The sequence below is a fragment of the Lathamus discolor genome, chromosome 3, assembly GCF_037157495.1.
Source record: "Lathamus discolor isolate bLatDis1 chromosome 3, bLatDis1.hap1, whole genome shotgun sequence".
NCBI lineage: Eukaryota > Metazoa > Chordata > Aves > Psittaciformes > Psittacidae > Lathamus > Lathamus discolor.
In genome coordinates this window covers 150,061,032-150,205,210 of record NC_088886.1, presented here as the reverse complement: position 1 = coordinate 150,205,210, position 144,179 = coordinate 150,061,032, and the positions used below count along the sequence as shown (strand labels likewise).

Sequence of the window (144,179 nt, the reverse complement as noted above, 5' to 3'; positions counted from 1 at the left end):
AGGAACTTCAGGATGGGAGGCACAGGAGGGATGTGTGCTGTGGAGGTGAACAAAGCCACCCCAGCCACTTCTTTTTGCGCTCGGCAGCAACGTTTAACCCGGCTCCTTAAAAGATGATGCTCACAAATAGGCTTAAGCCATGTATTCAATTCTGCTCAACTACTGGTGTGAAATTTTAATCAAAAAACTGGAGAGCTCATTCAAAAAAGAAATTAGTGGGAAAAAAAAAACAACTTTGGTCGTCTCTCATCAGTGAAAACTGATTTAGTTATGCAAATTACTGCTATGAATATTAAACCACTGATGAAAGGTTTTTAATGAAGGGATCTTTTGTTTTGGAAATGCAAGGGTATATGCTTTAATTTCTTGCTAATTTACTGTTCTTTGATAATGTTCACATTTTCCCCAAAGTGACTTCACTGATGGGTTTAATACTGTGAATAGAACTACAGGCCAACAATACTGGTTTTGACAAGCCTTCCCCTGTGTAACTATAGATCATGATTTGCAGCCCCTTATGCACAATTCTATTAGGGTGAATTTTGTCTACAGGGCTTTCCATGAAATGAATTCTCATTTTAATGTTAGCCTCCTGCAGTTTTTAATTTTTAATCTGTAATATGAAATTGCAAATTTTACAAACATCATTTGAAAAAGCCACTAGGACAGAACCGAATGCCAAAGTTTACATATTGCCTAATTAGACTGTTATGAGAAGCAGCTTATCAATGTCAAGCCAAAGATCATCAAAAAATCCAATTACTAATTTGAAAAACACATATATTTATAGGCTCATTTTGTTTCATTTGCATCCGATTAGCTTAATAATTGTTTAAAAATTGTATTAAGGTTAATAATGCTGGTTCACTTTGCAACACACCTGGGCTGCCAAAGCGGTTTAGCAATTGAGTGGGCTACCCCACAGAAACTCAGGCTCAGTTGTATTCTTTCCCATCATAAAGCACAGAGAACTCAAGTGACAAGGCAATTTTAAGTAGGAAAAGGTATTAAATCTGCTTACTAGCTGTCTCTCTTTACAGCTGTGCTACAGTCAAATGCTAAGGAGGAAAGATTGGATCCGTGCGGGCTCTCATGGACCTTTCTGGACAACTCACTTCATTTTACAGTGCAGTAGGCTGTGTAAGCGACAGCTAAGATCTGCTTTGATAGCCTAACAGAGTGTAGGATTAATCCTTTGAAAGGATATGGCCTTTTAAAAGTTAGCATTAAAAGGGGAACAACAGCATGCAATGCAAAAGGGTTTTCTCTTTAGGGTCAACTTAAGTGAAACTTCAAAAGTTTACATCTACAACTATAGGTCTGTGAAATAGGTGTTATGGCTGGACTCTATGACTTTAAAGGTCATTTCCAAACTAAATGACATATGAAATAGGTGCCCATTCTAACATTACTTAACAATTTTAACTCATGAGAGAGGTTTGTCACTCTCCTGTTCCTCCCTGATGTTGCATTGGTGTTGTCCTGAGAAAACAGTAGCTTACCAAGAAGGAGCTGCTGGGCCTATGGACAATACTGGTCCTACAGATGAGCAGGGTACACCTATAGGCAAAACCAAGCTGGGAACTGTGGAGTGGGATGGTGGTGACCATTTTTCATGGGGTGACATGAACAGGCCTCTTCTCAATGCAGCAAACAAGCAGCCTTTGCCCTGAAACTCAAAAAGTCAAACTTGGTCTGTGATTTCCTTTATTGAAATGGGAGCACGGTTGCAAAGGGCCAGCTTTTGCCTGGGGACACTAGGCTTTCCCTTTAGTTAATGGAAAGAAGTAGGCTTCTCTAGAGGGCGAATGAGAGCAGAAACCCAAGCTTAAGTGCCCTGGAGGAACTGCCATGTCTCTGCTGACTACACAGGGATCTTGGGAGGCAACTCTCCGGATGATCAAATTAGTCTTTCTGCCTGCCTCATTCCCTAATTGGCATTAGCTATAGCAACTAATGAACAATGCATAGCTTAACAAAGGAAGCACACACTGGAAAAGGAGGAAAATTAGTTGGTGTTAATTGGTGGTCTTGACTTTGCTGATAGTAATCAAACACACTTTAAGAGGAGGGCTAAAAAGGAATGCACACACTCTCAGTGAGACTACAGTGTGTATATATATAACTCATATATAGGCACGACAGTGTAATATACGTATATAGAAGGATTAGACAATTCTAGCTTGTAAATTGACAGACTTGAACTTCAACACATAAAAAGTTGTTTTTTCACCTGACCAGCTACCAGCTTAGACTGATGGAAGTCTCAGTTTTTTGCTTTAAACTTAGTGTCAGGCTTTGATTGAAAAACCCGCTCTCAGTGAGTTCAATTCAAACGGATTTGGCCCTAAACTTGTCTGATGTGTGATTTCTGACAAAACGATCTGGGTGACCCTCCTGGAGGCTTTCTTCATTTTCCATTACTTAAAAATAGGTCATTCTGAGCTTTTTGAACATATGCAAAGTATTAATTACAAAGTTCAAGCAACACAGTAGCTGGCTTGTGGAGTAACTTCTCTCTCTCAAAGCAAAGCAACGATTTACGACAGTGTGCTTTGCTTCAGAGATTTAAGTGATAAATGCTCTTAGGTGGTTCAGAAAAACCCTGCCTTTAAATACAATTTACAGCGCTAATTAGTTGATTTTTAGGAAAATTTATTTGACCTTCTTAAGGTTCTGCATCTCTTCCTGGTATTTATGAACGCTGCATTTAAAAATACTTCTAGAGTTGCAAAACTAAGTATAGAAGGAAAAGATGCAGATGCAACTCCCCATGAAACTAGCAAAAGGGAGTATCAGAAGCTCATTTCTGTCCCATACAGTAGGAACTTAGATTTCCTTATATTCTTCTGTACTTATACAGCAACCTGCAAAAAGCTCTTAATTACACAACACCCCAATTTCCAATCCACCACACTTGCACTTCTAAAAGCACGTTGTTTAGTAGAAAATGTGATCTTTCCACTTAATAATAGTAAGAAAATTAAATCTGAAAGCTAATTATTATAATTCAATTGTTTTCTTAAAAATAAATGTGCATTCAGAAATACTTCTCAGATGGCTGCAAATGTGTCCAGTCCTTTTACTTCCAACTATCAGAGGTGAAAAAATGGTACATTTCTGGAAATCACAAGTTTTTTGTTTAATGAAAGAATTTACTTACCTTAGAATCGTAGCTTGGTTTGCATTGGGAGGGACCTTAAAGCTCATCCAGTTCCAAACCCTGCCACGGGCAAAGACACCTTCCAGTAGAGCAGCTTGCTCCAAGCCCCTGTGTCAAGCCTGGCCTTGAGCACTGCCAGGGATGGGGCAGCCACAGCTTCTCTGGGCACCCTGTGCCAGCGCCTCAGCACCCTCACAGGGAAGAGCTTCTGCCTAAGAGCTCATCCCAGTTTCCCCTCTGGTAAGTTAAAGCCATTTCCCCTTGTCCTGTTGTCCTTACAGGTCATTATTGAAAGCACCTCTTCAGCTTTCTTGTCAGACCCTTTAGCTATTATTTAGGTATTATCATACCTTTACTGTTCTTTCCTCTTTCAGTGGAAAAATATTTGTGTGTACATTAAAACAACAACAACCCAACAAACTATTGTGTCTGCTGGAGCACTGAAACTTGATTAAACTTCTCCTTCAAAGTATTGCAGTTCAGTGTACCCAGCTCTCTCGCAAAGCTTGGACATTTGGGTTGAGGATCTATATCAGCAGCATATTTCACACTGCTGTTCTGAAGTCTGAATAGGCATCTTTATTCCTAAACTAACACTTAAGAGTGAGACTTCGCTCACACAGGTTTTGTGTTAAATATCCAAACATCTTAAGGAGGCAACACAAGCCACGAGGTATTTTCTACCAAGATTTCTGGTTTGGTTAATTAGGCTTAGTATCATAACATAAGCTTTAAGAAGTAGTTATTTTATCCATGCAATTCTAATAGCACCTTATTAAAATCAGCAAAAAGAATGCTGATTTGTTGTCAATATTCCTTCCTCAATATACATAGCCACAGAAATGTGTACGCTAAAGTGCTCAGATTTCTTCTGGGTTTGACTAAAATACTTCCAGACACTCTAGGTTGACCAGGACAAGGTGATCCTGAATTCTGCTGCTCAACATCAGATGTGACTGGATACTGAAGTGCTTTGCTCCCTTCCTGTGCCTACCCTGAAGTCTGGACTCTCAACTGTAGGTCTCTGAGTTCATAAGGCATCTTAACAGGGAATATAATTTTCAGTTAACTTTCTACACTCTTAAATGGTAAAATGCCTTCTTTTTCTGATTTTCACATAAAGACCTGTAGTTTGCAATAGCTTATGATTGAATTTGCAACAGGTTTTAAAACTTCTATCAAAACTGGTTAGATACTGAAACACTTCATATCCATTTCTTGTTAAAACTGATACTTTGCCGTTAGAGATAGTAGGTTTTACTCGTTATTACTTCCGCCAGCTATCCTATAGACACTGTGGCTACCAAACATCAGTTTTGGACTATAAGGTTGTATTTTAGCCATCACTAGCCTGCACTCTACCAGAATTTAAAAGTGCTTCTTGATAATGTGGACCGCATTAATATGGTTACCTTAATACCTTGCTTAAACTCATTAAAACCAAATAAAAATCATGTTGGTAATGCTGAAGATCAGATCAATAATTTTTATTGAGTTTTCCAACAGACTGATGTTATTCTAATTACTGGTGTTAATGCCTACTGCTATTTTCTTTATCATACAGACGCCTTAGTGAGGAAAAGTAGTGATGATACTGCTTGTCACAACTGACAGGTACTAAAACACCCGTGAGGCACAAATACTCATGTGAACCATAAAATCTGATTAGTCTGCGTCTGGGGTACCATAAAAAGCTAGGAGATGACCCAATACATGTTATAGTTAAAACTCTCCTTGGGTTTTCATTTCCTTTTTTTTAGTGCTATAAAAGGAAAGGTTACTTCACAAGATGTTCCTCAAGCTGATTGCCTCCACAAATTCCAGCCTTTGAAGCGCACGTACCTAGTTGCAAGCCAGAGAATATTCACTAATTATGACTATTGGAGTTGCATGTAACCTCACATGCAATTTTTTACAAGGGTGGCAGTCCCACCTGTCTCCAGGTTTTTTGTGACCTCCTCTGAGTACGAGCCATAAATTATATTCCGAAGAAACAGGAAAGGAAGAAGCTGAAGTGGGAATCTATGGAGACAACATCCTCCAAGATCATCAATTACCTGATATCTTTTAATCTTTGAGAATTGCCTCCATCAGATCCCAGCCTCTGGGAAATTATCAAACCTGACAGTGTTTATGATGCGGCTTCAAGGTTAACAACGACAATCATACCGCTCTCTCAAAATAGCATCGCACCTCAATGTCAAGTCAGGAGAGGAATACCACGGAAAGATACAAATTAAAAGGTGGAAAACTCAAACCAACACAAGTTTTCTTTCCACACCTCATGTAATTAAGCAGCTGATCTTGCTGTCATGAAACTTATTCAGGCCAAGAACTTGCAGTACTCTGAAAGGATATTGGATGTGAAAGAGAATGTCAAGAACAGAAAGATCTGTGGCATTGATTACAATGCAGGTTTGAAATATTAAAACCCAGTTTTGTTGTCAGGAATTTTTTGAAGGCTTTTAAGCCCTTCATGACAATCAAGTTGCTTTTTCAACCTTATTATTGTAATGGAAGTTGAAAGTCCATATATTTTTAATAAGTGCAGAGATTAAATTTAGAGTATATATTTAGGTTCCCACAGTGAACTAATGTAGACCAGTGACAATTAACAGACAGCAGCAAAATGCCATCAAAAGGATGTTCATGTTAATACCCTCAGAAAAGTAATATCTCCTGCTTAAATAATAGATACCCTGGAGGTATTTTAAAGAGGTGCAGATGTGGCACTTAGGGACATGGTTTAGTGCTGGACTTGGCAGTGCTGGGTTAACGGTTGGCCTTGATGATCTTAAAGGTCTTTTCTAACCTGAATGATTCTATGGATCTAAACACCATTAGATTAACTCTCTCTATTGAAAACAAGATTAAAAGATTTATTTCTTCTTTACTCGTGTTTCAAGATTACTTAACAAATCTGAACAGTGAATTGACTAAAGCCCAGACTTAGAATGTAATAGTTTTGTGGCCACATCTAATAAAGTATTAATACATTCTTAAACACAAAACCAAACCAGAAATAGTCTGTCTGTATATTCAATGTCTTACTGTATCCAGGTAAGATTTTATTCCAATCTAATGCAAAATAACTGCCTTTTAAAGGGTATGTTATACCATTCCTGAAAACTTAGTTGATCTTATATTAGCATATTTGCCAGTAATTCTGAAATACTACTGCTTGTTTTGGACAGAAAAAATACACTTGGATGAGTTTTTCATAATGTAATATTGAAATACATCACACTGAAAATAAAAAGGCCTGCACACTACTTGGCACCACTTAGCTGTTCTTTATTCCTCTTTCTTCGGCCTAAAGTGAACACGGTTTTGATGAAAAGGCTGGTGTTACAGTTTTGTGTTACCTGACCATGGATGTTCACTACCACTACTGACTATTTATTCTCTACTGCCTTTTTTTCTCCTCTATAATCATACTTTAAATAGATTTTTACATATAAAAATACATAGATATGTATACATAGAAACATATAAATACACACATACCCATGGTTAACACTAAGCATATTTTTATGCATCTGTAAAACCCAAAGTCACTATAAAAAGAATATGAAAAGTGAATGGTTTTTACCATCATCAAGCAAAAGCTTTCTCGGATCAAAGAAGTAAACACAGTGAGGCATATAGAGAAACTTAATTCAATTCTTTCAAAATTCACAATCAAAACATCCTAGGTAGGTGGACAAGCAGTGCACTATCTGGGACAGCACTGCTTTACTGCAGACAGACACATTACAGCAACATCTGCCTGAGATAACGATCTCCTGCCTTAAGAACTGCAAAAACTCTTCCAACACTAGAGGTCAGCCCCTAATCCAGCTTTAATTTTCACATTATCCCCTTTAAAAATCATACAAATGTTTCTTTAAATGAAATACAAACTGTTCTTCCAACAGTACACTAATAAATTTGGCTGCATCTTTGCTGCAATCACTCATATATGGGGTAGAAAATGAGTGTAAACTCACATCCCAAAGGTAAATTGAGTTAGTTGATAGCTATAAACATCTCCTCACAGAATATTTTACAGTTTATATCAAGTAAGAACATTATAGCATCACTGAACTCTTTTAATGTAGTTTAACTTTCTGCACAGGGATCCTTGGTTTTCCCTGAAATATTTACTTGTCATGACAGTTAGAGTAACAGCCCATTTGTCAGAAGCCACTTTGTCATGACGAGACTATTGCAGTCTGCTTTCTCTAAGGACCCCACCACCCATTTGGATTTCATTTTCTGGTTCCCAACAGGTTTCATAGAAAAGAAAGTCCCAAGTGCTTTACCTGATTTCTGCATCTGCCCAGCTGCTTTCATCTTCTGTCAGGATGACCAAAAGCAGGTCCATTAGAAAAAGCAAAAACCCTACCAGAAGCAAATTTAAGAGACAGTGAAATAGATGTGTGATAGTTTAGGAATTCCTTTGTCAGATGTTTTGCAGCTCTGTAGGATTTCTTTTAAACAAGGCACTGAGTTTCCTGAATAAGGAAAACTATGTGGCCATTAGTCGCATTCATAACATACAGAGGGTCCGTATTTTGGAAATTCCAATAGTTTCCTGAAAGGAACTGAGAGCAGGTGGAAATTCAAGAGACAACAGATAGCACATGACATGGGATGACAACCCCACATTCATATTTCCAGTGAAGTATTTGAGAAAATGATTAACTTGAGACACATCTCTACACTTCAAAACAAATTGTAAGATAATTTTTATGTGCTTTCTTATAGAAAATAATTCTAGGTTTTGTATTCTCCCATTACAGGCTGTGAGGGTCATGAGATGAAGGCATCTTGTCTCTGTCCATCTGAATTACCAAGATGCTACAGCTAATATCTGTCATTAGAAGATGAGGCTCAAAAACTAGCGTTTTCTACTGCCAGCTCCCAAACTGCCCTGTGCAAATGCGTGAAGCAATGCTGTTACCTCTTAGTATCCTTGAGCACTGTGCTGGAGTGCCAGCAACCAGGAAATGAGTATTGTAGCCTAGGTCCATGAATTACCATTCAGTCAGGAATGAGGCACCATCAGTTCATAGCATCCGAGAATCCCAGGTGGGAAGGGACCTCAGCGTTCATCTGGTCTAACCTTTCTAGGTAAAGCATGACATACACTAGATATCCCAGCACCCTGTGTAAATGAATCTTAACAGTGTCCAATGCTGGGGAAACTACCACTTCGCTGGGGAGATTATTCCAGTGGCTGATTGTTCTCAGCGAGAAAGTTTCCTCTTGTGCCCAGTTGGAATATCCCCAGAAGTAACTTTTACCCATCACCCCTCATCTTTTCCATGTGTCTCCTTGTAAAAAAGGAAGAGAAAAGTTCTTTACTGATGCTTAATCCGTAATCCCAAGATATACTATGGTAAAAGCAGTAAATGAGTTCACTGCCACAAAGATATTAAATATATACCAAGTATTAATTACACAGTGTCCTAAGAAACAGGTAAACTGTAGTAACAAAGCAATACTGACTTGTACTGGAACTAGCTGTAAAAAGTGCATTTCATTCAGCTGCATTTCATTCAGCCAGAAAACAGCTAAAAGATTTAAATAACTCATAGCTCAGTTTCTAATCCACACACAAATTCCATCTAAATTTGTATTTAATATTGAGCATTGCTTTCACTGGAGGAGATCTTGACATGGGAATGTAAATCCTTATTTAACTATTTTCTCCCTAAGGTCACATACACATCAACTCAAAGCAATTCTCTGAGGTCTTCTGAAGATTCATAAACTCATCACTTCATCTGGATCACAGGTTCTAGCACTTCTCCCAAAGGTTTGCAGGGTGCTCCTGTGTGATTTGAGAAATGCTGCTGGTTGCTGGACACTTCCAGGCAGAACTGGGGCAGGAATTAAACTTTCCTCCCTCCGGCCTATTACTTAACTAACTGGGAATAAATAATTAACAAACCATGAAGGAAATGCTCTCTATACATTAGCAAGGCAGAATCTGAACATCCTTACACTGGAAAAATAACTATACTAAAGATGTGATTTGATAATCATATTTTACATACCATAGAAAACAAAGGATTTCAGGGGGTTGAGGCTCAGGGTGGGTATGGAGTGGATAAATGAATAATGTTGCAATGATCACACATTATCCAAAAAGACCATTCTTTTGATCGATCTGTAGCACCAATAAAGTACACAGCATCTTTTGATGAGATTAAACATCTTTAAAAACCAGCCAGACCAGAATAGTTCACTATTTCTGTTGAAAAGAATAGGAATAAGATACTGAGTATGTAGGAAAGTGAAGGGACACCTGCCACTAGAGCAGGTTGCTCCAAACCCTGTCCAACCTGGCCTTGAACACAGCCAGAAATGGGGCAGCCACAGCTTCTCTGTGTCAGTGCTCACTTTCTAAATTAGAGATGGTTCAGGACATTGAAATTTTAAGAAAAAGCTGCAAGTTATGCAATTAAAAATGGAGCATTATCTCACAGAGCAATAGCTTTCAGCACTCTCTTCTGTTGTTGAAGAACAGTCTCAGCTTCTGACTTAAGATTTTGATTTATCTTTAGGCCAGAAATTATTGCCCTGAATAACTACAGCATAATGTTCGAGACTGAAAAAAGCTGCAGCCACTTCTAGGCATTTGCTTCTCTCATAAAACTGTGTACTTACATCAACAGCCTCAAGAGGTTAAAGCATTGCTGTATTTCCTCTTTATATCCACATTTCATAGCAAGTTCTACCCAGTCCAAATGAGGGGAGCTTGCAGTATTTATGCAATCAGGACACATAGCAGCAAAAACTTTATGGCTCAGTGAAATCTAAAATAAGAAAGCTGAGCAACAGTTGAGCAGAAACACCAAGTTCTGAGGAGAAACCTTTGTTCTGATGGATCAAATACTGAACAGAATAGCAAAAAGACATAAAGGATTTCTTGAGGAGTTGAATGCCAAGGAAAAGGAGTACTCCATACAGAAATGTCCTCTGCAAGATAAGATACACAGATTAGTAAAGTGGCACATCCATTAGCGTAGAACAGCAGTGTACTCCAACTCAATTTACCTTGATATCATGCCCAGTAGTTCATGTTCTCTGCACACTGTCACTTACTCCTGTGCATTGCTAGCTCTTCCCTTTGTTCTCTGCTGTAGACAATGACCCTATTTTTCCATTAGGCATCCCAACAGAATGTCAGACACTAGGAAAAAGAGACTAAGAAATGATACATCAGTGCTAACAACACAAATCTTCCACTTAGCACAACTTTCAAATACAAACATAGCTTAAGGACTTAAAGTTACTGCAGTGCGTGCAACACTTGGATGCTGCAGGGGTTTTTTAACTTCCTAATGTGTACTGAAATGCACTGCTTCAGTTGTGACAAGATGGATGAAGCCACATAACCTGAAAGTTAGTGAGATCCCAAGTCCTGCGCCATAGACCCATGAAACATTTTGGGTAAGATGTTGCTCACATCTGGAAGGCTGAAATCAAAGCTGCAAAAAACAATCCCCAATCCTAAAGCAATAACCACCATCAAGTACTGACTCTAATCACAGAAAAAGGCTTGGGAGGAATAGATCATCACTGGTCCTGGTCAGTGGAAATCATGCAACTATGGTAGAGCAAACACATGCAGGAATTAATAGAACTAGCTTGAAAATAAGGCTAGATCTACAGCATATTACATTTAAATACACACATGACAACTGAAGTATAGAAAGAAGTGCATTATAACAGGATAAAATGACCAAAGCATTTAAAAGAACTATGGATACGGACACAGCACATTCCGAAAAACCCACCTCCACTAAAAAGATTTATCTCAATATCATACCACATCTGAACTCTGAACGTCTGGACAGCATCCAGTGCATTGCTTCCTTAATCTGACTGTTTTGGGCTTTAAAGAAAGAGAACCCACAGAGCTCACTAACATGAATTCCCTTGAAGAACGGGCCATTCATTATCATCCCCCAATAGAAGAGCTGACAAGAACATCCAAACATAGCATCCAACTGCCCTTCTGTAGAAACAGCTGTAACTCCTCTTAGACTACACAAAAATTTAATTGTAGTCTTTAAACTACACAAAACTTCAACTTCTCAGATGAATTTTCTCCCTTTCTGCACTTAACACAGTAACAGGAAGCCACAGGCCTTAAAGGCAAACACAGACTATTACCCTGCAGTCACTCATCTCTAAAATTCACCTCCAAATTACACTGGTTACTCATAGTAATTGCAACTTCAGGAAAAGGACCCCCATCACCACCCCATACACTCACCAGTCTCGTGTCTCCTCAGCTCAGCGCTTGCTCACACGTGGAAGTGCTGCAGCATCCAGCTGTGTGTACAGAAGTGCCTGTGCTGCAGAAGACCCACCTTCAAAACCATGCCATGGAGCTGGAGAGAATGAATCTTCGAAATAGAATCACAGAATCAACCAAGTTGGAAAAGACCTTTATGATCATCAAGTCCAACCATTCCCCCAACACTGCAAAGACCACCAATAAACCCTATCACTGAGGGCCTCATATACATGGTTGTCTTGTAAGAGGACAGTAATGACACATTTTTCACTGTTGTCAAGAACACAAAACACACCAGTCCCAAATTGTTTACAAATTTAATGACTTCCACAAATCTGCATTTTTCAATACAATGAACTTAAGGGTATTTTTTTAAACTTATAAAAAATTCAGCATCAGAATTCCGCTGATACATCCAGAGCTTCTTTTAAAGAACATTTACAGAACTGTCATGACAAATCAGACTTAAGCACATTAAAATCTAAGCAGAAAATAGCTTACAATTAAACTAGCAGTAAAGTAATATGGCTTCCTGGCTGCTGATCAACAGAAAAGGGGATAAATACTGGTATAAAAAGATTTAGGTCTAAGGTTTGCAGTTTTGCACAAGCACCCCATGGGTCAGAAACCACTACACATGAATCTATTAAAACCAGAATCTACACCCTACCTGTAAACACAGTAAGAAATATCTTTTCATAACATCATAATTCGACGATTGCTTTACAAAATCTGAGCTTAAAATCCAAGTGCAAATCAATTCACATTAAAAACCTGACATTTCAGTTACTGAATTGATTTAAAAACTGGTGCTGTGACTGTTGGTGAGACTATTTTCTTGCTTTTGCACTTGTTCTTGTGCTTGATCTTGTCTTCCTGTCCATCCCTCCAGCACTCCGAGTAGCCCTTAAATTCCCTTCAGGTTCTTCTTTATCTTTGTTTCTTTTTCCTTTTTGCGGCACTGGATTTGCATCATTCTCTATTTGCACACAAAAACAAAGTGAATTTGCACCATAAATCAAACATTTCATACAAAATTCAACCCTCTATTACATTGTTTTTAATGGCAACATCCCCAGCGACCACATCCCAAAGATTACATCTATGAATTCACCAAGCCAGCTACAAACCCCATACTTGTGCACATCCTTTAAGATATCCTTTAAGATAGATCCCTTAGGACTTACAGCTATTTCGGAAAGTAGGTTAACATTAATGAGAGCACCAAAACCAATTAGCTGTCATTTTAGCTAAAATTCCTTCTCCTGATATGTAAACCTAAACCATATCCAACACCAAAGGAAAATCCTGCAAAAATAAATATCTTGTAGGTGTTTTATGGTCCAGACAGAGCTGGAAAGTCAACTGTAAAAAGTAAGCACCTTTGTAGGTGATTAAGGCCCTTTCCAACCCAAATCATTCTATGATTCTGTGATAGCATAGATCCCATTCACCTAAGTCTTCCTGCTATATTGAAGACCTACTCCCTATCTCCACTAGAACATGGCAGCCCCCAGCGACATTAAAACTGTGAATGTGTTATTGTATCTATAGATAACTGAGCTACACTTAGAAAATGGAGAGGAAATTCTTGCCTCACCTAACTTTAGTTTTTTGGTTGGCAGATCATCCACTGGCAAGTGACGTTTCCTATTGCGAGAAGGGGGAGTTGCCTGTGGTGCAGGGGTAACCTCTTCTCCTTTTCCAGACTGATGATTTCCCTCAGAACCAGCGGATGTCAAACGCATCTCTTGAGTTTCTGAAGTTTTGCCATTTTCTGGCAAGTCACCGTTTTTGCAGTGAGAAGTAGAAGTAGCTGCCTCCAATTTGAATTCTACCCTTTTACTTTTATTCCTCAATTGCCTTGTGCTTCCCTGAGATGAGTTATTTTCTAGAGATGTACCTTTGTCTTCTTTAAGAATCCTCTTTTGGCCTCTGACTTTGGGCAAGACAGGTTTTTCCCCGAGAGAAGTGGAACTAGTTTCTTTAGATGCAGAAGAAGTTTTTCTCTTTCTGCCCACTCTTGATGGATTTTCTCTTGCAGATGGAGCTAGTTCCAAAAGTACACTCTGTTGTTCTCCAGGAGTTTCACTCTTACCCTCTTCTGGCAAAGCCTGAAGTGAGGTGGAACTAACAGCCTGTGTGGTGATGGTTTCCCTTGAGCTCCCTTTTGAAGGATCGATTTTTTCTTGGGAAGAAGAATTCTCACAAAGCAGCTTTTTTGCTCCCCTATGATTAGTCTTTCTACCACTTTCTTTTGCTAAGCCCTGTTTTCCTTCCAGAGAAGCAGAACTTGCGGCTTCTAACAAGAGGGCAGTTTCTTTCCTTCTGCTTTTTCTCAGTTGATTTTGTTCTACAGATGAATCAGAAGTTTCTAATGGAACATTTTGATCTTCTTTAGGAGCTTCCTCGCTACCATTATCTGCTGGCAAACCACGTTTTCCTGTAAGAGGAACGTAACTAGCTGCGTGTGATGCCAGAGCAGTTTGTTTCCTTCTGCCCCTTCCCAATGGCTTCTCTTTCGCACAGGACACCGTCTCCAAAGGCACATTTTGTTCTTCACTAGTGCCCTCCTCTTTACCATCAGTTTCTGACAAGCCACACTTTCTCTGGAGAGAAGATGAACTTTTTGCCTCTGCTGCTAGATCAATCTTTTCCCTTTCGTTCCTTGCTGATGCATTTGCTTTTGCCTGCAAAGTTTCATTTCCCAAAGCTGGATTTTGATCTTCTCTTAGAGTCATTTTTTTATCGTCATTTTCCAGCAACCCACATCTTCTTCTGGTAGAAAGAGATCGAGATGTTTGTGATGCTGCAGCAACCTCTCGTCTTCTCCCTCGTCTCAGTGGAATGTCTTCTGTTGAAGAGGGAGCAGCTTCCAAAGCTGAACCTTGCTCCTTTGCAGAAGCCTCATCTTTACTATGCTCTGCAGTTAATATTTGTTTTTCCATAAGGGTAGCACAAGCTATCTGTGGAATGGTATCAGCTTGTTTTCTTCTGCTCCTCCTTACTTGTGAAGAAGGATTTTCTGAAGCCTCTTGTAGACTCTCTTTGTCAGTCATTCCTTTGCCATCCTCAGGTAAACTCCTGTTTCCTTCAACCGCTTTGGAACTGGCTTCTTCAAGTCCAAATTTAACTTTTCTACCTCTACCTCTTGAACATGCCAGTCCACAGCTGTGGGCTTGATTCTCTTGCAGGGTTTCAGTTTGCTTTGTGGTTTTTATTCCTTGGTCATTTCTTGTCCGCTTTGGACGGCTCTGAGCAAGACCATCACTGTCTGCAGCAGGTTCTGGTGTGGCAGTTGGGGTGTTCTGGTCCTTCATGACTTGGTAGGTATTCTTGACACAAACAGAGCCCACAGAACCTTTGAGAGAAGATTCATCCACTTCTGCTTCCGACTTGATTTGGGGAGCAATTAGTTCTAGGTTCTTTACATGTTTGGCAAATTCTTCAGACTTTTTCTCCAAGGAGTCTTTTTTGCCCCTCCTGTTTCTTGTTCTTGTTGTTTCCTTCACTGCATTTCTGTTTGCAGTGACTGACCTTCTATTTGTCTCTCCAGAAGGCAACTCTGCCTTTAATTTTTGAGATGCCTCTGTTGTATTTTCCTGAGCATTTTCTGTTTCATCTCCCTGAGATGCTTTTATCACATTTTTGATGGGTTCAATACCAGCTTCAGCTGAAGTTTCCTCAGTTTTCTGAATGTTTTGTATATTTTCAAGTGCCATCCCGCCAATGTCTGCTTTTACTTCAGTTGAGTACTTTCCAGCACTTCTTAAAGACTTCACTCTTTTCTCTGGTATCGTTATTTCAAGTTTAGCTCCATGTTCAGGTTCTTCTGCTGTGGCAGTCTCAGTATCTTTGACAAAAGTCTCTTCTTCGTTTTGTAGCATCTTTTCTGGTGGGTCTTTACGAAGTTTCCTTGTTGTCCTGTGAAGAGCCACTGAAGCAGCTTGCTGAACTTGGTCATTTCTAGCTCTTCTTCCTCTTTTAGGTGGAATCAATGGTTCTGGGCTTGCTACTTTTCTTACTCCTCTAACTCTGGTCCTAGGTGGCAGAAGCATTTCTTCACTGTCTTCTACAGCACCTTCATGAGATTTGTTTTCAGTTTCTTCTAAACCTGTTTGCAGTTGACAGTTTTCATTTTCACTGCTACTCAATGCACTTCCTGTCTTTATGATTGGACCATGTTCAGTTTCCACTATGTCACTGATGCCACACACCTGCAAAGTCTGTTTCTCCTCTTGCAGCACAGCAGAATCTTTGTCACAAGTCTCGGGATTCTCACTTGGAAGTTTTAACTCCTTTTGGTCTTTCCTTTTACCTCTTCTGGGTCTTTCAGTAGTGCCATGTGGTTCCACAGATGAAACAATGTCAACTTTTTCCTGCTCAAGGGGCTCTGAAACAGTTTCTTCTTGCATATGACAGTTGGTTCTCCTTCCTCTTCCTTCATTTTTAGCTTTCATCTCCTCTTGGGTGCTTGTTTTTTCCACACTTTGCAATTCTTTTAAATTCAGCTCCCTTTCACAGTGCTCTGCTGAAGCAGGATGTACTCTCTTCCTTGGTCTGCCCTTTCTTCTCTGGGTAGATGGGCCTGCACTAGGTGATTCCTTCTTCTGGGAATCTTTACCTTCTGAAATATTTCCTTTGTCTTCTAAACCAGGTTTTGTTCCCCATTCAAAGTTTTTACATAGAAAAAAGCACAAACAAACATTAAACATTAGTACAGCTGATCAAAGATCTGTGAGTTTTGATATTCCTAAGAACACTTCCCTAAGTCATCTTGCTTAAACGAATTATACTTATTATTCTTCATTTATAAATAAACACAGATTTTAAGCAATTCCTAAGATAAACACCAGGCTTCTGACCAGCTTGGTTCATTTGATAGGCAGCATTCTTAAGGTTTAAGCTATGTTCTTGAAAGTCTTTTAAAAGAAAGATAACTTCAGACAGAGACCCTCACATCCGGTTTTTTACTGGTATGTAAAGAGAAGCCGATGTTACCACATCAACAAACTACTACGCTGTTAACTTCTGCCAGCACCTGGTGTTCATTAGGGATGACTGCACAAATTCCATGAGCTATGGACCCTTCATGTTATGTATTCTGGAGTTTTTAAAACATATGTTAAAACTTCATAACAACAGATATTAACTTCTCTATCCATTATTTCTCTAGTTAACATATTTGCACTTACCACGTTTACTAGTGGAATCAGTACAAAAAGGTGCAGCATCTTCTTGCTTGGAATCCATAGCTTTTACTGATTTGACCTAAGCAAATAAAACATTAATCAATAAATGCATGTCTGAGAAGACAACAAATACCAGAGCCAACCAATACAAAGGCAGCGCATAAAAATATCTGAATTCTTAGCAAGTACTTTTCTCTAAAAAGGAAATCAGTTTTATAACTGTATCCATATAAATAGGATATTTGCAAATAAATCTATCAAACTTAATACTGGCCATATAAGCCAGTGCAGCAGCTTTTAAAGTGAAAGGTAACAAACACTTCACAGAGTTAAAAAAGTCATTAATAAAATGCCTGACAAGTGTCTAAATGAATGCTCAAAAGGAATTTGCGGTATTGAGGCCAAATAATTTGAGTGGTTAGCAGTGGTTCTCCACTGATGAGCACAAAGTCCAGTGATACACAGCATTTTACCTATGGATCTTCCCTGTGAGGGTGGTGAGGAGCTAGCACAGGGTGCCCAGAGAAGCCGTGGCTGCCCCATCCCTGGCAGCGTTCAAGGCCAGGTTGGACACGGGGGCTTGGAGCAAGCTGCTCTAGTGGAAGGTGTCCCTGCCCATGGCAGGGGGCTGGGACTGGATGAGCTTTAAGGTCCCTTCCAACTCAACCTATTCCACAGTTCTATGATCTTGGAATAAATGTAAAAATGAATACTAAAAATTCACAAATGACCAGTGATGAAGCTGTGAATTCTAAGGTCAGAATGGTGATGCAGAGCAACCTCAGTAACTGCTTACACAGGGCTCCTTCAAAGAAAATGCATATTAACACAGAAAAACAGTATATATATGTGTCTACAAAATAGGCATATGTTCCAAAAGCAATGAATGAATGACTTAGGGACATAGAGAGCAACCTATTGGCCATGTGGTAAAATGCTTTGTCAAAAGCTTTGGATGGGAAAAGAAAAAGGAAGCTTAAAATTTAATCTATAGGGTATGAAGCAAACCAACCAACTATATCCCTTGCTATGAAAAAGATGGTTGAGAAAGAATTTGATGAGTTTTTAAGTAATTTTAAAGGTGCTTTAAGCACAATAGGAAAAAATGACCAGAAAAAAAAAAAAAAAAAAAGTGTTCACATGCAAACTTGTAATAAACTGCATTTTCTAGCAGAGGGCATCCACCTGGACAAAGCTGCCAAGGAACTAAGACTGCCATCTTTACAGTTCTCAAGTCAACATGGGATACTTTTCTAGAAGGTTGTTTTTCCTCCAGTGGTTATGGGCATAACATATTTGAAGTGCTGTAACATACAAGATGTGACACTAGGAGGCCTAAGAATGCATTTCAACCACAGGTTTCAAAGTCCAAAAGCATTCTCTCCAAAAGCTAAAGTATTTTACCTCAGTTTCCTCTGGTGCATCAAACATCTCCATAACTCCAGCATAGTCCACTTCAGAGTCGGAGCATTTTTGCCTGGGCTCTGCCATAAGCCTTTGCAGGCCCACAAAATCATCAACTGGTTGATACTTCTCTTTTGGAGTCTTCACTAGTCTACTAATATCAAACACATCTTCTGTGGGTTCAGCTTTGTCCTTCGGTGTCTTGAAAATGCGGCTGACCCCAATCATGTCTTCTACTGGTTGATATTTCACCTTTGGAGTTTTCTTGGTTAAAGTAACTGCTTCCCTGTTTTGCACTGGAGCCTTCAGCAATCTTTTAAAGGCACTTTCATCTGTAACAGGTTCCAACTCTTGCTCTGGGGTCTTCATGAGCAACTTAATGCCGGACAGGACCTCAACTGGCTCTGGCTTCTGCTGTGGGGTTCTCAGGAGCTGCTTGATGCCTGATAGGACCTCAACTGGCTCTGACTGTTGCTTTGGTGTCCTCAGGAGCTGCCTGATGCCTGACAAATCCTCTACAGGCTCTACCTTCTGTTTTGGGGTCTTCATGAGCTGCCTGATGCCTGACAAATCCTCTACAGGCTCCACCTTCTGTTTTGGGGTCTTCATGAGCTGCTTGATGCCTGACAAATCCTCTACAGGCTCTACCTTCTGTTTTGGGGTCTTCATGAGCTGCCTGATGCCTGACAAAGCCTCTACAGGCTCCACCTTCTGTTTTGGGGTCTTCATGAGCTGCCTGATGCCTGACAAAGCCTCTACAGGCTCCAACTTCTGTTTTGGGGTCTTCATGAGCTGCCTGATGCCTGACAAAGCTTCCACAGGCTGCAACTTACGCTTTGGAGTTCTCATGGGCTCTTTGATGCCTGACAGGACTTCAGCTGGCTCCGACTTTTGCTCTGGTGTCCTCAGGTGCTGCTTGATGCCTGATAAAGGTTCTACAGGCTCTGACTCCTGCTTTGGGGTCTTCATGAGCTGCCTGATGCCTGATAAAGCTTCTACAGGCTCTGACTTCTGCTTCGGTGTCCTCAGGAGCTGCCTGATTCCTGACAAGGTCTCTACAGGCTCCGGCTTCTGCTTTGGGGTCTTCATGAGCTGCCTGATGCCCGATAAGGCCTCAGCTGGTTCTGATCTTTGCTCTGGGGTCCTTAACAGCTGCTTGATGCCTGACAGGACCTCAACTGGCTCCAACTTCTGCTTTGGAGCCCTCCTTCTACTTCCTGATTTCACCCGAGAGGTTTGTTTTTCTGGAGCTGCTGACAAACAATTCCTACCAGTATTTTCTTCCAGCATAGCATTTCTTTTTTCAGGAATTTTTGTGGCTATTGCATCAAATACAGACTTCAGAGGTGACTCCTCACTCAAAAAGTGGCAGGTGCCTGGACTATCTTGTTTGTGTTCTGAAGCATCTGAACTATTTAATGGTGACACCATCATCTCACCTGAAATAAGTAGATGTATGTAATTTGGAAAGAGAATTAAGCAGAAAACCCAAGGAATGTAATACTGTATAACTGAGTAAAACTGAATTCAATCAGCCAGAGCCTTCTACAAATCAAAAATTATCATCAACAACTGATTTGCAACTAGCACACGTTTAAAAGTGACTATCAAAACTGGGATACTTTTTCTTATTTAATCTGATATAAAAATTAGTTCTCTGTTGTCCCTAAAACTTCTTGTGGTACAAGTTTTTCATTGTAATTCCCTTTGTGTTTTGAAGCAAAGACTGTGGTTTTGAAGCAAATGAGAAAGTTGGGGCTGTTCAGCCTGGAGAAGAGAAGGCTGCGTGGAGACCTCAGAGCAGCCTTCCAGTATCTGGAAGGGGGGCTATAGGGATGCTGGGGAGGGACTATTCATTAGAGACTGTAGTGATAGGACAAGGGGTAACGGGTTAAAACTGAAACAGGGGAAGTTTAGACTGGATATAAGGAAGAAATTCTTTCCTGTTAGGGTGGTGAGGCACTGGAATGGGTTGCCCAGGGAAGCTGTGAATGCTCCATCCCTGGTGGTGCTCAAGGCCAGGTTGGACAGAGCCTTGGGTAGCATGGTTTAGTGGGAGGTGTCCCTGGCCATGGCAGTGGGGTTGGAACTGGATGATCTTAAGGTCCTTTCCAGCCCTAACTATTCTATGATTCTATGGAAGGTTATCAGCAAAAGATGCACTACAAAATACTGTCTTGAAACAACTCTTTCCAATAGACTTTTTTCTCTAAGACTGAACAATAACCTCTCCCTACTGTGAAACATTGCCACTGGATTTAGATGTAGACAACTGGCCAACAACATGTCATGCTTCAGCCCAAGATTTACCTGAGGCAATACTTCCACAGTTTGAAGTTTCAATTGGAATGAATGGGAAAATAACACCTACTGAAAAATTAACTGGATCTGCAAAAATGCCTTTTAATACATGATAAAAGTCAATGGTTCCTTTTATGGGTTGAGAGATGCTTCATCCCAATATATCAACTCTTACCTAGGCTGTGACTGCTTCCCCATAATATACCTAAACAGTCCCTTGCTTTTCAAATAACAAACGTACCAGTTTCTTCAGGAGTGTGCAGCTCAGAAAGATCCACTGCAGCACATGTTGGTGTGAAATCCATCTTCTGAATGGCAGCCAAAGGTAACGTTTTTCCACTCAGATTTTCTGGAGTTTGAAACATTTCAGCCATTCCTACAAATGAGAATTGGAGAAATAAGCATTTGCTTTGACAAGAGAAGGACACAGTTGGCAGAGTGAGCAACAGGCTTTAAGAAGTTACCTGTGAAGCTTTCATCCATATTCATATTCAGCTTCAAGATAGGATTTTTCATCACTTTAGGGACACGTCCACTTGTTCTGACTGTGGTGGAATAAGCTCTACCTACAACTATTGTAGCAGGTGACTCTGCATGTCCTGTGCTAAAATGACCTCTTATTTTACTTTCTGGAGTCTGCAGAGGGGAAAGAGAAAGGAAAAAAAACAAAGGTTAGTAAAACAAGATCCCCTTTAAATAAAACCTACATTTCTTACAGTGAAAAAGCTATCAACACCCATTTCACATCATATTAATAGCTCAGAAGCTTCTAGTTTCTGTAGCAAAAAACCTACAAGAAGTTTTGTGGTTGTGCAAAAACAAAGAGAATTTAAAAAGAATACCTTTGGTGACTGGGTTGTCTTCTTTAGGAGTCTTCGTTTTCGGACACTCTTTTTAACAGCCTTTGCCTGTGGTCTTGCAACACCTGATTTTACCACTTCTGCCCAAGATTTTGCCACTAGAAAGGAAAAGAGAAATAAGCACTTTAATTCTCAGCTGTATAAATGGAAGTTCACAATTATTTTTTAATGATTCCAATGGATTGCTGCTGTTGGGCACAGGAAAGTGGTGGTATCGCCTGACAACAGCTACACTTAATGTGCTCTGTGAAAAAGCCCCAACTTCAGCTGAGGTTTAACAAGTGTCCAATTACCCAGTGTGTCTTTCTTTCCTCAACAAAACAAGCTTCATGCAGTGTCAAAAAGATGTTAGATCCTAAAACCAAATGCTGACCCAATTCCATCCTCACTGGTTTTGTAAGGAAATAATTTTTCCCAATAAAAAAAACTTGCCATGAGCCTTTAAGTCTCTTTTATTATTATATCTTCACTTGTCCCTGGTGGGACATGAGATTTAACATCAGGGAAATGGCTTCTAAGTGAAAAATATCCAGCTTTTCTTTCACCACCTTCCCAAAGAACATCATAGTCAGGAGACTATTTATTTATACTGCTTACAACATTTAGACCTACACAGGCTTTCCATAATCTCTTTTATATCACCTTCTCCTTGTAACATACACCAGAAATTCCCAAAGCAAGGTTACATTTATCACAGCATCATTCTGTCCACAGCAGAGGAATTGGGGAATTAGTTAGAGCTGTGTAATAAATGAGGCTGTAAGTTGGTGGCACATCTGCCTTGTTTGGTTCAGAAATGGGTTACGAGAAGACAGGGATCTTATAAAAGTAACTGTTATTTTTTTAAGTAGAGGTAGAAAGGGGAATGCTGTTCCTCACGTTTATTATTCTCTTGTCAGAACTGCTGTGCAAGTTGGGGAAAGTCTGCAAATAAGAAGCACTTTCATAAGGTGTCATTGATAGGGTGTTCGGGATACAGACACATACCAAGCCTGCAAGAAATTACCTGAAAAAGCATTGGAAACACAGTTTTATTTTGGATACTAAGCAGACATCCACAATTTTCAAGAACTCTTGTGGTCTATTCATATTCATATTGCAAAAGAAACTGCAGATGAAAACCCGCTCTCCACATTACAGAGAGGTGGGGAAAAATGGTGTCAGCTACATTTGTGAAGTACTCTCCATAAGATGTCTTCTTCAAAGACAAAGTTTCAAGAGCCACAGCTCCCCTATCATAATGTTTCCAGTGTTATAAAAACTAACCAAAACCAGTGACATTCAAATTCAAATGCTTTAACTTCGAATTTTCAGGTTAACACCCAGTTATCATCCAATTTACTAATAATATGTTATATACCACTGCAAACAGTTTAGTCCCGTCCATGGACAAAGGTTTGAAATGTGTATAAAAAAAGGCACCAACAAAACAAACTGAAGCTAGACTGCTATGAAATGCATGTTTTCAAATGAAAATTGATGTAATTATAGAATCATAGAATCACAGACTGGGCTGGAAAGGACATTAAGATCATCAAGCTGCAACTCCCTGCCACAGGCAGGGACACCTTCCACTGGAGCAGGCTGCTCCAAGCCTCATCGAGCCTGGCATCAAATACTGCTAGGGATGCGGCTTTTACCACTTTATTAATACAAATTGATTTAGTTCAATACTACTTGAACTTGAAGGATCATTATTGCAAAGTAACCTTAATTCTTTCATTTTTCAACTTCTGAACATTAAGATTTGTGCTTTGATATTTACTTTAGTAATTTAATAATATGAGAAAATGCAACACTTTGCAATTCACAGTTTCCAACATGTCCAACAATCCTCAGCCAAGCCTTTGGTGGCCTCTGCATAACAAATTAGGCCAACTTCTGTTTATTTCCTGCATTTTAAAACATTAAAATGAATATTAAGGATTAACTGCTGAAACAAACCTAATAGATTGGCACTGGAGGCACCACTTCTTCTTTTTGCATTGAAAACTGCTACAGCTCCACTTCTACTCTTCATGGAAGCGACCTTCAGAGCAAGTTGGGCACTTCTGGTTAGTTTGTCAGGGGTAGCCTTCAAAAAAGGTTTATCATTTTGGCTAGTGAGAGAAGATTTAGGTGTTTTCACTAAGGCACCATCTTCCTCCTCTGTATTCGTGTCTTCTCGAACAGCATCTCTCTCTTCTACAATTGGTAGTGGTGCCATGATGCGAGAAACAGAGAAACGGCCCTTTCTGTAAGGTGCTGGAGAGCCTGGAGGCAGTTTAAGTGTTGCCCTCCCAGAGGAAGGGGACAAGGCACTTGGGGACTTCTGAGCTGGCAGATTTTTTGGTGACAATTTTTCTTTCTGCAAATGTTCAGGAAGTTCCTGGTAGGGAAAAAAAAATACATACAGATCAAATGTTACTGCACGTAGCTGGACCGCAAGCACTCATCTACATCTCTGACAGGTAAGTAGAATAGTATAAAATATCATCAGATCATTTCATAAAGTCTTAAAATACCTTTTAAGTGTCCCAAGATACATGCAAATTCAATTGAATAAATTAACTGAGCTTATTGTTCTACTTTACTCAACAGTCCTGTTCACCTCAGGTACACCTCACACATTGTAACTAGCTTAAAACACAGTAAATGTTTTCCAGCTTTTAGCCAAACCACATGGCAGAAGCTTGCAGAGTTGGACAACAAACAACTGTTCTGTTTGCTGTTATTTGTGGTAAACTGGGGCCTGCAGACACTCAGACACTGCTGCTCAGCACAGACACACAGAAATGTACTCCTACATATGCAGAGAATCATAGACTGATTTGGGTAGGAAGGGTTACAACCCCCTGCCATGGGCAGGGACACCTTCCACTAGAGCAGCTTGCTCCAAGCCCTGTCCAGCCTGGCCTTGAACACTGCAAAGGATGGGGCAATCACAGCTTCTCTGGGCACCCTGTGGCAGCGCCTCAGCACCCTCACAGGGAACAACTTCTGTCTAAGATCTACCCTGAACTTCTCCCATTTAAGTTTAAACCCATCACCCCTCATCCTATCAGTAGAGCATGAGAATGACTGATAGCGTGCGAGTTGAATACATAACACACCTCCCGGGTAAAGGCAGGTAGATATAAAAGGCAAACTGAGCCCTTTCCTACAGTGAAGAAGTTAAAATAATGCTGATTAAAGTTTGCTGGTTTCAAATACCTTTTAAACTTGCAATTAAAGTTTCTATATCCCAACATGCATCTAAAAAATTTCACTACTACTTGTTAGTTAACTTTTAGAAGTCCTAGAACTTATACTCTGGTTGCATTAAGTGGCTCACCAACTTGATTAGTCTTAAGCTTTACCTGGACTGCAAAGTGCTTCAATCCCTGAGCCTTTTTGAGGACAGCACGTGGTGAATTTCCAAAGGGCAGGCTCAGCTGGGCAGGAATGGCACCTCTTTTAAGGGGTGAGTTGGGAGGCAAGCTTTTATCAAAAAGCTCTGGGCTTAGGTGACCACCAAAAGACACTCTCTTTCTTTTTCCTAAAGGCTGAAGTAACACTTCACCACTCTTCCTCTTTGGAGACATCTTTGTTGTCTTGCCTAAAAAGAACAAGTGAAAACAGATCTAAGAATCACAGCCTGGTTTGGGTTGGAAGGGCGCTTTTAAAGGTTATCCAGTTCCAACCCCTGCCACAGGGAGGGACACCTTCAACTAGAGCAGGTTGCTCCAAGCCTCATCTAGCCTGGCCTTGAACACTGCCAGCGATGGGGCAGCCACAGCTTCTCTGGGCACCCTGTGCCAGTGCCTCACCACCCTCATGGGGAAGACTCCAAATGAGCATTTTCACCCACATAAAAAACCCAGCACTTCCTCGTGCATTTTTAAGTTTAAACAAATCAGATGGTAATTTATCTTACAGAGAAACAGATTCAGTGGAGCAAACTTTTAGACAATTTTCTGTATCAATATTGATGATCAATTGTAACTACATGATAAATACTTCAGAAGCAGTATGTTGGCAAGGGGTGGTTCTACATTTTACATTAGTAGGAAAATGCTCATATAAATGCTGGGAAGAGAATTTCTCAGTTACAAACCCAACCAGGCAGGAATTAAGCAAGTTTACCTGATTCTTCCCCAGCCAACAGGTCAGAAATATTCATTTCTGAGACAGCTTCAGTGTCTTTCAGTAGAGCAGTGCCTCCAGAAGACCTCCGCTTTGATGACAATCTACGAGGTCTTGTTACTCCAGCATCTTCCAAACCTTGTTCCTGGTGATCCTCCTTGGTGGCCAGCTCTTCTTTCATTTCACTGTCTCTTCTGTCTGTAGGTTTATCGTGGTGTTCTAGAGGCGCATTTGCCTCTAATGGTCTCTCAGTGAGCAGCCCAGATCTTCTTGGCCTACCCCTTTTTCTGCCAGAGCCACATTTGTGACTAGCAGGAGATGCCAGCTCTGATGTGAACTCTTCTGAAGCCAGTGTGTCCAAATGGACACTTTTGTTTGATAATTCTTGACTTTCCCTGTTATTTCTTCTGGGACTCCTGGAATTAGAACAGGCAGGAGGTTCCAAATGCTCCTCTTTTGAATTCACAGTGTTTGCCTGGTCACAGATCTCTTTCAGCACTTCAGCAGGTTTTCCTGGTGTATGCTGTTTACTGCTTCGTCTTTGTTTCAAACATTTATTTTCTGCCAAAGGCAGTTGTTTGAGGCTGTCACTTATGGACAGTAAATCTTCTCTTTGAGTTTCAGCTGCAACTCCTGACAGAGACCTACATTTCAGGGACACACGTCGTCGAGGTGTCGGAGTATCAGTGATTACAGAATTCATTCCACTACTCTCTCTGGTAGCTGATACAAAATTAGACCGAGGACTCTTCCTTCTGGATGTTGGTGTAGACAGAACATACTGATCAACTTCAGAAACATTTGTGGTGTTACCTGGTTGTGCTGGTTTATCCAAGGCTGTTGCAGAGCTGTGCGTTTTCATTTCACCTGCATAACCCAAGCATTCTATAGAGCACTGCTTCAGTGAAAACACTGCACTTCCATCCTTCTGAGCGAGTTTGGCTGTAACTCCAGTACTTCCAGACTTCCCTGGTGTACTTGGCTCCTTATGTTCCTGTAAGTGTCTTCTTTCACCAGTATCTCTTGACACCTTTGAAATGGATGTTCGAGGACTTTTGATAACACTCTTCTTGGTAGCACTTCTGACAGCTGAGACCTGGTTAAACTCTGAAGTGACCACATCTTGCTTGATTTCTACTTTACATTCTTCAATATTTTCACTTCTGCCTCTCTCTTGTTCTTTAGACAGGTTTCCAAGATCAGAAACACAACCTGACAATGAAATCTGAGTGCTTGGTTCTAGAGGAACACTCTTTCCATCTCCTTTTGCAGCTTCTTGAGTTGCACTTCCCCCAGGAAGAGTTTTTTTCACTTTAATCTCAGTTTTCAGCTTTTCATAGAGTTTACTAAAGGGAAACACTGAATTCTCCCTTTTAGCAGACTCATCTATTCTGTGTGAAGATTTGGGTGTTCGTACTTTGACGGGTAAAGCCTTGGAAATATTTTCCTCGGTACTTTGTTTATTTTCATTGGCATCTTTTCCTTTGCACTCAGCATTATCTGAAAAGAAAGCAAAGCAAAACAGAGATGCAGTTACTTAAAAATTGCAGAACTATAAATACAAGTTCCATAAATACAGATAAAAATACCTTCCCTTTCCTCTACCAATGTAGTCAACAGGGTCCAGGATACAGTACTGTAAATAAAGCTGTGTTAACAGTAATTTCTCTTCTAACAGAAGCATTAGTATCTCAATGTTCACTTTAAGTTGTAATCTGGAATTTATCCCTTATTCAGGTAAGACATTTGATATTTCAGGCTTTTGTCTTTCTTTGGAATCAATGGCTTGTATCCACCTTTCAGGGCTGCAAAAAAAAACAAACCTATGAGCATAGAATTAAACCCCCACTTAGGTCAGTTTGTCACAATTCGGCCTGGTTTGTGTCCTGCATTTAAATAGGCACTATACTGCTTGAACTATGGCAATGCTTTTGTAGGGCAAAGACAGGTTATAAAGCAGAGCTGCCTCAGATGAGACATAGCAAGTGACACTATGTGTCGTATGATCTATAAACTGCAGCCAAGGAAGCCTGAGGTAGCACACTTCACTTTGTGTTTTCTGTGAGCAAGGAGTATATACAAGCTTAGTGTTCTTCTGATAAGAGGGGCCTTTTTGTCATATAGAATCACAGGCTAGTTTGGGTTGGAAGGGAGCTTAAAACTCATCCAGTTCCAACCCCCCACCACAGGCAGGGACCCCTTCCACTAGAGCAGCTTGCTCCAAGCCCCTGTGTCCAACCTGGCCTTGAGCACTGCCAGGGATGGGGCAGCCACAGCTTTGCTGGGCACCCTGTGCCAGCGCCTCAGCACCCTCACAGGGAAGAACTGCTGAAGAGCTCATCTCAATCTCCCTCTGGCAGGTTAAAGCCCATTCCCCTTGGCCTGTCCCTGCAGGCCCTTGTCCAAAGCCCCTCTCCAGGTTCCCTGCAGCCCCTTTGGGCGCTGGAGCTGCTCTAAGGTCTCCCCTTAAGGAGCCTTCTCTTCTCCAGGCTGAACCAGCCCAGCTCTCTCAGCCTGGCTCCAGAGCAGAGCTGCTCCAGCCCTCGCAGCATCTCCGCGGCCTCCTCTGGACTCACTCGAACAGCTCCGCTTCCTTCTTAGGTGGCTTTTTTAAAGCACAAGAAGCTGAGATCTATGTATCTATAGAACAAGATCTAGTTCTCAACACTACTTTATGTCAGCATGAACACCTGCTGAACTATTGCTGATACATGTTGACTTTTCTCAGTTGTGATGGGAAAGAATATATATAAAGGTGAAAGGATGGACTTTGACATACAAGGAAAAGCCTCTCAATTAACCTCCAGGAAGGCAGAAAAGGAGTGATGGGAGAAAGATATGCGAAAGAACAGGAAATCAGATCTTCCTATGAAAGCTTTTACCCAACTGTAGATAAATGCATCAGTAAGTTTTTTTTTTTTACAAAGAGGACAAGCTGTTCCCTTCAAGTTGATGGAACAACAAAGGAAAGACTTGTATCATATCAGAGTGTTGGGGAACCTGTTGCCCAACTCCTGTGAATACAGATGTGCTCATAACCACCCACTGCAATAGAACACCTTGAAATAACCTGTGCTTTCTGCACTAGAACAGTCATATGTCACAAAAAAATACAACTTTTTTGTAGATAAATAGCCTCCATGTAACAAACTTTCTATCATCCCATGAAAATCAGCCCTATTTAAGACAAAAAGGATGGGAAGGCAAAGGCCTGGCATTTAACTGGTCTATGGTCTATAACCACGCAGACTTAGAAGTTTTAAATTATTTTTACTGGGTCTACATGAAACAGCTATTCAGATGTTTGAATTAGCAAAACTAACCCTTCCTATATATCTCCAAAATTATTTCTGTTTAAGTAAGAATACATGAAACAATGCAATATTAGCTCAAAAGGGATCCAGCTGTATTCCAGGCCAGAGAACTGCAAGTTAAGTTTTAACCAAAGGTGGATTTGCTGTGTTGTGTTTGTTTGATGCCACTGATAAGTGAAATGTAATAGGCAACTGTTTCACACACCAGTTTCAACTGACATTGTATTGCGTTTGCAGAGCTAGTGTAGAGTTAAGAATTCCCTTCTTAACGCTAATCCTCAATCTCAATTTGCACAAATCACAAAGTAAAATATATGGATTTTGACAATTTCAAGCAACCATTGTACTTGTTGAATTTTTTTTAATTGAATTGAACCATTGAACATTACCATTCGTCAGGATGCAGTTAAACTGGTTTGTGTGTTGGTAAATCACAGCATCTAAGTATAAAGAAATAGTACACTGAGAAAGCAAGGTATATGGTGTTTAGATTGAAAAGTCTTAAAATACATTTCTTTTGCTCTTTTCAACCATGTTTTTCCTCTTATGCTGAAAGTAAATGCAGTGAAGGGGGAAGAAAAAAGCAAAGCCTCTATAAAACAGGTACCAACCTGAAGCATGAAGGCTTTTAGATCCTGAAGTTTGTAATTCCACTTCTGCCACCTGCTGAACATGAAGAACCTGTAAATTTGTACAATATTACAGCAGAGCAACAGTTTACAGCTTAGCTTTCAACTGCACATTGAAACACAAAATATTTATAAACCTTTATGCATTATTTACTGCTCAAAAGCATTCAAGTGAAATCCTAGAGTATTCCAAAATTTCAGAACATTTGAGGCCCTACACAGCAAGAGTTTAAATCTTGTTTCATCATTCAAATGATGAAACATGCTCCAAAAGCAGCTGAAGAAGCAGATACAGTAGCACATTTGTACCACATCTTCCTACCAGACCTAGTTTTTAACTCAAGTAAGAGAACTACAACACACACCAAACATCTTTCAATAGCCACTGTGGTTACAAACTAACACGTATCCCTCTAAGGAGGAAAACTTTGCTGAGAAAAGAAAAAAATAAAAAGAAACTAATGAAAATAAGTTATTAAAAGATAGTTTTATATTCATAAATTCTAACACTATATTAGTGCACAAGCGCACAGAACAGATTATTTTGGAAGGAAAGAATGCTCATGCCCCAGGGCAAACTTCCTCATGGATATCCAGTGCCTACACTCCACTTCCTGCATCCCGTCCTCTCTTTGGAAAAGCTAAGGATGGATTTTTAATAGCTTACCTATATTAGTAACAACATAGAGTATGAAATATCTATTACCAGAAAATTTACAAGTCTGAAATTAATAAAGTATTAATTTTTAAAGCATAAGTATTTATCTGAAAGTTTACTTGTATTTTAAAACAGACAAGTAGTTTATGGCTGAACAATTATTCCTAATAAGCAAACAGAACAAGGAAATAGAATATCACTACTTATACAAAAGCACTGGTTAACAAACAACCCTACAGAATTACCTGCAGTGTTTCATCTTTCGGAGACCGGGAGCGCTTCTTTCTTGGAGTTGCCTGCAGAGGATATTCAAATCTGGAAGAGATATTTAAAAAAAAAACTCTTTTTCTTATCCAATAGCTGATGACAAAATTCCCATTGTTAAGATAAATGATCTGGCAATAGCTGGCTGCTCCCAACAACACATATGTATCAGTTTTAGAAGCTTTAACTGCATCAAAACACTCCTTAACTTTTCCCCTGAAACTGACTACCCTTGAAACAAAATCAGAATGTCTCTGGACAATTCTACCTTTATTGGTTTAGTTTAACCTAATATAAAGGTGATTAAAACATATCTTTAAGCAATGCTGCCTTCTGAAGAAGGTCTATAAATCTTTATAAAAATAGGAAATAAACTAGATTAACTTTTGTTCCTTAAGATACTAAAAGGACATTTTAATTTTTCCCACTTCTCTACAGCCATCTTCTGCATCTAAGAAATTTGGGGCTGTTCAGCCTGGAGAACAGAAGCTGTGTGGAGAACTCAGAGCAGCTTCCAGTACCTGCAGGCACCTACAAGGATGCTGGAGAGGGACTCTTCATCAGGGACAGGAGTGATAGGACAAAGGGTGATGGGTTCAGACTGAAACAGGGGAGGTTTAGGTTGGATATAAGGAAGTTCTTCACTGTGAGGGTGCTGAGGCGCTGGCACAGGGTGCCCAGAGATGCCCCTTCCCTGGCAGTGTTCAAGGACAGGTTGGAAGGGGCTGGAAGTAACCTGGTCTAGGTTGGAACTAGATGATCTTAAGGCCCTTTCCAACCCAAACCATTCTATTATTCTATCTCCATCCAGCAGGAAGAGCCTGCAGTCACAAAGCTCTGCACATCGCCTGCCTGCAGAACACATTCTGGGACAGAGGCATAAATAGTTTGTCACTGGCACCTACCTGAAAGACCGATCAATAATGGTTACCACATCACCATGCTTCAGAGTCACAGGCTGCTGGAAACCAGCCCCGTTCAGCTGCGTGGGATTTACTGTACTTAAATTAGTCAATATTGCCTAAAAACAGAACAAACACTTCAGTAACCTGATGAGATGCAACGATGCAAAACATGTGCCATTAGAATATGTGGATCTTACCTCCTTGTTTTCATTTACTTCAATTTTACAATGTTCTTTTGAGACCTGAGGCAACTGGATGCGAATATCACACTCTGTTCTCCTGTGGGTGAAAATACAATTTGAGTTTCAAGACGCACAAAAGACAATAAAATCTGACTACTATAGAATTAGGTGATTTCCCAACTTTTCAGCTAATCATTGTACAGCAGCATGATACTTTCTTATATTTAGAAGCATGAGGAAAATGAACTTTCCAAGTCTTCCAAGTTTGGCAAAAAATAACAGCTCACACTTTTGTAACACCAGAAAATCCCTATCAGAAATAACACATGAAATAGCCAAGTTCTGAAAAAGCTGCTCACAACAAGCCAAAAGAGACACGTTTCCAACAGATACCTGCTGGTTTGAGATTACTTCTCTCCCAACTTACAAGCTGCAGAAGAGCTATTGAGTATTTTCCGAAAATACTAGTACGTGCTCTTAAGTCTGAACTTTGGAACTTGTTATTGAGCACTCTCAGAGTATTAGGTGAAGGCACCTCTGGTCTCACCACTTCTACCTTCTTAATAGCTGTTATCAAGTGAAAGCTGTTTCTAAGCATCCAGACTTAGTTATTTAAAGTTAATCTCTAATGTTTTTGACATATTGTAGGTCTTCAGCATAAACACACCAGCTATCAAACCAGAGGCAACATTCACTGAAGTACCTGACACGTCTCACTGGTGCAGCAGGCAGAAATTAATGTTTGTACCATTGTCTGTCTGGGCAGCTCTGCTGAAGCTGAAGAGCTGTATTATGGACACTGAAGTGCTTTCCATAGACTTTCCCTATGGAATCCGATTCTGGACTGAATAATTACAGTTATTTAAGATACCAATCAATCAGTAAAGTGCTGAACAGACCTAGTTTAAAAGAAGTAAAAGCATTTTATTTACAGCCTGTTTATAGTAAGATTATCTAGCCAAGTCTCCACATATACAATTCAGATACATTGATTTTAGCTTTTAATATAAAATAGCTGGATCAAGCTCAAAACCCTATCTATCATTCAAACGTCAAAAGCCAAAGTGAGTTTCAAGACTGGAGGAGGAAGCATAAGTTCTTATTGACTTTTAATAATACATCTAGATACTAGCTGATAGATTCCATTACTGATATTTTGGAGGACAAAAAAAAAAAAAAGAAAAAATTGAGAAGAGCACTGATGTAATGAAGATGGTCGAAGAGAAGCCATGTACCTCACTTCACTCATCAGTTATCTGGATACTGCTCAGGATAAAAGAATACAATCACTTGCTTGTCAGCTGTTTGCTGCTTTTAATCCCTTCCCCAGATTTCTTTTGGCCAGAAACCTTAAAATACTTCTGGCAAGTAAAGGACAAAAAGCAGCAATGAAAATTTAAGTTCAGTTTTTGAGTCTTATAATTAACCTTAGTCCAATCTCACCTTCACTCCCCTGTACATCATTCAAATAAACAAATATTGATTTTTGCAAATAAGTATTAAAAGATATAATCTGCAGGGGAAAATCACTAATATTATTTTGCTGTATGTAAGTACTCAACTAAATCTCACCTTCCAAATAAACAAGAACTCGCAGTGAGTGGAAAACTAATTCCATCAGTCCCATTCCGCTTAATGACAACAATTTTCCCAAAGAGCGTCATCTTCAAATGTAAGGAATGTTACCTATAAAGGAACATCAAAATTACCCATCCAAATAATGCGTTACATATTTAGGAAAGCAAATCAGTGTCATTATCTTTCTTACTTATGTTCAAGAACCATTTTCCAGTGTACAACAGATGAGAATCAGTGCCATATACATGTGCTTGCCTGTGTGGAAAACTGGGAGCTGTTTTACTGCGAGGCACCACTCTAACCACACACAGGGCAGAAGAAACTGGTTCACGTCAACTCAGCTATACCACTTTTACACAGACAATAGGTATTTGCTACCTTTGCAAAGCCTTTACAAAAATTCAAAGGCAACATATGGTATATTTCATCCCGCAAGCAACTCACAAGTATTTTCATGTAGAGCCATTCACCTAAATATTGCACATTCCCTTACCTACACAGACATTCTCAGACCTGATTTGAAAGAAAACAGAAACCAGCTGACTACAGCTGTATCCTCCCGAAGCAGGAGAGTGTGGCATGACCTCAAAGGAAGCCAGCTGAAAGGTTTGTTGCGATCTGGTAGGCTGTTCGTACAGCAGAGGCGGCAAGTGCATCTCTGCATGAACATAGCAGGAAAGCAGAAGAAGGAACAGTGTTTAACTTGCAAACTTCCCCCCCCCGGAAGAAACCCTTCACATCCTACAGCATTTGCACAGCCTGGTACACAGATCCCTTCCTATATGTGTGTGCCACGAATCAGAGAACCATAGAATGGTCTGTGTTGGAAGGGCACCCTGTGCCAGCGCCTCAGCACCCTCACAGGGAAGAGCTTCCTTCACGAAGTACAAGAGACCCTCAAGAAAACACGCACCAAGCACACTACGTACTCGAAGGTGGCAAGCTGAACACAAGGAAACTAAATGCACTTAAGAGCGATCCTTCTAAACTTTTATGCTCGGTTTCATACTGTAAAACACTTGCTGGAAAAAAAGCCCCGACAAAACGCATCTCAGGACAAATATGACAGCACCCTTAAGGAAAGCCTTTACGTGTGCGTTACAAGAAACGGCAGTCTTCAGCGCTCCTTCCCCAAACCGTCCCGTTCAGTTTCCACCAGAGCAAAACACCGCAAGACCCGCAGAAGCCGAACACACGGGGCTGTTACAAGCCCAAGCTCCGCGCAGCCCCCTCGGCACGACGGGCCGGCAGTCGGGAAGCGGGCAGCCGCTGAGGTAAACCAACTCAACGCAACACCCCCCTCAGCGCCAACGCCGCGTCCGCCCGGCCTGACAACCTCAACTCCCCCCCCCCCGACCTTCCACACAGCTGGGACAGCCCTTCCTCGCCACCAAGCCGCTCTCACCCACCGCCCCAAGCGCTTCCTACCTGCGGCGGAGCGGAGCCGTCCCACCGAGGGCCCGATGCGGCGGCGGCGGCTGCCCCGTCCCCCCCCCCAACCCGCCACCCTCCCGCTCCTGTCAGACTGCGCCTTCCCGCGCGCGCCAGGGGCCCCCTCACAGGGCCCTCGCACCCTCCCCGCCGCTGTATCCCTGCGCCGAGCCGAAACGGGGCACTGCCGCCGTGCAGACGGCTGCAGACCCACCACCACCGCCGCCGCCATCAGCGTCGCTTGCTGACAGCCGGCATGGCTCGGGGACACACACACACACACACACCGAGCCGTCCCGGCCGGCCGGGAGAGGAGCCCCGCGGCGACCGGACTCTTTCGGCTTGAAGTGGCGGAAGGAGAAAAAAAATAGAAGAGGAAAACACGACGGGAACGAAAAGGGTTTCGAAAAGGGGCGCGCGGGTCCGCGATTGGCGGAAGGAGAACACGTGAGAGCGCGGAGGAGCCAATGGGGAGTGCGGAAGCTGTTTGATTTCAAACGGAGGCGCCGGGCTGAGGTAACGACCCGGAGCCGTTCCCCTCAGGGCGGACCTTGTGCTGCCGCTTACTCCTGTTCTTCCTCTTCTTCCTCCGCTTCCTCCTCCTCTGCCCTGCCAACAGCTTACCCCGGACCAAGGGGGGGCCACGGTGATCGTCGCCGTCCCGCCCCACGGGCTCAGGCTGAAGCTTGTCCCCGGGCGAGTTTCGCCAGCGCCTCTGTGAGGGGAAGGGGTTCACTACCGGACTCAGCCGCGTCCCAGATGCTCACTTCTTTAGCAACTGCTGTTGACTGAGAAAAGTAACCACAGAAATAAGGGGTTCTAAAGGAGGTGTGAAAATTAATCGAGGAAGAGGGGAGGGAGGAGAGAAAGCTGCAGTAAAAATTAAACAATTAAACTTGTATTTTAGGTCAATCTTATTCAGTCATTTAGTTACCTTTATTTAGCTGCAAAACCTGATTTCCCATCTCTCCTCCCTGACAGGAACTGATCGCTAAAGCTCGAATCTGAGCATCTGAATCACGATAAATGCTGTTAGTGCTGCTGTGTGTTTGAAAACAGAAGGGGGGGGGGGGGGGGGGGGCCGAGGGACGGCCACCAAACCAAAAACCCCACAAACAAACCACCAAAACACCAAGCAATTGGCAAGTAAACAGAGTTCAGCTGAATCATACAGAGGTAGAAGGAGCTAGTCCTGGCCAAATCCAGCATCACTGCCATCCTTACCTTTCATGAAGATTATGTATTTGATACTGCGCCACAGGTTTGAATGAATTTAAGGATTAATATCTAATTGATGTGATTAAAATTAATCACATCAATTAATTAAGTTGTGTTTAATTAATTGATTAATTAAAATTAATCACAGGTATTAAAAATGAGAGGAAGCACTCATTTGAAAACAGACAAGGACAGGAAGTCTCTTTGAGCCTTATGTAACGTCAGATCAGACACATTTTTCAGGCTGAAAAAGCTCTGGACTATAGCCTTTCCTTTTAAAAATGATACCTTTTTAAAGTGCTTTCAAAAACCTGTGCAGAAAAATGCAGGTTACACTGAGACAATGGACCTGCCCTCATTATCAATTCTTCCTGTAGCTTGAACTTTTGCAGCACTGGTCTGAAGTCACCAAACACAGGCCACAACCCCCTCTTTTAATTCTCCTCTATGCGATGCACAGTATTAAGTTTTAAAACCAAGCTACCTGTTTGCTTGCTCATTCTTTTTGGTGTCCAGAAGACTCACGAAACATTTTGGACTTCTAGAAAAGAGATTGGAAGCGGATGGGTTTGCCTCCATGAAACAGAATTCCTTGAATCTTAGAAAGCAGTTCTTCCCTGTGAGGGTGCTGAGGCACTGGCACAGGGTGCCCAGAGAAGCTGTGGCTGCCCCATCCCTGGCAGTGCTCAAGGCCAGGTTGGGCACAGGGGCTTGGAGCAAGCTGCTCCAGTGGAAGGGGTCCCTGCCCGTGGCAGGGGGTTAGGACTGGATGAGCTTTAGGGTCCCTTCCAACGAAAACCATACCAGGATTCTGTGACTGTAGAAAAGTGATTGGAACCCGCAGGAACAGAGATTTGCCAGGCAGCACTTGGAAGTTCGGGAGACTTAATGCTCTTCCCCCCCGTGACAGGCCAGTGCTGAATGGGACAGGGAGCAAGACTACATCGGTTTGCTCAGACCATCTGAAACCTCATTTTCAGGCCATGGTTCTACAAAAATCTAAGCCAAATTAAATTCTGTTTGAGCACTTAAAATGAGCACAAACCCAAAGTACTTCCAGAAATTCTGAATAATTCGGGGAAAAAAGAGGAGAGCAATTTACTCATACAGATTATATTTAAAATAGAACCTGCATAACATACATAAGTTTGAACTTCTGATATTTCCCCCTTCTATTTCCTTGCTACCAAGCATAAACTGGTAACTAACACTTAAATCTTGTTTTTATCTTTTAAAATGACCACAGGAAGAACATCCTGAAGGAGCAGCATGGGTTCTGACTTGCACAGTATGTTTGATATATGCTATATTATTAAACACATACAAACCCAAATAATTTCAGTTACCGGATGCCTTCCAAAAGCAAATCTAATTTTTACCATAACTAATTTTGCTCAAGTCCTTCCTTTCTACCTGAACATCACACTTTTACAATTCTCCTCTCCCACATGGGTGGGGAAACTCTGAGGGAAGATAAACAGGTTGTTGAGTGATGCCTGATTTTTCATGTGTACAATAAAATGTATTATGAGATCTGGAATCTGGAGACCTTAATTCCATGTTAAAGTTCTATGTATGCATGGAGATACAAAGGGAGAAAAGGCCTTTTACAAGGTCATCCAGTCTTTTGTGCTTCAGGGGATAAAATCCTGCTATTCAGATCTTTCACAAAGCAGAACTCCTTTTGATATTACTATTTTATTTCATTAACTAATTTGCCTCCAGTACTATTTTATGTGGTGTGATGACTTTAGGGTACTTCAGATGTGGTAGTCAGATGTAAGCAGCTTTTAAATGCTATTTTTTCCTTTGAATTGAATTACTCTGAAGTTTATTTGATAAGCTTTGGTGGGGTTTTAATTTAGTTGAGTGTATTAAGTTATGACCTTATTATTATACCTTCAGCTTGTCACAATAGTTTTATGCTACTGGACATAAAACATTCATACAATGCTGGAATGGTTTGGATTGGAAAGGACCTTAAAGCTCATCCAGTTCCAACCCCTGCCACGGGCAGGGACACCTTCCACTAGAGCAGCTTGCTCCAAGCTCCTGTGTCCAACCTGGCCTTGAACACTGCCAGGGATGGGGCAGCCACAGCTTCTCTGGGCACCCTGTGCCAGCACCTCAGCACCCTCACAGGGAAGATCAAAGCAAAATCCATGCAAAATCTGAATTCAGCCACGGGGTATCATTGCCAATAAATAGATATTAAAGTCAAACCCTTCCTGTGGGCCTTTACAAGGGCAGTTATACTGAACAATGTGTCTAAAACAGTTTATACCAGTAAAACTCTTTGAAACCCTAATTTATTAGTCTCTATGAGCCCACATCTGATAAAACTCAGCAGGAGAGCAAAAAAACAGTTGTCATGTTGAAAGCACTTTGGTGATTTAAAATAATAATAAATAATTCTTCAGTATTACAATAATTGTATTTTCTGGCATGACAGAGTGGTTTATCAGCACACTTAGCACAGAGAATCCTGTCCCATCCTTAGTGATAAACATCCCTGTGAACACAGTAATACTTACAGGAAAACACAAGTTCTAATAAAGGTTTTCAGGCTGCCTTTAAAACTGTCTCCAAGAGCACCATATATACAAATGTTTGCAAAAGTAGATCTATAGGAGGTAGGAAAAAATGACATTTTCTTAAAGGTTTAGAGTTCCTGTTAGGTTCGTTTGTATCTGGGAACATTTAGGAGTACAAACTGACAAATACATCTGCATACACGCTGAAGTCAACCTGTCAACTTTCAAAAAAGGTGTTGAAAAACAGTTTATTTTAAATTAGTTCTCATATCTCCTTGCTAGTTTTTTAGATAGTTTCAACTTATTTGAGCAATCAGAAGGTACTTAGGAAGAAGCCTCCTTCACTGAGATCCAGCAGTATGGATCTGTGAGGATTTAATGATCAGGCTCATCAGTGGAAGACAGTGGTCCAATAATACAAAAAGGCCCCTAATCACTGGAGTGTGTCTTGAGCACAAGAACGACAAGAAAGTAAAGAGAATTAGATAAATTAACATCTTAATTCCTTGTGTGAAGATCCTTATGGGAGGACATTTGTTTTTGTGTTCTGAAGAGGTGGTTTGGAAGCACTTGAGTGAATGAAGCATATTTCATAGATTTCTGCCACTACTGATTTTTAACTGAAATTCTAAAAAAACACAAGCTCCGGCGAATGCTTTTACCAGATTAGGGTGTTCATAAGGTATAAAGGCATTAGGTAAATGAGGCCCTAAATTCAGGCAGCAGCTTAAGAATTAGTGACCAGTCACAACTCACATCTTTTGTTCAATGTTAATAAATAATTTGAGTGTGACATTCAGGAAAAAACACTGGCACAACTTCTAATGGAAACAGGTGAAGGAGAAAACATTAGTATTTGTGACAAGAACTTCCCTGGCAAAGTCTCAACTTGATGAATAATTCAGTAATTCTCCTACTCCGTGCAAAGTAGCACAGAAAACGTATAAAAGTCATTAGAAGAAAGCTTTAATGAAACTATCCGAATTACAACATAATCCTTTAATACCTAAGATGAACATTCACAGTGAAGTTCAATTGCTCAAGAAATTCTCAGACACATTGAACAAGTTCTGTATTAGGAAAGCAAAGCTTAGACTTCACATATATGCCCTATAAAGAACAAACAGCTTTGATCCCGAGTAGCTGATAATGTTTGAATAACCTATTAAATCTGTTTCATGAACAGTTTACAATGAAAGTGTCTTCTAAAAGCTGAGTTGCTAAAAACATAACCATCTCCAGCATCACAAGATAAACTCCATAAAGAAGCACAAGGTGTTCATGAGATTTCTTTGTTTAGAAGTAGGGAAATAATATGCACATCCTCATCAGGTGAGCCAAGAAAAATTCATTACTGGAGAAGTTCACAATGATAAAAATTAGTTCTCAAATGTAATTAAATGGAATCGGCATATGTAAATAAGATTGCAAACGAAACTGGGTTCATACGTTCTGTATAGTTGTATTATTTCTGTACTTCAGTGAAGGCTTATAATCTTTGCTTGTTACAGATTTGTCATTAAAATGGGACATAGTACGGAACAGAGGAAATATGCTGTGAGTAAAACACTTCTACTTAATTATACCATCATCATGTCCTTAGGAGATGTTAGAGGTAAATATGAAAACTTCATCATCAATACAGCACTTAAACAACCCCATGTAAGCTGCTTTAAGGAGGTGAGGATCAGGAGATCTCAAGTCTTTCTACAACTTTCGTTGTTAATAAAGCCACTATGATTGGCAGCACATTAACAAAGATGCTTTTAAGTGTTGATCTTCAACACAGAAAGAGACCAACAGAAGTGTCTTGAGACAAACACAGGAATAAAGTCATTCTGTTTCACTGTTTGTAATCCCCATTATTTATCCTGAATAAACATTCTACACCATTTTACTACACTGCTAGACAGAACCGTACACTAGAAATTTTGCAGAGGTGTAGTAATCAATAATAATTATTATTAATAGTTATTTAAGTTAACCAATTAATAAATAAGAACAGATTAATACTTGAGAGTCTCTATTTTCTCAAACCTGCTTCTCCTCATGCAGTCAACTTCAGTAGGGTCACAAGCTGCTAAAATGATATGATCCCATTACACAAAATATCAGCTCATCTGGAATTCTCAAAGAAAATCAATAGCTTTTACATGTAAAGAAAGAGATTACTCTTAAGTCATTACTATTTAGTGTCACAGAAGAAATAGCAGTATTTTCCTGAATGCTGATTTCATAAAGGCTGTGTACTTCAGTGTGGTGTATCCCTGTATTTAAAACTCCATAGGCAAATTCTTCATTAGTAAACCCCATATTTTTGATGAAGCAACATCTCTTCAGGATGCACACACCTTTCTGTCCTTGGGAAGCAACACTTAAGTTACCATTAGTAAACATGTTGCTACAGTTACTCCTAGATTGAAAGCAGTGTGATTACCAAGAGCATACACTTAGATGTTAGAACAGAGCACAGGAAGGACATACAAATTAAAAGTTATTCCAAACAAGTTTGGGAAGACTAATCAGAAAATTATCTACACTGCAGAGGTACATCCCCAATTTTGGGTGTCAGGTGTACCAGATGGAACAGGGCTAAAGAGGTTCAACACAGAAATACTGCTTCATTAATTCAGACCTGACAAATATCTTGCAACCTTTTAAAATAGAATCATAGAATAGTTAGGGTTGGAAAGGACCTCAAGATCATCCAGTTCCAACCCCCCTGCCATGGGCAGGGACACCTCACACTGAACCATCTCACCCAAAAAAAAAAATCACAGTGATACCAGCTCGACATCAGGATTCTAGTCTTTCATCAGAGTTACTCCCACTTCACGTAAGTCTCCCCTGACTGTTGTTACATCAGTGGGCCACCTCAATTATTTCTGGCATGACGTCCAATATAAAGCCTGTTGAAATTAATGAAGAAATGGTTAACGAAAGTGAGCTTTTAATTAATGATGGAGGACACAGCAGAAGTTAAACTACTATTTTTATCTCAGAGTCATAGAATAATTCAATAGATTCCTGGAATGGTTTGGGTTGGAAGAGTTCTCATCCACTTCCAACCCCTGCCACGGGCAGGGACCCCTTCCACTGGAGCAGCTTGCTCCAAGCCCCTGTGTCCAACCTGGCCTTGAGCACTGCCAGGGATGGGGCAGCCACAGCTTTTCTGGGCAACCTGTGCCAGCGCCTCAGCACCCTCTGTTATTCACAGTGAATAACAGTTGTTGAGATATTGCAGGGTCTGAACTGTCAGATTTATTCCCTAAAGGGAAAGCTGCAATGGGCCTAGTCATATCAAAACTCTGTATTGCCAGTTCCTACTTACTTATACAGTTTGGGAAGAGCGGGCATCCAATTATTATGCCGAGTCTACATGCACAACACTTCAGTTCACACATGACTCACAATATTACTTCCAAACAGCTGCTGATAAATACTGAAAAAGTACTTATCTCAATAATGGATTTCAACTCTTTTAGAGTAATTTAAATGAACATGCAGTACAGGAATGAAATGAAAAGACTTAAAGTAATACAGTTTGAGAATCAAAAGGAAGCTTTGTTCTTGCATCATAATGTATTAGATCTTGCAATTTGCATATACAAATAATTCAGCAACATTCACCGGCATTATAAACACAGCAAGATCAAATTATAAATGTAATAAAAGAAAATAATAATAGCTGAAACTGTATAATACATACATATATTATAAAGATTTGACAAATTAAATACAATTTGGTTATACAGAAAAAGTTGCAATATCTTTACATTAAAAATGGCACTCAGGGAAATGAAAACAGTTCAAAATACTGAACATGGGTGGTCAGGCTCCTTTGAAAAGTTTAAAAAACTGATACATAAAAATACCCTAAAAAACACTGGTAATTACAATATGCATTCTTCATTAAGGCCCAATTCAGCAAAGCACTTAAGGGATTGCTTCAGGAACAAAGAACCAAGGGTACTTCAATGTTTTGTGGAATAGAGACTTTGGAAAGCCAATGCCTAAATGCTTAGGTGAACTGGAACCTATCTTAACACACGAAAACAGTCAAGTCACACAGTGACCAAAACCACAGACCGATCAGAATTTATAACTTCCAATCAGCTATTTGGCATTTTAAAGTAATTCCATGCAACAGAGGACAAATTAAAATAAAATTAATCTATATCTATACCAAGACAAAGCTTCCCAGTTACTTGCCTGCTGCAACAAGCAGCCAACTGGCTAAACACAGGAACTGGAAAGCAAGCTTTTCAAATGATATATATATATATAAAAAGTCATTACGTAGCTCTATTTATGAAATATATTATAGGTATTTTTGTTTCCTCCTACATATCTTAATATAGTTAGCAACTAAAATCTGAGTACCCACATAGTATTTGACATTGCAGCCTAACTCCATTGTACTGCTTGCTAGAACTACAAATTGCTGCCTAGGTCCTGCAGAATGACCCCTGGTAGTAAACCCAGTGAGCAGCAGGGGTTCTGCTGCAGCTCCTCATGCTCTCCAGGGACGATAGCTCCCAGATAACATCACTCCACAGTGCCATCACACTGAGGAGGTTTGCTTCATGAGGCAACACTTACTCCAAGCTTTTAATTAGGGGACCCCAAAACATGCCAAACAGACACATTGTTTATCACATGTAGGCTAAATGTATGGAAAGATCCTGGCACTGGGACTTAATGGGACCATAAAATACACTTATTTGGAAAGCATAGAATCATAGACTCAAAGACTGGTTTGGGTTGGAAGAGGCTGTAAAGCTCATCCAGTTCCGACCCACTGCCACGGGCAGGGACCCCTTCCACTGGAGCAGCTTGCTCCAAGCCCCTGTGTCCAACCTGGCCTTGAGCACTGCCAGGGATGGGGCAGCCACAGCTTCTCTGGGCACCCTGTGCCAGCGCCTCAGCACCCTCACAGGGAAGAGCTTCTGCCTAAGAGCTCAGCTCAGTCTCCCCTCGGGCAGGTTAAAGCCATTCCCCTTGGCCTGTCCCTACAGGCCCTTGTAAAAGGTCCCTCTCCAGTTTTTCTGTAGGCCCCTTTAGATACTGGAGTCGCTGGAAATTTCTTTGCACTGTTTTCCATCACCATTTAACCTCTCTGAGTCTCCCTGTGCTAGAAATGATCATACTAAAAACCCCACTGGGTTGGTTTCCATACTGAATTTATTCGATGGCTTTTTAAAACTGGATAAAATTTAGCAAGCAGTAGTAATGTAAACTTACTCAGCATTCATATTCATTACTCAACACTCTGTGGCTTGAGTGTATCTTCTCATGGCAACTTAAAGGTTTAGTCTTTAAACAATCTTTTTTAAGTGCATAATTTACTGTACAAATAAATACAGAAGTGCATCAATGGGAAGACAAGAAGCAGTAAATGGCAGTGTTCGGAACAGTGGGCTTAGGACTTTCTAAACTGCACCTTTTCCATTCAGGATGAAATGCAAGGAGAGGGATGCACACATTTCTGTTTCCTTTCATTGGTCTGAAGTACAGCGCTATTTGTTAGTGGAAATGAAGAATGGCCATGGGATAAAATAGTGCAAGAACAACAGTGAAATGACCAGTTTAAGTTGCTCTACTTTAAATAAGGCTTTTATGTTTCCATTGAAAGAAACCCCAATCGACAGGACAAGACAGAGCTATTGCATATTAGTTATGTAATTAAAGTACATAGTCACATACTTTGTGCTCATTAGTTCATATATACCTTTTAAAGAGTGGAAAAGATATACCTTTTCATTATTCAACATTCGGATGCCCTGTGATTTTTGGGGGTTTCTAACCCCCAACCACATCCTCTGCAGGGCTGTGATAAAGACTTTTAAACTTTATTTCACCAATTATATTATGAGTAGTATTTTCATTAAAAATATGTCTATATACACAATCATATACCCCTTTTAGATAAAGGAAATACTCCTTTTTGGATAAAATATATATAGGAGGGGAAGAACACAGAGGAGCATTTTGCTACAACACAATTTTGCCAGCATTATACTGTTAGTAAAATGGGTTTTCAGAGTTTTAGGAAGTACTATTAATTATTCTGTTGAACTGAATCAAAGAATAAGAGTTCATCTCTTTTGCCTATGCTCAAAGATGTGGGGAAATATGGAAATGTATAAAAAGAAGCTTTAAATCCATTTCTGACAACGGCTATAAAGCTTCTTGAAGTAGACAGCCTTAGGTGCTGCAAAATATACTCTTCTGATATGCAAAATACTCTCCAAATAGTGGTAAACTGGCATTATTGTCTTTCTAAATTGATTTAAGCTGGTGTACTATTTAGGAAAAAGCAAAAGAAATAGACTTTGAAAGCTCTATTAAATCAAAAAGATCTGAATTTATACTGATTATATCTTGCTGATGGTAAGACTCAGAACTGCCACCAACCTGGAGGTTCTTAAAACAGACTTTGAAAACAGTTATATTTTTCAGGTGGAGTGTATGTTATGGCACATGAAGGGCCGTATTCTGATACCTTTATCATTAACAGCACTTCACTCAGTCTCCTTGCCTTCAATGAGACTGTGAAATAAATTACAAGTAAGCTCAAGCAGGTTATCAGCATGTGTCCCCAAATAAACATCAATTTTCAGAGTGAAGAAAGATTTACGGCCAAAACATGTTTACTTTAAACCTATGTACCACAATTCACCTTTTTTTTAGTATGAAACGTAAATCACCTGTGTAAAGTTTCCAGAGTTAGGAGATAACATTGATAAATATTTATAAGGGGAAAAATGTAAAGAAATTAATTTACTATTATTTAGAATAAAGATTTCTCTACCATCTTATAGTGATATACTGTGTATGAACATTATACTTCGCTTTAGAAGATATTTATATTTAAGAAATAACTTTATACAGCAAATGCAACTTTTAGAGCCAACACGAGGTCTTATTTACAATAAAGTCGACAAACAAAATGCCATGGAATAAATTAACAAAATATACAACTCTTTATACAGAGAACTTAAAAAGTAAGGCAGGGATTTTCACTTGAAATTAGCATAATCAGAAAAGATGTCGATGAAATCTTGTACCACTCTGTAGCAGAATTCATACTGTTCCTGGAAAACAATAAAGAGATATTAAAATGTGCTTTGGTTGCATCAGACAATCACAATGGAGAAAATTAGACTTATGCAAATCTTACTGCAAAATGCAACATGTTCTAGCTTGGACCATTACTTGGACCAGTAGCTGAGGACTGGACCATTCTAACTTAAAAGGTAGTGATGGTACCTCACTCTTGTCAAATACAGGCTGATTGCTGCTCTTTTTAATGTTTATTCAATTAAAAGTGTGTGGACCAAGCTTCACATATTACTTGTAGATGACTTTAAAGAAGTCAAAGACATTCCTCCTCCCTTTCAGGGAGCAACTGCAAGCCAGTTTAAGCCCAGACGTTATAAGATAAGAAAGAACAACTGATACCCAGCTTAAAAGGCATTTATTTCCTATGTTATGTCACCTGCAGTGCTCAAAGAGTTGACTTAAATCTGTCTCCTAAAAGACAGAGAATCTCTAGCCAAGTTGTATTTTTAGAAATGCTATAAAAGAGAAATCTATAAAAATACAGATTTCTGATAATACCTTGTACATACACAGCCTTCATACATAATTTATTTCAACCTGTAAAAAACCCTTCTTTGTTCTCCTCCCACAAGACTATTTACAAACAGACATCCTTTGACAAAGACCCGCATTGTTAAACATCATACCAGTGTTTGCACCATATGTGGCCTTTGCAGTCTTAAGCTCTTCACAGCTTGAAATACATCTAAGAGCCCTTCAGCCTTCACCCGTTCCAGAATATTGCTGAGTGCTATGAATGTACCTGTTCTTCCAGCGCCAGCACTGCAACGTAAACACAGTGGCTTGATATACAGCAGGATAAAAATGTTAAATGAGAAGTAATAGTGATATGAAATAGCCAAATACTCCTATAACCCAACTTATACTCATTTTTTGTGCTTATTTTGTCACTTTGCCTATGCCAAAAGGGAGATAAGATTAATGGCCATTAACTCAGAGCCAAGTTGGAACCAATGAAGACTCATTACGGAGAGCTTCTGTATGAAGGTGGATGATCCTGAGCTGGCTGAGCCACCCTCAGCCAAGGTCTGAGACTCAAATAATGAGCTGGCAAAGCTGCATACTCAAATCTGCATTCAACAGAGAATTTCAGTGTTCCCACACTCAGCTTTTGGTTTTATTACTGATGGGAGAGAACACAACCTTCAGCATTTCAGTTTCAAGACTTGGTTATAATGCAAATAAGCACTGTGCAATCAAACCCATAGCTTTCTGTGAGGTTGTGATTTATACTTCTACAAGGTGGACAGATATGAAAGCATTATTATTGTCATTATTACTATCATCATCATTATTCCAAAGCAATTTGGTGGAAAACGTCCTATCCATCTGTAATGATTTTAGTGACTCTTACAACCAAAACCATTTCTTAAACAGATATATTAATATAAGGACAAACTAAGGCCAGGCTACACACAAAGCTGTAGTACATATAAGAAACTAAAATCGACTGGTTCTGCCTCAATCTGGACTACAATAAGAAACTCAGTGCACTTAAAGTAACTAGTGTCTTTTGTTTCTGTATGTTCTGTACGTTCAATGAGTATATTTTGTCTTATATCTGTGGAACCAAAAAGATATTTCAGTAATTATTACTGGATTTATTATGCCTAACTCTATAGCAAAAAAAAAAAAAACCCACAACACCCAATAAAACAAACCCCAAACAAACGAAACCAGAGATTTCTTTCTCTCTACTGATGACACTAATTAGGGACTATTTGAGATCAACCGAACAGTGGCTCCACACTGAAAGGGGTAGCTTTGATAGGGAATAGTTACTAAAACTGGGATGGGTCTGGGAAAGGATGCTGGGGATGGGACTCTTCATCAGGGACTGTAGTGACAGGACAAGGGGTAACGGGTTCAAACTGAAACAGGGGAAGTTCAGATTGGATCTAAGGAGGAAATTCTTTCCTGTGAGGGTGGTGAGGCACTGGAATGGGTTGCCCAGGGAGGTTGTGAGTGCTCCATCCCTGGCAGTGTTCAAGGCCAGGTTGCACAGAGCCTTGGGTGGGATGGGTTAGTGTGAGGTTTCCCTGCCCATGGCAGGGGGCTGGAACTGGATGATCTTGAGGTCTTTTCCAATCCTAACTATTCTGTTCCATTCCATTCCATTCTAACCAGTCAGTGGTAAGATGGAGTGGAAGGTTCACTGCATTGCTGAATAAGGATTAACAGTACATTTATTAAACTTTAATTTTCGCGTGCTTTAACCGTAAGCAGGGGAATTGTAACCATGTGTCATTGCTTCACCTTATTTCTAGCAAATACAAAAGAACACATCTGATAAGCCCAAAACCAAACATAGGAACCTTTCTTCTGGGGGTTTGAAACCTGTCTGACCCTGTCCCTGTGCACTCAGACTTTGTATGGAACAGAAAACAGAAGAAGCTTTATTGATTTGTGACATTTTAAATACTTTAAAAGCAAGGGATGAGTTGGGCATCAGGACAAGGCACAACAGTGCGTTTACTGCTGCTTATTTTGTCTGTTTTCAAACAGCAGATGTAGTGCAGGAAAATACAAATGTAAAACTTAGTAAAAACTCCGCACTCTGAAATCTGTCACTTGAGAAAACAGAAGCACAAGGTGGACCTTAAAAAAAAAGGAACAAGAACGGGAAAATAAAAGGGGGCGGTTGAAGCCCAAGGAGGAAAAGTGAAGGAGGAAAAATGGGGGGAAGGGGGGGGAGGGGGGGAAAAGGAGGGGAAGAAAAAAAAAAGACAAAAAAAACCCAAAAAAGCCAAGGCATGAAAGAAAAAAAAAATAAAGGAAAAAAAGGAGGAAAAAGAAAAAAGGGGAAAAAAGAGAAAAAAAAAAAAAAAGGAAAGAAAAGGGGGAAAAAAGGAAAGAAAAGGAGAAAAGGAAAAAAGGAAAAAAAAGGAAAAAAGGAAAAAAAGAAAAAATGAAAAAGAGAAAAAATAAAAAAAAAATAAGAAAAAATTAACAAAAGGAAAAGAGAAAAAAGAAAAAATTAAAAAAAGGAAAAAAGGGGGGGAAAAAGGAAAATAAAAGGAAAAAATAAAAAAAAAAAAAAAAAGGAAAAAAAGGAAGAGGGGAGGGAAAAAAGATAAAAGAGGCGCCAAAAAATCCCCACCATGAAAACCCGGCCCAGGACAAAGCTGTACTGCAGTTGATGTGTATCAAGTGACACACGCTGCCGCTTAGCATTAATGTAAGTATTATTTTCTCTCTGCCTCCGAGGACATTTCACCTTCAGCTCCGAGCAGGGCAGTACTTCGTTCTCCTGGCAGTCTGTAAAAACCAGGAGCATTTTGATGCTGACAGAACACTGCAGCACTGCACTGGTGGGTGTTTTACCCATCACCACAGCACACCTACAGCTCCACTTCCCTAATCACAGCGTTTAGCAAAGCTCAGGTGCAAGAGGACAACACCCCTAGGTAACAATAGCTCTGTTTACTCCTGCCCATCAAGTCCACCATCATCATCTGCTGATTTAGCAAAACACAAGGCAAAAATCCTTTATGGAATACTAGGCTCTTTTTTTTTTCCTATCTTTTTTCTTAGTTTTTATTGATTGTCTTTTAATGGATGTGGTGTACTCCATCACGGAGGAAAACTCATAAAAACACTAAGAAAAGGAAAAAGGAAGAGGAAAAGCAAGCGGGTTCCTTAGCTAATAGTGGGAAGAAGAGGTGCTTCTCACCTGCAGTGCACAGTGATGGGGTGGTTGCCTGTTTGCTGCTGCTGCTTTTGGACAGCCGCAATCAGGTCGATCATCCCTTTTCCTTCCGCAGGAATCCCGATTTCTGGCCACCCATGGAAATGGAACTGCCGGACGAGCCTGCTCTGCTTCTCCTGGTTACCCTGTGAGCAGGAAAACACCAGGCTTGTTACTTCAAAATGGAAACACACTTTTGCCTTAAATATGTGCATGAAACCTGGAAGAGGGGCTTGGGACAAGGGTTTGTAGGGACAGGACAAGGGGAATGGCTTGAACCTGCCCGATGGGAGACTGAGCTGAGCTCTTAGGCAGAAGCTCTTCCCTGTGAGGGTGCTGAGGCACTGGCACAGGGTGCCCAGAGAAGCTGTGGCTGCCCCATCCCTGGCAGTGCTCAAGGCCAGGTTGGACACAGGGGCTTGGAGCAAGCTGCTCCAGTGGAAGGGGTCCCTGCTCGTGGCAGGGGTTGGAGCTGGATGAGCTTTACAGCCCCTTCCAACCCAAACCAGTCTATGAGTCTAACTCTTGCAAGCACAGCTGCAAACACTGGGTCTCTGCTGATGCTTGGTGCTTTCAGAATGTTCACCAGCAATGCAAATCAGATCCTACAGGAATAATGCAGTGAGGAGATGTATGCCAAAAAGGTCAATAGTCTGAATAGATCATGCCTGTAACAGGGAAACATAAAGCAAGAGCTGACAGGCAGAGGCAGGTCCATGTGCTGTGAAAGGCTTCATAGGATTTAAAAATCTGGAATCAAATTTCCCTTTATGTTGTGGGAGAGGGTAGAAAATACAAGAGTAACAGCAACAAGAAGACACAAACCCCCCTAAACAACAAAACCCCACACCCCTATGTCAGATGTTGATGAACCACATTTATCTTTAGATAGAAATCCCCTAATTTAACTTTTAGAATCATAATTTTAAATGCCTCAAATGCAAAAAAACCCTTAATGTCATAAAAACATTACCTGGTTGTATGTAACTACGAAGTCCCTTACACTTATGGCATCTAACAGGTTGTCATTCTTTATTTCTACTGTTATCTCTCCATGAGTTACAGAGCCCTCCGATGGCCAGTACTGGCAGCATTTTTCCTGCAAAATTGAGAGAGAATTGTAAATGTTCCTTTAATTTTTTTTCCACTTATCCACGTTGTCATGAATCTGATGTAGCAGCTGACATACATAATAAACGTGTCCTAAACAGTGTAATCAAAAGGCTAACAACTAAGAATACAGGAATGAGGGATTTCTCTATTACAAACCATTATGACAATAAAGGCTTGGGAGTCAGATGCCAAATACTGCTTTAAAACAGAGCAGAGGAAAATATGAACTCCTGAAAGCAGTGCACTGTTGTTAAAAACCCTCCCCAAACCACCAACAAAGCACATTTCACAGCACTAAAACACCCTGGATCTTCGAACTGCAGCACACAGAGGTGCTACAGGACTCCCTCTATTGATGAATGATGTACTAGGAGGGGATCAGAATAAGCCACTGGAGCTTGTACGGGTAGAACAGGGATGGAGGTCCTCACAAAAGCCTTGTCCTGCTGTTCCCAAATCCCATATGGCTATTCCATGTCAGACCCCCCCCTAAATTTAATGCTTTTCATGTGAACTGGGTCCTTTTTCAGTCATTTTGGTGGGGTTTCTGACAATTCAAGTAAAAGCAGCAACATTGGCCCACACCAAATAGCGAAGCAGGGGCTCATCTGAGGCAAGGCAGGTTTGGTTATAAAAGTTGCTCTAATATTAATGCTCGTATTTTAGAGGTGTTAACAGCAAGTGCTTTTCTGTGGAGCTGGGGGCTGTGGGACACGTACCTGCTCCCTCTCTTGCACCTCTGTGAGCATAACGATGGTGTGGCACTTCCACTCCCATACCATCCGCCAGAAATCCTCCACTGTGTGTGGAAGCGGTCCCTGGGTGGCAATGAAGTAATCCTTCTGGCGATAGCCCTGCGGAGAAAGGTCAGGATCTGCTCATGTCATGGTATGGGAGAGCGAGAAGGATGGGGATGATGGTCAGAAACACGATCGGTACTTAAACTGGTGCTTCCCATCAGCCATGCTGCTCAACAACGTGATGGTTACTACAGATCTGGTGACACTGAGCCCACCCAAGTCTTGCTTATTGCCAGAAATAAAGGAAAAAAGACCTAAATTCACGATCCTGAGTTGTGTTCTATGACTTTTCACAGCCGTGGCTGAAAGGATGAAATTCTGCAGTGATAGGTAACCAAACAGATTTCACAATGAGATGACAACCCTAACTATATAGCAGATACAATATATAACAGACTTATAAATATATATATATATTAACAGAACATTTAAATTACACAACCATTTAAACTGAAAATGGGAACACCAGACAAGAAATGTATGGAAACTCTCATAAGCCAAACCCAAACAAAACAGGCCATGTTCTTCATAAGCTGATTGTGTCTCTTTAAAAAGACTTATCAGCAACGGCAAAATATCTGACTTGCAGTTTAAATACACTAGGTTTTTGATACATACGTCTATGAAGGAAGCATTGATGTAGTCCGTGTACTCTTGCCCTCTTTTCATGGACAGAATCACTCGATTGAAATCATCTGAAAGAAAAGAGAACAGTCTTACTCTTGGTAACTGGGTACTGACCGCTCCATGCTTACATCTGTGAAAGAACAAAACCAGTAACATCTTTGATCTGTCTCAAAGCTCTTATCCAGGATTTGAAGTGTGGAGCAGGAAGAGGGCACTGGTTTTGCTGCTGTTGCTTTTCCATTCACGCAGGATAAGGAGAGGTCTGCAACTTTCATTTTCAGCTGCTGACATTACAGTGCTGCTCCAGATTATGCATGGAACCACACAGAAATACACTGGTTTAGAAGGTGAAGCTGAAAAATACCTGATGGTAACACATTTTATACGGACAGAGTAAATACCAATCCATTCAATTGCAGACACTTTATGAGCTCATTACACTTTGTAAGGAGAAGATACTGTTTGTATCAGTATGTTCTTTAGAAATTCAGAGCAGATATACCTGCAGAGAGAACGACAAACACAAGGGGACGGCAAATGGAAACACCTCCAGAAAGTGCATTCTAGCTAAAAATGAAGCAAACCCCAAACCCACCACTCTGCAAGGTACAAGAGGGTTTGAAAGTGTTTCAATTTTACAGGCAGAGCAGTTCAAACTCTTTCACATGAAGACATGAAGCTGCTGGAGTGAGTCCAGAGGAGGCCACGGAGATGCTGCGAGGGCTGGAGCAGCTCTGCTCTGGAGCCAGGCTGAGAGAGCTGGGCTGGGGCAGCCTGGAGAAGAGAAGGCTCCTGAAGGGGAGACCTGAGAGCAGCTCCAGTGCCTGAAGGGGCTGCAGGGAATTGGGACAAGGGCCTGTAGGGACAGGCCAAGGGGAATGGCTTGAACCTGCCAGAGGGGAGATGGAGATGAGGATTTCAATAATTATATGATAAACAGCACTTTACTGGATGAGCTTTAAGGTCCCTTCCAGCCCAAATCAATTCTACGATTCCATGACACTATATGCAGTGCTTATTTGCAGGATTGCCGTTTCCAAATCTAGGCAGGACCTCTACTCTGGAGTTATCCCAGTCGAGCTGTGTTGTTGTTGACATAGAGACACAGTGTGCACTTACAACAGCCTAAGGGTCATTGAGTATTTATAGCACTTATTTCTGTATATAAGAAGTCCATCTCTTACACGGGATAATCTGGATGACTCTGGCTTTCTTCATGTTTGCTGGAAGGTTGCCAGTTCTCATGTTTTCTTTCATTATCCGAACGTTTGTTAACTTCTGCAATAAAACACACAAATGGGGATGAGAACTCAACGTGGCTTTCACTCACCGGACCTGGTACTAAAGAGAGTTCCTAAATGCCTTTATTAGGCACAGAAGTGTAACAGAGTCAAAGCCAGCTGACTTGGCACAAAACCCACTTCATTGGCCCGTGTTTAAAACTGAATTAAGAAAAATAGTCATGTAATAGTCATGTATGTTTTTCATACTGATATTTAAGAATATGAACATCCTCCCAAGGCTTATCAATAACGTTTAAAGGCTCTAAAATAATAGTGGGTTTTACCATTTTGGGTTAGTTTGGATTATTTTTTTTGGGGGTGGGTTAAGGCACTTTTGGCCCACCCAAGTGTGGCCAGAAGCCTACCTCTATTCCAGTAAATCTCTAGTACCAGCAACATGCTATTAAAAGAATCCCCTGCCCTCTGAGAAATCACTTTTCAGTGACTCTGCAATACTGTGTCCAATAGACTTTATATCAGAGACTGTCACATTGGTGACAACACAGCTCCACTCTTTTTTGGGTGTAGGTGGGCTCAGTGATCCTGGACCATCTTAAGTCCTTTTCAGAATACACACCAGAACTAAAGGTTGTTCTCTGCACTTCGATGGCACAGCGACAGCAAAACCAAATGTAGGAATGCTGGAGAAAGCAGAATGTTCGATGTTTTCATCTGTTTGAAATGAAACTTGTTGCTATGTCAGATTTATTTTCACCTTTATTTCTACATCATTCTCTTTTCCCAATCTCGGTTTCTAATTAGATCAATCCTTTAAAGGGAAGTGAGAACTCCCGTTACCATCAAGGTGTCATTTAACGCTTCAGACCTATCTATAGAATAAATATTTTAGCACAGCATGAGCCCTTGAAAAGTTCTAACTACTCCCTCAGACAACAAAGTCCATTTTAAAACACTATCACAAACAGCCAGTGCGGTTGCTCTCTACATTTGGGGTTTCTCCATTACACAGAAATGCTTATTTTCCTTCCCTTTCCTGACAGATGTGGATATTCAGCCCAAGATGCGTAAATTCTTTGCGATTCTCTCTGCTGTCAGTCATCGCTGAGTTAACATTCCCCTTGAGATGCAAAATAGGAGCCTGTAATCCAGCTCCCTCTGCCAGCATTATCTGATCTGGCTCCTAGCACCAGACTCAAAGAACAATGCCATTTTTCTTTCATAAACAAACAGAAAACTATCGGGAAAGTGCCCTAAAACATGCCGCTTTGAATGAACATTTGCAGAACAGGATGTTATTCAAGGCCCCATTCACTGGTTCCGCAGACCCATTCACTACAAGCACAAAACAAACCAAGTCATTGTTTTGATGGACCTTTTCTCTTCAGGTTACACTGCTGCTTCTGAACTATCTTTTGGGCTTACATTAGTGTGACGTGTCCCTGCCCATGGCAGGGGGGTTGGAACTAGGTGATCTTGAGGTCCTTTCCAACCCTGACTATTCTATGATTCTGTGCTTCCACGCTTACTAATCTTGTGTCATACTTACTTTAAATTCTTCTTCTAGCCCTATTTTGACGAGGTTTGGTGCTGCGTTGTGTGATGTTTGTAGATGTTTTTCTAAGGAGGACACATCTAGCTCCGTGTCACCGTAGAGGTAGTATTCAAGTAAGGCTTGATAAATGAAGGAGTATTGCATCTGCAGTGAACAAAGAGGAAGGTAAGCGTACGCAGAACAAGGAAGTGAAACTATGAATTCTGGCACTTTCTCATCTATTTCCTTTCGTTTACAATCCACTAATTGTCAAAATATACCTTAAGCTAAAATAGAGTTTTCTTGTTACATTGCTCACATTCTCTAAAATTCCACTCTCATGCGCATGGGGAAACCTGGATACCTAAGGTGATGTGCCTCATGGTGATCTTCACAGTCCTAACATGCCTTTATCTTCTTCCCCAACCCCATCCTTCTACTAGGCTCTGTTCATTTCCCAGTTATCCAGGTGTGCAACAGAACAGGACACACTGGGATGCATATCAAAGTGGAAATACGGGAGGATATTCTTCTTTGAGCAGGAAAAGCTGTGATTCCAACTTATTAAAGGCCACTTACGTCAGTCTGAACCATCTGCGGCCGCTGGTTACGGATCCTTGAGACAAACTCAAAGACATCGACCTTCTGCTCTGCATGCATCATGTCTATGATGGCATCGATAACGATGAATGTGCCCGTGCGGCCCACACCAGCGCTTGGGAAGGGAACAGAAACAACCATAAACCTCTATGGAATTACCACGTCTGCAGGAATTGCTATAGCAATGACACAGGTAGAACTTATATTGTTTATACGGGACTGAAATGCTCACTGTGAGACATAAAACTTCGGTATTTTAATAATGATAGCAAGAAATAGGTAAGTTCTTCATGTAAAAAGTCACCTCTTAACAGCTCGGAAAGGATGAAATCAGAATTATATTAGAAAAAACCTTTGGGGAAAAAAAAATCTGTTTGACCAGCTAAAATAATTCAGTCTAAGATGACATTTTAAACGTTTTTTTCTTAACTTTTAGCTGTTTCCTTGGTTGCTCTTTCATGCTACTTGTTACAAGTCACTTGTTACAAGTTCTACACTTCACCATCCCCAAATCCTTTCTTTTATATCCTTCAAGAGCCACGAGAGGGAGCACGATCATTATAAATCACATCACTCCAGCCACTTTCAGCTCTTCCTTTCAGAGGAAAAGGGCATGGCATCCTGTGCTAGGCATTAATAGCTCTCCTTTAACCTCCTGTTAGCTCACTTTGTACAGGAACAGATGCGATGCCCACAAACACCTTCTGAAACGCGACAAAAATCTCTCCCCCATCCCAACGTGCTCAAAGACAAACATCAACGCTCAGCAATGTTAAGTTTCAACTAACACCAGTAAAGAATTACTGCATGCATAATATGACTTAGTTCATATGTACACGCATATCATTTAACAGCAAACGCCATGTGAAACCTGTGCCCCAGGTCCTCCTGTCCCACATGGAGACAAGCAGACCCATGGAGTACCATGGACCTCCACCAAGACTTCACACAACTTCTTCACAGACAACAACCCTGGTATAACATTCTGCCTCTAAATGCCTTTGTGTTTAATGATAGGTTTGGCAGGCTCCCCGCTCTCCTTGCCCAGCCACATCCCAATGCAAACACCTTCTCCCCAGCCCCTCTGTGGCCATGGACCATGGGTCACCGCAGCTCCCACCCCAAGGCGGCCAAAGCTCCCTGCCCTCTCACTTCCTTTCAATCACGTTTGACCTCTGTCATGCTGGATGAGTTCACCTCAAGTCCTAGTGTCATGACTCACAGTTTACGGAGACTTTCCTCTTCCTGATGTGTCCTGGAAGCCACCTCTCAGCATGGGTCACCCATTGCCAGCTCACACTTGCCCTCTGTTGTGAGCTTTTACGCACTGAACCCCACGCTCAGCTTCCTCACGTATATTCCTTTTACGTACACAATCCCATTTCACATATCCTTATTCTATCCCTGTACCCCTCTCCCAAGGTTACCTGACTTCTGAGCAGTGCTAAATTCAATCCTTGTATGCTCCTGCTGAAGCTGGTAATTTTGCCAACCTTGACATTTGCCTTGCAAGTTCCCTTTCATCCATCCTTAGCCTATGCTGGGGTATTCCGTTACTCAGCCATTCCTCAGTGGAGCTCTCTGCTCACTCAAAAACTGTATTCCTGAAAACTTCTGGGAAAAAAAACAGGCAGAAAATCCTGGTTTCCCCTCATTCTATCTGTTCTTTGCTCCTTCCAAATGCTAACTTAGTGTTTTATTAACTCCCAAAAGACTCCGCATGAGCAGTTTCTGGGTGATGTTTGTATAAAGGCTCACTAAAACTGGATGGTTACTCACCCTCGATGAGTTTCCCTTTCCTCTTCTCAACAATTCAACAGTGTCACATCCTGAGCCGTGACGGAAATGAAGTGTCACCTCTCTGGTCCTCTATTCCTCACACAGGCTGAAGCGCTGCACCAGCCCCCAGCACTGACACATACCGGTGCTGCTGTGTCCCATTGGACAATTACATTTCATTGTATCTAAATCTCTGCAGATTTTTATTGAGTTTATTTTACATTTCCCTTTATTTTGTCTCTAATTCTGCTAATTAAACTAAGTACAGAATTTCCTGTGGGTGCAAAATAAAGCTCAAACCCAATACCAGTCTCCACAGAACATCATGGTAAAAGGGTATAAAAACATTGTGGCTTTCTCAAAGGAAAGACTATGTGAGACTACTAAAATCTCCTTTCCCATTTAATGCTTTTCTTTAAGCCTCTTATATATGACACCTGGGAGAGACGATGAGATCTGGATGGCAATGGAGAACCACAAGGGCTGGCTTGGCCAGGACAAACATGCTCTTTTTCACTAGCACACACTTCAACAACTCTTGGAGTGAATTTCTAAGTGTCTGATACAAGCAAGAGAAAAAGAGACAAAGCACAGGAATCTACAACCATTCCCTTAAAATACGGCCCAGAAAGATGAAGCTTCTTTTTATTCTATGATAATTGTTCCTGAAAAGACACTTCTTGCTCAGCTGTGAGCTTCCAGTTGCTATAGAGATTGCAATTAGTCTCTTAAAACTGCTCTGGAGTTTTAGTTTGTGGTCTCATTACCACAAGAATTCAAACAGTTTAGCACAAGGCTTTAATAGCAGGATGTTCATGTGTGTGTGACCGAACGAGTGGGAATATGTTCTGCATTGCTATGTGGGACATTCTTAAAATTGCAGCATTGAAGCCTCTTAAATGCAAGTCTTTATTCCAGACTTTCTAGGCATTTAATGGATGATTTACATAGCAAACTGCAATTGTACTGTGGGAGAAGTGGGGGATGAATTCCCAGAGGAGCCTTTAGTGGCAAAGGTCACAGAGTTGCATTACGAGTCTTGTTTTTCTGACAAAGAATCATGTTTCTACCAAACACTGGATAGCACTCATGGATAGAAAAGAAACAAGCAACGGAACAACAACTTCTGATTGAGTATTAAAGCGACAGCAAAGATGTTCTGGAATGGTTTTTACCCTGGGCTCTCAAAAAGCTCAGTATATTACATAATATATATATTATATTGTATTATATTGCCTTTTACATATATAAATACGTAAGCAAATACATATATATATATATATACAGATACACACACTCCATAGCCTATGAGCAGATTACAATTTAGCCTTGATATTCCACGTGTAACCACAGGCCAAGCTAAGAGAACGGCTTGAGGAGCACATACATACCTGCAGTGAACCACAATGGGTCCAGCATGGGCAGGATTCAACGTTTTGACCTTCTTCAGGAATTTCAGCATCCCAATAGGAGTGAAAGGCACCCCGAAATCAGGCCAGCTGGTGAAGTGAAGCTGTGTAACAAGCCTCGGAGCTTTACAACCATCATGAAGCTGCAGGAAACACACAGAGCTCAAGTTTGACACTTCATTTTTCCTGCAAAGGTTTATATATAAACTGCTGTGGTTATTTGTGAACCAATTCCTGCAACATTTAGAGCCTGACTCAAGGAAGTTTACAGCGTATGTAAAATACAAACGCAGAGTAAAAGTACCATAGATTATTCAAGGCCAGGTTGGACACAGGGGCTTGGAGCAAGCTGCTCCAGTGGAAGGGGTCCCTGCCCACGGCAGGGGTTGGAGCTGGATGAGCTTTAAGGTCCCTTCAACCCAAACCATGGAAACCCTCCCAACACAAACAACACTGCCAGGAATGGGGCAGCCACAACTGCTCTGGGCACTCAGATTCCCTGAGTTTCTTTTAAGCAAGTATTTGACATCATAACAATTTGCTTTCAAAATGAAAACGAATTCCCATCGGGAGCACTGCCCATACTTACTGACTGGACACAGAACTTGCGGATGGTGTAGTCTACCAGAACTATGCAATCTTCCACGGACACACGGATATTTCCATAAGTCCAGCACCCCTGGTCAGGCCAATACTGATAACATTTTTCCTGTTCAAACACACAGTGAGTTTAATAGTAAGCCTGCTTTCATTATCGGTTACTCATAAAACAATGAGGATAGGATACGTAAGTATGAATACAGTTCTGCAGAGTTTCTCATCTGGCACAACCCAACTTTAACACTTTGCTAGTGCTGCTGATGTTTAAATTTATGCAGAGAAGGTGAGAACAGCTTTGGAGTTGTTTTTTAACCTAGCCAGACCTAAACAGCTTTTGGGTTGCACGGGTTTTTTGTTAGGGGGTACCTAAAATGGGGACTGTGATGTCTTGAGTCTAATTTCTAGGTATGAAATGCAAGGCACTCCTTATCTGGAACATCCAGATTTAACAGTGCTGGCTTCTCATACTGGGAATGGGCTCTACTTACAGACTGCCTTTGCTGTTTGAGGTTCATCAAACTAATAGTAAATAGCTTCATCAAGTTAATAGTAGAACAAGGCAGAAGTACTACAGCAAAGAGGCAGACAAGGAACGCCTGTCCTCATGACTGCACTGAGCTGACGGTATCTGCACTATATTTTTGTTACTGTAAAAAATGCACAGAATAGGTATGAAAACCAACTTTTACACCATGATACGATTCTGCAATGTCTCACAACTGCGTCCTCTTCCATCTCCTCATCCACCTCGTTATCCCCATATTTCTCCACTGGCAGGAGCCCTTGAGGGGCAAGAGAAGCCTGGCTCTCCACTACTGGGTGGTTTCTGCCTCCTCCCATTCCCACAACCACTTGGGAAACAAAGCTTTTTTCCTAAGGTGTAAGTTTTTGCTGATTTTAGATGTATTTCAAGTAAGGATGCAGCATGCTCAGTGCGCCAAACAGTCTCACAGGGGAAAAGGAAATATAAGGAGATAATTAAAGAGTATCTTTCATGTTTCTTGCTGTTCATGTCCTTAATATTTTAACTTAGCTTCTCAAGTCAGGAGAAGCAGGAATGGAGTTCAATGTTTCACACTTGTCGTGTGTGTCTCAGCATTCAGCCAGTAGAAAGTCACACAATGCAAGCAGCAAGATGCGCATGAGGAGGGATGGGGGGGACAGGAAGGAACAGCATTACTGTCATAAAGCAGCAGCTTTGGCTTGTTTTGTGCATGTGCTAGAAGGTATTTGAAATATAATACGGAGGAAAATTAACAGTTTTTATCTTCATTTCCAACCAAACCCACCCAAAAGCACAGCCTTATGGTGTGATAAAAGCTCAGGCATAAGCATTTGCTTTTGGTTATGGGCTATGCAGGACAAAATTAGCTACTGGAATAGTTTCCTTCAGGTCAGTTTGTATGAATTTGTATTTTGGAAATGAAAAATACGTGTATGAGTAGAAACCCCCATGTGCTAACAGGGGCTGGAGAAGAAAGTAGTCAAAAACATGACTGGCCAGATGCTGAGCAGTCACGACTGCTTCTGGAGCACGCTCTCCTAGAGACATCTCAGAGCAAATCAAAGCTCTTTACCTCTTTCCTTTCTTTCAGGTTGGTTAACATGACGATAACGGCTGACTTCTGCTCCCATATCATCCTCCAGAAATCATTAACTGTTTCCTGCTTTGGTCCTGCAGACAGAAGCATATACACTCAAACATATGTTTGTAGCAGTCTTCTCTCTTGAAACACACTCTATTAAGCAGACTATGGCAGCAGCATCATTTAGTATTTTTACATTACAGTTCTCCCCATACCGAGGTCCAACATTGTCTGAGAGCTGCTTATCCTGCTGCACAGGACAGGAACCAACCCTGGCAGTGCTCAAGGCCAGGTTGGACACAGTGGCTTGGAGCAAGCTGCTCTAGTGGAAGGTGTCCCAGTCTGTGGCAGGGGTTGGGACTGGATGAGCTTTAAGACGAAACCAGTCTAGGATTCTATGATTTCTGAAGGACAGGGGCAGCTATTGTTTTGTATTGTCTCGTTCCCCAAATTTGTGGCTAAACCAGCATAAGAATTCTTGTGAAAATGCTCATTTCCATAGCAGGATTGCTGTAGAATCAGGAGACATCAATTTTTAAGAGAAGTAAAGCAGGAGTTGAGGGGGCAAGGTGAGCCTCTTCACTCAGAGTATCTGCAGGTCTAAACGCAGTGTATTACCTCACACTCATTGCTATTTGGTTCCAAAACTAACCTCTAAATCCCACCTCACACTTGGCCACAATCTGCAGCTGAAAATAACCTTGAAAACACATCTAAGATTGAATGTTCAGCCATAAGGTGTAGAGAATAGAGAAACGAGAATACATTACCTTGTGCTGCGATAAATTTATTCTTTTCTTTATAACCCTGTAGAAAGAAATAATCAGAGAAGTTAAAAGATGAAATGCCAACATATGCCAGCAGAAAAATACTTATTCTTTAGTATTGGGTCTGGTGCTGTTTAACATCTTTGTTGGTGACATGGGCAGTGGGATCGAGCACCCTCAGCAAGTTCCCAATAACACAACAGGGGAAGTTTAGATTGGATCTAAGGAGGAAATTCTTTCCTGTGAGGGTGGTGAGGCACTGGAATGGGCTGCCCAGGGAGGTTGTGAGTGCTCCATCCCTGGTGGTGTTCAAGGCCAGGTTGGATGAAGCCTTGTGTGGGATGGTTTAGTGTGAGGTGTCCCTGCCCATGGCAGGGGGTTGGAACTGGATGATCTTGAGGTCCTTTCCAACCCTAACTATTCTATGATTCTATGATTCTAAGCTGTGTGGTGCGGTCAACACGCTGGAGGGAAGGGATGGGACCCAGAGGGACCTGGACAGGCTGGAGAGGTGGGACCATGTGAACCTCGTGGAGTTCAACAAGGCCAAGGGCAGCGTCCTGCCCCTGTGTCAGACAACCCCCAGCACAAACACAGGCTTGGGGGAGACTGAACTTACATCTATATATGATGCATTAATGTAGTCTGAAGGTGGGACTCCATCGATTTGGCTCAAAATCACTCTGGAATGGTCATCTGGAAGAAAACACATTACAAGCATGTTTGCATGTTTATCAATCTGAAATATGTTATTTGCCTGCAAGCAGGAAGCCGGGCTAAGCACACACTTCACCCAAAATGGCTCTCTCCTGTATTGCCCCTACTTCTCATCAATAAGCTTTCTCCCTAAGCCCTTTGCATTGCTCTCAACCTGGAGGTCACTGTCACTGCAGCTCTGCAGTACTGGCAGCTCAAACTTCTCCATGTTTGCTTGCCCCAAACTAAACTGAGATCCTAAAATATCCACTTGACACAGTGTATTCTGGTAGAACCCCATGAGCGCCTTATAGAACAGCACTGTACAACCACTATAGTAAAGCCTAACAGGAGAAGATCAATACTAGAGACATGCCACAAAACACTGTATAAAGAACATTTGTGAACAGTGAAATTGCATTACTTGAGCAGCAAATGAACACTACTACAGCCTGCACAGTGCCAGAGTTAATGCTCTGATTGATAAGGTAATGCTCTGATTGAAAAGGTAATGTCTTACATGGCAGGATGTTGGGATATCTGTTTTTCTCCCTGTTTTCTTCCTTATTTGCCATTTCAAATGTTCCCTGCACATATCCAGATGTTAAGGACTGAAAAAAAAACAAACCACAAATAGAGAAGTCAATGGGTTAGAAAACAGTTAACTGTTGACTGCACGTGGCTTAGTGACAATCTGCATCCATACACATTGCCCTGCATCCAACAGAATTAAACCACTGGCTTTGAACTTTCTTTGCAGTAACTCACTATAACAGGAAACTACATCCTGGCAGATTCCGCTCCAGAGGACGAGTTCAGCAGCTCTGGAGACAGAAGCAATTCCCCCCCCCAGCCAGAGATCAGAGTTATTTAGGAAACGAAGCTGCCATCTGCCGCGGTGATTCACAGCGCCATGACCCAGCGCGTGGATGTGATGCTCCGCCGCGCTCCGCTCCTACTTTTAGCCACAACAGTTGGTTCAACAACATAGGGTTTGATGGGTAATAGCTCGCTGCGAAGAACGTTCAGTATCAAACACCGTGCTGAGGTCCACAGGTGAGGGCCCAACACTGGTATAAGGGAAGGAAACAGAACATAAATCACAGTTCTTTCATGCGGGAAGTTGCTGTGCGAGCACACATCAAATTCTGCAAGGGATCAGCAAGATCTGAGGCTGCAGATAAATTTAGTCGAGCTGAAAAAGAACCCCAAACAACAACAACCAAACCCAACGCTCTTGCACAGCAATCAAATGGAAGGAAGAAACACAGAGGAAGAGGGTGAAGGGTGATGGGTTTAAGCTAAAAGAGGGGAGGTTCAGGCTGGATGTGAGGAAGAAATTCTTTACAGCCAGGGTGGTAAAACGCTGGCACAGGTTGCCCAGAGAGGTGGTGGATGCGCCATCCCTGGAGACATTCAAGGCCAGGCTGGATGTGTTTCCCAGAACCTGGTCTAAGTGAAGATGTCTCTGCTCATTACAGGGGTTGGAACTGGATGATCTTTAAGGTCCTTCCAACCCAAACTATTCTGTGATACCATAAGCATGAAAACAAGGAAGTGCCCCATATGGAGCCCCTTCGCTAGCATGGCAGGAGCTGTGGAGACACCACCACTGAGCTCAGGCTGTAACAGAGATCCTGGGGCAAGGGGAGAGTCAGATACACGCCATTCATCAAGAGACATGGCACGAGGCTTCTGCCCTGTGCTTTTAGCTGTGCCCTCCCTGCAAACTGCATGAACAACAACTGGATTTCATCAAGCTTCTTGTTTTGAACTCATAAATAACCCAATGTCAGCATCTTGGACCCCACTAAGGTAAAACCCCACTGGGAATGCACAACCACCTTCTCCCACCCTTCTTCTGCCTCCTACCACCCAGTGTGGATCACATTGGGGAAGGGAAAACAATAGTCAGCGACTGCAGAGCTTAAAGCAAGCACACTGCTTGCCTGGCAGAGAGCTGGGCTTGGAATTTCCCCTTAAAAGCAGCAACCCGTGTTGTAAGGGTGACATAACATGAAAGGCGGGGGGGTGTATGGGGAGGACTTCACTACCACCAGAGAGGAAACGGCAACGTGCACCTGTGGGTTTGGGTTGTTAAATATCACTTTGACTTGTGAATGTAAGTAAAGGGGAGGGAATGTAAAATAAAGAGTTAAAAATGAAAGCTGCTCCCAGCAAACTGCTTGATTCCTTATTTGAAGCCCAGGGTTTTGCTAATTAAAAATACATTTACGATTTATAAAACACAGAAACTTAATTTACATTTTGCATAAACCAACATCATCAGCACTTCAAACACGAATCCTTCCGCTTTCAACATCCAGGCATCAAATTCCCAGTCAAGAGCCAGATAAGTTCTGCATCTTCATGTGGAAAACACGTGAAAAGTAATTATCTCTGGCAAAATAATGGAAAACCTCCGAAATAAACAAGGGAGATTTAGGTTGGATCTAAGGAAGAAGCTCTTCCCTGTGAGGGTGCTGAGGCGCTGGCACAGGGTGCCCAGAGAAGCTGTGGCTGCCCCATCCCTGGCAGTGCTCAAGGCCAGGTTGGACACAGGGGCTTGGAGCAAGCTGCTCCAGTGGAAGGGGTCCCTGCCCGTGGCAGGGGTTGGAGCTGGATGAGCTTTAAGGTCCCTTCAACCCAAACCAGGCTGGGATTCTGTAAGGAACATTTCCTGCTACTTATTCCTGAAAAGCCCTGATGTCTTTCCTAGAAAACTCAGCATTGCATGACCCAGATTAGATGTTGAAGCCCAGTGCAAAGCACAGCCCTGTCGGCTGATCCCACCCCTGTCCAGAGCAGAGGATGCGATTCATCAGGGATGCACTTCATTGTGTCCTCTCCATCACTACATGAATCACAAGGCACTGATGAGTCTTGGTGGTGCTGGGTCATTTGCTGCTACCACAGCCTTATCTGCTCCCCCTTCACAGGAGGCTTCTGAGTGGCTCGATCTCCCCCAGCATGAGCACATTTCCTCCTCTTTCTCACAGAACAAGCCACAGGGACATCTCAGTCAAGTCAAAAGGGTGATTTTTAAAGCAGTTTCTTACAGGAAGGTTTTTCAGACATTCATCTGAAAATCAAGGCGATAGGTAACCAACCACAAACATCCAACACCCAGCTCATCTTGCAGTATGGATGAGAAATAGAAGTAAACAGGGGAAGTTTAGATTGGATCTAAGGAGGAAATTCTTTACTGTGAGGGTGGTGAGGCACTGGAATGGGTTGCCCAGGGAGGTTGTGAGTGCTCCATCCCTGGCAGTGTTCAAGGCCAGGTTGGATGAAGCCTTGTGTGGGATGGTTTAGTGTGAGGTGTCCCTGCCCATGGCAGGGGGGTTGGAACTGGAGGTCCTTTCCAACCCTCACTATTCTATGATTCTAAAGGCCCACGCAGAAAGGAATGTGGGGGCTTTATGACGATTTTCTTTTTTCCCTCTGAAGAAAGAACACCATTTTCCCAATCCCCTGTGTTCACAAAGGAATCAAGTAATTAAAAATGAAGCAATTGAGAGTAGAAGGAGCATTTGCTATCTTGGTTAGTGCACAAGTGCAAGAAGTGCAATTTACTTCTTAAGGGTAATTTAGGCTTTGTGGATAAAATCAGAAGTATTGAAGAATACCATCAGGCACATAGGAGAACTGTCCTCAAAGATCCTTTCTATCCACTGCACGACTTCATCTATCAGCACTTGCTTTCTTCTCTTTTTCACCAAAACAACCACTTGGGACCAGATTTCGTTGGCTGGTTCATGTGCCTATCCAATACTGGCTCATGGACTCACCATTTTCAATCTAAACCTGCTTGAAATTCCCAATGGAGACCCTGTATGTGCATTCCCAAATACGCCTGACCCCCAACATGTCAGATCAGGCTGTGTGAAGCAAAGACCACAATGGGCAGAGATCACTCAACGCATCCCCCTCAGCTGAGCATCCCCAGCCTAGTGCTGCAGTCAGGGTCCACTCCCAACCAGCACCTTGAGCAAAGGGGACAGCTTTGGACCCACCAAAAACCTGCAGGATTTGGCACCTATGGCTTCAAGGGGCAGACAGAAGTGTAACCTCAGCTGGTGGGAGGATGGAGCTGAGCTCTGGGGGATGCTCTGAAGGAGATGCTATCATGCAGATGTCTGTGCTGGTGGCTCTTGATCTCTCAGCCCCTTTCCTTCCAGTGCTGCAATAACTGACTTCTGTTGGTTATCTCTCTGTCATCAATATCAATCACTCTGATTTTCATCTGTCTTTCACCCTTTCTTCCTCTCTCAGGATCGAGCAAACAGCTCATACATCCATGCAAGCTGCCACAGGAGATAGAGCAGGGACAGATGAACCCACATAAAGCATTGATCAGACTTTATGTACCATCACCGCTTGGAGTACTTATTTATGGGGACTGGACCCCCAGTTTTCCGACAAATTCACACCCCCACAGCATGGTGCAGAAAATGATCCACGCAAAGCAGGTTTTAAATGTAAAAACAGATGATTTGTTTGGCTCCTACAGAACGAATTAATCAGGAGAGTCAAAATTCACACACACACATCTCCTCAAATGAGTTTTCACATTCATTTTGTCAACTCTGATAAGTATCTCCACAATCCCCCCTCTCTGATATGGCACTGAAATTGTGTGGTTTAAATATATCATCAACCAAACTGCAGATATAAATATGCTACCAATTAAGAAGGTGGCTTAACAGACTGTCTAATCAATGTGTGCATCGGCTCTTTGACAACTCCAGATTTGACATTTAAGCTACTTGCTTCTGCTGTGATGGGAAGTGAACAGAAATAATAAAAAGCACGGAAAGGGCCCCAAATGCAGGCGTGTGAGAAATCCATCACACGATCTGTCCACCAAAACTGGCCCTGCAGCAGCTCACCGCAGGCTTCAGTTACGACTCATTTATATGACCGCACACAACTAAAGCTCAGGGTATGGGCAGAAAATAAAACCTCTTTTCTGACCAAGGTAACACGTTGAAGGAAAAAACCTTGAAGTTGAGATGCTTCAGAGAAATGAATGTGCTAGGGCATAGGGTGCTGCAGAGGGGGAAGTGATGGGATGGTAACAAAGAGCAAAAGGTCAAATTATCCCCCCCAGTAAAGTCAAACCTTGCTATAGCGATATCAAAGGCCACACTGTGTCTTCTCTAAGTACTTCCCATAGAGGCAGAATACTCCGAGTCCCAAAAAGCCCTACACCACCATAAAGAAAATCGATGCTAAGGACAGTCATATTCAATTCTCCTTTTCTCCAGTTTCAGGCAAACACTAAAGATCATCTTTCTACGTCAGCAAGTGTCAAGCAGTTCATATACTACCAGTTTGGCACCACCACATCATACAGCAGTTAACGTTATGGATTTTGTCCAGATAAAGGGCTACCATACACCACGGAGCATATACGGAAGCCAAGACTTTGAGATACCAGCATCACGCACCAAACACTCTTGACAGAATAATGAATATTTGCTGATGTCCGGATTTCCCCCCACTTTTCACTCCACAATGAGAACTTACATTGAATTCCTCCCGGAAGAGCTTCCCTTCATCCGCTGATCGCATCCGTATCTCCTCTTCAAGGTTTTCTACTGGGATAGGGAAATACTTCTTGGGGCCCGAGGGAGACCGACTGAGCAGCATGACCCGTTGCTGTTCTGTCAGTACAAGGAACGTTCGTGTTAAAGGCATGTCCAGAGCAACAGATAATAAGTTATTTCCAACCGAATTAATTAGAAGATGCCAAAAGGAACTTCCCACATGAGACTTCAACCAGTGATAAAGCTTATTTAAATGAAATAAGAAACCAAAACCACAGGCCAAGGAGCTGCTTTGAGAACAGAATAAATTCAGGCAGAACCATATTGTTAAAATTAATGATGTCTCTATTTACAACAGATGAAAAATGTGACTGAGTTGTATTTAGAAAAGGAGAAGGTTCCTTCTGCTGATGAAGAGTGTGCCAACCCCAAGCTGCTCTGCTGTCTGCAGGGACAACTTTTAGCATCTACTACAAAAGGGATGCTGCTAGATTATTTCACTTGTGAAGGGGAAATAATAACAGTAGCACTAGTAATAATACTGATAATAATAAAGAGTAATAACAACATCATCATCTTCAACTTGGCAGCAAACAGTAACTGCCCCAAGACAAGCTGTTGCTCTCAGTTGCCCCAGCACAGTTTGGTATGGGGCCTGCTGTGGATGCTTCTTGCTGCCAAGACCTTGCTTCACATGGGGAAATAAAGCCCCAGGACACCTTCTTCTGCTTTCATAGCCCTCAGGAGCAAAACTGGCCACCGAGAAATTGCAGTGAGCATCCCCACGGGGCTGGAAGAAGTGGAGGGATTAAGCCCACCGCATGGTGAAGATAAGCTTTATCTACAACTGACGGCAAAGAGAAAGGCAGACCACTTCCCTACACGCTGACAATGACAAGGTGACTTCCAGCAGCCATGCTTGCAAACTACAACTTGGTGGTTCCTCTACTAACCACCCATCACCAAAAGGCATTATCTGGTGCCAGAACACCGCGGGGATGTCCAAACCGCGCTCACCAGGGTTCCTGAGCACAACCACCGACCCAACAGGAAGCCAATGGGTATATTTAGAGGTTTGATCTACGACTGCCACCGTGTTTGTTAACCCGCTCTGCAGTTCACTGCAGCAACGTGGAACTGGCACAAAGCACAAAGGGAACTCTTCTTATCATGAACTCAGTTTTTCTCTTTGTCATGGCTAACACAATTTGTAAGCAAGAACCAAACAGCCCCTCCACATTGGCTAGCTTTGAACTGAGGCTCGGTCAGAACCCACCCAAAGGGCTCCCTGCTCACAGAACCGAATCCAGCACATTAAAAAAGCCACTGGAAAACATTTTCAGCTCCTGAGAGTGTTTTCTTGTAGGGCTGCTGGCTTCAAACGCTGCCCTCTCTTACCCTTTTCCTTCTTTCTCTTTACATTCAGGAACCAGCAAGTAATTTCACAAGGAGCTAAGGACCCTTTTTCCCCCATTTTAAGAAGAAATTTAAGAAAGAAACGCCATTTTCTTCTCTAAATGAAAAGATCACAATGCCAGAAACCTGGATCTCAGCTGGCATCCTAATAAAACACACAGAAAGGGCACGAGAAACATTTACAAAGAAATATATACTTAGAGTGAAAATTCTTTGAAGCCAACAACTGAAAGTTAAGGTTATATATGGATATACTTAAATATACTTAAAATACTCTACTTTTTTAGTGTCTTCTCTTTAATAACAACCCTTACTTTATTAATAAAAAGCAAACATAACTGAATAACCGAATCCCTAATAAATCATAGAATCCCAGACTGGTTTGTGTTGGAAAGGAGCTTAAAGCTCATCCAGTTCCAACCCCTTGCCATGGGCAGGGACACCTTCCACTAGAGCAGGTTCACTCAAACTAGCAAACAAACCCGTAACACAAGCAAAATTCTCAGTGAGAAGGAAAGCAAATCTCTCTGTACCTTGTTCTTCTAAGATCCCATTTGGCATCTTTTTGTCCCCGGAGTTGACAACAGCTTTCCTGTGTCTTCTGAACCTGAAATACACACAGCCATGAATCTGAGTAACTCTGTTGAAAGGCAACGAGCGTTTTCCTAAACCACTGATCACCAACCATGTAATTCTGGAGAAGCTCTTTCTGTTCATCTTCACAGCAAGAGCCGCCCCTGTGCTGCGATGGAGGCTCCTGCCGCACCATAAGCACGCCTTTCATTTCCTTGTTAGATCATATCGAAACAAGGCTGAGCTACTTCTGCACGCGGAGCTCCACACACACCTACCTGAAAAAGTACCCAGCCAACAGGATGAAAATGATGAAGACCAGGAGCAGGATCAGCATTGAAGTGAGCAGGTCCTTGTGTAAATGGTTCTCCTCTGTAGAGTCTGCGGGTCGAACACAGGGAACGTTACAGACACGGACTGCCTGAGCTGGCACAGGAGCTGTGCCAAAATACTGTGGTCCTGTGCAATGAACGGCTTGTACTTCCTAAAAGCATCATTATTTGTTTAATATATGCAAAGCTGAAACTGAAGGCTCGATTCCTTCACTGTTCTCTTTTCACCCCTTCAAAAGCACAACCAAACCACCTGCTGCTGACAAGATCAAGGATGGTTTGGAATGAGTGGTTAAGCAAAGATTTTACTTGTAATTAGAGTAAGTTTAATGGGTGCAAGACACCAAGCTATATTTGAAGGCCATTGAGGATATTTCTATGCACATCCGATGTTTCTCAGCCAGACAGACATACCCAAGACCACCACCCTTTGTACAGATGATATTGAATCCAGAGGTACAACGTGTTTTAAACACATCTCATTTACCAGGCCAGAACACTGCTGCTGGTGTACTAGGCTCTAAAGCACATGCTGAGCATGGTGGAAGGGGAAGGCAGGAGGGGACAGTGAAAACTGTCTTCTATGGATTATAATACAATAGAATACAATACAATACAATATAACATAACATATTATATATATTATACATTCTATATATATTATATAGAATATTATCTATTGTTATATTATATTACATTAAAAATCAAGAACCAGTAGGAATTATGAAACTTTTAACAAGTACTTAGAATGAAGATTAAAAAGTATATCTTTGTTATATCTAGTATATATTGCAAGTCTCATCCTTCCATTAATAGTGGGTTTATGTATGTGACCCTTTACATCTCAGTTTCATTATGCTTCTATAACTTTTTCATTCTACTGAGCAATTCAACGTCTAACACATGAAATCATTAAAAACCCAATATATTTTATTTAAGAAAGCAAAACCTTAGCCTCCAGCAAGCAAAACACAGCCCTGCTCCCTGCTTTTCATAAACTCATGGAATGGTTTGTGTTGGAAGGGACCTTAAAGCTCATCCAGTTCCAACCCCTGCCACAGGCAGCAAAGGCTTTTTGAATCACAAAATCAAATAGGTTGGAAAAGACCTTTCAGATCAACTCCAACCATTACCCCAGGAATGAAGATCTCGAAGAGATCTTGCCACAGGCCTCGACAAGCACAAGATTACAGTAAATATATAGGAGTACCTAACACATGAAATATTATAGAAAAGAGCTCATATACAATCACAGAATCATAGGATAGTTCGGGTTGGAAAGGACCTCAAGATCATCCAGTTCCAACCCCCTGCCATGGACAGGGACACCTCACACTAAACCATCCCACCCAAGGCTTCATCCAACCTGGCCTTGAACATTGCCAGGGATGGAGCACTCACAACCTCCCTGGGCAACCCATTCCAGTGCCTCACCACCCTCACAGGAAAGAATTTCCTCCTTAGATCCAATCTAAACTTCCCCTGTTTAAGTTTTAACCCATTACCCCTTGTCCTGTCACTACAGTCCCTAATGAAGGGTCCCTCCCCAGCATCCCTATAGGCCCCCTTCAGGTACTGGAAGGCTGCTATGAGGTCTCCACGCAGCCTTCTCTTCTCCAGGCTGAACAGCCCCAACTTCCTCAGCCTGTCTTCATACGGGAGGTGCTCCAGCCCCTGATCATCCTCGTGGCCTCCTCTGGACTTCTTCCAGCAGTTCCATGTCCTTTTTATGTTGAGGACCCCAGAACTGCACACAATGCTCCAGGTGAGGTCTCACAAGAGCAGAGTAGAGGGGCAGGATCACCTCCTTCCACCTGCTGGTCACGCTCCTTCTGATGCAGCCCAGGATGCTGTTGGATATGAGTGTTGGGTTGTATCTTGTGAGCAGCTGGAAACCCTCTGGATGCTCAAACAAGATATATGGGCACAGAAAAGCTTCCTTTATAGAGGCATAGATGCACTAGGGGCATACAAGGAAAGACGGTATCTCAAGTCAACATAATAGTACAAAGACAGGGAAGGCAGTAAAATGCACGAAACCTGACATTTAAGTGGGATATAAAGATGGAAGTGACAGGCATGACAAAACTGCAATCAGAAACCATCACTTGAGAGGGTTTCAGAAAATCACTGTCAGTGTGTGGATGAACATGCATCACCAGGAACAGCTTAACAGCATCTGGGTGGTGTTTAGCAATAACACACTCTCTATAGAAACCAAGGGATGGCAAACAAACTAGGTGTTTTTGCCTCTTATAAGCAAAAAGGAGCTGCTTTAGCCCACTTTAAGTTTAGGTATTTCCAACTCATATCTTGGGATCCGCCTTGGGGTTTTGTGTTAGAACCATCACTGGCTCCGTGTCAAGACCCATGACACAACGGGGAAAAAACAACAACTTTGAGTCATGAGGGAACTAAAATTTCCCTCTGCTCATTACACAACACAAAAATCACCCATCTCTTCCCTTCAGAATAGAGGTACTCCACACCGCACTTTGGAGACGTCTTTGGAAAACTGATTCCCAAACACGGACAACCTCAGTCCAACCCAGAAGCTGTTCAAGCTGCTGCCTCCGTTTCCTTAGTGAAGCACAGAGCAGCCCTGCAATGACTAATGCAGCAAGATCTCACCTCTGCTCCTACCATTTCACAAGGAAATTAGGTCAAAACCCACAAACGGCCCCGTCTTCCTCATACACGGGCACATCTGTTTTCAAAGCCTTGCAGTGGCACACCAATGGCTTCACCTCTGCAGAGCCCGGGTGGAAGGCACGGGGTCGTTTTCGACAGTTTCATTCATTAACTCTATTTCCTTCTATAGCTGCATTGGTAATTTTAAAGATGTAACCCCCTAAAATGTAAGGGAAGGTTACAACTGGGCTTAGGCCATTGCACACTGAGGGGCTGAAAGATCTTTGGCCAACACAACTACATATAACATGGGATTTTTGAGGGGAAACTGAAAGACGGACCTGAAACACTGTTTTAATCAATGCTGCTTCAAAAACTGAAACATAGGAGTAAATGCATGAAGAAGAGGTAGACATCCTCTAAAGCACATCTCCACTGCAGCTACTACTGGGGAACTATTTCCCCTGCTTCAACACAGAGCGTGCTGTGGTCCAAAACCACACCAAAATGATCATCTGGAGGGTATTTTTCAGTATTACAATGAAACAGTGACTTTTCCCTTGACAAGAGAGGAGGATTATCACCAGGAGGATGGTGTAAACCCCTTGTGCTTCCCCCTGCCACCCACTGAGGATGACTCACGGGTTCTTCCTGGCTTCATTCCCTGTGCTGCTGGCCCAGCCACTGAATGGCTCTTTCTGGAAACATCACCATTTCCCTCAGGGCTGTGATGTTCCCACTTTCTGAATGTGTCAAAAACAAAAGCACCCACAAGAAAATAGGGAACTAACAGCAGTGTATGCACATCAAGTAACAGCCCCGTCACCCTGCCTCCTCACGCTCTTCCAAACTGGGATTTTCTTCATCCCTGGATCACTTCCTTTGCAAGCAGGAACTGAATGGTAAATTGTCCTTGAATATAAGTGTGTTTAAAACACTTTTCCCCCCCCTCCACAATAGTAAATGAAGAAGGCAAGGTGAGTGGTTTGCCCTAGACAACAAGCCAGGTGCCTGGAATTACTGCAGTGATTGACAAAGAACAGACAAGACAGAGTTTATATGAGCACAGGAGAAACCCCACAACAACAGGCTTGGAGCAACCTGGTCTAATGGAAGGTGTCCCAGCCCATGGCAGGGGGTTGGAACTCGATGAGCTTAAGGTCGTTTCTAACCTTAACCTGTGATTCTATGATTCTAACTAAGCCTCTTGCACGTCAGTGTGTGATTTCTATACACTGAAAACCCACAGGTTAACTGAATCAAAGCAGAACTCTCCTCCTCTCTGTTTTCATCAAGCCACCCTGCCTGCTTGAGGACCGGCTGCAATTGTGCTGTAGTCACTGGGCAGAAGGCCCCCCATGCCAATGGGGATATCACCAAGTCCAGACTATGCCATCTCATTCTATCTTTAGAAGAGAAAATCCCAACCCTGCAGAGAATCACTGTGACTTGACTGTGGAGAGGAAGCAGCTACCAGCAGATACAGCTGATAAGCAGGAGATGGGTTTGGTATGGATGAAAAACAAACCCAAGTTACAAAAATAAGTAAATAAAGGAAGGGCAAGAGAAAAAGACAGGGAAGAAGAACCGGTGGTGCCTCAATTTCTACATGAAAGAAGCACCACAAATCCAGCATGAAAATCTCCATCTCTGGGTCCCGTTCTGGCTATGGCATAGCGAAACACTATTATTTCTATGCACTGCTTGAGTTGGCTTCAAAGACACCCACTAACCTCTTGAAACTATCAGAAATAAGGGCCTCAAAAGCTGCACCATTTGCTGCCTTTCAACCTCCCACCCCTCCAATGGATTCATCACCTCTGTGTGTTAATACATTGGTAGTGGAAAGAAACTGTAAAGTTGGGCATGAAACCCATGAAATATTCATGGAGCAAACAGTAAAAGGAATTGAAACATTTGGAAAGGACTGAAAAGCTTTAGTACTGCAGCTCCCAGGCTGCTTCCACATTTAAACCACACAAGAAGTGAAAACACAAGAGGAAGCAAAAGAATCCTGACTATGATTCATACTGGATAACTGATAAATATTAGCAACCAGGAATTATTTGAATGCTACAGGCAGCATCATGTATAAACAGTCCATTGCACATATTCTATAGCATAAAGTTCTACCTGCTTGAAATACCCATTTATTTATTCAAATCCAAATAAATAAATCCTGGCTTATATTTATTTAATCATAGAATCATAGAATACTTTGGGTTGGAAAGGACCTCAAGATCATCCAGTTCCAACCCCCCTGCCATGGGCAGGGACACCTCACACTAAACCATCCCACCCAAGGCTTCATCCAACCTGGCCTTGAACACTGCCAGGGATGGAGCACTCACAACCTCCCTGGGCAACCCATTCCAGTGCCTCACCACCCTCACAGGAAAGAATTTCCTCCTTAGATCCAATCTAAACTTCCCCTGTTTAAGCTTGAACCCGTTACCCCTTGTCCTGTCACTACAGTCCCTGATGAAGAGTCCCTCCCCAGCATCCTTATAGCCCCCCTTCAGGTACTGGAAGGCTGCTCTGAGGTCTCCACGCAGCCTTCTCTTCTCCAGGCTGATCAGCCCCAACTTCCTCAGCCTGTCTTCATACAGGTGAACACTGAGTAAATGGCAGTGCAATAAACCCCAGAATATTCTGATTTTGTGAAAGGGAAATTTCGTGGTACCAATTTCATGGCATTCTTGTGGCGAGCAAAACGGGCCTGGAACCATACAGACTGGCTACCCATGTTTAAAATAGGAATAAACCCAACATGATCGTTCAACAAAGGTTTTAAAAATCAAGTCAGCTAAACTAATGACATGCAATACAACATAATTATTCCTTTCAGAATCAAAAGCATCTTATCTTTTTGGATCATTCATCAAATTAGCATGCAAAGGGAAAGCTAGATTATCTTCTTTGGTATCCCACAGTTCTTGCCATATTCATTTAAATGAAGTTTTCCTTTTTCCTGATACATCAAAAATCTTTATTTTTGTATTAAAAAACCACTGTATTAGCTATCAATATATTAGATCAAATGGTTATCAAATGAATTAGGTGATCCTATTACCTTGAACTGCCCATACACCAGTATATTTTCAGTGTGCACGTACTTATCTATCAGCCAAAACCCATCTTTGCTTCTCACTGCAAAGTAATGAAGGCTTTGATACTTAGGAAAAAAACAGTTTAGTCATACTCATCATTTCTAAAGCGTACCACGGAAATGGAATTTTAATTAAAACACGGATAAGATGACTTTTATCCATAGTACCATACTTAAATCCAGGACAGCTTTGAAGGTGAACTGCCTCTATGAACACGCATCTATGGAGAAACTCCCTTTTTACTGGTTCTGGGAAGCGATACCACTAAGAAGTTACTTCCCCTTCCCAATTCCCATATTCTTACGCGTTCAGACCAATCTCATTAACTTGTTCTGTTGCTCCTCCAGGAGCCTGCCAAGAAGCAGGGCACCGACAACTACTTGATGATATTTCATCAGAGCCATTTAATAGCAACTTTATCCTCAGCTGAATTTTCATGGATATTAGTAATTTATTTCTTTTGATAGCCCTAAGCAAAACAACACAAAGACTGTAGCTGCTGCTGATGGCAGAGCCCTTACCCCCTGCTAAGACTCCACTTCTGCTGCAGAGGTCTGTTACCAGGCAGGGCAGACCTCAGCTGCACCGCCACTGTTCTCCAGACTCAGATTTTGGTGAAATCATAGAATCCTGCAATGGTTTCTGTTGGAAGGGACCTTAAAGCTCATCCAGCTCCAACCCCTGCCATGGGCAGGGACCCCTTCCACTGGAGCAGCTTGCTCCAACCCCTGTGTCCAACCTGGCCTTGAGCACTGCCAGGGCTCTCCTTCCATAGGGGTCTGAAGTTCACAGTAAGATTCAAACCAAACCAACCAACGCACCCACAAAACCACCCTGCTATAAAGCCTGGGTGTCGACAGCCATCACCTGATAACGTATCATGACTTCATCACACTGTTTATATGGAACATCATCAGCTTTATTTCCCTTCAACCAAACCCAGGAATCAGCCGTCCCTTTGGAATTTCCCCTCTGATGCAAGCATGGTATCACACACTACCACCACCTAAACAGCACAGGGATACTGAAGGGAGCTAGCTAGGATTATGAAGGATAAGGACTATATGCAAGTAAAATACATCACAGAACATAACAGCAGGATCAATATCTTAAATAGAGAATGAAGCCTTGTTTGACTTGAACGAACCCCTCTCCAGGACTGTAATAAGTTAGGATGTAGTTGTAGGAGGGCTTGAAGCGAGAGGAAGAAATTCCAAACAATAGAAATGAGGATGAACAAGAGATGCTGTGGTGGACCAGTGAGAAGAAGACTGCTCTCAGGTCTTTGAAAAAGGCTTTTCCATTTTTCACCTGACCTAATCTTAGGCACTATTACCCATCTCCCCGAGTCTTGCCTTAGCTGGTATCATTAGAAAACATAGAACGTCACTGGCGGTGTTCAAGGCCAGGTTGGATGAAGCCTTGTGTTGGATGGTTTAGTGAGAGGTGTCCCTGTCCATGGCAGGGGGGTTGGAACTGGACGATCTTGAGGTCCTTTCCAACCCTAACTATTCTATGCTTCTATAACATGCTTAAAGACTTAAGTTCCTCATGATATGTTCATCCTGTTCTGTAACCGATAATTTCTTTATTTCATATTATTTGTGTCCAGGTCCCATACATCACATTGAGATCCACAGTGACAGCTCCTGGGCCATGCAGACCTTGCAGCCCAGGCAGAGGGGGCATCCTGTGCTGCTCTACCTCTCCCAAATCTATCCTTGGCATTTCCCATAGATGGGAAAGGGAAAGTAAAGCACAGAGCACCAGTTGCATGGAGTTCAAACACAGAGGTCACCTGGCAAGAACAGAAGCACATCAGCAGGGTCAAAGTCCTGTTAAAACATGCAGGGCTCTGTCACCAGGGGGACCTCGCCACAAGTTCCTTCCTACATCCACTCCCATCCCGGCAAATCAGGTGACGTCCTTACTTGTTGTTGTTGTTGGTTTTGGCAACTCGGTTCCATTGGGTGGTAAAGCTTGTGCAAACAGAACGCTAACACAGAGCAGCAGGAGCGAGCAGGAATGTTCCATCCTGGACCTAGGAGAAAGCGAAAGGAAAAGAGGAACGTTCAGGTCAAATTGCTATTATGCTTTTTCCTCACATCACGACAAAGCTAAATGAAAAAGCAGCGTTTACTTTAGATGAGGAAAGGGTTAAAACCTGGTTTTACTCTCTCCCATTGCCTTATCCCTTAACTTTCAGTTTTGATGTGGAAGGAAAAGGAAAATACCAGTTGCATGCGCTAAGAATTCATTAAGAACCTTTTAAATCCAGGAACAGGAAGGCAACGCTCAGTTCAAAAACAACAACAGAAATCGGGCCAAAAAAGCTACTCCACATCCATTAAACACATGAGGACACCGAGGCAAGGAGCCTGGAAGTCGCTTCCATAGATAAGGAGAAAAATCCTGGAGTATCAGCAGCCAGAATACAGAGAATAAATGTAAACCTTGGGAATAAATGCAAAATTAATGTATTTTTGGTAGTTCCTGCTGTAATTAATAGATTGTATCTTGTGCAAACAGCATGAGCAGGAGCAGTGTGGCCACAGGGAGGGGAAAGGAGCCCAAAATCATAGAATCATAGAATAGTTCGGGTTGGAAAGGACCTCAAGATCATCCAGTTCCAACCCCCCTGCCATGGGCAGGGACACCTCACACTAAACCATCCCAAGACCCTGCCTTAAGGGTCTAAGGGACTTGGCTCTACGTGGCCAATACTACTACAGCGTGTAACTTGGACCAACAATGCTGGCATCCCAGGAGCCTTGAGATTGAAACAAAGGGGAAAAGCCTTTACCACTGAGCAGACCAGCAACAACCATGAAGTTTAAAGCACCTGTAACAAGCACGTTTCAGAGTTTCCTTATCCTTGACCTTCTACAGACAGACAGATGATGGATGCTTCACAGATACGCTCCTTGGGAGAACATACTTGCCACAGCTGTGAGTCTGAGAGCTATAAAACATTGCACCAAAGCCTTCCAAACACAAAGAATTGCAGGGTTTGTCAGACTGGAAGATAACTTCTATTATTTATATATAAATAATGTAGAGAAGATTAGAGACCAAGTGTGATGAGAATGTGCTGCTGCTTTGAAGACTATAAAGAAATTCAGGGCAATTAATAGCTGTAGATCAATAAGCTGGTCTAGAAATACTCCTGTCCCTCTAAATAGAGGCTTTTGTAGAAAATATATATGCTGTTATTAATGCACCTTCTATCTCTCCAGTCCCTAATGAACATATTAATGACAAGAGGCTGCCAATAGGTCTTCTTGCTTGACTTAAATATACTTTCTTTGGCATAACACACAAACATCACGTTCTGTATCTCGCAAATGGCAAAACTCATCCAGATGGTGGCTCTACATCCATTGCTAAAATTATAACCACCGTAATACTGCACCACAAAGCTCCCCCATGCTTCAGTTTAATATGTGTAATGTTACAGTTTCCACAGGCTATTAAATAGTGCTGCCTAACTACAGACACACCAAAAAAAACCCAGGAACTTGGCAGTCATTAGAATAACAATTGGAACCATTAGGAAATCCTTTCTTTCAATGTAACATGGGATAACGGAGAGATACCAATTTGATGGATGGACCACTCGGTGGATAAAGAACTGGCTGGACGGCCGCACACAAAGAGTTGTGGTCAAGGGCTCGATGTCCGGATGGAGACCGGTAACGAGTGGTGTCCCTCAGGGATGGGTGTTGGGACCGGTCTTGTTTAACATCTTCATCACTGACATGGACAGTGGGGTTGAGTGCGCCCTCAGCAAGTTTGCCGATGACACCAAGCTGTGTGGTCCGGTTGATACGCTGGAGGGAAGGGATGCCATCCAGAGGGACCTTGACACGCTCGTGAGGTGGGCTGATGCCAACCTTATGAAGTTCAACCATGCCAAGTGCAAGGTCCTACACCTGCGTCGGAGCAATCCCAAACACAGCTACAGACTGGGCAGAGAAGAGATTCAGAGCGGCCCTGCAGAGAAGGACTTGGGGGTGCTGGTCGATGAGAAAATGAACATGGGCCGGCTGCAGTGTGTGCTCGCAGCCCAGAAACCAACCGTATCCTGGGCTGCATCAAAAGGAGCGTGACCAGCAGGGCGAAGGAGGTGATCCTGCCCCTCTGCTCTGCTCTTGTGAGACCTCACCTGGAGCACTGTGTGCAGTTCTGGTGTCCTCAACATAAAAAGGACATGGAACTGCTGGAACAAGTCCAGAGGAGGCCACGAGGATGATCAGGGACTGGAGCACCTCCCATATGAAGACAGGCTGAGGAAGTTGGGGCTGTTCAGCCTGGAGAAGAGAAGGCTGCGTGGGGACCTCATAGCAGCCTTCCAGTACCTGAAGGGGGCCTATAGGGATGCTGGGGAGGGACTCTTCGTCAGGGACTGTAGTGACAGGACAAGGGGTAACGGGTTCAAACTGAAACAGGGGAAGTTTAGATTGGATCTAAGGAGGAAATTCTTTCCTGTTAGGGTGGTGAGGCACTGGAATGGGTTGCCCAGGGAGGTTGTGAGTGCTCCATCCCTGGCAGTGTTCAAGGCCAGGTTGGATGAAGCCTTGGGTGGGATGGTTTAGTGTGAGGTGTCCCTGCCCATGGCAGGGGGGTTGGAACTGGATGATCTTGAGGTCCTTTCCAACCCTAACTGTTCTATGATTCTATGATAATTCATTAGGAAGCTCTTCCCTGTGAGGGTGCTGAGGCGCTGGCACAGGGTGCCCAGAGAAGCTGTGGCTGCCCCATCCCTGGCAGTGCTCAAGGCCAGGTTGGACACAGGGGCTTGGAGCAAGCTGCTCCAGTGGAAGGGGTCCCTGCTCGTGGCAGGGGTTGAAACTGGAGCTGGAGGAGCTTTAAGGTCCTTCCAACACAAACCAGGCTGGGGTTCTGTGATAATCCCACAGAAATAATCCCTGGATAACGAATGCATGAAAAACATTTCAAACAACACTTTTCACATCCCCTTTTCACCACTCACGTGCATTACTCAGAACCGAACCATGTAACACCACTGTAAGTTTTACCATATATATACATTTACATATACGTGCGTATTTAGGTACTTTGAACACAGGACCACAATGATATAATTCTTTGAACCGAAACACCACCCTACTACAGACACAGCAGCATTTTCCACCCTCAAGAAATGACAATTCCATGATAGTCTCTTAGAAAACAACAGTAAAGAAGGTAAAACCCACAACAACGACAACCCTCCAGAGAGAACAGGCAGGTAGAAAAGCACTGCAGAACAAGAAAGGACAACTGTGTACAACAAAAGATGCCTCTTGTAGATAAGATCAGAAAGGAAAAGATCCAGGTAAAGACAGACACTGTCATTATTACACGGCTTTGCTGGAAGGCAACTGCTGCCCTGCCTGGGAAAAGAAATAGGAACTGCTTTCATAACCGTATGGGGATACAATGCACTTTTATCTACTCATATCCTACTATCTCCAGCCTTTATTTCCTGGATATGTGTGGGTAAATGGCTCAGGCACTTAAACTTTATGGACAAGTGAAGTCCATGCAGGGAAGGATTCTTGGCTATTTCTGATTCTCTGAAGACTTAAAAAGGTGCCAGATTCCTGTGACTATCACAGCTTTAGAAGTCTGCATTGCTATAGACAAATGCGTCTGTGTCCAACAGAGGGCTTGATACCACGACCGAACCCAAAATAATCACTGTAAAATTGCACAGTTCACTCAAATCCTGCCAAGGATTCACTTGAAACCTGATTGCGAACCAAGGAGATCAGCTCAGGAATCAGGGGAGGCAGTGAAGATGCTGCACAGCTCTTCCCATCATCGGGATCGCTGCCACCACTTCTCACACAGCCCATGGAGGTGCCACAGGGAATGGTCCAGCTTCCCAAACCAGCTTTATTTTCAGGGGTTACTGGATTACTACACGTGCTTAATGCCTATTTTGGCTGCAGAACTGGATCCTCACCTGATCTAACAGCTCAAGAAGAAAGCCTGGGATTTAAGGAAATACACTACTAAACCCGTTGCTGTGCTCTGTTGGCATTGCTACTGCTGTGTGATGCTTTCCTGTGGAGCCTAAGGCACAAGCTGCTTCAGAGCTGGTTCAATACATACCCATTCCCTGCAGCCTCCTAAACAATAAATACAAACCAACAAAACATCCCATCTAATACAGAGGATGGTGAAGGGACTGTTGGGGTTTGGGGTTTTTCTCCCCTGGGTGTTGGTACGATGCAGCTCAGGCCTGCCCCACAGTTTTCGTGTCTACCAAAAAACCCAAACAACTATAAAATATATGAAAATAAACAGAAATGGGAAGGGGCAAAAGCCACCCCCTCTCCTTGCTCTGACTTTTCTCCTTTTGCTCTTCCTGCTTTTCACCCATAACCCCCCAAACACAGTTGGTGCTGGTGCAGACTCAAGCCCAAGTGCCTGTGTTCCCCCTGGATGTTCCCTACCTGGAGCAGAGGACCCAACACAGCAGCATTCCCCCTGAATGGGGACCCTGGGCACTGGGAACATAGAATCTTAGAACAGTTCGGGTTGGAAAGGACCTCAAGATCATCCAGTTCCAACTCCCTGCCATGGGCAGGGACACCTCACACTAAACCATCCCACCCAAGGCTTCATCCAACCTGGCCTTGAACACTGCCAGGGATGGAGCACTCACAACCCCCCTGGGCAACCCATTCCAGTGCTCCCCACCCTAACAGGAAAGAATTTCCTCCTTAGATCCAATCTAAACTTCCCCTGCCAGCATCTCACTTGCTCTTTGCTGAAGCTCTGGCATTGCCAACCCGTCCCTGCTAACCCATGGCAGGGCACCAGGCAGCGCAGAGTTAAACTGGAATAGCTCTTGCATGACTTCGGTATTGGTTAGGACTCATGGCACCATTATGTCATGGCATGAGGTGGGTAAGACAGCGTTACTGCAGCTTGTCAAATGAAGTTATTCATCTGAATTAAGTCTTTACAAAACAAGTGGAAAAAGAAACACTCCTTCCCGTTCTGAAGGAACAGGGGGAAAGCGGGAACTTGCGTGAAGATGAATTCAAGATACCTCACTTGAGATAACTTGAATAAACAGCAGAGGGTAGCACCGAGCCCCAGCAAAACCCTCTGATAAGGGCTCACCACCACCATCCGCATCTCAGGCAGTGGGCATCACAGCCTGCGTGGCGGCAGGACCTCAGGCTGCCGTGTGCAGCCCAGTGGGCCAGCACATCCCACCACCCACGGGTAACCGCCTGGAAAGAGCTTTTCCGTGTTCCTCTTGTTTTCATTAACTGCTCAGTCACAGAATCCTGCAATGGTCTGGGTTGGAAGGGACCTTAGAGCTCCTCCAGCTCCAACCCCTGCCACGGGCAGGGACCCCTTCCACTGGAGCAGCTTGCTCCAAGCCCCTGTGTCCAACCTGGCCTTGAGCACTGCCAGGGATGGGGCAATAATGATTCGTTCCCTGGAATTACACACCAAGCCCCAGATCAAATGCCCAGAGGTTTGCTAGAAGTCCCATGTTTTGACCTGCTTTAAAATTTAGGAGCTTTATAAAAAATGATTATCCAGTATCTTCCCCTAGTCTTTCCCTGAATCCCTGTAATTCTGACTTAGCTTGTCCTAAAAGGCAGAGGTAAAAAAGAAAAAGGAAAGGAGATATTTGTTGGGAAGCTTGAATACGTATCCATACAGCCCAGCAAGCAGTAAGGAACTCCAGCAGGAACTTCTCTGCTTGGGAAATACTCCTTGGAATTGATCCGCACGTTCCTCAGAGGCACATTAGAAAACACCCAGTGATGAAAAGTCACATTTCAGCATCAAAATGTAGTTTTAATGGGACTGTCTGCACGACATTCGTTGCTGGGGTTTTCTTGTACATATAAAGCCAAGCTTGTTTCTGACCTCTTCAGGAAGAGCAAGAGAACCTAAGGGATAAACATCTAATCCTAAAGTCATGTCCATAGGGATGCTGGGGAGGGACTCTTCATCAGGGACTGCAGTGACAGGACAAGGGGTAACGGGTTCAAACTGAAACTGGGGAAGTTTAGATCGGATCTAAGGAGGAAATTCTTTCCTGTTAGGGTGGTGAGGCACTGGAATGGGTTGCCCAGGGAGGTTGTGAGTGCTCCATCCCTGGCAGTGTTCAAGGCCAGGTTGGATGAAGCCTTGTGTGGGATGGTTTAGTGTGAGGTGTCCCTGCCCATGGCAGGGGGGTTGGAACTGGATGATCTTGAGGTCCTTTCCAACCCTGACTATTCTATGATTCTATGATTCTATGTCTAATATTCAACCGCTCACAAAATTGTATCTGACAACAATTCCTTGTATATTCTACACAAACACCTGCAATTAAAGAGCAGTTAAAGGAGATGGAAATTAGATTACACAATACAAATTAGAATAATCACTTACACATAAGAGATGAAGTGAGGCACAGCATCAATTAACTGAATAAAATGAACTTCCATTTAGAGTAATGAAACTTGATAGACTGCCTCTGTGCAGAGTCGTTTTGTCTCTCATCCAGGTGGACAAATTATGACATTTGCTTTCATTTCCATGTAGGAGGAAGCGCGCACAACAGCACAGAGCATGTGTGTGGTGAACACTTCATAGAATCATCATAGAATAGTTCGGGTTGGAAAGGACCTCAAGATCATCCAGTTCCAACCCCCCTGCCATGGGCAGGGACACCCACTTACAGCAGATGGCTGAGAAATGACCATTTCTGATGTGCCAGAGGCCAGTTTTCAATGTGAGGACACAAGAAATCTGCATGGGCCCCACATTCTTGGACTATTTAACATCTTTGTTGGTGACATAGGCAGTGGGATCGAGCACTCTCAGCAAGTTCCCAATGACACCGAGCTGTGTGGTGCGGTCAACACGCTGGAGGGAAGGGATGGGATCCAGAGGGACACACTGGAGAGGTGGGACCACGTGAACCTCATGGAGTTCAACAAGGCCAATGGCAAGGTCCTGCCTCTAGGTCGGGGCAATCCCAGCACAAACACAGGAGGGGGGGGAATGGATGGAGCAGCCCTGGGGAGAACTCAGAGCAGCTCCAGTGCCTAAAGGGGCTGCAGGGAACCTGGAGAGGGGCTTGGGACAAGGACCTGTAGGGACAGGCCAAGGGGAATGGCTTGAACCTGCCCGAGGGGAGACTGAGCTGAGCTCTTAGGCAGAAGCTCTTCCCTGTGAGGGTGCTGAGGCGCTGGCACAGGGTGCCCAGAGAAGCTGTGGCTGCCCCATCCCTGGCAGTGCTCAAGGCCAGGTTGGACACAGGGGCTTGGAGCAAGCTGCTCCAGTGGAAGGGGTCCCTGCCCGTGGCAGGGGTTGGAGCTGGAGGAGCTTTAAGGTCCCTTCCAACCCAAACCAGGCTGGGATTCTATAAAGAAAATGTTACCTGTTCAAAAAGGTGATGCTCAGAGACACGCACCTGCACGCAGACCAAAATCACCATTTTTGTAACATGGATTTCTCAGTACTACTGCCCCTGTTTACCCGTCCCTATCTGTCTTCCTCAGCATCATGAGCAAGCCTCAGAACCCAGTCTAGCATGGCTAAGACCAGCTCAAACCCATTTCAATTAGCAACGCTGGGATCTCCGGTGAATATAAATCACTGGTTGTCACCAGCAGATTAAGCACAGCATCAGCAGGTCGGCTCTGAAAAGGATTAAATGACAGTGTTGACAGTGGGGTTGACGTGTCACCGTTACAAAGTGACATTTGCCGCATTAAAACTGGTGAGGAATATTGCAATCTCATCCCACAAATGCACCCAAGACTATTGCTCACCAGGCTGAGATTCAAAGCAGTTATGAAGATACGCTCTGTGATAAATGGTGTCAAAAAAAGGATTGCTTTAGGTGGTTTTAAACCAGGAATATCATAAACTGTGACTGCAGCCTTAATTTTGGAAAGCTATACTTGTCCTGTGTATGTATTACATATATGGCTTATCTGCAGCACCATGCAAATAACGGGGAACAAAGGGAGGAATTCCTTTTCCACGTTGTGCTGAGCTGCTGGCAATGAAGCAATACAAAAGGCTATGAAGATTTTGGGACATCACATCTCAAACCACACAGGTCAGACTTGGAATTGGCAGTTTTCATATCACAAAACCTCAAAATTGGGAAAAAGCACCCAAAACCAGAGGAGAAACAGCTTCAGAAAGAGATGGGCATGGAAGCTGCTTTCAAACTCAAAACTGTATTTGCACGCTGCAATAAAACAGGATGATGAACGGATTCTCTCTCACTGGTGTACATTCACTCTCAAACACCTTTAAAAGCACTCTTTTGATGGGCTTTGCTGTTCTGAGCTGCTTTTGAGGTAAAAACAGTCTCACGGATGCATTTCTGAAGTAGTCGTAATCCACCACCCCTGACTAGCACCGAGACCGGTATTGATTTATACTGAGTGAGGGCAAGCCAGTCCACACCAACCAGGATCAATGAACTATAATTAATCAGGAAGAAGCCAGCAAGTGAATTATAATTAACCAAATACCGCTCCACCTGCTGTTGCAATGACCAACACTCTTTGTAGAGGCAGCACTGTCTTCAGATGTGATGAGTACCATTATGGGTGTCTATCAAGCCCGGACTGCTGTAACCAGGAGCTAGAGTTCCAAAGTCAATGCATAGAATCATAGAATAGTTCGGGTTGGAAAGGACCTTAAGATCATCCAGTTCCAACCCCCCTGCCATGGCCAGGGACACCTCACACCAAACCATCCCACACAAGGCTCTGTCCAACCCGGCATGAAGGACTATTTCACAGCTTTCCTACCCAATGTAAAGTGTTCAAATATTCCGGGAAAATTAGACAGAATTCCTGTAGTTCCTTCCTTTAACACCCCCCAAGACATAAATACTGACTTTAATCAAAAAAAATCCCCTAATAACGTGTTTTTGAAAGATTCATACCTGTTACAGCATGAACTGAGGCTTTAATCACTGGGGAGGCTGTTGAAATAACTCCTATCTAAAGCTAAGGGTAAAGCCCCATGATTTCAGTGTCATTACTGAAATAAGTCATGTTTTATTCAGGTGCTTACACAACTGTGAGAGGATTAATTCTAAATATAACCAATACAGCTGTAAAGTGCTTAATAATTCGGTGGGGCAAAAAGGACCTTCTTTGCAAAAGGTCCTTGCCCACCCGCCAAGGCCATTCCCTCCTCATGGGCTTAATCAACTCTACCTACTCCATTCCTGACATGTTAGTCTGAAGTGTGCACCCAAATCTTCAGTTCTTCAGCTTCCCTCAGCTCTATGTTCCAATATTCCAAGTCCTTCACATTTTATCTTATTTTATTTTATATGTTATTCCTTTTTCCTGTTTAAAGTCAGCTCCTTCTCTCCCACCTGGAAAGACACTTGAGCTTCCTAAGCTTGAAGACAGGATTCTTCCTTTAGTCATCTCTTCTATAGGCTCATTAACAGCAGTGATTCTTTCAGCTGCTCTGAACACATCACTCCTAAACCTCAGCCATTCTTACTGCTCCCTTCCTAATTCAATCAGCCCAAAGTCCTGATGCCCTAGGTAAGAGCCTCACCACGCCAAAACGCAGAAGAAACATCAGTTCACTGCCTCATAGGTTGATATATTTGATGCATCATGACATGGGAAGGATCAGGCAGGTCCTAAGTTATCCCATGGAGGCAACATCTTCAGCTCACCCAGTGCAGCTGATTGCTCCTGCTTCAGACTTTGCAGCCGCTCTGTGTCTGCATGCTCTCCCCTCCACAATGTTTCCCTAATTAGCCAAGATTGCTCTGAATGCCATTAATGCAGCACTTCCTATGCAAGCCAAGCTGTTAACAGACACAATACATCATACCCAACAGCCTGCTGTGAAGGCCACACACCTGCACTCTTAAGAGTAGAGCTCTTCTAATTAATAGCTGCTCTCAAAGCATCGATTTCATCACATCCCTCTTTTCCTGACAGAGAAAAAATCACCTCTTTGAGACAGGGGCAAAACCCCACTACAACATGTACAGGTTCTGCTGGGATCCATCAGGCATGTTACACTGTCACAGGAAAAAGCCTGGTCTGACAGGACAAGTCAACACTCTGCACTTCTTTCCAATAGTTTCCAGTACTGGGATTTAACTGGTTCAGTATTTTTTTCCTGGAAAAGGGGTTAAACAGAGAAACCTCCAGCCCCTCAGCTGCTTCCCAGAGTGGATTCATGTAATGCCTCTGCTCGCTCACACAACACCTCCTGACCCCTGCAAGCCCCCAGACCCAAACCCAGCGATCACTCCAGCCTGGTCTCACTGGAGAATTTCGCAGAGGTTTGAAAGTCACAGAATCCCAGCCTGGTTTGTGTTGAAGGGACCTTAAAGCTCCTCCAGCTCCAACCCCTGCCACGGGCAGGGACCCCTTCCACTGGAGCAGCTTGCTCCAAGCCCCTGTGTCCAACCTGGCCTTGAACACCGCCAGGGATGGAGGCACTCACAACCTCCCTGGGCAACCCATTCCAGTGCCTCACCACCCTCACAGGAAAGAATTTCCTCCTTAGATCCAATCTGAACTTCCCCTGTTTAAGTTTGAACCTGTTACCCCTTGTCCTGTCACTACAGTCCCTGATGAAGAGTCCCTCCCCAGCATCCCTATAGGCCCCCTTCAGGTACTGGAAGGCTGCTCTGAGGTCCCCACGCAGCCTTCTCTTCTCCAGGCTGAACAGCCCCAACTTCCTCAGCCTGTCTTCATACGGGAGGTGCTCCAGCCCCTGATCATCCTCGTGGCCTCCTCTGGACTTGCTCCAACAGCTCCATGTCCTTATGCTGGGGACACCAGAACCACACACAGTTAAACAGCTAATAAAACATTCTGTATTGCACTTAGCAGTAACATGACCAAGTCATGCAATGTTATATATAGAAAAGCTGATAATCAGTGAGAAGCCGGCCCTCCCCAGCACAGGAGACAATGGTATCAATGTTTTGATGAACATTTGAATAACCCCAGCTTTGGGATAGTTCAAAGAAGAGTCAATCTAATTCAGTGTGAGAGGAAAGGCCTCATTTTTGGCAGAGGAGGCTGATAAATTGCCTGGGCTCTCACTGTTAACCTCGACTTGCCCTGTTGATCCCTTTCCCGAGTCACCAGAAATTCTAGATCAGAGGCTAAATCCTAAAAGACACTTTAAAGTCTAGAGGCAGATAATGAGCACAGACCAAATTGCATCAGGATAATGAGTTACAGCTTGAAAGTGAAAAGCCCTGGGCCACTCTGTCCAGAGGATGAGCTTTAATGCACGGCCAATGAGGGGGGCAGCAGTGGCAGGACCCTGGTGCTGAGTCAGCAGGAAGCCAACACTCCAGCATGGGGCAGCACACAGAATGGAAGAGATTGTGACTCCTGACCACTGGTGCCACAACCACACACCCCACATGCCCCAACACACCCCACCATGGCCACGGTCCCCAGGGATGCTTACACCAGCCGCAGCATGAAGTGCTGCCCGACACCCAGGTAGAGATCAAGCCATGGAATTAATGTCATGAGATTAAGCACAAAACGTTATTATAGTGAAAATGAATGAAAAAACCCCATTGGATTATTCTAAAAGTACACGTTGTCTACTATAAATTCTATGCCACAGCCATTTCACATTCCCAGTTCATATCCACATGTTTCTCACTGCATAAGTACTCGCTGTCCATCCTTCTTGGCCTCATTTTAGATAAAGATCTCTGCAGTAAGGCTTTATTTTACATTGCTTACTAAGTGACCTGCAAGCTCACCAAAGGAGTGAGTTCATTAATACAGCAACAGGGAGAAGGAAAAAGAGACTCGTCAAACTCGGATTTTCAGGGCACTGAGCAAACTATTCAACACTGGCCATCAAAAAAGTCCCCGGACTTCGCTATGGAATATTACAGGAACAAACATGGGGTGGAAAACACCTTGATTGGTTTTAAATCTCATTAGCAGCTTCATTAATACTAAACAACTGCTACCCACAACCCAACTGAATTATGTTTTACTAAACTCATCCAGAGAGCCTTTCCAGCAAACACAGACATTTGTATTTCCATTTCGGCAAGTTGCCAGCATCCCTCTCTCTCCCAACAGGCCCGTGCTGGAGCCCGAAGTCACAAATTAGGGTCACCTTTCCCCGTGCGCTGTCAGCAAATCAATCTGTGATGCCTTTCAACCTGGGCTCATACATATATTAGGCAGCCTGCCATTGATTTGCAGGAGAAACCCTTGAGCAGTGGAGTGAAACCCCAATAAAATCTTACAATTAACTTGAGAAGTTGCCTTTTGTTCCATCCCAGTGGCCCTTTTATTCTTCAGTTGCAGAAAACCTATCATCATACAGATGCTCCCCTATAATAGAGCTACATGAATATTTTAAATAGCTTGCTGAAAACGCAGACTAATTATATATGATGGAAAATATATACAGAAGAATTATATATTGCATAATGGGTAGATTAAATGCTTGTGTTTCAGCAGCAAAGTATTTTGCTTTGGAGGAGAGAAGGGAAGGAAGGGAAAACACAAAAGCACAAGTGCGTGCCCTGTCTACGCATTCAGACACAGCAGAAAAGAACATGACATCCAGATGTTTGAGAACTCGTTTCTGATACATTAAGAAGGTTTAATATCAAAAGGAAGGTATATCCACCATGAGGGTGCTGAGGCGCTGGCACAGGGTGCCCAGAGAAGCTGTGGCTGCCCCATCCCTGGCAGTGCTCAAGGCCAGGTTGGACACAGGGGCTTGGAGCAAGCTGCTCCAGTGAAAGGGGTTGTTGGAGCTGGGTGAGCTTTAAGGTCCCTTCCAACCCAAACCAGGCTGACATTCAATTAAGTAATGCCTTAAGAGACCTCATTCCCTATGGCCCCCTACCCAGGCCTTCCCTTTCTTTAAGCACAGAGTATTTTCTATAACCATTCTCAGCTCTCTTCTCAACTCCTATTATGACCTACATCCATCCTTTGACTTGTCCAGCATGGATCCCCATGTCGGCAGCAAGGACACACCACCTGCACCCTGAGCTGGCAACAGCAAAGAGTGACTGCCACCGAGCCATGCTCTGTCCCAGGAAACATCCCTCTGTGGCGGTGCCTGGATCCAGCTTCCTTATGCTGAAGCAGCTGCATCCAAACCCTGACAACAGCATGAACCAGAGTCCTTCAAAATACAGGAGAGCAACACGGTGTCACTTCAAGGATTATTCTTCAAGCTACAGCAACGGGAGTCCTTGATGTTCAAACTAAGCCACCCATCACAGGAGGTGAGCAGGGGGCCACGCTCACTTCATAGAATCATAGAATCATAGAATGGTTAGGGTTGGAAAGGACCTCAAGATCATCCAGTTCCAACCCCCCTGCCATGGACAGTGACAACTCTCACTAAACCATCCAACACAAGGCTTCATCCAACCTGGCCTTGAACACTGCCAGGGATGGAGTACTCACAACACTTCATGCATTCCAAGGGCTCACAGACAGCAGCAGCTTCAAAACAGCATGCAGTTTACAACAGGCATAAACCCACACTCTTTGTAGGCTTTTTTCCCTCTGCAGCTTCCACTTCGGAAGTGTGTGTGTGTGTCTGTATATATATATATATATATATATATATATATATATATATATATATATATATATATATATACACACACATCACAACTGGATGAACTTTAAGGTCCCTTCCAACTCAAACCATTATGATTTGATGCGTGTGTATGTATATATAATTTTCTTAATAGAAGCATTAAAACTTTAACTACTAGAAGTTACCCCATACTACTCATCCTTCCTACAATCTACGTATGTACTCTCGAGACATCACTCACAGCAGAACAGCAAAAATCAAAGGTTAATGAACCAGATGGCCGTGTGCTACTGCTGACACCCCACACCTTCTAACCCAAAAGCACTTCCCAGTGACCAGCCAGGCTACTCAGCTAATTAAATGCATAAGAAACAATTAGAAACCTAATGAAGCAAGCCCTGCCAGATGTTGAACTTAACGCCCCAGATGATTTCATGTAGCACCTGCCTCGTGGCTGGTGTATTGTAATAACAGAGTGCGGAAACGCGCGCAGAGATTCGAGGGTAACATCTGGTTTTGTGTTAGTTGCTTGCTGAGCATTCATTGAAAGCCTGATACTCCAATTATTTATCTGAAAGACATCGCTGTCTCAGGGACAGATGTCAGCTTTCTGCTCTCCCAGCTCCCCTCTGCTAAGAACTAAAGCAACAGCAGGCTCTGTATTACATACATATGGTAGCATCTGCCACCAGCGTTGGGGGTTTCTCTTTGCCTGTGACATTCCCTAAGTTAGCAGATGTATTTACTTGATCTAACTAAATTTATATAGTTATAAATTTATGAATTAACAGCAGCAGCTTCAATTCAAAATAAGGCTTTGGGACATGAAAAGTACCCCATTTTCTCATCCATTATTAAGTTCTAGGCCTGCTAATAAGCCATTTATCTCAAAAGCAGATCGTTACCAATGCAAATTTCAAGGGATAGTAAAGCTCTTTAGAGCCTCGAGGCTCAAGTAATAAATAGCAACTGCATTTGCTATTAAACTATCAAGCCTCTGAATTATTAGAAACGTAAAAATCCAAGCCTGCACTGTGGTTTGGGCAGGCAGCTCTCACAGCCCATGTTGAATCCCAGGGATGCAGGTACTCACATCTGTCCACATGGGCAGAATCCCTGGGAGGCAGAGTGCCTGCATCCCTGGGACTCCCCACACATCCCAGTAAGGGCTGCAGGAGGGCAGAGATTGCCACCCCAGGCACAGCTTCAGCATCAGCATCAGCTTTCGGATGAAAGTGTTAACACATGCCCTTCTTCTGCACCGAGAAAATCAAATCCCTCCTGAAAAAGCTATCTGCAACTTTTCATGCGTAACAGAGGATTAAGGTTTCTTGGCAGGGGGGAGAAGACTTTCCTTTGCTCAAGACTGAAAAAGAAGAATTAGGATCATAAAAGAGGAACAACAAATTTAACCCCAATAGGAAAATGCTGATGCAGGCTGGAAAATCCACCAGATAGAAACACCACATTAGTAACAAGCTCCCTAACACCCTGCGCTCTGCAGCAGTCGGGGGAGGTTAAACACAGCAAGAACTCCTACCTCCTCCTGTAAAACTGCCTCTGGCAGTAAAATACTGATCATGAGGGTAATTCACCACCAAAAACATCTCTAAAGGGGGTTAAATGAGTCACTTGGATGATTCTACTCAAGTGATCATGCTCTTAGGCAGAAGCTCTTCCCTGTGAGGGTGCTGAGGTGCTGGCACAGGGTGCCCAGAGAAGCTGTGGCTGCCCCATCCCTGGCAGTGCTCAAGGCCAGGTTGGACACAGGGGCTTGGAGCAAGCTGCTCCAGTGGGAGGGGTCCCTGCCCGTGGCAGGGGTTTGAGCTGGAGGAGCTTTAAGGTCCCTTCCAACCCAAACCAGGCTGGGATACTGGGATTCTATTATAAGAAAGCACCAAACCAACAGATGATCTCTGTACAGGCAGCAAGTGAAAAGCTTTCCTGATCATAAGGAGGAACGGGTGAGATTTTTTAGTTCTGTATATAAAGGATAATTTGTTTTGGCAGCTAAACTAGATTTTTTTTTAATTTTCATTTTTTTATATATAGAATAATAGAATGGTTCGGGTTGGAAAGGACCTCAAGATCATCCAGTTCCAACCCCCCTGCCATGGGCAGGGACACCTCACACTAAACCATCCCACACAAGGCTCTGTCCAGCCTGGCCTTGAACACTGCCAGGGATGGAGCACTCACAACCTCCCTGGGCAACCCATTCCAGTGCCTCACCACCCTAACAGGAAAGAATTTCCTCCTTAGATCCAATCTAAACTTCCCCTGTTCAAGATTGAACCCATTACCCCTTGTCCTGTCACTACAGTCCCTAATTTTTGAGAGTCTCTCCAGTACCAGCCTGGTGATGATGGTTTTGATCGAGATGTAAAGTGATTATTCCTGTCTACACTTGCCCTGCTTAAGTTTCAACCCGTTACCCCTTGTCCTGTCACTACTACTACTCTTCTGACGAAGAGTCCCTCCCCAGCATCCCTATAGGCCCCCTTCAGGTACTGGAAGGCTGCTCTGAGGTCTCCACGCAGCCTTCTCTTCTCCAGGCTGAACAGCCCCAACTTCCTCAGCCTGTCTTCATACGGGAGGTGCTCCAGTCCCTGATCATCCTCGTGGCCTCCTCTGGACTTGTTCCAGCAGTTCCATGTCCTTTTTATGCTGAGGACACCAGAACTGCACACAATGCTCCAGGTGAGGTCTCACAAGAGCAGAGCAGAGGGGCAGGATCACCTCCTTCGCCCTGCTAGCCATGCTCCTGCTGATGCAGCCCAGGGTATGTTTGGCTTTCTGGGCTGCGAAATATGGAATTAATGTAAGAAAAAGGAGCAAGAACCTGGATATTTGTCACAACGCCTCGACTAGAAAGATCCGATGCATTCGTCAGTAGGGAAAAACTTCTTTCCTTTTCTCTAGGTGACCCGGGATTACAGCTTGACTTCTTCCACTTCTACATGTATATAAACATCACTAGGAAAGGAAAACTAATCCCCCCAGGTATAAACATACAGAGATTCCTCATGAAGCTTTGCCAGGGAGGAGCAAACAGTGCTTGCTTCTGTAGCCCTTGGGCTCTCAAAGCCTTCTTCCATGTATCACAGATCTTCTCCTACAAAGACATGTCACTCTAACTATACACACAGCACCCTATTTTCCTTCTCCCCGCTCTGTTGTACAACTGGCATTAACCTTGTAGTAAAGTCTTTACCAGTGGAATAACCCATTTCATTTGGAACAAACTGGATTGACAAGCCCAGCTTCGCCAGTGACCCAGTCTGGGCTGTATTCGAACTAACTTAAATCACTCACCCTTTCTCCATAGATTACAATGTACTGGAATTAAACATGTTGAGCATTTTCTTGTGTTATCTAATTGGCTTTAAAACACTCTTAACTTAACTAACACACATATGCAAGTATAGCTATTCACCCTAAGCTTTTCACCCTACTAGCAAAGTCTCCTTGCAATGGGACCAAGAAATACATAGCCGGGAGTAGGTAAGGCACTAAGAAAACAATACGTAAGATTTGGGTCTAGAAACATCCTGCACTGTTACCTATCTTTTTTCCTGTACATGCTGATTACTAAGGGATACAGACACTCTTCAGCATAAGCTGCATGACACAGGCAGTAAGCTTTAAAGACAAAAAATGCATTAAGCTTAGAAAATAGGATAAAGTTTTGTGCAAGTTTTCCTTTTCATCACCAGTTAAGCTTAAAAATCAATTTGATTTGTATACACTTAAAAATAATGCTAAATATCACCTTCAAATCACACAACAGCTGAGCATCACTGCAAGATAAATGATTCTGAAATCAAAGATACAGAGACCTGGATAAAAATCTACCATGGAAGATGGTCTCTGATGGTTGCACTGATAACACACAGCTGCATGAACCCTCGACAGCTACACCGCTGGAGATGTCCTTTCCCTGTCACCCCCCATTCATCATCATCACCTCACTTTTACAGCCCTGCAAATTGATGGATTCACGTTCGTTCCTTGAGGCAGTGACATTGATACTGCACAGCCAGGCTCCTGATGAGCTATAAAAGACCATTTGTCACCCCTTCAAATGATAGCTGGGAGCGTGGGCTCTTCTCCACAACCACCACTGCAGCCAGCGTGGGTAACTCCGGGGTTAATGCAGATGTATAACGTGCTCTCATGCAAGGCCATTCTGCTCACTCCCAATGAGATACTGGATTGAGCCTTAACTTGGAGACCAACAGTGAGAATTTGACTAAAATAAGTTAATAAAAGAGGATAAAAAGCCTGTGGCAGCCCAACAAACCAGTTCACCATCTCCCTTGTTCCTGGGGTTTGGGCCACGCTTTGGGACTGCGTACAGACCAAATCTGCATAGAAATATCATAAATGAGAACGATGAAATGGCCGGTATATGGAGTGAAAGCAAAGCAATGAGAAACATGGTAAAAGAACATCAAAAGGAGATAAAAAAAAAAAAACCAAAATGGAAACAATTACTGCTGACAGTGTTCCCTATTGTCGAGACCCGCTCCCAAAGAGGACAGGAGCGGGTCCTTCTCCCCCATCTCTTCAGGAGCAGATATTGACACCTATTGCCCCACTGACGTAATTGCTCTTCCCTCTTCACTCCCCTCCGTTCTTCCCAGTCTGGACCCTCCTTCTCCCCAAGCACCCCCTGCAAACCTTCAGGTCCGGCTCCTGATCCCCCTCCCCAGCCGCTCGCTGCTGCCAAACCTCCAGCCTTGTGAAGCAGCAGCGTTCTCAGAAACCAGCCTGTCAGTTCCAGGCATGTTTGTTATTCTAACAGAGGAAACAGCTCAAAACAGAAGTGAAGGTTTCCAGGTTTTCTGTTTCATTCACCACCACGCACGCTTTTGCTTTGCCTCAGTAACAGTTGCTGCAATGACGGTCAGAAGCTGCTCTAACACCTTAAGATTGCCTTTTTTTTCCCTATTAAAATCACTACATTCCTGTACGTATATTGATGCAGACGTAAGTCAGATATCCCATTCTTTTCTGTACCCAAGGAGTAACTCAACAAGCTACTGCTTCAGTTATCTGACAGCACTGAACAACAGCCTTTCACTTCCATGCTGAGTACCCTGCTGAGGAAGCTGGTGTTGCACATCTGCTCTCAGCAGAGGTACAGCAATCCTGTTCAAAGACTAGCTGGGGGGGAAAGGGAATTTATCTTCAGAATAAACACTGGGGTGGTGTTTCCATTACTCTGCTAGTTGGCATTAAAAGCAGGATGGTAGCATCAAGCCAATGACACACATCCAGAATCACGTTTAACATGAGGACCTAAGCGTGTCTAAGGTGCTATCAAAATAATCAGTGCTCATCCAGATCTATTTTCCTAGTCATTCAAAGTAGCTGGTTACAGAGCAATATGCTTTTGTGCTGCTGGTCCTTGCTTATGGTTACTTATGGTTACTCCCACTTCACAGTTACTCCTGGCCTCATAGACAAGAAACACAGAGCACTCTTGGTGTTTATTTCCACCCAAAATACATCCTTAAAGGATGGTAGAAGTGCTGTAAATTGGTATTTATCGGTCAGTTAGGTCTTGTGTAGCTTCCTTGTGAACAGGAGCCCAAAAGCATTGGTCTGTACCAGCTTTGATGCTATGACCCTGGACACCGAGCACCTTAAGTGAAGACTTGAAACCTTAAAAATCTCTTAGTTAGAAAAATCATTTACATTCTCAACTGTGATTTAAAAATACACAGCCAAACTTAGGAGAAGTCCATGTGTCTTCTATAATTAACTTGACCCAAAGCTGTGCACTTCAGGCAGAAAGCTTAAGGTTGAAGCTTGTATGCATCAAGAAGCACAGAGATAATTCTTCCTCTGTAACTTCTGCCTAACACTGGATGGCTTCTAATTTGTTTCCCCTGAATGATAATATATATTTCATTACTGGAATACTATTAAACTTGCCTTTCCCCCCCACCTCTGGAAAACCATTATCATCATCTGAGCATCCCAACTGTCCATAAGAACAGCCTTAGGCTCTGATCGTCAAGAACTTAACCACTTAGTAATTAAATGGAAAGAGAGCTGAGTAGTTAAACACATGCTATATAGTGTGCTGTACTTATTAGACTGGCAAAAATAAGGGTTGTGACTCCTGGTATCTGTGAGCAGTTCTCAGTGTTTCCAGTGCAAAGTAAAAGTACAAGTAAACTCCTACCACTACAGAGTGAAAACGCTCCCCAAGTTCATGATTTCTCATGCAAGTCAACAGAAAGTGTTCCTTAAATAAGGGCTGATGACTGCACTATTTTCCCTTTTCCTCCTTGAACTGACATGGCAAAACTAAACCTCTTCTCCATACATGGGCAACTGTGAGAATCAGTTTCTGCCTCACACAGTGCTCTGCTCCTTCCCACTCAATTCACTCTTCAAGGTAACAGACTGGTTTGGGTTGGAAGGGACCTCAAAGCTCACCCAGTTCCAACCCCTGCCACGGGCAGGGACACCTTCCACTGGAGCAGCTTGCTCCAAGCCCTGTCCAACCTGGCCTTAAAATCTCTCCATCTTCATCCTCGATACGTGGAAAATTCTTCTCTTCAGCACATCTTGCTGCAATTATCATTTGATTTGATTTTCCTCTTCACAAATGACAACATCTACAGCCCTGCCCTGTGCGACAAATGGCTCTTCCAGCTCAGGGAAGAAGCTGGGCTATGACAGAATGCACAGCTGATAGTCTCATTGTTTTGTATTGTCATTTAGCAGAAGAAACAAGGCCTTTGTGAACGCTCCCATCACTGCTCTGTCCCCTCCTTTCCAGTTTCCCTTCTTCTCCAAAGCACAAGCCAGCAGACGTGGGGCCCTCCGGGGAAAGGTAGGCTACAGAAGGGTACTGCTCATACCGGAGACAGCGGCTGGCAGGCAGAGACAAGCGAGTTCAAGCGGAAGAAATGCAGAATACACACCAGGCAGCACATCTGCAGGCTCTGTAGAGCAGTGGAGATACCACTTACAAATGTAATAACGTCAGGAAAAAACAGAAATCACTGTTTGTAGTACAGGAGAATTATTGACAGCATCTCATCAGTAAAGAAAAGCATGTTTCTGTACCTGGTGCTTCTGAGCCTTAAAGAAATCTGAACCTTTACAGACAGAAAATCATCTCCTTTGAAATATTCATATAAAACACTTAACAAAAACATAAATAACCAAGGAATGGTTTGTGTTGGAAGGGACTCTAAAGCTCACCCAGCTCCAACCCCTGCCACGGGCAGGGACCCCTTCCACTGGAGCAGCTTGCTCCAAGCCCCTGTGTCCAACCTGGCCTTGAGCACTGCCAGGGATGGGGCAGCCACAGCTTCTCTGGGCACCCTGTGCCAGCGCCTCAGCACCATCACAGGGAAGAGCTTCTGCCTAAGAGCTCAGCTCAGGCTCCCCTCGGGCAGGCTAAAGCCATTCATGCTAAATTCACATTACTAATACATGAACATCCAAGCCAATGATAAATTGCATTATTTAAGAAACTATCTAACAAATACACAATAACGCAAGAAAAGTCCATCCTAATTTACTGGGTCCTGTAACCTTAAAGATCTTCAAACCCCTACTGATTTAGAGGGCTAAGATTAAAATCGCTGTTATTTAAAAGCCTCCTTGTAATGGAATAGTTCTCAGATAAACACGGATTTAGGTCAGTGGCTTCCCCGCCTCCTCCAAAAACTGTGCTACTTACCCAGAGCACAGGAATCTCTGCAGCGGAGCTGCTGCGTCTAAGGAGGAAATCATTAGATCAGGCAGCCAAGGGCATGGAATTTATTTGATTCCGATGGCTTCACTAAATTATTCCATCAGGATTTGTCTTTCTTTAATGTCACCTAAATACAAGCAGCAACCTTCACTACAGAAATAGGTTTTCTGGTCAACTCTGGTATTTATTGTGAACTAATAATACCGCCCCGAGACTCTTCTTGAAAACCCTAAGGAAAACAATCCATGTTACTCACTGCTGCTTAAAGCAACAGATTTATGCCACAAATATTGTGTTTGTGAGATGTGATTGGGTGACAGAGACCTCCCAGCTATGGAAGTACCACCGTACACCGCTTTAGCAAGGGCGGACTATCTTCTCATAGATATGCAAGAGAACTGCGCAACCTTCACAAGGCTCATATTGTCTGAATATTCAGAAAAGAGCATGCTTCATCCAGTTTAGAACTGCTCCCAAAATGCTGATTGCTATGTTATCTCTTGCTTTGGACCATTCAATGTTTCAGCCTACTACGTTGTGCATCCAGGACAGACAATATTATGCCAGAGGGTGCGAATTGTCTGAAATGTATTAATCCATTAACAAGAAAGCCAGGAAAAGCAATCATGAGCGTTGACAGCAAAGCCGACCTACAGCACTTAGGGACACGTCAACACTTACATTCATCTTTGTGCAGCTGCCATCCTACAGCACTGCCCAAAGGATGTCAAGAAAACAGAAGGAGGCGGCAGGGGAACGTGGAAGGTTTCCCCTGTACAAAACCAGACCTTGCAGCTTACTACCACCAACCTTCCCACAGGTTCTGCTTCCGGCTCACACACGGAAGCAGCGTACTGCACACACGTGTTCTGCTTGCAGGGCTGAGACATCACTGGAAAACCACAAGGTGATTTATTGCAAATGAGCAAAGCCATTAAGCCACAATGAGTATTTGGACACACATGGCCAAACTTTAAACGACAGCCAGCTTTGCAAGAGCTCCTCTTTTAAAAACTAGGCTTAAAATCCTAATGCACTACACAGGGCTAAAGCCAAGCATGTGTAATGTTAGTTGACCCAAGGACAGCTTTCAGACACTAGGTCCTAAAGCAGACATAAATACGCAGTGTCATTCCTCCAGCTGCCTTCCTGCAGTCTGGAATCTCCCCCCAGGGCCAGGACTTGGCATGCTGCTGTTCAACTTCACCGGGTTCCTGCTGGTCCATGTCTCCAGTGGGTCCAAGGTCCTCTGCATGGCAACACAGCCATCAGGTCTACCTCCCGCCCTTCCAGCTTGCTGTTTGCAAAGTGGGCAGTGGGGCAACCATTGCCCAGCCTCAGATCCATGCAGTATTTTATGTTTTCCTACGGGGTAGGAGAACAACACATAAAATTTATGTATAGCCTCCATGTCTACAAATGACTTCCACTGCTGCCTACACACTCAGCAGTCACATTCACCAACCCAGAATCCTGAGCAGGAGAGCGAGCTTTTCTTGCCCCACAGAAGAGGAGAGATAGATTAAATATCAGCACTATATTTAGAAAACAAGCTCTTTCCACTGCAGCTATAATTATGTGAGTGTCACAATATTCTGAGATGCATTGAAGTATTATCTGCACAAAAAAATACCCACAACATTTAAGCATGGCACATCCTCACCTACATTTACAGCTGCATCATAGACGTATAGCTCAAAAACACTTCCCAGGAATACCTGGCATAAGGATTCAGTGTCAGTCCCTGCTCTTGCCCCTGGGGCTGCACCATCCCTGCATCCTTGGTACTCCTCAATCCACACATTTCCTAACTCCCACCTTTCGCTATTCCTGGCCCCAGTAAATTCAGAGACTGGTTTGGGGAAGGGGGGTTTGGTTTTGCATTATGAAAATAAAAAGTATGTTTTTCTCATCAAAAAAATCAGCCAAAGGAAGGCTGGAAGACACTGGATGGCCTCCTTTGATGTGAGAGGTTTACACCTGACCTTGTATTTTCCTTCCTGGGTATTTATACCCTGTTGGCTCAGAAAACAGAACAACACTACAATACACATAACGACCTGCTGAAGAGAAGCTTAGATCCTTCTCCTACTAGAGCATCTTTGGCACTTAGTTCTAACATGTTTTCTTCAACAGCAACAGCAGCGATAAAGGACAACACTTCAGTGTAGCTCTCTTGACATCTGAGCAAGCTAAATAGATGACTCCAAGCAAAATTTAGCCCTTCAGTAATTCTGAGATACTGCCTCAAAAGGCAAGGATTAGTGATTCAAATACACAAAATTCATCCCCAAAAAGCTACAGACCTTAAAAAGTAACAGGGGCAAATCCAGTGCTCCAGGGTTTTGAACTGCACCGTGCTCAACTGAACTTCCCTGTAACCCCTGAAAAAGGGGAACATTCACATGTCATTTCTAAAATGCACATATGGATCTGAAAATACAGCTTTATGTCTTCAACAAAATGAAAGCTACTTAGAAAACGATGTTTATAGAATATAGAATGTTTATAGCTTATAGAATCATAAGATGGTTTGTGTTGGAAGGGACCTTAAAGCTCATCCAGCTCTAACCCCTGCCACAGGCAGGGACCCCTTCCACTGGAGCAGCTTGCTCCAAGCCCCTGTGTCCAACCTGGCCTTGAGCACTGCCAGGGATGGGGCAGCCACAGCTTCTCTGGGCACCCTGTGCCAGCGCCTCAGCACCCTCACAGGGAAGAGCTTCTGCCTAAGAGCTCAGCTCAGTCTCCCCTCGGGCAGGTTCAAGCCATTCCCCTTGGCCTGTCCCTACAGTCCCTGATGAAGAGTCCCTCCCCAGCATCCTTATAGGCCCCCTTCAGATACTGGAAGGCTGCTGTGAGGTGTCGCGCAGCTTCTCTTCAGGCTGAACAGCCCCGCTATATATAAATAACTGTCAAAGACTACTTTTATGACATGTAAACACTCATTTCTAAGACGTTTTCAGGATTTTTATTTGTCTATACACCTATGATCTTTAATTCCTTTTAATCAACATGAAATATATTGTTTATCTGAAAGTAAGCCAAGTTTAATTCAGTCATAAGGCAGCATGATACCTATGAGAAAAGCCAGGCACCAAAGAAACCTAGCGGAAAGGTAAAGAATCACATTTTAAATGAGGACAAATACTTTGATCCAGGCAATCTGTTGCTTTCCAAGGAAGGTGAACATTATGTGGCTATCCACAGGTAGTTTGAACAGGAAACACTGTAATATTCATTTGCCTTGCAGAATAGCTGTGCAGCCTATACTGGAGTCAGATCAGAGAGTAAGTGCACCATACAAACCTTGTTTCCATTGTGACATTAAAATTACTTAATGGCATTATTTTAATCATGAATAACTTTGAATTTTTGAATGAATCTGCTGGAAGGCACTTAGGTACACTCAAAAATTTGCCTGCATGCAACACGCACATGATTTAGGGGAAAGCAGCCTAACACACGTATACTCCTGACAACAGAAGTGGTAAGGCTATAATACTTTTCTATTCCATCCTTGTTAATCAAAGGATTATGATCCATTCCCATCACTGCATTTTCCTCACCACTTAAGCTGATACAGCCAATGTGTATTCATTTAAATTCTTCATGCAAACCCAGCAAAGCCTTAGAAATTTAAGCCCAAGAGCATGAAAATTATCTTTAAGTGTTCTCCGGGGCTGTTTTAGGTGTGTATTTTATGTGGGTCCATCAGTAATGCGATAATCTAGATTAAGTCTGAGGACTCCACTGCAAATTCAAAGAGCGCTCCTAGAAAAGTGAAAATGTTCCTGTTTGATGTTAACCTGGGAACAGCCCTTTGAAAAAATATAACTTCAAACACTCAGCAAAGTCTTGTATCTACCGTTAACGTACCTGTAAAGTGCCCTTGGAGGCTTGATGTTCAAATGCAGTACAACCTGAGATTACAGTAATCATGAGGAAGTTGGGGCTGTTCAGCCTGAAGAAGAGAAGGCTGCGTGGAGACCTCAGAGCAGCCTTCCAGTACCTGAAGGGGGCCTATAGGGATGCTGGGGAGGGACTCTTCGTCAGGGACTGTAGTGACAGGACAAGGGGTAACGGGTTCAAACTGAAACAGGGGAAGTTTAGATTGGATCTAAGGAGGAAATTCTTTCCTGTTAGGGTGCTGAGGCACTGGAATGGGTTGCCCAGGGAAGCTGTGAATGCTCCATCCCTGGTGGCGTTCAAGGCCAGGTTGGACAGAGCCTTGGGTGGGATGGTTTAGTGTGAGGTGTCCCTGCCCATGGCAGGGGGTTGGAACCTGATGATCTTGAGGTCCTTTCCAACCCTCACTATTCTATGATTCTATTAAACAACTCCCCTTTAGAAGTGTGGCCAGAGATCCTTCTCCATCTCTTAACAACACGGAACTACACTGGACTGCAAATGGGAACACCGGGCAGTGTTCAACCTTATTGACTTTTGATTTTAAAAGGAAAAGGTTTTATTTACTTACTTATTACTTGCCCAATATCCAAAAGACTCTCTGCAGCTAAGCATGAGATCCACAAATGATGCATCATTCAGAGAAGCCACTTCTATCAAACCTGAGAAGTTCCAATTCTGAATTCTAAATACTCTTTAGTTGTCAGTATTTGCTTCAAGCAACTACTTTACAATGAAGGCAACTTAACCTCTGGTTTTAAAATAACAGTAGCAACGATCATCTTAAACATAACAGGTTTAAATGACCAAAAGAATGCATAGGAAACTAGATGATCTTAAGGTCCTTTCCAATCGTAACTGTTCTACAATTCTATAGTCAATACTCATTCCATGTACACATTCAGGAAAAAAAACACTCCGCTTTCTCAGGAAGGAAATGGCATATGGAGCAGAGAGATCCCACTGTCAACTTCTTTCCATGTATAAACAGAGGAAAACCATCACGGGCTTCAGATGTTGATCATGGGAGGAAAGGGGTAGAGGTCAGGTCTTTATTGCAAGTTCTCTACCTTAGGAAAGGCAGATTCAATGGACCAAAGTATATTCATTGAAGATAACATCATGCTAAGATTATACTTACAAACAAGTAACTATGTTTTCCTGAGTGACTGCTTCTTATCTTCTTGAGTTCATGGTAAATCTTGGGAACCCTTTGTATACGCTACAGTGGAAGCGGTACTTCCCAAGTTATGTAGAGGGCTAAAAATATTCCCCCAAGTTCCCTCAGAAGCTAGTGTTTCTATGAGAAAAGTAGTTTCCCCACAGATAAAATCACAGCATCCATACCTATAATTTTAAAGCAGTCCATATTTACTTCTAAATGTCATACATGTGAGGTACAGCATCAGGTCTTCAAACAGAGTATAAAGGTACTTGTAGAAGATGCCTTGATAATATGGGAAACTTCTTTGGGCAACTTTGAATGTCTTTAAGTACCTACAACCATATGGATGTAGGCTTTCAAACCAAAACATACAAGTACTTTGCGTAAAGCCATAAGATAAAACCAAGACTCCAACTATCTAGTCTGGTGGGTACTAGTATTGGGAGGCTCATGTAATTCTCCACACCAGCATTAATAATTAAGGTAAAATCAACTTTTATCCATGAAAATACCTAAGTCTTCATTTATTATAGACACACAGAAATCTAGGCAGGATAGTGTCTTCATATCCCATTCCAGTTCCCTAGGCCTTCTCCATCTGCTGGCTGCAGCCTCTTGTCTCCTCTCCATCTTCCTCCCCTCTCTCATCAACAAGGATCAATAGTTAAAATGCAGGAGCCAGAAATAACATGAAAAGATCCCTAACCTTCACCTGAACCTGTGTTTAAGAAGGAGCTGTCACTACCTGTAATCAAAGGAGGAAGAGAAGAAAGGAGGTCGCCCCAACATGGTCTAACTTGCCCAGCAAACTTGACTTTCCATTAGAAAGGGTAAAAGATGCCTTTGAAATTTTACATTTCACATTTATGGGTTAGGCTGAGCAGAAGCTATGTAAAATAGGTGTTATTAGAATGCCATATGTAATATCATATGGTATTTTCTTACATAGTTCAGTTTCTTAGCTAAAGAGGATGTGCAATGATAATTCTATGCAAAATAAGCTCTGACTCAACAGCACACTTGTTTGTGTTAATTATCAAGTTCCCCATTTTAATTGGCATGGCTTGGAGCTTTGTTAAGTAGTTTAAATAACATGGTAGAAACAAAACCCAAACCCCACCACTTTCAGAGATTTGTGTATGAAGAACTAGAGACCATGGATACCTTTAGGACTGGCAAAGGAGACCAAGAGTACAGGTTTGCAAGTACCTTCACCTGAGCACTGCAGAAATATCCACTGCCATTTGCTTTTGTTGATGAGAAACTTTGAGGGAAGGATGTGCTGCCATCAGCACTAATAATAATTCTTGGCTGCAATAAAATGTGATATCTCTCCTTTCCCCAGATGGGGCCCTTAATTTGCTGGTTACCATAGTGATGGTGTAATATAGCTGCTATAGGTTTCTGTAGCATCCCCTCGGGTCATAGTACAGAGTGGGGAGAGGAGCCCTTTGGCTGGCAGTGTACAGCTCCCTCACTAACTCCTACCCAATATAAAAGTCAATCACTGTCTTAGACTGGAGTGCTCCAGGCAGGACCACAACCAACTTGTGTTACACAACCAACTTGTGTTACACATGCTGCCATCCACGGAATGCCAGGGGGAATGCCACCAAGCCAAAACCTCTGCCCCTGAAGCACAGGTTGACTGGAGGAATCTCTCCAATGGCTTCATGCAGGCTCCAAGTAGGTTTAGGAAAATGGTCCTCTAAAGAGAGGAAACGAACCCCAGTTCACTTCTTATCCTCTAGTTCCCCACTGACAAGACAAGGTCTGCATCACTCCTTGGAGATGCTAAAATATTTACTTGAGAACATTCTCCATTTATTCCAGCAAAGTTTCTGCTGAATCGGAACAAGGGATGCATTTATTCACATTATTCACAGTACATTAACTGCCAGTCAGGCTTGCTCTCGGCGCAGCCTAAGCAGCATGCTTTCTCCTTTCAGAAAAGACAAGACTTTGGACTACACCATTACTAAGAGATCTCATACAGGACAACAGGATACAACTCCTAAATTCAGGCAGACAAATGTACAAAGTCCTATCACACAGTGCTTTACTCTGGAGAAACAGAACAGAATCACAGCATCAGAGAATCCCAGCCTGGTTTGGGGTGGAAGGGATCTTAAAGCTCACGCAGCTCCAACCCCTGCCACGGGCAGGGACCCCTTCCACTGGAGCAGCTTGCTCCAAGCCCCTGTGTCCAACCTGGCCTTGAGCACTGCCAGGGATGGGGCAGCCACGGCTTCTCTGGGCACCCTGTGCCAGCGCCTCAGCACCCTCACAGGGAAGAGCTTCTGCCTAAGAGCTCATCCCAGTCTCCCCTCGGGCAGGTTCAAGCCATTCCCCTTGGCCTGTCCCTACAGGCCCTTGTCCAAAGCCCCTCTCCAGGTTTCTTGTAATCCCTTTAGGCACTGGAGCTCCCCTAAGGTCTCCCCAGACCCTTCTCTTCCCCAGGCTGAACAGCACTGGAAGGGACCTACAATGATCATTTAATTGAACTGCTGTGTAAGCTGGCCGCTCCATTTGTACTTGTTTTGGAGGAGTAAAACAGGGGTTGGCACTCTTGAAACATAGGAGAGGAATGAGCAGATCAGTCTGATTTACTGACAGGTTTAGCCACTCGTAATGGGAATATTTGGCGAGAGCAGCAAACTGCAGGTAACAAATCACAGCTGGGCTAAAGCTCTGCAGCAGCATCCTGACAGCAGCTTGCTCCTGCAGAGGGGAGGGTTGCATCCCTCTGCGACACTCCCAAATCCCCAGACACAAGCCCTGTTGCTTCCTCAAGGAAGGAGAAGGTGAGGATAAGGTGGGTCTCTGGGGATAACAGACAATGAGGCTGCAATGGCTTTATCTCATCCTCCTCTGTGTTGAGATCCGTGGCCTGTATATACGTTCACAAACATTTCCACCCACTATTTACAAATTCGTTCAGACTCTAAAGTCCGAAATGAAAATACGGCAAGTTGACCTCCTAGAGACATACCTTTTCCATGGAAATCTGTCTTTACAATAAGGGAATTCAGAGGAAGCACTAACTTCTCCAGCAATTCCTGATGCCGAGCTGAAAATGACTGTGTGCCAAGACATACTCACAAATCTACGAGGCAAAAAACAAACCCACAAACCAAAAAGCCCCCAACAAGATGTGGGTTTTATTTTGTTCTCTTCCTTTCATAATCATGAAATCATATGACACCAGCGGAGGCACTGGAAGAATATTTAATGGGTTTAAACCTGATTATATATTCTTAATGAGCTGGTTTGCATGTGCAGTTCCTTGCAGCAAAGCACCACTTGTACCAACCTGGCATCTAACAACAAAGTGGACTGTTTAAGGCAATGTCCTTTGAATACAAAGGTGAGGGTGTTCAACAGTCAGCCTGAAAGTAAAAATGAACAAGAAAAGCTGCCTCCTCTCCTTTTACGGCTCGTGTTTTACAAAAGGAGGTCAAATCAATTCAGTTGGAGCTGGCTACAACTGTATTTAGGTTATCCTGCACATCCAGCACTGTCAGCACGATGAGCAGACACCCGGTTGGGCTTTGACATAAACCCCCCCCTTGTCTCACTGAGCAAAGGGACCTACGCACCTCAGCAGGATGACTGAACACCCTGCATAGCAAATCAGGTATCTCAACAGTATCAACAGCAATTAAATAACAATATATGGAGTTATTATATAAGTCTATACTGATAATCTTGGGGTATAACAAATGTTGTTGTGAATACACTAAAGAAGCCAAAGGCAAATGAATCACCAGCTCTCAAAGAACAGCACTGCTGAGTCAGCAGACGAGGCTCTTGGGGCTGCTACACCTCCCCTATACGAAACATTAAGGCTTTCATCTGCAAGCCAAGCTGACAGCAAACATATGTTCAAATACTGCCAATGCAGACAGTGAAGCCCAGTTATTTTGGAAGAATGTATTTTATCTTGTATTTATCTTGTATTCTTGTATGACCGAGTTACAGTAAGTGTCCGCATCACTGAACACCGTGTGGATTTAGAGCTGCTTTTCTACAGGTAACAAGCATTGTACGAGTTTATCATTGTGAATAACCATCTGAAAGGTATATGCCCTAATTTACAACAGCAAGGGCTTTTCTGACCCCATAGACTAAGAGCAAATGAAAAGGAAAGATCCTACGTCCTCAAGACAACCTATATACCATGCAACACGGCCTGGTATGTTATTCTGTGCATGAGATTCCCCTTTTCATCCCAGCTTTGCCTGCCAGCTGTAAACCTTGCTTTAGATCTTGGATGCAGTTGACTATATTCAATTATTGCTGCAGCCTGACATGGGAAACAGTGAGTAGCTGCTGCTGTATTTTGCTCCATCCCAGTGCGGTTTTAGCTGTGACTGATGTTTGCTCCCACTCATTTCTGTTATAGTCAGTGTGGGCTTATTAACCAGTATAACAGCCTCAAACGACTTTTAAAGTTTTATGTAGAGTAAAATAGCAAAATGGAAAAGATTACTGTACTGTGGATGAGCCACAGTACCATATAGGTCTTCAGCTAGGGAGAGCTTCAGCCCTGGTACCCTGACTCCACCAGAGTCCAAGCTCTTAACCCTTTCTGCTAAGATACTGAATTTCTTCTTCACCAACTTGACACTGACCTGTAGACTGAAGGAGCTACAAAAAGCTGTGGCATGCAAATGGTGTTTGAATCAGTCTCTTCTGATGAGCACAGTTCACCATAGAAGTTCACTCAGACCACCACGTTTTACTGCTGCTAACATGATACAGAGGAATACAGTCCAGGCCAACAACAGATGGAAAAGGAAGACGGTCAACCCACCCTTCTCTTACATCTGCAGATGCTCTCAGCACCCCTCCTCTGGATACTCCTCTCTATGCTCACATCAACATCACCAGGAATGCACCATATTCCTGCCTCCAGTTATATTGACTCCTGGAGAATTAGCAGAATGTCATTCCAGAAAGAAAGGAGCTAAGGAAGAGTTTTAAAACCTTTATATACAATTTCACTACATTCTTTTCCCTCATAATCCTTCGTTTAGTGCATTCAAGAGACACACAAGAAGGCGGAACCACACAGAGACCCATAAACCAGGCAGTTCTTGGATATAACACTTGGCCTCACACAGCCAAGTTTTTAAGTCAAGCCATTTTAAAGCAATTCACTGAAGATTGCCAACAATGGTTTAGTTTGCTTGGACTTTTGGTAGCTATCCAATTCAATACAAACCCAGCGGATTGCCAGAAGATAAAAGGACATCTCCAGGTTTGCTGTTACTTCATGTTTTGCCGAGTGTTACAGTTTGGATGGAAGATCATAGAATCATAGAATAGTTAGGGTTGGAAAGGACCTCAAGATCATCCAGTTCCAACCCCCCTACCATGGGCAGGGACACCTCACACTAAACCATCCCACACAAGGCTTCATCCAACCTGGCCTTGAACACTGCCAGGGATGGAGCACTCACAACCTCCCTGGGCAACCCATTCCAGTGCCTCACCACCCTAACAGGAAAGAATTTGATAAGTCATTAGAGGAAATATCCATGTGTTTATCATAGAGTCCCAGCCTGGTTTGTGTTGGAAGGGACCTTAAAGCTCATCCAGCTCCAACCCCTGCCGCGGGCAGGGACCCCTTCCACTGGAGCAGCTTGCTCCAAGCCCCTGTGTCCAACCTGGCCTTGAGCACTGCCAGGGATGGGGCAGCCACAGCTTCTCTGGGCACCCTATGCCAGCGCCTCAGCACCCTCACAGGGAACAGCTTCTTCCCAGTATCTAATCTGTATGGAATAAGTATTCACCAGCACAATTCTAAGAACTCAAACCCCTGCATTTTCCCTTCATGCAAAAAAAGAAGTGAAAGAAATCACATCTCCTCAGAACAGCGTGACCCTTCTGGAGAAGGAGCTGCTGTATTTTCCCACCGGTGCCTGGAACAGACAAAAGTGGAAGCTGATGACTGAAGGGATAACTAAAAATATCTGAAGTAGCCTGGATTTAGAGTTGCTTGCCCTCACTGCAATTACCAAAGAGCCCATTGAGTTTCACCCATGCTAATGTGTACGACATACATGCATTTACACCTCAGTTAACTTCAAGTGCTTGTTTTCAACAATTAATCACTTCTTCCTTCCTTGTGCTACAGTCCCTCTTTCCGCCTGACCCTCAGTGCAGAAAGTCACTGCCTCACTTGTTTCAAACATGGTTTGAATGAGTGGAGGAAAGAGAAGAGAAAAATGCATTTGCAACACATGGAAACATGACTAAGAGAAGGAAAAACCATGACTAAGAGAAGGAAAAACCTGCAGTGGATGGCAGCAAATGGATACCAGCCAGTTTCTGAGATACGGCTGTAACTGTGTGCATTTAAGGAAAATCAGGAAGACCCACTGAAGGAAAAGTCCAGCATGAAAAGCAGGGCAACTGTGGTACCACCAGGAAGGCTGGTAGCTCCTTTGGGACCTCCCCAGGGACGAACATCACATAGCATCAGAGGTTTAAAGTCAGGTTTCAAAGTTGGAAGAGGAATTAGAGCCCATACAATAACTCCCTATGGCATCATTAGCAGACGTGGCCAAAAGGCTCCAGTTTGCCACTGCTTATTCATTAATAAAGTCCTTGTAAGTCCTTCTCAAGAGGTTGGCAGGGGCTGGACTTCAATCAAAAACCCAGTGTGTAATCAGCAGATAATTTCCAGCAGTAAATTCCAAGCAATAAAGGAAGGTTGAGTGCATCACTCGGAGGAAAGGAAGAGGAACTGGCAGATGTACAGTAACAGGGAAAATACGATGAGAAACAAATCAAGAGCTGATGACGCTTCTTCCCCAAAGCACAAGCAGAGATGACGCCAAGGAAGGTGAAATCCCCTGGATACAATGGCTGGAACACACTGGTAGGAAACAGTGAGGCTCCCTGTCCTGGGTTCAGCAGTAGCAGTCATTTTTCTCCTTAGTAGCTGGTGCAGTGCTGTGGTTTTGACTTTCAACCTGGGAACAGCGCTGATAACACCGATGGTTTCAGTTGCTGCTCAGTAATGTTTGGTCTGACCAAGGACTTTGTGAGCCTCATGCTCTGCCAGGGAGGAGGGGAAGGTGGGAGGAAGCAGAGACAGGACACCTGACCCAAACTAGCTAAAGAGGTATTCCAGACCATAGCACGTCATGCCCTATATAGAAACTGGGGGCAGTTACTTGGAAGAGCTAGATCACTGCTCGGTCGGGCTGGGTATCTGTCGGCGGGTCGTGAGTGGTTTTATTCTCTTCCCTTGTTATTTCCCTTATCATTATTACTATTGGTGGCAGCAGCAGTGATTTGTGTTATACCTTAGTTACTGGGCTGCTCTTATCTCAACCCATGGGGGTTACATTCTTTACATTCTCCTCCCCATCCCTCTGGGAGGGGTGGGAGGAAGGGGTGGGGAGGGGGAGTGAGCAAGCGACTGCGTGGTTCTGGGTTGCCGGCTGGGCTTAAACCACAAAACTCCCAAACCCAGCCACCAGACCTCACTCCTCCCTTTGCCGTTTGCCCCATTCACTACTAAAACACAATCCCCTCTTCCTTTTGCTCAGCCATCACCAACATTAATTAACACAGAAGTGTGCAAACACATCTAAATTTGAAGCAATCTCATTCAGGAACAGTAGTTTGGCAGGAGGCTGATGGAAAATCCAGCTATTGATTTTCCTATAGGTTGCTGTCATCACTTCTGCTGCCTACAAATAAACAACCTAAAGAATATTTGCTCTCCAATGACGACTGCTGTCAACAGCAGTGCATTTACTGACAGCCTTTCCACAGAATAAACTGATACTTTACTATTTAATGTGCTTTAAAACCATCACCCGAATTCCTGATGGCATTAGTGCTGATAAAACATACACATCTTAAATCCCAAGCAAAGCACAAACATCCACGGCCAGCCAGCATTCGAATCCTTATCAATTCTTTTCAAGGCATGGTATTAAAGAGAATTGCGACTGTTGAGCACATTTACTAAGGAATAGAAGAAAAACTGGGTGTAATTAATAGTACAATAATAATAGCAATGATACAGCAGCATCCTCTTGGGAAATACTGAGCACAAACGAGTTTTGAGTGCTGCTCGGGGCATTTACAGCCGATTTTGTTATAGCTCAGTGAAACATATTGCAAGGATTTCTAAGGGCATTTCGTTCTCTTCCTCGCTCTGTCAGTTGGATTCTTGCATAAAGGAATGTTTTCCTTTGAGGACAGGGATACAAAAAAGGCAGAGTTTTCCCACCAGCCCTTGACAGCTGTCTCCGAGACATCATGTGTAGAAAATACAGAGGATGGTCCCATTCAGAACCTCTTTGGAGTGAAACACTTAAAAGTTGTAGATTCGACCATCATGCTTAGAGATGCTGGCCTATTCTACAGACTGGTTAGGGTTGGAAAGGACCTTAAGATCATCCAAAAGTATTTCATGGTAGAAAATACCCCTTGGTCAAATGTGGCTTCTGACCATGGGAATAACTTTCTCTCCTGGGACTGTATCCTGGATCTAAGACCAAAGAGAATTATATTGCTATTTTGGAAGAAAAGAAGTGTTAAAAGAAACACTAACCCAGCATTTGTACAGCACAGCTCCTAATCTGCAAGCTTTATTTTCACACACAACAGCAAGGGCAGAGCCTACAACCTGGTGCTGTCTGGCAGGCACATACCCAGCCCTTGCTCCCCTTCAGCACAAAGCACCAGCATACATCAGAATAATGGGGCAGGAAAGTTCGTCCCGTTGTAAAAATCAGTTGTTTTCTGGAAGTGCAGACTCTTTTTTTCTTTGTTTTTTAGTAAAAGATGACTTTTTTCCCCTTCCCCAGTGTTTCTTATGGCTTCCTCTGAAAAAAAGGAAGCTGGCAAGAGCTCTGCATCTGCCTGAGCCATCTGTTTCTGCTTACTGGAAACCTGCTGGTAGCCCAGACTCACGTGGAGGATGCACAAACACACACTCCTCAGTGCTTCAGACAGGATTACGTGATGTGTAGGTCACTCATTTCACATCGCACACGGAGGATCAAATAAGCAGGGGGTGTTTGGGAGTTGAAGGCAAGGGCGGCTGAAAAGCACATTTCACACCCCAGGAGAAGCATGAGCCAAGGCACCGTAAGGTTCCCTGGAACATCGGGTTGGACTGGATGAACTTCAAGGTCCTTTCCAACACAAACCCCTCAAGGATTCGATGATCTCTGTCTCCTGCCAAGGGATTTTACAGGGACACAGAGGGGTTCTGAGGTCCCAACAAGGTCTTTTTCTTAGCAAGCTGCTCTAGCGGAAGGGGTCCCTGCCCATGGCAGGGGTTGGAGCTGGATGAGCTTTAAGGTCCCTTCCAACAAAACCGTTCCATGATTCCATGAATTTTCTTTCCTTATGGAAAAGAATGTGAAGTTTTCACCAGAACTGCTATTTTACAAGTATCACACCAGATTTTTTTACGTCACAGGATGTTCCCATTACTACTTCTGATGCAATAAAACCACACTATCAGTATGATACAACTAATCAAGCAGCAACTTCTTAATAAGACAACTATAAAACTTCCAGTTGAGCTCAGACCGCCTCAGGCTACAGAAACATAACCACATTTTAGCTTGCCAGACACAGAAAGACCCTAAAATTACTTAAATGACACATTCAGCCTCAGAAGATACGACACAAACCAGTCAACCTTACATCCTTTAAATACCCTTTTATGATGATACAGGATTAAAACAGCATGACCAAAATCCACAGTCAGAAGCAGTATAATTTACAAACACATAGGTACCAATATCTTTATTTCTTTTGTTTTTTGGCATTTTCATCCTATATTTTGAGTAACGGATTATTCCATCACTCAAAGCACAAATATACACCCATACTTTAAAGCTCAAGCCATAGAATCAGTTTCAGAGACGAGTCACACGCATGGGGGGGGGAAATATAGGTCCAAGAATCTAAGGAAGGAGATCCTCCAAATTATATTTCCAACTCTGCTCACTCAAGTAATTTATATTTAGCCGTTCTATACTCCTGCCCCTAATTTCCTTATTTTTTACTTAATATTCCTGAAGAGATGATTTCAGGTCAGTAAATGGTCAGCCTACTGAAAGTAATTTGGGTTTGTTTTCAGTCCTTCTATCTAAATACACTGGTTATATTTCTATTATTATTAGAATACACTGGGTACTTCTAATACCCAGCAAGACCTGAGTATCAGAGGTGTTTCTACTGTCTCCATTCCCACCTCCTGTCTCAACTGGTCCCTCCTACCAGCCTGTACCCCCAGCTATGCTCTCCTCTTCCAGCACCATTTGGGCACATATACCCCTGCACGGTAAAATAGGAGACACACATCCCCTGTATTCCCCTTCCGTGGTCCCAAAGACAACACTCATCTAGAAATACAGGCACTCTTCCTTAAACTGCATTATGCAAAGTGATTGCTTTTATTTCCCTTGCGTTTACCTGCTTTCCAACTGATGCAGAGCTGCCCAAGAACAAACGCTGCTCCCCCATGGAATCCATTTTCTCAGATCAGTTGAATGCTGCTGCCTTCAAACTCGTCTTTCAGGATATACCAGCCAAAACAAAGGGTGAGCTATTTTATAGGATAAATTCAGTGTGTTTGTATAGCCCTACCCTGGTGATGGAAACCCTGATCACCAAACATTTAGCTTGCGGCTTTAGCATGTGATACGTGCTCATCCCAGAGATTCAATGGAATAACCTCAGAGGCTCTGGCCACATTATAACATCAACATTTTCCTCCTGTGACTGGAAAAGTAAACGTTCAGGCTGATCAATGACTGGTTAAACTGCAACAAAGCGAAGTCACCTCTTCTTTCCCCTCTTAACAGAGCAGCTGCTGAGAACGTCGCCATGTATTTCTATGCCAGGAAGTAAAGGGGAAAAATCTACTTGTGCTATAGGTGAACAAGGTATTCCATATAGAGTCCTCAGTCCCATCACATTGGGGGAATAAGGAAGGGGAAGCTACAGGAATCTGGTTTTAATGTAATTTCCCCTTTTCCCTACAAGTGCATCATCACCATATTCCCACACCGGCTGCTTCCCCCAGCCACGGGACAACCCAGCTTGCGAAGTGGGGTCCTGCAGCCTCTTTGTATGCGCTTGAATTCAAAACCCCGTCTCCAACTGCTTTATCTTTTCATATACACAGGGAAACATCCCACAAGAAGGAAAGAAAGAGCAGAAATGTTGTGGAAAAAGATGAGCTAACTTGAGATAGACAGCACCTTTGGAAAAAGTAACCAGGTTTTTATCTCCCAGTCAAGGCAATTTAAACCATATTCTGTATTGAGAGCTCAGCAGGCTCTGGCAGGCTGCGTTTTTCACAGGCATTTGAAAGAAGCTAAGAGGCACACTCTGAGACAGCAAAGGTCTTTTGAAGCCTGTAAGATATACAAAAGCAGAGAAACAGCTTCCTGGGAAGCCACACCAACTAACGGTACAACTCGCATTCATTCTGAGCAGGGTGAGGGGAAGAGGCAAAGAAAGAGCTCACCCATGTACTTTGTGGGACTGTTTCACATAACAAGGTCTTTTTCTTAGCAAGCCGCTCTAGTGGAAGGTTTCCCTGCCCATGGCAGGGGGTTGGAACTGGTCGCTTCCAACACAAACCAGTCTGGGTTTCTATGATTAGCCATTGCTAATTTAACTGTGGAAAAACCGGAAAGGCAGCAGACAAACTTGAGTTAATGAAGTCTCAGGAAGACTCATGAAGAACTTGATGGAGATGAAGATGGATGATGAAGATCATTAGATGTAAGACCTGAACTGATCTTCTGGCAAGAAATCTTTCTGGCAGCTGCAAAACCAAAAATGGGTAGCTCTGATTTTGCTAGTTTCAAGCCAACCTCTTTGCACTGAGAGAAGAACATGAAGATAACTTTTTCCTTCTCAATCCTGTGGTTGAAAGGGATATATATATATCTACATATATACACATGTATATATTATACACACACACACACACATATCCCAGATAGAGCATGCTGCGATGATGGAGAGCAACGGAACCAAGCTGCATTTACAAGCAGCTCTGCTGTCTTTCTGGGAACATATTCCTTCCATTCCCATCACAGCATTAGCTACAAAAGCCTGCCCTGTGGCATGCATGTGCTTATTAAGACCTGCTCTTCCAGCTGAAGCCATTAACGTACGGTCTAGTGCAAGTCAGAGTGCCGCATAAAACTTATCTCAGCCTTATCAGAAGTAGCACCAGTGGAATTCTAAAAGAAACCACATCCTCAATTCTTCTTCCTTCACACTCAATGTACCGTGTACCTTTGCTGAAAGGCCATCAGAAAGCTACAGTCATCCTTCTGAAAGATAAATGAGACAAATAATAGGACTGTAACTCATTTCCAGGCTCCAACTGACTCTGCACCTATTTCCCTGTCGTGGCTTTTTGGTCACACAAATAACTACACAAAGATACGGGAGAGCAGAAAGCCAGGTCTAAGCATCAACAATCATTAGTTATCAAAATCAACAATTACGATAACTAAACTTAGGTCAGTGCTAAGTCAATCCTACTCTGCAAAAAAAGTGCTTCAAAACAAGAACTAAACCCAACAACATACAAAATCAAAACACGAGGTCATCCAAGAGACCTGTTACCCACAGCCCAAGTAAAGACGATAAAAGCAAGTGTATGTGTGAGAGAAGAGCAAATTCAGTCATAAACATCCTATGAAAAGAAACCCCCCCATGTCTGAACAGAAGCTTTTCTGCCAAAACCACCAAGACAGGTTCAGACTTCATGGAAAGGGCCAAACTGCCTTCCCTTTCCGCATGTCTTGTCAGCTCAGTCATCACGTTCTCTGACCAGGCCAGTAGAGGAAACACAGATGTACCAATGACAGACTAAGATGCTCCATCCCTGGCAGGGTTCAAGGCCAGGTTGGACACAGGGACTTGGAGCAAGCTGCTCCAGTGGGAGGGGTCCTGGCCCATGGCAGGGGTTGGAGCTGAGTGACCTTTATAAGGTCCCTTCCAACACAAACCAGGCCAAGATTCTATGCTAACATAGGCATCGTGCTGCTTAACGACTGGTTCAAAAGCAGAGCTCATTTGTCAATGGTGGACAACTCTCAGTAAAACAGAGCTGTTGGAGGAAAGAGTAAAATGTTTCAGCACAAAATCCTGAAATGCTGCTCAAAATTTCTTGTGTGGGAAAATCTTTCATGTTTTCATTCATCCACATCCTAGAAACTGTTTTCCCTCTCACACACACAGCCGCAGAGCTTTGATGAGTTGGGGCTGTTCAGCCTGGAGAAGAGAAGCTGTGTGGAGACCTCAGAGCAGCCTTCCAGTACCTGAAGGGGGCCTATAGGGATGCTGGGGAGGGACTCTTCGTCAGGGACTGTAGTGACAGGACAAAGGGTAACGGGTTCAAACTGAAACAGGGGAAGTTTAGATTGGATCTAAGGAGGAAATTCTTTCCTGTGAGGGTGCTGAGGCACTGGAATGGGTTGCCCAGGGAGGTTGTGAGTGCTCCATCCCTGGCAGTGTTCGAGGCCAGGTTGGATGAAGCCTTGTGTGGGATGGTTTAGTGTGAGGTGTCCCTGCCCATGGCAGGGGGGTTGGAACTGGGTGATCTTGAGGTCCTTTCCAACCCTAACTATTCTATGATTCTATGATTCTTTCAGGAAACCAACTAAAAGTGTTAACTAAAACCAAAAAGCAAACCAGAGCAGCTTAAGTTGCTTCCTTAAATAAAATACCCTATTTCCTAGCATGCTAATTAATAGCACAGAACCACCATTTTGATATCAGCATTAAGAACAGTTCACGTTCAGCATTTTTCTCAGCCACAGATCAATTCAATTATCTGGCAATTTGCTCACCAAATTACTTTCCAAGATGTGCTACTGAGATAAGGCAATGTCTTCTTTAAAGTGCCTTTGAGCGAGTGATGGGTGAACCTGCAGAGAGGAGTTTTAAACAATGTGCAACTTGATTCTTCAGTAAGAAAGCAAAACTCTTCCTCCATAAGTAAGACTTGAGCACTGCCAGGGATGGGGCAGCCACAGCTTCTCTGGGCACCCTGTGCCAGCGCCTCAGCACCCTCACAGGGAAGAGCTTCTGCCTAAGAGCTCAGCTCAGTCTCCCCTCGGGCAGGTTAAAGCCATTCCCCTTGGCCTGTCAATAACCTTCCTCCAGGTAGCTGAAGGCTGCAGTTCAGTCTTCCCCCTGCAAACCCTCTCCTCTGGGCTCCTACCTCACATTCTCATGTCCTTGCATTTGCCTTTAGCCAATGACAGGAGGGGTTTTCATGTCCCCCTGCACAGCATCCCTGCCCTCCAGCACAGCAACCGCTGCTCTCAAACTGGGGCCATCTGCCAACCTGCTGAGCGTGCACTTCACCCCTTCACCCAGGGCACTGGCAGAGATGTTACATGGGAATACACGGCGGAATGTTTTCGTTTCCAGTGGAAAATGATGTATAAAGACCTTCACTCTCGTGTTTGTTCCGATTAAATGAGGAACAGATGCTGGACAAATGTGATTTGAGAGTTTGCTCCCTGCTAGAGCACAGCAGGAGTCATTCCATTTTGATCCATGTGTCTCCCATGATAAGACGATGATACTACACAAAAGTCCTGCATGATCTCCCGGAAGGTCAAGAACATGCGGAACATGCCAAGTTTCACTATCTGCCTTACACAAGCTTCCACAGATGTGAACTTATTTGGGAGTCTTCTTCAAAACAAAATAAATAATTGTTTTTAAGGGCCTCGGCCAATGTAAACAGGAAAAAACCCTTGTGTTCAGAGGTCAGGCTATGCATGCCTTCCATGTTCCTGATGTACAAAGGATGTTTGGGAGGGTGTTTTACATGTATACAGAATGCAGAATCAGGACTGCGTTAATCAACACCCAACTCTTGTACCGCATCTCAAACTAAACCTGTTTCTTGATGACTATAACGTGCTTTTTAAGACCTGCAGTTACTTCAGCGGTCTTCACTTGTTGATGGTTTGACCATGTGCCACAGGCACTGGGGAGAGATGAGCTCGCAGGTATCACTACACCTCAGTGCAGCAGGAATACTAACAGCTCAGATGCTCACTGATGGGTGTGCAACTCCATGTATTTCTAACATCCTGGTTACCCTGCATTAATGCGTGTATTAAAAGGGTCTGCACACTCCACCCCACCATCCTCCAAAAACTGCTTAGAACCAGTTTGTATGTAACCCTCAAAGGCTAATTTTAAGCACCCTTTTCTACCTGAAATTAATTAACTGCATCTACTGAAAGGCTGCAAGTCCACGTGAAGTGCTTTTATAATAGATGCTAGGAAAGCTGAGGTTAGCAAGGAGCTCTGGAGACCACCTGGTCCCATCTTCTGTGGAAAGCCAGGCCTCAGATTAGGTTTTCCAGGCACAGACAAGCGAAGTCATGAGTGTTTCACAGATTTATTTTGGACCAGTAATTATGAAAATGGCTTTTACCCTGCGCTCATTAAGGAACTTCCTTTCGTGCATGAACAAGATGACAACAACTCTGAAGCATTTGCTGCCTATCTAGATTTAGATAAACTCACAGATGAGCTCCTCGCCATAGCAGAGGTGAAGCTGCACCGGAACGAACCCAGCCAAACCCCTCAGAGGTTACATGGGCTATCTCAGGAAAACCATATACCTTCTCCTTGCCTTCAAAATACAAAGAGCAGTGAACACTGCTTTGTGGGAAGCCTATGAGGCTGTGCAATTGAGTCTTTATGATTTCCAGGCACATTTCCACACCTTTTTGTCCTGAAGCAGCACATCAGGACAGCAGGCTACGTCTCTTCAATTGGATTTCCTACATGATGGTACTTTACATCCTCCTAAGGGCAGTGGCACACAGCATACATGCCATTTTCCTATGGATCATAATTCATACCAATGCCACATGGTGGTAGCACTTACTAAAGAGATGGAGTTCTCCCAGAGCATTTGGGGTCACACTCAGCTGCAAACTGTGGTATTTGGTGTTCCTCTAGGAAGCCCATTTCATCAAACCTCCCCAGAGCCAAAACAAGACAACGACACCCTCATTTCAAAGAGGATAACTATTTGCACTGGAGTTTTACATAACTCCATTCAAGTCCCTTTTGTAACATCTGTGCCTAAATAAAACAATGAAGCACAATAGATGCAATACAGATGGCTTGCAAAGTCATTTAAAATACACAACTGCTATGGTCCTCACCACAAATGCATAAACCGGTCCTTAATAAAGCCGTACGTGGATAGCTGCCACCCAGTCCATCATCTGAACAGCCTAAATTTCACAAGAAACCACCCTGCAGCAGCATTTCCTTGGTCTCAGATGAGCACAACCTCAAACCAGCTATTTATTATAACCTATTTACAGAGCAACAGAACACAGTGATTTCATAAGATGGCTATAACCATCCTTCCAATTCAAGGATCTTACTCAAGGTAAGAGCCAACTAAAAACAAGAAGAAAGAAGTGAAAGGTCTTTTCAGCTTTACTCTGCAACCGTCATTTGCACTTAAAATACAATTCTACTACCAGATGCGTTTCCAAAAAACACAAATCCATGGATTCTTGGGCCAAAGGTTGGAAGCAACTTGTCACTGGAAACAAGCCACTGAAGGTCTAAAGAAACACTCACCCATGAATCTGCTCGCACCATAAACCACAGAGGACAGAAGACAACATAGCAGGGAGAAGGAGGCACGTGCCCTTAGGAGACACTGCCTGACAAAGTGTTCCACTAATGCTACCCCAAATACCAGCCCCTTCACATGGTCAGTCACCTTTATTGACCAGTTATGCCAGAAATTAATACCTAGACTTTATGGTTTTGACTACATGACCTAGGGAGTTGGATTAGATGACCTATGAAGGTTCCTCCCAACCCATACTACTAGTCTATGACTCTATGACTGTAGTGGAAGAGATGGGGAACAGATTTGGGACATAATGGTGGAACAGAAACAGATGAAAAAAAATCCCATAAGCCTCAAATGGAATCATTCAAGTGCTAGGGAGGAAAATCCTGCAAGTCAAAGTTATCCCTTCACTGGGATCACTCAGTTCTTGCTACTCAATCGTAGTGTCCTCCAGCACCGACTGCATCCTACCTGGACACCTTCAGCAGGTGACTGCCAACAGGCTGCTGTAGACAACTACATCAGGGCTTTGGTTTAAATTGTACATTAGATATCCACGCAAAGATCCCAGCCTTTCAGAAGTTAATCCCCCAAAACACCAGTCAAACTGCTGAGCACGGCCATCTACCCTCCTCCCCGATCCCGAGCAAGCTCTGTGAACTCCTCATGAACGACTCCTCCATGGAAGCCAACACTGCTGCATTCATTCAGAAAACAAACCCAGCATTATAAGAAAATATGCTGCTCACAGTTCTGGTGTAATATCCTCAAACAACAGTGTAAGGTCAAAAATGGCATTTTGCCTACCCCAACTCAAACAGTGACATTCCTGGCTCTCTATAAACAAGCAGAAGTTTCAGGCTTTCTTCTTTGATGGAAGAAGACACAATTTTATTGTGAAATAAACATCTAAATTGTTTCTAAGGACTTTAAAGTTCTGTTTTCCCACTTTAATTACTGCACATTGAAAACTCATGGTACCATTACTGAATATACACAACTGCCCACATTGTGCACAAGTACACAGAGAACTTGTGCCTCCAGCAGACCTTGGGAGCTTACAAAAATGTCCCAATGTTAATTCAGAGCTATCTAAATTCATGGGCATGAGAAAACTTCAAACCTTAGCATCTCTGCCACTGCACTTGATGCTTCTTCCAAAACAAAAACCAACATAAAAGCAATTCTTCCAGTCTGGAAAAATTAAGTGCGTGCGCATCCTTGCTCTGTTCAGTCTCCCCTTCTGCTGCTTCGCTCTCTCACCACTAGCTCCATCGCCATCACCTTAGCATCAAATTCATCCCCAAGACTCCGTTATCCACACTACACATAGAATCATAGAATAGTTAGGGTTGGAAAGGACCTCAAGACCATCCAGTTCCAACCCCCCTGCCATGGGCAGGGACACCTCACACTAAACCATCCCACACAAGGCTTCATCCAACCTGGCCTTGAACACTGCCAGGGATGAAGCACTCGCAACCTCCCTGGGCAACCCATTCCAGTGCCTCACCACCCTCACAGGAAAGAATTTCCTCCTTAGATCCAATCTAAACTTCCCCTGTTTAAGCTTGAACCCGTTACCCCTTGTCCTGTCACTGCAGTCCCTGACGAAGAGTCCCTCCCCAGCATCCCTATAGGCCCCCTTCAGGTACTGGAAGGCTGCTATGAGGTCTCCACGCAGCCTTCTCTTCTCCAGGCTGAACAGCCCCAACTTCCTCAGCCTGTCTTCATACGGGAGGTGCTCCAGTCCCTGAGCATCCTCGTGGCCTCCTCTGGACTTGTTCCAGCAGTTCCATGTCCTTTTTATGTTGAGGACACCAGAACTGCACACAATGCTCCAGGTGAGGTCTCACAAGAGCAGAGCAGAGGGGCAGGATCACCTCCTTCGCCCTGCTGGTCACGCTCCTTTTGATGCAGCCCAGGATACGGTTGGTTTCTGGGCTGCGAGCGCACACTGCAGCCGGCTCATGTTCATTTTCTCATCGACCAGCACCCCCAAGCTCTCCAGGTTTCCACGCTGATCACCAGGTTTAGTTCCACAGCAAACATCCCAAAAGAAAGAAATCACAGAAGCCGTATAAAACACGGCTATTTCCCAGTTGATGGCCCTCTTTCGTTCATTCTTTAGTAGTTATCACGGAGTGCACAAGAAAAATGCAGTGTAGCACAGTAATTTTTAGGAAAGGTTTTTCTTTATAAATACTTATGTAAAGCCTTGGCTATTTAAATATAATATTCACATAAGGTATTTATGGAAGGTCAATGTTTGCACTTTTGGATTGCAATCTCATTGAGATCAAATATGTACAACCACAGTGCTTAAAATTCCATAAAGGGGAATTGTAGTTCTAAATATGCTGATAGAAAAAAGGAGGCTAAAACTCTTTTTCGTCCTTAACTTCCACGCGGAAGCGCAGCATCGCATGAATATGGATTTTGCATTTCATATATATATAATCACAAGTTTGTGAAGTGCCATGGGACCTTTGAAGAAAGCACAGAATAAATGAAAATCATTTTAATTAAAAGCAAATTAAAGGGTCTTCTAATCCAGGCAGCAGCGAATCCATGGAGGCTTTTTAGAATATGCACCCTTGAAGTTACATGGGTTCTAACCCTCCCTAATTCCAGCTTCCTTCCCTCACATCCCCCCAAAGGAGGGTCCAAATCTGCACGAGATCAGGTTCAGTATGCAGATTCTGCTCTAGTTTCTAAACCCAGATTTTACTACAGTTTCTGAGTGGCCAGAAGCACGAGTATCCACATGGAGCAAATAAAAACAAAGGAATGAGAAAGGGAATGTTGCTTCTCATGTCAGGGGAAAACAGATAAGATTCTATCTTATGCTTTTAAGAAGCTATTTTAACATGGATGAGGGAAGCCAGAGTTCTCCTCCTCGACTGAAGGCTTTTGAAATACAGCTTAAAAATAAACTAAGCAACCGCAGACTAAAATGTTAGCACAGAAACGGCTCCGCATTAGAACACTTGCAAGGCAGAAGAATGTAGAAGTAAAATAGACATTATTGCTGCAATCTCTTTCATTACTGTTATTACAGCAGGAACATGTTACTGGTGAAGTCTCACAGGTCTCCCACTGGGTGTCCCCAATTCACCACTGCCTATTAGGGCTTGGAACTAAATGATCTCAAGGTCCTTTCCAACCCAAACCATTTCATGATTCTATGCCTATAAATAAAAGGATAAACTTACAAACACTACTAAAAATAAAGAGGAATCTAAACCCAGTAATATTATGCTCATTTCTGTCAACAAGGCATTTTTACATGCATTTATCCCATTAAGAGATTGAACTCCTCCATTAAGAGAAAAAAAACCCCAACAAATCCTAACCTTCAGGGAAAAAAATCCAAACAACAAGAGGAACAAAAAGGAAGAAAATGGGCAAAACGCCTGGAGAAGTGCTGCTTTGATTCTGACACTTGGGAATAAGCGGAAAGCAATATCCAGCTACCCCCCTTTCTTTTTTTAATCAAAACATCTTCCATCTCGTGTGCAAATTTCTACAGCTGAGAAAGCATCCTACTCCATCTCCCCAAAGTGGTGTCAGCACGGTTTATGTAAATATGAGTTAACAAGGGATGTGTGTTTGCAGCAAACATGTTAGGGTTGTGCTACAGGAGCTCTGGATTCACCCTCTGTGTTGGTGGGGAAATTGTAATTCTGAAGATAACAGGAGTTACACACAGAGGACACGGGAGATTCTTTCCTTATTTAAATAGCCCAGATGTGTTTGTTATTGTAGAGCTTCTAAATAGCCAAGAAACATTTCTTAGTGAAGAGTTTTACACAGTTATTTAACAAATTGCCATGCGAAGAACTTGATGACTAAGCTCTGCATCAATATGAGGCAACACACACCTTGAGAACAACCTTGTTTTGCAATGTCCATAAATAACAATGGGGTATGACAAGAGGATCGTTCTCAAAGGATTACCGAGACCTGGGTGATTTCCTTCAGGACAGTCAGAGAAGTGGCACACAAAGCACAAAGATGACAAGCTCACAGGTGCAAGACCGTGCTCTCAAACAGGGATGTACAAGGAAAGCAACAAACTGTAGTTGGAATCATGGGTTATTGGTCAACACCAACTGCCTCTACCCTAAGGACAGCACTGCTATGGCACCTACTGACGCTGCCCATGCAATGGGCAGCTCCTTCATAGCCTTTACAGAAACATGGTTCTCCCCATCGAGTTTCATGCCATGTTAGTAATAACTAGGTTATTACTCTTCCTGCCCAGCTTCTTTACTTTTTTCTTCATGGGATGTCTTTAAGACACTACCACCAGCTGCAGTGCAGCCATCTACTTCATCATATACAATCCCAGACTGGTTTGGGTTGGAAGGGACCCTAAAGCTCATCCAGCTCCAACCCCTGCCACAGGCAGGGTCCCCTTCCACTGGAGCAGCTTGCTGCAAGCCCCTGTGTCCAACCTGGCCTTGAGCACTGCCAGGGATGGGGCAGCCACAGCTTCTCTGGGCACCCTGTGCCAGCGCCTCAGCACCCTCACAGGGAAGAGCTTCTGCCTAAGAGCTCAGCTCAGTCTCCCCTCGGGCAGGTTCAAGCCATTCCCCTTGGCCTGTCCCTGCAGGCCCTTGTCCCAAGCCCCTCTCCAGGTTCCCTGCAGCCCCTTCAGGCACTGGAGCTGCTCTCAGGTCTCCCCTTCAGGAGCCTTCTCTTCTCCAGGCTGCCCCAGCCCAGCTCTCTCAGCCTGGCTCCAGAGCAGAGCTGCTCCAGCCCTCGCAGCATCTCCATGGCCTCCTCTGGACTCAGTCCAACAATATATGCATAGGGATCTTCTTTCCAACATAACACTGAAAGCAAGCCCAGCTCACAGCATCAGAAAGCAAGAGTGTAGCTCTTGCATAAATAGAAACAGCAAGAAAAACAACATCCAAGATTAGAGGCTCCTTTCTATTTTCCCTTTCTTCTGTACTCCTCACCCTCCACAGCTGAGGACCACCTCAACCGCTTTGCACCATGCCACCACTGATGATGGGTTAACTGCTTGCTGTAAGCCATCCCAAGGTGATATTTGGGTTAAAATGTATAAATAAATTAAAAAATACAAAAGAATGAGCCCTGCAGAAGGAAGCATCTCCCTTATCTGATTTACAGCCTGCAAATAACATTATACATCCTCATTGCGTGGCAGCTCAGGGGCCTGAATTAGTTAACTGAGGACAGGCAGAAAACTATTAACGGATTCCTTGTTGGAAGAAGCCATTCACATAACCACATCAGCCTTCATTCAAGTCAGCTAAACAAGAACACTGCTAGTTCTTAGTTCAGGCTTCCTCCTCTGTTTAGTTTGTAACTTCTCCTGTCTAAAAATCCCCTTCACATAACAGCTCCCCGTGGGCAAAGAGAACATAAACAGGCCTGAAAGACCAACAGCATCCTCCAGAGACTCACAGCGATGCTTTAAAGAGCAGAGACTGGTTCCAAGCCTGTTTTCTGTAACACTGAGGGGATAAATAAAAGCTTTTGCCCTCAGGGAGGATTTCATGTTTGCATTTATACAAAGTTTCCTTCATTTGAATATACTGGATTTGTCCTACAGACACTTGACCTTTTTGCACGCATGCTGCTATCCAAAGACCTTCCGGTATCTCCCACTATCTGCTAATGTAGGAGATGAAAACTCAACCTCGTGCGAGTTTTTGCTTATTTCAGCTATTATTCTATGCAATTATCTGAAAAGAAAAGGTGAACTTCATTCTTCCTCTAGTCACCATTACCACCGGCTCCAGGAGCATGTCAGACGTTCATGCGCGGGGACCGAGTAAACAACTTAAATCCAGATGCAAAACAAAAACCACCGGTGGGAAATGAAAACAGACAAATCTCCTTTCAGAAACATGAGATTTCACAAGGCACCTTTTGCAAGAATAAAATGAGGAAGGAGCTCTGCAACTCTACACTGAAACACATTATGAACACCAATATATTTTCGGAGACGTCCAAGAGCTGCTCTAGGATGAGGATGACAACCGCTGGCACAGTGACTCCTGCCACCTCCAGAGGCCCATAGTTTTCAATGCATATATTATGCATGGGTTTCTTTCTGGAGTGAAGTCCACATATGATAGGGTTTTAAAGTCAGGACATACACTTGACTCTCCATAGGTTCTTCTGCTGCCTCAGTCTCTTACACTTCTTATACAGATGAAAGTTATGCCCGGTTTTACATCTCGCTGTGGAGGTTAAAGTGCCCCTACGACAACCACAGTTCCCACAGAGATGTGTTTCAGAGGGACACAACACCTCTGTTCTCATCCTTCAATCTAAATGTGAGGGCCCTCAGGAGCTATGACCAGTTTAGCAGCTTCTCACTAGCTAAATCACAGCATGGGGGGGGGGAACCAAAGAGAACATCACCACCTCAGCCCAGGGTCTTCAGGAGCTAAATGATGGCAAGAATGGTGGAAGATGAGGGCTACCACCAAGCTGTCATAAACTCCTCTAATTATTACATAGAATCATAGAACCATAGATTAGTTAGGGTTGGAAAGGACCTCAAGATCATCCAGTTCCAACCCCCCTGCCATGGGCAGGGACACCTCACACTAAACCATCCCACACAAGGCTCTGTCCAACCTGGCCTTGAACACCGCCAGGGATGGAGCACTCACAGCCTCCCTGGGCAACCCATTCCAGTGCCTCACCACCCTAACAGGAAAGAATGTTGTTGTCAGATGGGAAATGGCCATTAAAAGAGGAGGTAAGAGTTGCTGCAAAATGATTTTATGCTATGATGTACAGAACCTGCCATAAGTTTGAGCCTAAGGCTCAAAAGGAACAGCACAGAAGGCCACAACATTAGCCCAGGTATCTATCCCTGTTCGTCTCTCAATACCACGCAATGATAAGCTCAGTTTGTTCACAAACCATGTATTATCTCACAATATCAGTAAACTTCTTATTTCAAGGGTACTGAAGCAGAAGTGTTGCTGAAATAGAGTATGCACAGACCAAGTTGGTTCCTGGCTGGTCCTTGTGGGTTACAGCAACTGCGGTTAACTCCGCCAGAACACGCAAGGAATTTGTTCCATTTGTTAGGCAGAAACATTGCAAAAGGAAAATGGAAAGCAGCAGATTTTCTAAGTGCTAACAGTAAACACGTTATTGAAGACATCAATGGAGAGAAGGTGTCCCCAAAGACAAGAGCTGAAATGAAGTGTAACATTGCCCAGACACAGCCCACCCACATGCAACAACAACAGCTCAGCACTCCCAGCAAGGAAGTTGTTCCTTCTCTTGTAAAAATAACCCCAGAAAACGCCCCAGATCTGCTAAATTAAACCCAGACAGCATCAAAGCGGACTCCTGGGTTGAAGTGCTGTCAAAGAGCTTCCCTTCAGGCTGGTCGGAGGGATCATTGCCTGCCCCGGAGCATTCAGGTAACAGGAAAGAGCATTTAAAATGAAGTTGTAACAGACATCTATGGAATAATGCCTGCTAATGTTATTCAGGGGTGGAGGGAGAACCAGTTTGGATTCGGATCTTCAGACTACAAGGCCATAATTTTAGTCTGCTCTAGGATTCAACACTATAAAAGTTCCTTGTTCATTCAGATGTGAAAGATCCAAAACTGTTCATTAAAGATGTAGGATCCTGGAACAGTTTGGGCTGCAAAGGAACCTTAAGGCTCATCCAGCTCCAACCCCTTCCACGGGCAGGGACCCCTTCCACTGGAGCAGCTTGCTCCAAGCCCCTGTGTCCAACCTGGCCTTGAGCACTGCCAGGGATGGGGCAGCCACAGCTTCTCTGGGCACCCTGTGCCAGCGCCTCAGCACCCTCACAGATTAGACATTACAAAGAAATTCTTTCTAATGTCTAATCTAAACCTCCCCTGTTTCAGTCTGAACCCATCACCCCTTGTCCTATCGCTACGGTTCCTGATGAAGAGCCCCTCTCCAGCTTCCCTGCAGGCCCCCTTCAGATACTGGAAGCTGCTCTGAGGTCTCCCTCTTGCTGTGCTGTTTATTTGCATAGTTTATTTCCCTTTTCTACTTTCTGCTTTGCCTTCTGGCAGTCACTGACACTGAATTTGCTGGTTTGATTTGTGTTGAGAAACAGTTTTTGGTGCACAGCTACACTGTTCTGCCGCTAAGAAAATAACCTGCATCTAAAGAAAAACCAAAACGAGGGGAAGCAGAGACATTCCCACAATAAGGAAGGCTTGCTGCCCACTTGGAATTTTCTTCTATTGCTCAGGATATCAGGTCAGAAATATTAAAGGCTATTTCAAAATCAAATGCAGTAGCTGAGTCCCAGAGGCCCAATCACAATATCCTTTCCCCATTGTCCTGACTTTGTTTGCTTGGAAACAAAGCACACAAATGATTCCAGCATTCCAGAAACTTTATAAACAGGCAATGCCTTGTTTGCCCATTCTTCCTACAGAAAGACACGACAGTGTGAATGTATTCAATCCTGCTTGCATGCCTTGGGGAAAAACAGAAGAAAATGAACTGCTGACAAGCAGTCCAGAAGCAACAGGGGCTATAGGGATTTGATATGGAGAAATCTCCCATTTTGAGGCCCAACAACACTAGGGAATTGTTGCCATAAACATCATCCTTGCTTAATGACTTAACATTGGTCATAATTTAATTAAACTGGAAAAGAAAAACCAACCAAACCAAAGAAACACACCGATATCACTGCTCTAACAATCCTAGTATCCATATTACTACAGCAACTACCAATTGCCACTACTTACTGTCCTGGTACAGCTGGAATATGATCATCTATTCACCATGACCTTGGTGTGAAGCTATTATAAGGCCACTCTATTGCACAAATACCTTACCAAACAGCCTGTGTTGCAATTAAACAAGAGTTTCAGTCCTTAAAGACTCAGATCAAAGAGCACTGATGTGATGCAATTGTTTAAATGTTTCCAGGGAGACCTAAAAAGCCAGAAAACAATAAAGATCTAAAAACTTGGAACACACCTGTTGGTTTAAGAGGTTCCCATGGGAGTTCTTCAACACAGAGCTAGGAATTACACAAATGCCTCTGCGGTTTCTGAGCTTTGATTCTGGTTTTGGCCCTGAAAACTAACAGAGTCTCTTTAATTCCTTTAAAAACTCATTAGCTACTGCTCAAGTGCTGCAAATCCCTAAGCAGCATATGGTGACATGGCACTAATTCTCAGCAAATGAAGTACTTTTTCTGATATATGCATGATGTATCAATCTAAGCATTGATTTTAGATGTTGAAACTCGTCAAAGAAGTCCTCTTTCCCTGAACCTGAAATCACAACATTTTGAAAAGCATTTACATTCCAGACACAATTCATCAATACAGATATCATAGAATCATAGAATAGTTAGGGCTGGAAAGGACCTCAAGATCATCCAGTTCCAACCCCCCTGCCATGGGCAGGGACACCTCACACTAAACCATCCCACACAAGGCTTCATCCAACCTGGCCTTGAAACTGCCAGGGATGGAGCACTCACAACCTCCCTGGGCAACCCATTCCAGTGCCTCACCACCCTAACAGGAAAGAATTTCCTCCTTAGATCCAATCTAAACTTCCCCTGTTTAAGTTTTAACCCATTACCCCTTGTCCTACCACTACAGTCCCTAATGAACTGTATATCATATGATCAATACAGTATTGTTTTTAGTAAATAAAGACCAATACTACAAGAAATCCTTAAGAAAAGCATTACACCCTTCTAATCGAATAAGATTAGGAATAAGAAATAAAAAGCCTTACTTCTGTCAAAGATGAACATATATAATACACAACCATAAGCTCCAGACACTAAAAAGTTGGTATCACCTGCCTTTGGCTCAAGGAAGAGGGGACTTCCCTATGCTTCAGCCTTGCCGTTGACAGGATGAAACAAACCGGTGCTGAACACAGTCATTTTTCCCCTCTGGCTTTGTTGCTTCTGTTGCTTTCCTGAGGACAATCTAGTTTCTATGCAGAGATAAAGACTGCTGTCAGCCCCTTGAATCAGGCACCATGAATAGCTGCAGTGTTCGGCGCTGCGTGACGAGCGAGCTCCAGAGCTGGTCCTGGTGCCCAACACAATGGGTATTTGTGGTTCCTGAAGTCAGGGTTGAGCAGCAGCCTACCAGACATCAACAGATGTGCTGCATCACCTCCGGTGAAAAATGCTCAAAAGAAAGACAAGATTTCTTTAAAATTCCAGCTTTTTCCTTTCATTCTTGTGTTTTGAAGCACATTCCAAGAACTACCATCAAAGCTGTAGAATGCCTTGACATGAAAGGCAATCAGGAAATGTGCCTACCAAGCAGAAGATACAGCACAACCAGATTCAAGTCATTAAAAAAATGAGGGCAGATCTTCCCGTTACAACACTTTTTATGACAAAGGCTTTAATGCACATAAGGATAAGGGAGAAACTCTTTACTATGAAGGTGGCGGGACATTGGAACAGGCTGCCCAAAGAAGTTATAGCCGTCTCATCCCTGGCAGTGTTCAAGACCAGGCTGGATGGTGCTTAGAGCAAGCTGCTCCAGTGGAAGGCATCCCTGCCCATGGCAGGGGTTGGAACTGGATGAGCTTTAAGGTCCCTTCCAACCCAAACCAGTCTGGGATTCTGTGAATTGGATTTAGATTCTTCTTACTCAAGCCCATCACCCTCGCCAGCTGCAACTTCTGTCCTCCGCACGGTTATACCAAGAAGGTGATAACCAGAGTCACGAACCTGAAAGCCCACTTCCACCTTTGCAACCCTGCCCCTTACATGGGTTTTTCATAAGCTGACCCATTCGCCACTCAACCCGGGCACCACCACAGCTCTCACTTGAATTCACATTTATCTGCTCTCTTCATCTTGCCTTTCCCCGCACTGCCACCTCCACCCCTGGGAGCTAAACATCACCAGGCTGAAGTTTCACTTCAAATCAAACCTTAAAAATCACATCTTGCCTTATTCCCATTCAAACTGCCCATGTACTCTGCCCACCAAAATTTCGTCAGGTGGTCACAGTCATCCATATGGTAGAAATAACACATTCAAAATATTTCAGTCAATTTTCTCTTGTTCTGTTTCTTTTCCTGATAAGAATCATTCTCTACACACGTATAGACCCAGATATACGAAATAAACATTACGCAACGCTGGAAATCAACCATTTAATCTCCCCACGCTCCCTTCCTTCATCAGAGAGGAAGGAAAAGTGTCTTGAGACAAGAAGTGACCTCAGTGCTGGGAAGAAGCCCACAGGTTGTCCGCATTATCCCCACAGACAATTGTCTCTAACTAGTTGATCTTTAAGGTCCTTTCTAATCCAAACCATTCCATGATTCTATAACTAAAAACAGAGTTTAAGTAATCCAGCCTGCTAGGTTAGGGGTACAGTGCTGGGGAGTGCACATACCCAAGTTTATAAACCGACAAATACCATATTTCCAGTAATACTAAAATAGCAATGTATCTAGGTTACTAGAAACTTTAATTATGTGACATTCACAAGTAATTTCCCTTGGAAAACAGATGAATACATTAAATTAGTCTTGGGGGGGGGGGGGGGGAACCACAGAATTAAATGGGATATTTGAGGTTGGGAAGTATATTACCAGTAGCACACCTCATACACAGATAGAAACTCCACCGCCACAAATAGCTGGACAAGGTCCCAAACACAGCAAAATAACACAAGTTCACATCCACACGCTATGTATAAAGACTGTTTCTTTGAGGGGCTGCAGAGCATCTTTCATTCTCCTTGTCATAAGAATACAAAAACTACTGGGAGGAACACAGAAAATCCCAGCTCTGATTTTAAGTCTGATGCGCTGTGTGCGAGGAACTGCGATGACGCACATATTCTCCACTGAACTTCAATTTGTCCATATACTTCATCATAGAATCCCAGACTCGTTTGGGTTGGAAGGGACCTTAAAGCTCACCCAGTTCCAACCCCTGCCATGGGCAGGGACCCCTTCCACTGGAGCAGCTTGCTCCAAGCCCCTGTGTCCAACCCGGCCTTGAACACTGCCAAGGATGGGGCAGCCACAGCTTCATAAGGGAGCATATGAACCTAAGCATTAAAGTACAATTAGAAGGGCATTAAATTCTTTGTAGGACAAGTCTTTAAGAGGTTTGCTCCTCTTCTAAGTTTTCAAAAGTAAAATACAAACATTTTCCATAAAGATACTTTACAAAAGGAATGACTTCAGCTTGATGACCCTACCACAAGTTGTATTAACAGGTATCTGTTAAAACATCCTCTGCTCTGCTGTCTTACTGACCCCGAGTCCTCACCCTCTATTCCTTGGCTATAATAAAGCTCACATACAGAAAGCAGTAACTGAGGATATGCTGCTTTCTGTAACACAGCCACTTGAATACACTTGTAAACCACACAAACCACGCTAGGCCCCTACTTCATGGTTGCTACAAAGCGGTGTTTCCGTTATCTGCCATGCAACGGTTATTACTTAGCACTACAGTGAAAATGAGAACACAGCTTCCAGGCTGAAGGTATTTTGGGGAAGTAACTGTCACCCATCGGAGTGACTCACAGCTTCAGCAATGTGCCTGCAAGCAGCTTAATAAAACCCAGACCCAGTGGATTCAATCAGCGATGAGGATATTAATTACTCGGATGCAATAAGGGTTGAGAGCAGCAGGACGGAGCATTGGCAATGCTCCTGCAGGAATGGCCACACACCAACACGATGAAACATTAGAGCACATTGAGCAACGTGTTCAATGGATGAGCAGAAATCCAGCAACTTTTCAACATGCCTTTGCATAACAACATTATCATTTAAGATATGACAAATGGGAATGGCTCTAAACTGAAAGAGAAGAGATTTAGGCTAGATATAAGGGAGAAATTCTTCACTGAAAAGGTGGTGGGACACTGGCACAGGGTGCCCAGAGAAGCTGTGGCTGCCCCATCCCTGGCAGTGCTCAAGGCCAGGTTGGACACAGGGGCTTGGAGCAAGCTGCTCCAGTGGAAGGGGTCCCTGCCCGTGGCAGGGGTTGGAGCTGGATGAGCTTTGAGGTCCCTTCCAAACAAAACCATTCCAGGATTCTATGATACAATGGTAAAATCTGCCCGAAGCGGTGTTGTATAAATATGGGGCTGTGTAGCAGCACAGGAGAAGAGCACACTTCATGCTCGGCTATAAGAGAACAGGAGAGCCTGGATGTTTTGAAGGAGACTATATTCAGAAGAAGCCATTACAGTGAATATCTATTTGAAATAGATGTAAGTTCATGTACGAAGGCAAAACATCCTCAAACATAAAAGACACCCCTGAATACCGATACACAGCTGTGAATGGATTTCTAGCCAAAAACCTGCTAAAACCGCGCTTCGCCCCTCTCCCCGGCCCCTCAACAGCTGGCATACTCCTGCAAGCTGCTGTCCAGCAGGATAGCTCCTTCCTTTCCCACGCTCCGGAGCCGGTTCCGATTACAGCTCCCAGCGATGGCAGCATCCCACGGGGCAGGCGGCTGCAGCCCAGCTTTCGGAGCACAGCACCCTGGGGACCACAGCTCGGGGATGCTCCATCCATCTTTTGAGTCCAAGAAAACTGCACAAACTGCCCTTGAAGAACATCTTTGGTGTTAAAGCATCCTGCATAGTGTTAACTACTTAAAACACCAGCACAGTATGGATCACGAGGGCAGGCTACAGATAACCTGCAGTGATTTCCATGCTCCATCCTCTCGTCCATCTGACAGTCCCTGTGTTCCATTTCTCTTTTCTATAACCCCAAAAGGACCAGAAGGTGCCTCCACTTGCCATGGAGGCTGGCAGCTTTGAAATTATCAATTGAAGTCAAATACCAGCTAGAAAGGGGAATGCCCTAAAGAAGCTGGTATATTATATCAGCATAGATAATCTTTAAGGTCCCTTCCAAAGTATTCCATGATTATCAGGGAACAGTTTGGTTCAAGCTGTTTCCAACTCTGCCAACAGAACTTTCACAAGGTTTTCTCTCCTAAGATATAAGAGATGCCACAAAGGCTCAATCACTGTAGGATCTTTTCTTGCCATTTCTTTACAGCAAAACCGCCATCAGGAATATAGACATTACAGCTGCTACAAGTGACGTGAAAGAGCCTTGTAAACAAGAAAGGACTGAGTACCAACACCAGCACAAATATCTAAAAGATACTGTGCATATTTAACCTGCAAAGATTTATTATATATATAATATATTTAAATACAACATCACCAGAGGATAAAGCAGTATGTAGAGCTGCTAGTGGGGTATACTACTACTGAGCCCCAAGATGTTAAATGCACACAGAGCTGCACTAGACAAACCACGTAATCTCCTTCAGAAGGCATTAAGCTTGCATTTTAAAGACTAAACTGCTATAGAAGGGCCTATAGACATGGAAAACACTGTTTACAGAGAAATTTCTGAGGGTTCAGTTATTTTCCAAGGAAATTATTCAAGCTTCTTCCTCTGAAGATGCTGGTAAACAAGGCCATATTTCAAGTTCGATGTAGTACAGCGATTCCAAGCTCCTTCAGTACAAATTACACCTCAATCAAATTACACAGAACTTCTAAATAATGTCTGCAGTTCACTAGCCAAAGTATTAAACCAAGAAACAGTGCAGAATTTGGCTGTCACATGCTCTGTACATCACTGTGTATCCCATGCCCGTGTCATGCTCAAGAGGGATTTACAACGGAATAGGAACAGGTCTCCTGGAAAAATCTCACATTCTGGCAGTCCCAATTATCTCAATATCACATCTTCCTAAATCTGAATCTCATAGCTTAAACAAAGCCATGCAAATAGGCTATCATTTAAATATAGTTCCCTGTGTCCACTTTTCCCTTTCCTCCCCACCTTCCTAGATATACTTAAGTCACTAAAGCCTCCTCTCCCTTTATTCCTGTCCCGAACCAGAGAGGTGCTGAGCTGGGAGGACAGCCTGCGAGAAACAGATCAGCATTAAGTGCTGTATCAGTGGCCTTGAAATGTGCCCTCAGGTGGGTTCTTAATTTGGCTTTTCAGGATTGATCTGCACACGTGTAATTTAAAAGCAATTTGGAGCAGCAGTAGTTTGACTTGGAATTAATGAGCTTTTGGCAACTGCAAACAAGACGATAACGCAAACCCGTTTAAACTCATGCCTATATTAACAGGAAGAGCATCATTTTAACTTGGTTACATACAAAGGGTTTTCTTCTGCAACATACGAAGGGGACTTTTCCACAATCTTGCTCTCAGCAGCAATTTGCTAACTCCACCCAATTGTAACAGATCAGTAGAAACAAAGGCAGCAGCTAAATTAATAGCGTTGAGTAATTAAATGTTTTAAGTGACCTTGTGCAGGATGATTGAATACATTCAGGAAACCCAAACCTAAAGTAAAATAACCTCAGAAAGTACCTGAGAAATCTAAACACACAGAACATGGGATATAAACATTATTCATGGCTTGTTTAAATCAATAGCCCACTACTCATGGTAAATCAGAGCACTGCAGTTCAAGCAATATTCTGGGTATCACGGCAGACACTGAGGCTAGGAATGCAAAGGAAGATAATCAAAGGACAAAAGCAAACACGACAAGATTGAAGGGCTAAAGCCAATTAAAGGGGGATTTACTAAAAGAAATAGCAAGCAAGGTGAAGGAAGGTTAACAGATACATCTGTGTTGGACATGACTGTTTGCTTGTTTACCCTTTAATTCGCACTGTTAGTTTGGAAATCACTTGAGAAACGGCTACAGGTAAAGAAAGCTGCCTGTTTAGCAATAAAATCTGTTAGGAAGAAAAGAGTTTTAAGTATGCATTGAAAGGTTCACACTCTCCTAACCACAATCTTACAGCATCAGATGTCTAAAAACTGCAACCGAAGCTCACCAGTGAGCGCAGACTGAGCACTGCTCAAGCAAGTGACACAAGACAGTATCCAAGTAAGTCCTGGTAAATTCTCTGCAGATTTTGCACACAGATATGCTCACAAATTGCCGTATTATACCAAAAATAAGCTAAAAGACAGAGAGGTTGGTTAAAAAAGTGAATTGCTCCTCTATGAAACAAATTAAAATGCATCCCATGTAATAGTGAAAACTGAACACTGAAGCTGAAGAATTACAGCTCTTGGTGAGGAGATAGTTACAGATCCTTTAAAATACACTGAAAACCAGAGGGTCTGTAGACCCAAATTCTCATCGTTGTTTTCAAGTCATGATGATGCGGGCTTTCTGTCATTCACCAGAGTTAGCTTTTGTTTCTGATTAAAAGTTTCATTAAAAGAACCAAGGTACAAAAAGACGTATTTGTTACAGGTAACAAATATACAGGTAGCAAAACATGGGAGCAAATGCCGAGAGAGAATAAAACAGAATGAGCCTCATTGAGCGTGGTCCCAATTTTGGAACACATAGAAAAGACCCCAGCAGACCAAGGCGACCATCACCTTTAGTTTGCTAGACCAGAGGCAGGAGAGTACTAGCTCTGTACAACCGGCTAAGTTATTCTATCCTTATTACAATCCACATTACACCACATCCCTAGGGAAGAGATGTTTAAAGCACCACGCTCCCACAATTCCTCTCAGTCTGGTTGCGCTGGCCAATAATCAAGATTACTCTGCTAGTCTTCAATCAGTCCCATACAAGGGGCACCATCACCGGTGACAGCAGCGCTGCATTTTCATTAAGCTTTCTCTCAAAGTCATTTCAGATGACAGAGAAATCGATTTTACTGAAGAGGAAGGAAACTCAACACACAGCAGTTAGAGAAACACCCAGCCATTGGGGAACCTGAAACTGACGGGTCTCAAAAGGGCAAGGTCTTGTAATGATGTCTCCATATGAATGCCTCCATAAGAACGTGGAGCGCATAGTTCATTCTGAATTACCCTCTATTGAAGCCAGAGCAACAAAACCTAGGGTAAGGGGAGACCTCTTAGTTCATCAACCCCCCTTGCTCTGGTAGAAAAGTTTATCCTCCAGGTAATTATTTTATATCATTATTCTTAGCTAATTATGTTGACCTGCTTTTCTGAGACACAACTAAAACCCTTTTCACTTGCTTCCTGTGTATATATCCGCTATTTGCCACTTCTTAAGAATTCATAGCACTATTGACCCAATGCCTTTTTGAGACTGAATTCTTCCTGGTGGTTCTGTGCCTGCCCCATCCCTGGCAGTGCTCAAGGCCAGGTTGGACACAGGGGCTTGGAGCAAGCTGCTCCAGTGGAAGGGGTCCCTGCCCGTGGCAGGGGTTGGAGCTGGATGAGCTTTAAGGTCGCTTCAAATCCAAACCATCCTGTGACTCTATTCTATGAAAAAGGGCATTTTTAGGTGATCACTGTTCAACAGAAGGTGTACTCGGGGAGGAGCGGCCTGGGCTGTGCAGAGGCAGCTCCCCCCATGCCCAACATCCATAGGTACCAGGACACGCTTCCCACAAGAGCACTAGTTCCCTCCAGTGAGGAGAGCAAACAGCAACCTCCAATGCTACACTTGTTCAGGGTGCTGCTCCACTGGAGATAATCGTCTGTCTGCCTTACAGAGGAGCAAAAATGAGGGACTGTAGTGACAGGACAAGGGGTAATGGGTTAAAACTGAAACAGGGGAAGTTTAGATTGGATCTAAGGAGGAAATTCTTTCCTGTGAGGGTGGTGAGGCACTGGAATGGGTTGCCCAGGGAGGTTGTGAGTGCTCCATCCCTGGCAGTGTTCAAGGCCAGGTTGGATGAAGCCTTGTGTGGGATGGTTTAGTGTGAGGTGTCCCTGCTCATGGCAGGGGGGTTGGAACTGGATGATCTTGAGGTCCTTTCCAAACCTCACTATTCTGTGATTTTATGATTCTAAAAATCTGAGCACCCCACAGTCAAAACACCATCCAACAGCATCCCCCTCTCCCGTCTATCCTTCCAGTTCTCAGAGGCATCCTCTGCAGGCAGCACAGAGGAACAGGCACATGAAAGGACATCATTGATGGAATTACTGTACCTGCAGTAAGCAGAGTGAATTCAGAGGGACAATGCTGTGCACACACCTTAAAAATACGCTCCATGTTGTTAATACTTCAAAAATAAACCCCGCGCTTCTCCTGTCACTGTATTATCAGCGTCTCATTTCAGCTCTGGCTTATACAAGTTTTCCTGTCTGTTGCAGGTATTTATTTAAAAGGATATCTACATTACAGCCAGAAGTGCGGAGTACAGCCAATATTAAATATGAACCTTCACAGCACTCAGGATGGATGACACAAAACATATTGTTATCAGCCAGGATGAGGACTACACCTGGATGAGACCTTGTGCAGAAGGGCACAGGCGACAACAACAAAAAGATAAGATTACAGTTCAAGAGGATGTGGAAAGCCTGCACAAAGCAGCCTCGTGGATACAGCCTCTTTCCATTCAGCTTGAATTCTGCTGCACCACACTGCAAATCAGTTAAGGCAATACCTGAATCATTCCCTAAGACAGCTCTCAACCATAAAACAAGCATCAGATACAGGGTACCCATAAACGATGCTCCACGAAGAATACATTATTAAAGAGGTCTAAATTATGTATCCGTTCAATTCACAATACTTAGATCATGGGGCACCAAATCGTATTTAAGGTTACAAGGGGATTCTGCTTTCATTAATATTGTATCAGGAAATCAGTAATAAAATGCCTATCAAGAAACAAAGAGCTGCTCACCGTGGGCATTGCAACAGCAGCCCTCGGGTTCAGCTCTTCCACAGCCACTTCCCCCAGGACACAGGGATGCAGGGCTGGAAAGCCACAGCATCCCAGTGTGCACAAGACATGGAGCAAGCAACCAAGTTCAAGTCTGTATATATTGTTTGCTGAGAACACCATATTGAGGACTTCTAACAAGAATATTTAGGGACAGGCCAAGGGGAATGGCTTGAACCTGCCCGAGGGGAGACTGAGATGAGCTCTTAGGCAGAAGCTCTTCCCTGTGAGGGTGCTGAGGCGCTGGCACAGGGTGCCCAGAGAAGCTGTGGCTGCCCCATCCCTGGCAGAGCTCACGGCCAGGTTGGACACAGGGGCTTGGAGCAAGCTGCTCCAGTGGAAGGGGTCCCTGCCCGTGGCAGGGGTTGGGGCTGGAGGAGCTTTAAGGTTCCTTCCAACCCAAACCAGTCCGGGATTCCATGATTCTTACTACACTATTCATGTGGGAGTTGAAAACCCCAAGGTGATTATTTCCAAGCTCAAGCATGACAATTCCAGTCCCAGGCCTTCCATTTTTAAACAACCAGCAATTTCCTTGACAGCTTTTCACCTACTTTGCACCAAGCTTGCTAATCCTGACAAAACCCCTGAGAGTGCTTTACACCTCTCAGTAAACTCAGACACATAACTGCATACTCAGCAATCTCCTCAGCTTGGCCCCTATTGCTATGCTCCACATGAAAATCAAACCACCAGCATCACCCTCCCAAAACAAGAGCTGTGACCATGGGTTTGTTCCGCAGAGTGCAGGTCCCTGCTTCCTTCCCTGTTCTCTAGGCAGGAACTGCTCCAGCAGCATCCCAGCCTGCTCCAGCCTCTGCTCCAGACACAGACCAGCCGCCACCGCTCAGCCAGTCCCTGATACCAAACCCCCAACACCAAAGAGCACCTTCTAGATGTTTTTATCCTTTTTCCTTTCAGCTGCTGTTGCCGAGGAATTGTCAGGGTGCTTCCAGACACAGTCATTCACCTTCGTAGAATCATAGAATAGTTGCGGTTTGAAAGGGCCTCAAGATCATCCAGTTCCAACCCCCCTGCCATGGGCAGGGACACCTCACACTAAACCATCCCACACAAGGCTTCATCCAACCTGGCCTTGAACACCGCCAGGGATGGAGCACTCACAACCTCCCTGGGCAACCCATTCCAGTGCCTCACCACCCTCACAGGAAAGAATTTCCTCCTTAGATCCAATCTAAACTTCCCCTGTTTCAGTTTGAACCCGTTACCCCTTGTCCTGTCACTACAGTCCCTGATGAAGAGTCCCTCCCCAGCATCCCTATAGGCCCCCTTCAGGTACTGGAAGGCTGCTCTGAGGTCTCCACGCAGCCTTCTCTTCTCCAGGCTGAACAGCCCCAACTTCCTCAGCCTGTCTTCATACGGGAGGTGCTCCAGCCCCTGATCATCCTCGTGGCCTCCTCTGCACTTGTTCCAGCAGTTCCATGTCCTTTTTATGTTGAGGGCACCAGAACTGCACACAATGCTCCAGGTGAGGTCTCACAAGAGCAGAGTAGAGGGGCAGGATCACCTCCTTCGCCCTGCTGGTCACGCTCCTTTGGATGCAGCCCAGGATCCGGTTGGTTTCTGGGCTGCGAGCGCACACTGCAGCCGGCTCATGTTCATTTTCTCATCCACCAGCACCCCCAAGTCCTTCTCTGCAGGGCCGCTCTGAATCTCTTCTTTGCCCAGTCTGTAGCTGTGCCTGGGATTGCTCTGACCCAGGTGCAGGACCTTGCACTTGTCATGGTTGAGCTTCATGTTTCTATATAAAGGCAGGTGTTTTCTACTAAAGCATCTTCATTCATTGCTGATGGCCTTTGAGTGCTCTGATACCGCCTACAGACACAGATCTCCACCTGGTGTTAAGCCCTGCATAAATCTGTGCCAAACCCTATACTGGAAATCCAGACAAATACAATATCACATTTACAAATGACAGCACCATCCAGAGCAGGCACAGACACCATCCTCAGTTTCTCTGTATAACCGAACAACTGCTGCAGAGCCTCCCACTCCTCCAGCGAGCAGGGTGGACTGTGCTCACATCGGCACATTCAGTATTCCTTTGTATCTTTGTGGTCTGCATCCCACACAGCATTCAACACATGCCTGGCCTCTTTTCTGTTCTTCAGTAGGACTGCCTAGCTCTGAGATCCTGAACAAATTCACACGACAACATCAAACACCAAGTAATGCGTACACACATGAAAGCTGCAAGGGACTTGTGACAAGGGCCTGTAGGGACAGGCCAAGGGGAATGGCTTGAACCTGCCCGAGGGGAGACTGAGATGAGCTCTTAGGCAGAAGCTCTTCCCTGGGAGGGTGCTGAGGCGCTGGCACAGGGTGCCCAGAGAAGCTGTGGCTGCCCCATCCCTGGCAGTGCCCAAGGCCAGGTTGGACACAGGGGCTTGGAGCAAGCTGCTCCAGTGGAAGGGGTCCCTGACCATGGCAGGGGTTGGGACTGGATGAGTTTTAAGGTCCCTTCGATCCCAAAGCAGTCTGAGAGTCTATAATTAAATGCATTTAAAGAATACAGATTACATTAGCCAAAGCACAGCAAGCCAGGATGGCTGTAACACAGCTCCTATGTAATTCTTTCATTTGTGACCAAAGACAGCACAAACTAAAGGAACCAGACACTACGCCCACACCATTTCTTCCTCACATTTTCTCTTCCCCTTCTTCTCCCACATTTCTAAACCAAATGCTTTTCGCAGTTCAGAAAACAAATGTTTGCAGCTTAACTCGCTTCACACCCTCCCCAGTGCAGAGCCCCAGCACACACCTGCACACACGCCAGCACAGCCCCATGTACCCAGAGACCTCAGCTGCACAATCTCCGCTTCTCCCACCTCCATCCTTACCCCCTTTCTCTCTCAGGGCACAAGTGCGCCCACCCCAAGCACAAAGCAGATGCAGGCTGCCCCACCAGCAGCAATTAGAGATTGTTATCCCCATTAGAGACTCCCCATCCATCTCCAGCGAGAACAACACATGGACCACCTGCATCACCGCACATCAAGACTTGGACGGTTCCACTTGTTACCTATCAGAGCCAGCTGGGAACTTAACACACCTCCTGGATGAGTAGAGCCCATTGCATCCATATAAAAATCTCTTTTAAATGACACCAAGTTTCCAGCTGAATGTCACTGATTTTCATCAAAACTTACGTTATTTTCCCCAGCCCCAAAGCACGACGTGCACAGAAGATCCCCATGCACATCACAAGTATTTTTCAACTCCCAACCTCTTCATGTCCACTTCCCAAGTTCTCTCATAACACTTAGAACATCCTAGCAAAAGAACCCCACTAAGCAACACCATTTCTTTCAGCTCAGTGGTCCGTACCACACAAACCAGACCCAGGCAGTGGTTTAGAGGCTACACAGCTCAACACGCAGCACATCCCCTTGCTCTATGGAAACGAGCCACAGGGAGAGGAGCCTCAGAGGAAAATCAAACACAGGAGATACCCTTTCCCATTCAAAAGCACTGCTCAGTCACACGGCAGGTATCCATTAACCCTTTAGACAACCACAAAGTGCAAGAAAAACAATCCAGTGATGGGAGACAGTTAAAAGTTGTCTTTACATTACTTTTGTGAGGTTTGTCATTATTTTTCTCAGTATTTTAAACAAAACCATAAGCAGGAAGGATTAAAACACAGTACCTTTGTTTCTGGAAGTAATAAATGTGATCTTTCCCATGAAAGCCTCATTTGATGTCTCCCCGTCAGCCTGCATAAAGGAAAACACAAAGTTCCTCACCAGCTGCAAGGTTTACACCCGCCTCCACACAACCAGGGGCTTCCCCCTTGCCAGCAGCATCCCTGATGCCGGTCCCTCCGGTGAACCCCTTCCTCTAGGCACCATCGGATGCCAAATCACAGCCTTTGCCAGGTAGCAGCCGCGATGCCGGTGACGTGAACCAGCCAACCACTATCAAACCAAACTGATTAACAGCAAGCGGAAGCACATGCGTTTCACGCAGCGTTACTCTTGCCCAAGGGAGGGTAAAAGAGTTTGTGCACAGCCACATCACGCCCTCGGTCATTAATCCTGCGTGTCTGAATTCCAAACGCACCCACAGCCCCCTTTGCCTCGGGAAGAGCTGGGTGAACACGGCACGGACACGCTAACGGGGGATAAATGGGTTTTTAAAGCTGAAGTTCCTACACCAGCCCCATCCCAGGAGCCGGGAGGGAGCCTGAGCAGCCCGGACACCGCGCTTCCCACTTGGACGGCGCGCAGGGGAGTACACCGCGATGCCCGAAGTGAGGCAGCAATGCCTGGCCGCTCCCCTGGCCTCGGTGTTACCGGCGGTGGGTCCCGCATCACCCGAACCCCCCCTTCCCACTACCACAGCCCGCAGCGATGAGGCTCCCACCGCCCGCCTCACCCCAACACCGACGTCCCCCCGCCGCCCTCTGCGCTCCCTCCGGGAGCGGCAATTCCCAAAGACGGGCATCCCGCGGAGAAAGCGACACGCGTGGAAGGGCGAGCGCAGCAGCGGGGACCGGCCCCGGGAAGCGCACGAACACCGGCCGCTTCCCGTCGCGTACCGGGTGGAGACCGGGAAGGGAACAAGGAAGGGGAGAGGGAGGGCAGGGAAGAGGAGGACGGGGCTCCCCCCGCACCTGCGCCGCCCGCCGCGGTCCGCCCCGGCAGCACCAACCCCGGCACCGCAGCATCCCCCGCCCGAGCGGCCCCGCAGCCGCTGCCCCGCGGGCCCCGCTCACCTCGGCGGCTCGGCGCCCCTCGGCTCCCCGCGCAGCGGCGGGCGGGCCGCGGGACGCGCAGGCGGTGCGGGGCGGCGGCCAGGCAGGAAATCTCCGTCCTCCTCCTCCTCCTCCTCCTCCTCCTCCGCCCGGTCCCCGGCGGCGGGCGCGGAGCCGCCTGGCGGACACCGGCGGTATCGCAGCGGACGGGCCCCGGCGCTCGGCCCCTGCCCGGGGTGCATCAGGGGAGAGCGCTGCAGTCGCACCTGGGGCTGGCCGGGCACGCTCGGAGCCTGTCGGTTCCTCCGGCGCTGAGGACGTGCGGGAACACGAGGGTCTGAAGCACAGCATCAACCAACCAGGTGGGGAAAGAGCTTTAAGCTCATCAAGGCCAGCCATTGCCCAGCACTGCCCAGACCACCCACGGCACTGAGGCCTCATCTCCACGGTGTGTGAACCCTTCCAGGGACGGTGACTGCAGCCCTGCCCT

General features: G+C 43.6%; 2 protein-coding genes across 5 annotated transcripts; both read right to left on the bottom strand.

Moving 5' to 3' along the window:
• Positions 1–11,762: 11,762 nt before the first annotated feature.
• On the bottom strand, positions 11,763–32,951 carry MKI67 (marker of proliferation Ki-67). 2 transcript variants are annotated; one of them, XM_065672483.1, is made up of 15 exons: positions 32,845–32,951; positions 31,288–31,369; positions 31,091–31,206; positions 30,167–30,236; positions 29,246–29,315; positions 25,321–26,820; positions 24,555–24,793; positions 23,161–23,584; positions 21,199–21,314; positions 20,821–20,992; positions 20,598–20,732; positions 18,056–19,494; positions 16,655–16,730; positions 13,060–16,107; positions 11,763–12,438 (listed from the first exon to the last, which is right to left on the bottom strand). In XM_065672483.1, exons 1-15 carry the CDS (start codon positions 32,934–32,936, stop codon positions 12,290–12,292), a joined length of 7,728 nt encoding a protein of 2,575 aa, XP_065528555.1. In that variant the 5' UTR covers positions 32,937–32,951; the 3' UTR covers positions 11,763–12,289. The 2 variants fall into 2 exon arrangements, with proteins under 2 accessions (XP_065528555.1, XP_065528556.1); XM_065672484.1 differs by having other exon boundaries at positions 29,246–29,300.
• Positions 32,952–43,199: 10,248 nt separating this feature from the next.
• PTPRE (protein tyrosine phosphatase receptor type E) lies at positions 43,200–143,806 on the bottom strand. 3 transcript variants are annotated; one of them, XM_065672479.1, is made up of 21 exons: positions 143,711–143,806; positions 142,643–142,709; positions 77,144–77,253; positions 69,418–69,520; positions 69,100–69,173; positions 67,131–67,267; positions 62,119–62,209; positions 61,522–61,598; positions 60,906–60,942; positions 60,127–60,224; positions 58,539–58,658; positions 57,932–58,092; positions 54,741–54,876; positions 54,177–54,326; positions 52,571–52,664; positions 51,378–51,454; positions 50,679–50,813; positions 49,820–49,945; positions 48,832–48,992; positions 45,785–45,920; positions 43,200–45,130 (listed from the first exon to the last, which is right to left on the bottom strand). In XM_065672479.1, the coding sequence occupies exons 3-21, from the start codon at positions 77,244–77,246 to the stop codon at positions 45,056–45,058; spliced, it is 2,091 nt and encodes a 696-aa protein (XP_065528551.1). In that variant the 5' UTR covers positions 77,247–77,253; positions 142,643–142,709; positions 143,711–143,806; the 3' UTR covers positions 43,200–45,055. The 3 variants fall into 3 exon arrangements, with proteins under 3 accessions (XP_065528551.1, XP_065528553.1, XP_065528552.1); XM_065672480.1 differs by lacking the exons at positions 43,200–45,130; positions 45,785–45,920 and adding an exon at positions 48,269–48,416; XM_065672481.1 differs by lacking the exons at positions 69,418–69,520; positions 77,144–77,253; positions 142,643–142,709; positions 143,711–143,806 and adding an exon at positions 69,252–69,329.
• Positions 143,807–144,179: the final 373 nt, after the last annotated feature.

Coding starts and splice junctions, on each gene's coding strand:
- PTPRE (XM_065672479.1), bottom strand. CDS start 77,246: ATGGAACATTCCTGCTCGCTCCTGCTGCTCTGTGTTAGCGTTCTGTTT. Junction 69,174..69,417: donor TTGGCTGGGTACTTTTTCAG/GTAGGTGTGTGT, acceptor TGTGTATTTCAG/GTTCAGAAGACACAGGAAAG. Junction 58,093..58,538: donor GCAAGTTCTGTGTCCAGTCA/GTAAGTATGGGC, acceptor TGTTTCCTGCAG/CTTCATGATGGTTGTAAAGC.
- MKI67 (XM_065672483.1), bottom strand. CDS start 32,936: ATGACGCTCTTTGGGAAAATTGTTGTCATTAAGCGGAATGGGACTGAT. Junction 26,821..29,245: donor TAAAAGCCTTCATGCTTCAG/GTTGGTACCTGT, acceptor CTTTCTTTTCAG/ATAATGCTGAGTGCAAAGGA. Junction 21,315..23,160: donor CTCCAGTGCCAATCTATTAG/GTTTGTTTCAGC, acceptor TTTCCTTTCTAG/TGGCAAAATCTTGGGCAGAA.